Source organism: Phalacrocorax aristotelis, chromosome 12 (assembly GCF_949628215.1).
Source record: "Phalacrocorax aristotelis chromosome 12, bGulAri2.1, whole genome shotgun sequence".
Taxonomy (NCBI): Eukaryota; Metazoa; Chordata; class Aves; order Suliformes; family Phalacrocoracidae; genus Phalacrocorax; species Phalacrocorax aristotelis.
Window position 1 is genome coordinate 18,485,001 of NC_134287.1, and position 102,500 is coordinate 18,587,500.

At 40.9% G+C, this 102,500-nt stretch overlaps 6 protein-coding genes across 10 annotated transcripts; 4 read left to right on the top strand and 2 right to left on the bottom strand.

Moving 5' to 3' along the window:
* The first annotated feature begins 13,061 nt into the window (after positions 1–13,061).
* On the top strand, positions 13,062–22,747 carry LOC142063579 (CUB and zona pellucida-like domain-containing protein 1). Its single transcript, XM_075107479.1, has 9 exons — positions 13,062–13,143; positions 15,083–15,218; positions 15,385–15,599; positions 16,703–16,853; positions 18,210–18,433; positions 19,291–19,463; positions 20,081–20,466; positions 20,795–21,063; positions 22,530–22,747. Exons 1-9 carry the CDS (start codon positions 13,062–13,064, stop codon positions 22,703–22,705), a joined length of 1,812 nt encoding a protein of 603 aa, XP_074963580.1. The 3' UTR covers positions 22,706–22,747.
* A 1,260-nt stretch (positions 22,748–24,007) lies between these two features.
* Positions 24,008–29,217, bottom strand: C12H10orf88 (chromosome 12 C10orf88 homolog). Of its 2 annotated transcripts, XM_075107480.1 has the most exons (6): positions 29,017–29,217; positions 28,658–28,861; positions 27,591–27,663; positions 26,825–27,031; positions 25,595–26,061; positions 24,008–24,574 (listed from the first exon to the last, which is right to left on the bottom strand). In XM_075107480.1, the coding sequence occupies exons 1-6, from the start codon at positions 29,178–29,180 to the stop codon at positions 24,346–24,348; spliced, it is 1,344 nt and encodes a 447-aa protein (XP_074963581.1). In that variant the 5' UTR covers positions 29,181–29,217; the 3' UTR covers positions 24,008–24,345. The 2 variants fall into 2 exon arrangements, with proteins under 2 accessions (XP_074963581.1, XP_074963582.1); XM_075107481.1 differs by lacking the exon at positions 26,825–27,031 and having other exon boundaries at positions 29,017–29,192.
* Positions 29,218–31,779: 2,562 nt separating this feature from the next.
* Positions 31,780–50,898, top strand: LOC142063577 (disintegrin and metalloproteinase domain-containing protein 9-like). Of its 3 annotated transcripts, XM_075107470.1 has the most exons (23): positions 31,783–31,984; positions 34,675–34,772; positions 35,915–35,991; positions 36,638–36,716; positions 36,934–37,011; positions 37,659–37,735; positions 39,283–39,502; positions 40,003–40,068; positions 40,151–40,222; positions 40,836–41,008; positions 41,473–41,557; positions 42,714–42,835; positions 43,371–43,542; positions 44,501–44,590; positions 45,091–45,286; positions 45,412–45,517; positions 45,717–45,891; positions 46,304–46,384; positions 46,993–47,098; positions 47,971–48,103; positions 48,531–48,594; positions 49,132–49,184; positions 49,522–50,898. In XM_075107470.1, exons 1-23 carry the CDS (start codon positions 31,915–31,917, stop codon positions 49,589–49,591), a joined length of 2,463 nt encoding a protein of 820 aa, XP_074963571.1. In that variant the 5' UTR covers positions 31,783–31,914; the 3' UTR covers positions 49,592–50,898. The 3 variants fall into 3 exon arrangements, with proteins under 3 accessions (XP_074963572.1, XP_074963571.1, XP_074963573.1); XM_075107471.1 differs by lacking the exon at positions 36,934–37,011 and having other exon boundaries at positions 31,780–31,984; positions 49,551–50,897; XM_075107472.1 differs by lacking the exon at positions 36,934–37,011 and having other exon boundaries at positions 31,900–31,984.
* A 171-nt stretch (positions 50,899–51,069) lies between these two features.
* On the top strand, positions 51,070–53,971 carry PSTK (phosphoseryl-tRNA kinase). Of its 2 annotated transcripts, none has more exons than XM_075107484.1 (6): positions 51,070–51,344; positions 51,586–51,877; positions 52,274–52,472; positions 52,875–52,950; positions 53,454–53,547; positions 53,763–53,971. In XM_075107484.1, the coding sequence occupies exons 1-6, from the start codon at positions 51,093–51,095 to the stop codon at positions 53,966–53,968; spliced, it is 1,119 nt and encodes a 372-aa protein (XP_074963585.1). In that variant the 5' UTR covers positions 51,070–51,092; the 3' UTR covers positions 53,969–53,971. The 2 variants fall into 2 exon arrangements, with proteins under 2 accessions (XP_074963585.1, XP_074963586.1); XM_075107485.1 differs by having other exon boundaries at positions 51,070–51,167.
* A 3,148-nt stretch (positions 53,972–57,119) lies between these two features.
* IKZF5 (IKAROS family zinc finger 5) lies at positions 57,120–69,319 on the bottom strand. Its single transcript, XM_075107483.1, has 6 exons — positions 69,237–69,319; positions 67,547–67,612; positions 66,572–66,666; positions 66,088–66,251; positions 65,618–65,800; positions 57,120–60,902 (listed from the first exon to the last, which is right to left on the bottom strand). The coding sequence occupies exons 4-6, from the start codon at positions 66,218–66,220 to the stop codon at positions 59,959–59,961; spliced, it is 1,260 nt and encodes a 419-aa protein (XP_074963584.1). The 5' UTR covers positions 66,221–66,251; positions 66,572–66,666; positions 67,547–67,612; positions 69,237–69,319; the 3' UTR covers positions 57,120–59,958.
* Positions 69,320–69,386: 67 nt separating this feature from the next.
* Positions 69,387–87,706, top strand: ACADSB (acyl-CoA dehydrogenase short/branched chain). The gene is made up of 11 exons (XM_075107482.1): positions 69,387–69,425; positions 73,822–73,981; positions 74,929–75,029; positions 75,832–76,038; positions 76,501–76,671; positions 78,995–79,120; positions 79,516–79,608; positions 82,236–82,325; positions 83,778–83,915; positions 84,603–84,702; positions 85,379–87,706. Exons 1-11 carry the CDS (start codon positions 69,387–69,389, stop codon positions 85,447–85,449), a joined length of 1,296 nt encoding a protein of 431 aa, XP_074963583.1. The 3' UTR covers positions 85,450–87,706.
* Positions 87,707–102,500: the final 14,794 nt, after the last annotated feature.

Below are 102,500 nucleotides of genomic sequence, written 5' to 3' on the forward strand. Positions count from 1 at the left end.
GGGTTGTTTTATATCACTACTGTTTTCTTTTTTCCCCACATAGTAACTGAAGAATATTATTAAGTATCCTCTGCACTAAAACTGGAAATTCACTTTTCTGTTTCCTTTCCTAGAGCCAGTTATTCCCCTGGTCACAACAAAGCCTGTTCCAGCTGATGAGATCTTCCCTAGGTGGGTCTTACAAAGCTTTCACAGCTGATATATTTTGTATAGCAATTTAACCACTGGTCGGAAGGCAAAAAAATTATAGGTAAAATTTTCAAATCAAGTAAATGCATGTAAGATGAGTTTCTGAGATGCTTGAGGCTTATCTAAGAGTTTTGCTGTTAAATAATACTGATATCACTAGGAATGGTTATGTTAGCTACAGACATACGTCAGCGCCTGAAAGAGAAAAAAAGCCTTTATATTTACTCACAGGTGTATACGGCACACTATGAGAGCAAGGATTGTGGTAGCTGATGAACTGATACAATGTGGCTTATTACAATGAGATTAATTTTTTTTGACACTTTTTGTGCAACACAACAAAGTTGGCTTCTGTTATTGGATAAATGCACCTGGAAAGCCCATTTCCGAGGCTGCTGAGCGCCCATGCATTTCCCTCTGCTTTTCCAAGACATGTCCCTGACACTGGTGAACAGAGGGGACACGTGCTTGGGACGCCTTGAAGTCTTTCACAGCCGGAGCTGGGCAACTGTCTGCAATGATAGCTGGGACATGAAGGACGCCACAGTTGTGTGCAGGCAGCTGGGCTGCAGAGCTGCTGTCTCAGCCAAAATCGATGCCTTTTTTGGGGAAGGCGCAGAAGATATTCTCCTGGACAACGTGGCACACAGAGGGAACAAGTTCTCCCTGGAGCAGTGCTCTCACAGGGGGCTGGGCGTGCGTGACTGCTACCACAAGGAAGATGCTGGTGTAATCTGTGAAGGTACTCACCTTTTGCATTTTATTTAGTGTGAATTAAGTTTCCTAAGCCAAAGCCATGCATGCAAGCTGGTATGGGTGAAAGGAGGAGCTTGGCGCAAGGCTGGAGCCACAGGGACAGGGACCCTTGGCAGTGGCCATGCAGGGAGAGGGGAGGCTGAGGAGAGCCAAGAATGATGGCCAGGGGCACGATGCTTACAGGTGGAACCAACCCCCATGGGCTCCATACATCCTGGGGTCGTCTCATGCTTCCAACAAGGGATTCCTCTACCTGGGTCAGGGGGAAGCAGAGGGGAAAGGTAGGGCTGTAGGCATTTTCTTCCAGAGAAGACCACCAGTAGGTTTTGGCAGACCAACCTGGAATCTGTTTTTGGGACGAAGACTATTTGCCTAAAAGCCTCAAGGTACTTGTGTTAGACTTGGAGTTTTATAAACATATTTTCTTCTCTTTATGAATTTGTACTCATTTTCAAAGATCTGCATCACATTTATGTGAAGTTTATTGAGGAAAATGAAGACAGTTCCTGCCAGCTGAGGAAGCAGACATAAAATGTTTTGATGGAGGTTCTGGCACTAGATGAATGTGGTGTGTGTGATCCTAGACATCAGTGCAGGCTGCCAGGCCACTGTGTCTTTGTGGTCTTGGCTGTTTCTGTCCAAAAGAAAGTAAGATCCTATAGGGAGGGAAGTAATACTCATGCTGTGCTGTCATATTGTATTATAGTGATATAATAAATAACAATAGCCATGAGACTTGTATTCCTGAAGAAGTGAATAAGGCTTGTACTACTCCTCTGAAGAGGCCCATATTTTCACTTTGATTTTATTTTTGTTATTGCTTCTCCTCTCCCCTTTTTCTGGTACCATGCACTGTTCTTAGCTGATGGCATCTGACAAATAATTACAATGAATATTTGAGAAACAATTGCAATGAATCTTTGAGGTGCTGTACATAAGATGCAAGCCCCAGGAGAAGCATTTAAGTAGAAACCATGTTCAGAATATCAGACTATCCTAATTCACTCAGTCCTGCTCAATCCACTGTAGTCCACACACTGTAAACCATTTCTCCTCTGATGTATCAAGAGGCTGGATTGCATCATGAGCCATACTCGCTTAAACATTTTAGTGATTTACAGAACAAAATGTTTCCCAACTAACCTTCCCAAGCTGCGTGTAATTAATTTTATTTCAAAAAGGAGTTCTGGACAGCTCATCTTCCAGGCTCTGGAACACCTTGCAATGGTGGAGCTACTTCACTGCAAACTACAATCTGTACTGGATTTCAGCCTGAGTGAGAAGGCAGGACAAAATTATGCCTGTCCCCATGAGGTTTCCTTCTCTGCCCCACTGTCAACGATGTACTCATTGCACAGGGTGGCAGTGAAAATGGCATGGCAGAAACACCTGCAGCCTTCTCCAAGGCTACAGACACCATCACCTCAGTCACAGCTTTGGGGAGATCCTGACTGTGTTGCTGCTTCTCTCACCTTATAACTGAAAGCATTGATCTGGCTTTCCTTCTTTTGATGGTTTTTATTTTCTGTCCTGAAAGTCCCCCTGGAGCTCACCACACCTGAAGCAACACTTATGGAGTACTTCAGTGTTCATTTATTTATCTTAGGTTTAGTCAAATATGACTTATCCTGCAGCAGAGTGGCAATTACCCTGGGCTTTAGCAGCACTGACCTGAAATTCATGCTCTCTTGGAGGTGCGAGAGCCCTTACCTCATCGTTAGCCCCAAAGAATTCAAGGTGCTGAGGTGAACACAACCTCCCGGTGGGATCTGTGGACAGACATGTCCTGCTGCACTGAGCTCGTCTGCCTCTGTGGAGACACACACAACCATATGCATGGTTTCCATCCACCCTCAAGGGCGGTGGAAATACATCAAGATGGTTTACACAAGTGTCAAATTATGGGGCAAACTGCTGTAATGTAGTTGGATTGGAGATCTCGTTATACCCAGCCTAATCACGCTTAAATGATAACATTGCTTTGCTTTGTCAATCTGTGCTTTGCTCGTTCAGTACTGCAAAAATTACTAAAGTGTGGTTTTATTTTCTCTTTGACAGTCCCAACAGAGTCCACGACAGCTGAAACACCAGGTCTTTATTCCTGGTCACATATTGAACCATGGTGAAGAGAGGTACTGCCAGACCATGAAGGACAGCAGGATCCCCGTCTCACTTAGCGCTCCCAGACGGAGTTGAGGAATTAACTGTCAGGCACTCATGTTTTCAGTCTCTTTTCAGGATTTAGCAGGCTACCTGCCTTCCTGGCAAGGCAAGGCTGGCTGCCAGAGACATGCCCTGTCCAGCTGCATTATTTGTTTCCCTGCCCAAACTCAGGGTCTGGCTGTAGCATTTTCTGGAGGCAACACACATCATCGCGGCAGCTGCGTCACCACAGGGTGTATGTTCACACCCGAACGCAGTGATACGCTGCCTATGTTCAGCCGAGCAGCCAAGTGCTTCCCGGTTACTCACATGGCTTTGTGTGATATTGCAAGCAGCCAAGGCTGCTGCTATGGGTCTCAGGGCAAAAATATATATTTAAAGTGCAGATTATTTAAATTCATGTTTTCTTTCTCATAGTAACAGCCTGTCCTACTCCTGAACCAGCAGACATGACCACCTATATGTAATACAGTGTTACTCTGACTTACACACTTAGTTGTCTGCCCAAGTTGTGACCATGTATTGACTGGCTCCCTGTCAACACTCTGTGTATCATCTCATGGATTTAACCATTAGCTTCCCAGATAATCCCAGTCACCTCTTCCCTAGCTTCCATACACCACAAAGGAGGGAAAGGGGTTTGGTATTGGTACAGGAAAAACACCTGACTGGTGAAAGCACTAGGGAAAGGGCAGCCCCTCCGGCAGACACACTACACCTATATACATTCAGATCTGCACTTGATCGCCCCACTCCAAGAAAGCCAGCCTTCCTGAATGTCCCAAAGCTGCATCCTCATTGCTGCACAAACCGGGCTGTGCTTGCCCCGGGAATGGCCAGGTTCAGCGCCCGCCAACGCAGCAGCACAGAGCTCGCCACCAACGGTGCAGGGCACAGCGCTGCTGTGGGCACTGCACATTATAAACCAAAACTTTACCTCATTATCTCCTGGCATCCAAACTGTTGTTTAGTAACTATTCCCCAGGTTTCCAGGGCCCCTCACGCTGAGGGTCAGAAGCCTGTCAGAAGCCATGGCAGAGGCAGCCTGCATGCATTTTCCTCCCATTGATGCTGCTCAAGCTCCAGGCAGACTTCGCTGACACCCGCCCTGGGCAGCAGCAGCAGCATCTTCCGGGTGCTGTGGCTGATCACCACTTGAATGAGACCTGCAGGTCTCCTGTGGTTCGGGTACCTCACGCCTAGACAGTGCTGGGACAGCGGCTAACCTGCAGTTTTGTTTTCTCTCCTGCCTCGGATCAGCCCCTGCAGAAAGCACAACACCTGAAGCCACAGGTATGCATGATTTTAGCTTTAGTAGAATTGGTTTAATGCTCAATCCTGGGAGTAAACTACTGATTCCCTCCCCATTAACAGTCCTTGCTTTGCTCACAAAGTAACGGAACAGTTACTGAAGCATGGCTTTTACTTTCTCTTTGACAGTCCCAACTGAGTCCACGATGGCTGAAAAGCCAGGTATTTATTTCTGGTTATTTCCTGAACCTTGGTGAGCAGTTTACTAGCTTAGCATTTTTCACGTGAGTCATAGGATCATTTAGGCTGCAAAAGATCCTTAAGCCATCAATGTATTTAAAAAGTGGACAATGTTTAGTTTCATGTTTTCTCATCTCACAGTAACAAACTCATCAGCTCTATCACTCTCTCCAACTCCTGAAGCGACGGCCATTACCACTTGAAAGTAACGCAGCCTTACTGTGGTTTGCATCCTTAGCTATCTACCAAAGTCATGATGTGATGATGTGTCAGCATGGCTCCCTGTGTGTGTAATCTCATGGGTTTAGTATTTAACTTTGGGGATAATTCCTTTGGCTTCCATACAAATCAAGGGATGGAAAATGCTCTTGGTATCAGTGTGGAAGAAATACTTCCACTGGTGAAAGTACCAGGGAAGGGGAAACCACTGGGGCAGACACACTACACCAATATAAATTCAGATTTGCTCTAGATCATCTCACTCCTGGAAAGCCAGCCTCCCTGCACTTTCTGAAGTTGCACCCCCACTGCAAGCTGAGTCAGGGGAAACCTTTGACTTATTCAGTGGTATTTGGTTTGAACCGTAACTTTTTATAATGGGATTTGCCTTTCGAAAACTTTGAATTGCAAGTTGCTCATTAATTGAAAATATTCTGCCTCAGATGCTTAGATAGCAGACTAAAGTTTTCTCTTAAAGTCTGGTCCTATCAGCTACACATTGGTAAAGGGCACTCAGCTACATCAATAAAACACGCATACTTGTGTTGACAACATACAGGAAACAGAACTTCAGATGCAAAGTGTGCATTTGACCACGGGACTATCTGCCTACACAAAGGAATAAACAGAATTAAATCTTGTTTCTATTAATGCTAATAATATGTCATCTTTAGTACTGAAGCCCACATGCTTTTCTTAGTATGAGCCCTTTGTCCACAACAACCCTGTCCCTCAGAACTGTTGCTTCCAACATTTCCTAGTCTTAATGCTTTCAGCTGATTATGATGTATACAATCTATATTAATTGTTTATATACAAGCACACATTTTCTGCATACAGTCTCACTTATTTTCTTTTTTTTGCTTTTCATTAAAAGCCCATCTAAAAACAGACCCAGCACCTATAAGCCCGGTAAGGTATTCTCATTCTTTCTTCTTTTTAATGACCTCTCTTCCCAAGTGCAGCATATGCTGGATAAGAGATGTGTGCTGGAAAAGCCTGGCAGTTTTATGGCGGAGGGTATCTGAGTGCAGAAGAAAGGGGGAAGCTGGAGAGGCCAGGAGCAGGCAGAGAGCTTGGGGATGCTGCTCTTATCCAGGGCCCGCACATCTGATACAGCGGCTCGCAGCCAAACCATCCTCAGTGGTGACCATTAACAGGATGAGCTGGCCTGTGTATGCACCACTTATGATTAAAACCATGTTTAAAACATCTGCCCATAGCATGCCAGGCTGCTGACCAGTCATTGCCAGTGTGCTCTGGAGGGCTCTTAGGCAAAGAAACAGCCTGTTATCACGGCGAGCTCGCCCTCTGCCCACGAGAGAATGGACAGACAGCGCTAACTTGTGTAACCTTGGGGTTGGTTGTAGGAGGGAGTAACGAGCTTTTAATGGCACACCATCAAAGGCAGAGAAATTAATTTCCTCTCCTCAGCTGCTATTTCCCGGTACAGCAGCAAGGGCCACATTTTCAAACCACACTAGTATTTAATACATGCTGCATTTTACTCTATGCTTATATATGGTTTATTAATATTAAATTTCTTCTTCCCCAGAAAACCTTACTGATCTGCCTAAATACCTATGGGAGATGTTACTAAGATTCTTAACTTGGCCTGTGCCCACCCAGGTGACCTGGGATACAAAGTATAAAATTACACAGGTAAATATTTATTAATGTGCATGAGCTGTCCCAGCCAAACTGGGGCACCCCAAACATGGTTTTCCACTAGGTTCTTACACCCTTCAAACATTTAGGTACAACACAGTTTGACTAACCACCCACACCCACATTACCGATTATTAATCATAGTTAAAACTTTGCAAAACAACTCTATTTCTGCAGCGTTCTTGCTGCCTGTCTATTAATCCAGACATCCCTGGAGTCAGTCTTGCTAGAGATACTGATACGTGACAGCTAAAGATACTGATACGTGTCAGCAGATGATGCTGGGAGGGTTTTAAAGATGTGTCAGCGGGGCTAGGATGCTAGTGTTATCTTGGCTGTCCAGGGGAACGCTTCATGGACAGCTTTAAGCTTCCAAGAAGGAAAGTCCTTCTTTCCAGGACCAGTGTCTCCTTTATTTTTTTTAAATTAACCATGAACAATACCAGAATGTCCAGTAAAATTCCACTACCCGACTACACTACAATTGATCATGCAAATTAATACCTATTAACAAAGTTAATACACTTTCATCCTCTAAAGACAGATTGATATCAGAAGGGAATTTTCATATTGGTGACCACCAGAAGACCCTACACCAGTGCCAGAGGCTACCGTGCAGGGAACAGACACCTGAGCAACCCCCTATGCAGGCCTGGGTTCGACTCCTATCCATGTTTCACATGGTATACAAAGGCCGTGGCACAAGAAGGCTTGTAGGAACATATGGGTTTGAAATTATCACATGCCAAGATGTTATCAAAATTATTTATGGAAAAAAAAAATTCAAAATATTTTTAAAGATTATTACCAGATGATGCCACCCCATGGCTTTGTGACTGCCAAGACTTGGGAAGCTCATATGGAACATCCACAGCACAGACAAACGTTATACTAATACCACAACAAAATTATGTTTCTAAAAGTTAATTATTCTAAATTATATGATATTACCAACCTTCCTTATTTCACACATTTCCCCACCCCACTTCCCTTTTGTAACCCTCCCTCATCAGGTCACTTTGCGTGAGGCTAAACATGCCCAAAACAAAGACACTCTGCAAGCTGGTTATGTACAGCTGCGACGTCGATGTATAAAGTGATGATGTATCACTTTCTACCTCCCCATGTTGGTGTTTTCCCTCTTGAGTCCTTGAGCTACTCACTGAACCTGAATCAACAGTAATTGATTTGTCAGTAATTTTGCCTCTCTCATCTCTTACGGCTCTGCAGACTTTCTCACAACTCGGCAATGCCCTCAGCCGGGACGTGGGCTTGGGCCACCTCAGGTGGCCTGGGATCCTCCCAGCTCGGAGAGCTGAGCCCTGTTGGCCCTTAGCTCACCTGACTTTCTAGTGCCATTCAGGAAAAGCTTTCAGCCACACTTTGCAGCCCTAACCTCACCAAATATTCTGCTAGGGAAGAAGAACTGGTGTAAATTCTCAGAAGGTATTTGACAAACTACATAAAAAACATTAGAGAAGAATGAAGCATCTGATGAAAGAGTTTTTGATTGATTTGGGATATGGAATGGTTTCATCACAGCTCTTCAGAAATTCTAAGGTTGAAATAAAAAAAATAGCTTTGGAAAGATAACAGGCTGTCCTGGTTTCAGCTGGGATAGAGTTAAGTTTCTTCGTAGTAGCTAGTATGGGGCTATGTTTTGGATTTTTGCTGGAAACAGCAGTGATAATGTGGAGATGTTTTAGTTGTTGCTAAGTAGCGCTTACACTGGTCAAGGACTTTTTCAGCTCCCCATGCTCTGCCGGGTGCACAAGAAGCTGGGAGGGGTCACAGCCAGGACAGCTGACCCAAACTGACCAACGGGATATTCCACACCATATGACATCATGCTCAGTATATAAAGCTGGGGAAGAAGGAGGAAGGGAGGGGCATTTGGAGTGATGGCATTTGTCTTCCCAAGTAACCGCTATGCGTGATGGAGCCCTGCTTTCCTGGAGACGGCTGAACACCTGCCTGCCCATGGGAAGTAGTGAATTAATTCCTTGTTTTGCTTTGCCTCTGTGCGCAGCTTTTGCTTTACCTATTAAACTGTCTTTATCTCAAACCATGAGTTACCTCACTTTGACTCCTCCAATTCTCTCCCCTGTCCCACCAGGGGGGAGTGAGCGAGCAGCTGCGTGGTGCTTGGTTGCTGGCTGGGGCTAAACCACGACACAGGGCTGCACAGTAACTCTATCTCACACATTTAAAATTCCGTCAGGTGCTTTATATTGATACATTTACATAAACATGTGATATTTATACAGGTTGTGTTACATATTTTACCAACATACATATTAAAAATCCATGTAGTTGCACGTGTGTTCAGGAGTTCTGTGCTGTGAATTGTGATTAACATCACAGCTAGAAACTTCTGAAGGAAAGTGTCTTGTAACCAATGAAGCAAATGGGCTCAGTGACCATGTCACAATTTTTGTATGACAGTTATATGTGGGTTTTTTCCTTTTCCTTTTCTCAGGTGTGTAAGGGGAAAAACCTGTATGAACTACTATTCACCAGGCAATAGGATTGTCCTGTTCAAGGTCAGACATCCCACATACCCAAGAGTTTGCCTACAGTGCAAAATATTATCATGCATCACCGTGCTGCTTTCTGAGCTCAAGAGGAGGCATAAATCAAAGGATAAGCATCCCTTGTAACTAGTAATGTCTGAGCAGTTATCTTAAATAGGAACTCAAAAATATTTGGAAAAAATATTGTACATGAACTGAGATGTAATCCTGCAATACCTACAAAGTGTTATAAACTTTCCATATGTCAGTTTTTATTACTAGAGATTAGAACTATAAAAGATGTTACATCTAAATTTACCTCTGAAGCAAATGCTTCAATTTCTTTTCCTTACAATGTCTGTTCCAATTATGTCACTGTTAGGCAAGAAAGTGTTTCTGCACTTTAATGTTCACAGAATCACAGGAGGGAAGGGACCTCAGGGATCATCTAGTCCAACCCTTCAAGGAAGAGCACAGTCTAGACAAGATGGCCCAGCACCCTGTCCAGACGACTCTTAAAGGTGTCCAACATGGCCGAGTCAACCACTTCCCTGGGGAGGTTATTCCAATGGTGACTGTCCTCACTGTGAAAAATTTCCCTCTCGTCTCCAAACGGAATCTCCCCAAGAGCAACTTGTGTCCATTCCCCCTTGTCCTCTCCATGGGACTCCGTGTAAAAAGGGAGTCTCCATCTCCTTTGTAGCTACCCCTTAAGTACTGGTACACAGTGATGAGATCCCCTCTGAGCCTCCTTTTCTCAAGGCTGAACAACCCCAGCTCTCCCAGCCTGTCCTCATATGGCAGCTTCCCAGTCCTCTGATCATCTTGGTGGCCCTTCTGTGGACCCCTTCCAGCCTGGCCACATCCTTTTTGTACAGCGGGGACGAGAACTGTACACAGTGCTCCAGGTGTGGCCTGACAAGCGCTGAGTAGAGCGGGATAATGACTTCTTTCTCTCTGCTGGCGATGCCCTTTTTGATGCAACCCAGCATCCTGTTGGCCTTCTTGGCTGCAGCAGCACACTTTGTTCATGTTGAGCTTCCTGCCCACCAGGACCCCCAGGTCCCTTCCCACAGAGCTGCTCTCCAGCCAGGTGGATCCCAGTCTGTGCTGCACTCCTGGATTATGTTTTCCCAGGTGCATGATCTTACACTTCTCCTTGTTGAACTTCATCAGGTTCTTGCTGGCCCACTCCTCCAGCCTATCCAGATCTCCCTGCAGAGCAGCTCTCCCTTCTGGAGTGTCTACTTCCCCACTCAACTTGGTGTCATCTGCAAACTCCATCAGGCTACACTTGATCCCGTTATCCAGATCACTTATAAAGATATTGAATAACATTGGGCCAAAAAAAATCAGATTCCCTCAGTTCCTGGCCAAGAGCTAGATGTTTAATTGTCCTATTTGGAATGATGGTGAAAAAAATGGAAATTAATAATTTTCAGTTCATAATAGAGAAAAATATCTGTGTACTGCAGAATTGTACAGGAGTAGAGCAGTCATCTCAGGGAAAGAGATTAAGTTTTGATAATCTGGTGAATTTGACCTGTGAAAAGCACCTTTAAGGCCAATACTCAGTTTCCATATGGCGAGTATGTGCAGATTATTCAAAGCCTAACAAGATGCTCTGTATTTGCTAAGGATGCCTGGCATCTAGAGGCTGTGCCACACAAGCCAAAAATATCCACTTTTTTCCAGCAACTTTTCTTTTTACTCATCATCCCTTCAAAAAAGAGGTTAGAGTCATTCTGAAGCTCAGCTTCTCCATGAATAACTTATCCAGCTCTCAAATGCCAAAATCACACAAATCTCCTACAAAGGCTCCAGATCAAATCTCTTATCTGGTGGTTAAGCCTTGGCATTAACTGAGCAGGCTCACTGCCAAAGCCCTCATCCTGCAAGACTAATACCCGTCCTGAGCCAGAGCATTTCCTAATCATACTTAGTTCATACAAAACTCCATCACACTTGTAACCCTGCTGCTCTGCTTCTCACAGGTAATGATTTAAAGTGCTTGAAATCACATTTTCCCTGCTATTGCACTCGGCTGCAGGCAGTGAGAGAAAGTGCCTTTAAATAACAGTGCTACAACAGCTGAATCCTTGTTCCTTTGTACTAAAAAGCACGCTAATTTGCTCTAAGGATCTGCTGTTTTAAAACACCTTTCTGACAGTCATTTTCATCTTAAAGGACTTCCATGAAGACTTGCTGGACATTTTCTTTTGAGGTAGGAGAAGGAATTCAAAGTGGGCCGTTAATATTTCAGCATCACCCAATATCTGAACACATCACGCTATCTAAGTGTGGGCTTATCACACAAGATTTGAAAACAGTTGGAACACTCAGATTTGTAGCATGAGTATGTGGAGTGACAACACAGCTGCTCAGAGACTTGTTTGCATGGGCGTAGCTGCCAGTGAGCACAGGCTCAGCCCTCCAAAAACACTGGGCCACCTCTTCGGGGCCCAGTCCCTTAATGTCAACCACAGCACAAGAAAATGTCCTAATCATTCATATACAAGTAATCCCAAACAAGTAATCCCAAACAATTTCATTGGCAACCTGTAACTACCAAACTACCAGGCTATCATAGCCATAGGCACTTTTTTCTTGGTTCTGATGGACACGGCCTTGATTAGCAGGGTTCCACACACGAGTTCACGCATTAAATGTGTACAAAATGGATGTTAGGAATTGAAAAATTCCTTGCAAGTATGTGTGTGGGTTTAAGAAATGAAAGGCTATACAGAATAAATGCAAATTTAGCATTTCCAGAAGCTAAAGGGAATTCAGACACTATGCAACATCTTTACACATGTATTCAATGCCTCCATGTTTAGAGGCAGTATAGGTACTTTGTCATGATGAAGACAGTGTTGCATTCAAAACCCTTAAAGTGAGTTAAAAATCAGAGAGAATTGTTTTAAAGGTGACATAGGTCTAAGATTAGAAGTATAGGATCATTACAGATCCATCATATTTCACTTTGTTTGTAAAAGATCAAGATCGGTTATGTAAAAAAAAAAAATTGGTTTTATTAAAGTACCTGGATGCGTTTCAAGAAGGTCTGGGTTGCAATGGGACATTTCTAGTAAAGTTGAAGGAATACCTGTTTGCACAGCTGTGGGATACCTGCTCTCTGTATTGGAAAGAATCACACGACCAGGCTCCTGTGTGAAGCCTGGCTGTTCTCACACCATGCAGGCACCCCACCGAAGCAAGGCCAGGGTAACAGCACATCTGCGGCACTGGCACCATCACCACCTCTACACACTTGAAAGATTGGGTATCTGCTGCTGCAGTAGGAAATACTCTGGATTTCAAGAGCTTTGGTCCTTAAAGAAAGACAAAGTAACGTAAACATATCGGAACAGATACTCGTTAGAATCATGCTAGAAGGAATTGAGGCTCTTGGGACTGTGCTTGCCTCCTTACCTCGGGAAGCAAAGGCTCAGTCCTTTTATTTTTTTGTAGCTTCTACTAAGGGATTAAGAAGGTTTTATCTGCAATGTGGTTGCAGTGCAACCCACTTTTAAATCCATGACTAACATGAATCTGGCCTTGTTCATCCAAGGATGTTTCAGCAACAGGAAATTATACCTCATGACAACTCTATTACGATAGTTGCACTTTACAATCTGAGGAATCCTCAGCAAGGACAGGGAATGTTTTGCCCAGTGTAACCTAAAGGGGTAGGGGTCAAAATGAAGGTGGGAAAAATCAGTGCTAAAAGCAAACCACTGATTGCGTCTCCCAAGGGAGTCTTTCAATCCCTTCCAGAACCTTCCTGTTCATGCCAACACACCCAAATAGATGTGCAATGAAATCAACTGAAAATCATGTTTCGAACCTGCGAGAGCTGACAACAACACTGTTAAACATACTCCACATGGTACATATGAAAAAAAAGGGCACACCTGTTACTTTCTCATTCATATCTGTTAAAAAGATAGCATAACTGAGAGATTAAGCCCTCCCTCTGTGATAACATGTAGTACAAGGTGATTATGAAATAGCAGAAGGTATAAAAGTTAGGAAAGCCTGACCTCCCCAGCTGCTGTCAAAATGCAGGCGCTCAGACAGTTCCTCCTCCTGCCTCTCGTAGCTGCTCTAGCTCTTGCTGAAGACAACTCAGTAGAATCCATGGGTATGGAAATCTAGTCTTTTTTCCATCTGTGAAATTTTATTAATTTTTGCACAATAGGTATTTTATAGGCAACTGAAGGGAAAAATGTTAAACATATCTCTAAAAGTGTGTCTTATTTTAATGTACTGCTGCACAATAGTAACACCCGAATGTACCAGCAAGTGTTAAAAATGGTAAGTAGCCAAAAAAAAAAAAGCAATATATGAATCCCTATGGCAAATTTTTACCTTAAGAACTTGATTTTGAAGATATTTTACTCTGGAATGGAAATCTGCATTCATAATTTAATACTGTATTGGAATAGCAGGAATAAAGTGACTTAATGGGGAGACAGTTGCTTTTTAAAAGAGATTTGCTTATTTTTCCTTTGTTCAATCAGAAGCAATAGACAGTCATTTGTTGCTCGATCTGGGATCACCCTTCTGTGCTCAAATCAGCAACTTACCTAATTAGCCATGGGTAGCTACTGTAGGATAATGAAGTACTGCTGCAGAGCTGCTCTGGTGGTGCCTGGCTACAGAACAGTCCAGAAGGATGCAGAGGGAGGGTAGGGCTGACCTTGTAATACTCTTACAGTTGGGAGGTTTCATATGCGACAAGAAAGGTCTCTCCTAAACCTTTCTTTTCCCTCTGGAGTTCATCAGAAAGCCTGACCTTTTTATCTGGGACTGCACACACCACATAGGAAGTCCTTCCTGCTGCTTTAGACCATTATTTTTAGATTAATATTAAAGTAGAAAGGAGATCTAATGCTCAAACTGGATTATAAGATTTCTGTAAAGTTTCCTATACAATGGCCATTACTGCTACTACTTCATACCTTATTAAGTGATGCCAGTGATGTCAACCATGGCGGCTTTGTGGTTTTTTGCATAACAGAACTGAGTTGAAGTCCTGCTGGCCCCCTGTCATGAACCCAGAAACAGACAGAGAGGATGCTCGGGCAGGAATATGGATACAAGCCTGCATGATACTTCCCCAGAATACTCTCCCAGTCACCAACAAATGTGATTCAGGACTTCTGAAACAGAGGAAATGCTATCTTTGTGTTTAATAGTTAACAGAGCGGTTTTTTTTCATGGATTTGACCCATTTTACATTTTACTTTTACCATCCACATCACCCTGCAGCAAAGATCCACCTGCGAAGAGCCAGTTCCTTCTGTTTGTTTCAAAACGACAACTTACTCGCTTCATGCCAGGCCACTGAGTTACTGTATTGGAAGATAATATCTCATATTAACCCTCTCCATTGATTTATAGACCTCTAGCATCTTCTTTATGCCCTAGTTCTCCCCCCTCCTGACCTGAAATGCTTCAGCCCATTTACTTATTCCTTGCCTAGAAGCTATTCTAAACTTTTGATCATCTTCGTTGCCATCCTCTGAAGCTTTTCCTGCTTACCAGTACTCTTTTAGAGATGGAGGATCAGAATTGTATGCAGCAGCACATATACAGTAATCCTACACATAGTTCTTTAGAAGCTTAAATCTGAAAAGCCTTTTTGATTCCCTGAGCGTAGGTTCCCAAATGCTTTTAGTTCAAGGGCTGAACCTTGGAACTGCATTCAATGACCTTTAGGAACTCAGTCTAGGGGGAAGACAGGAGGCTTGAAGTGCTTGTGGTGACCAACCTTGCAGAAGAGAGTTGCTGATGCGTCCTATATCACTTCACATTTCCAGTTTGGTTTCACCTGTGGTATGCGTTCCTCTGCTACTAGGAAAATGAGGATAAACAGTATTTTCTGAAATTCTTTTACTACTGGATTCTTTCACAAACTGCAGTAATATAAATTAAAAAAATAGTACAACATTTTGCATGTCTGTTCCATGATGGACTGTCCCAGAGTCTTTGTGTAGTGGAGGATGAAACATTAGTGCAAGAGAAAATTTGAGAGATATCCTTGCAAGCTGGTTATTACTGTTGCTGTTCTTCAACAGGTGTACCTAGCTGTGGTGCTTCACTTCACAACCTCAACAAAGCATTAAGGATTTCACTACAGGCAAATGCAGCCTGCACCTGGCAAATTCAGAGGAACGAAAATAAAAATATTAGGCTCATTTTTTCCTATTTTAAGTAAGTATTTCCTCCAGATACTTTTGTACTGTGTCATTCCATTAGGATACAGCACAGAAAATATTGCCTCCAAATATTCCTCTGTATTGAATCTGTGCTGTGGACTCCAAAGAGCCTGTATGTATATCAGTGATCTTAGGTAGTCCTCAATGTGTTTTTTCAATAGATTCGCTCCTTCGTCAAGCTGTGAAACAGAAAGTATTAAAATATATGATGGTCCCTCAACTAATTCGTCTCTTCTTGGACAAGTATGTAACGACACTGATGCAGTTCCAGTACTTCAGTCATCTTCAGACAGTTTAACTTTTCTCATAACAACAAACTCTGTGCCTTTCACACGAAACTTCTTTGTCTTCTACTACTTCTTTTCACCAGAAACAAGTAAGTCGGAACTTAATGCAGCCATTAAATTCCATTTGAATTACACCTTTAAAAGAAACTTTCCCATTAAGGGGAAGTTTAGGACAGTAATTAAAGACTAATAACAGAATCTTCAATTAGTCTTAGTACTTCAGCCCTTAGAGGATGGTGTGGGGGGAAATCAGTGGAAGGAAGGAGGCAGCAAAACGATAGTGCACTTGCTGGAGAGCCTAAAAAGTGCAATTTTACTCAGAGAAACGATTGCGAAGGTGGCATTATGGGACTCTACTTTTACTTACAGGCTTCTACTAAATTTGCTTGATTTGCTCATATTGTAGCATTTACCCAGAAAGAAAATATGACCATCTAGTCCTGCCGAGTACAGGTCACAGAGTCAGTAAGGGTTTCTATTCAACAAGCTCTTTACTTTTTTTTCCTTAAAAAAGTAAGAACAGCTCAGACAAAGTCAGTCTTAGCTTGTGACCAGTTCCTTTGCTTCTGCTGATCTGAGTGGCATGGTACTAAGCTCTTAAAAGCTTCAATTTTAGAGTAGTTACCACATCCTAGTTTATGCTGGCCCAGTGTTTAACTTTGCTGCTGAAAAATTGTGCCCTATTTCTAACCTTACATTTCTCTTTCTGAGGCTTCCACTGACAATTTTATTTTACTTGACATACAAAGGCAATATATCTTAAACTTGAAGATTTTGCACTTCCATGTAGATCATGACCAAGGCCTCACATGCTTCTCTAATATTAAGTCTCTTGGGGGTTCTTTTGGCTGGTACACCATCTTCATTACCAGTTTTTCAAGATGTCACCTAATTTACCCAAAATGTAGATATAACTATATTGCTCACAGTATCAAAGCTAACTCATCTACAGCCATCTCAGATGCCATTACACAGCGCATCACAGATATAGCACAGAGACAATAGGCTTCATTTTGTAACACCCACCTGCCCTGAAATTCTCTATAGAAGTTCCATCTTTAGTACCTTTAATAATGTCCAAAAGAATGGAATCCTAAAGACACAACCTGCAAGTTATGTAACTTTAGATCTGTAATTTATTATTTATGGTTTGTTATATATACATCACCAATATATCTAATCTTCTTTTCAGAAATTGAAAATTGCGGGGGACAATTAACTGGCCCCAATGGGACATTTATCAGCCCCAACTACCCGGCAGCTTACCCTGAATTTACATACTGCGTCTGGCACATACAAACAGCAAAAAACACGAAGATAAAGTTAGAGTTCCAGGATTTTTTGTGAGTAAATGCCCTAATGCTCTATTACTCTTTTTTAATTGTTTAAAGGCATTACTTTAAACACAGGAAACAGAACAGCCTGTTAGAACATGTATACACTTCTAAAACAAGCTTGCTTTGCTGACTTTTATGATAAAGTAATTGCAATGTGCGCCACATCACTACACGTTACCCTATAGCTACTGCAGTGACAGCAAGTGAAACGCAGAAGGCATTTCAGGTGACTAGCCATGAGGTGTAGGACCATTTTAAGCTAGCCTGATTGACCCAAATTTAAATCAATCAGTATAAATAAAGCTTTTACTACACAAGGAACATGTTTAAAGCTATCGCGTGCACTGTAACTGCAACTTAGAACGGAAGGTCAAAAGAAGAAAAAAGGAAATATTGTCCAAAGTACATCTTCCTCAGTATTGCTGGCTGTTGGGCAAAGACAACAGTGTAGCCCTGGCTTAAGTTCTTCCAAGTATAAAGGTTAATGGATACATTGGCGTAAAGAAACAACACTGGCATGGACTTTCCTGACCCATACCACTCTTTGTCAGGCTTGGTCTCCCATACATATTGGGCTGGTAGCCCTTTTTTGGCTTTCCCTGCGTCAGTTGACACTGTACAGGGAGGAAAACCTCAAGACCGAGGGAATTCAAAGGGCAGCATCTTCAAGAATGTTTGAGATATTCAGACTGCAGAATGCTACATAAGAATTCAGTATGGCATGTATAGGATTCTATAGGAAATCGTTACCTTGACCACAGCCCTCTAAGATGATGAGGTCTGCGCAGCATGGTGTATGTTCTCAGCAGTCCTGGCCAGGGTCTATCTGCTGATTCAGACACAGAGATGTTGTTCTGGAGGTATCCACCCACTGCAGTACAGCTGGTGCTTTTCATCAAGGGCCGCAGCCTTGACCAGCTCTCATGCAGATTGATAGAAAGGGCAAGAGCCTTCCTCTGGTGACACACACATGAGGTTTCAGACACATGTAAGTCAACCCTACTCTTTAAAAGCTCTTTGTTCTTAAATATGTATTTGAAGGTGTGGTTATTTTCAGTAAATAAGTAGCAATGAATATATACAGTATCAGTTATAAAAGCATAGCTGATCCAGCTTCTCTTGAGAGCTATACCAAAATGTTTATTTCGATGGGAGCAGAATCATTAAGCATTTCTTGCCTTTCAGGGTTTTCCATGTTTTATTTGGTTTTAATAATGTCTATTTATGTATTCTTTTGTTCGCCATTCTTTTATTTCAGTTGATTGGAATTCATCAGACACTTAATCTGCACTAGATACTCTACCCAGTATGCGCAGTGTTCTCTATGCTCAGATTTCCCTGTAATTATTTCTCTGTCTACAGCCTGGAACTAGACCAAAACTGCCAACTTGACTTCACAGCAGTCTATGACAGCGTCACCACTAACACTGGCTTAATAGGAAAAGTATGTGGTCGTTCTCATCCCACATTTGAATCTTCTTCAAATGTTATGACAGTTGTGTTGTCTACAGACTATGCCAACTCCTACAGGGGATTTTCTGCTCAGTATACCAGTGCTCCGCTGCCAGCTCCTGTGGGGCCTGACCGTAAGTACACTTGCTACATGAATAGGATGCTGTTTCTTGTTCTCACATAGGATTCTTTCCTTTCCTTATAAATGCTGAAAAGAACTGATTGTTGATATCAAGGATTTAAGCCTTTTTATCAGTAGTCATTAACCCTCTTTACATATAAAAATCCCACATTAGTCTCACCTATAGAGCGTACATTATTACCTGATCCATCTGCAAAAGAAAGCCTATTCTTTCACTTCTTGGTCCTTTTTCTGACCAGTGCAACTGAAAATCTGAGGTTTTCCTTCTTTTGGGCAAAGCAGCCATTGTTACCACCCTCGAGATGTAAAGAAAAACTTATTGACTGGTTAGTTTAAATGTTTTTAGTCTCTGAGATACTCGGAAAATGGTCTGCACTGGTTAGTCAAACAGGGTTTAGGTGTGTTGGAATTTCCTTTCCCCCAGAGTAGGACCATCGTCCTTATTGGTTCCATATGTTTGCATGTCCATCATCTCACTAACCGAGGTGGAAAAGGAACCTCTAAAGCCTCGATGTCTGCCATAAATAGATTTCCTCACCCACCATTCTGCACTAGCACTTGGATTCCTTTCCCCTTTTAAAAAGGCCGCAAAATTCATTCTGTTAACTGGGTTTAAAATTAAACTTTCAGCATGAGTTTTACATGGTTTTGCTTACCTAACGTTTTTGAAGTTGAGCATGAAATTTTGTTCTGACTTCTGCACGACCTCAATGGCGCATGAGCCGTTTCAGACTGACAAATCAAGAACTGTGCAACAGGTTTAAGGATTTAGACCAACTGAGAAATGACAACAGCAGAGTTTGTGGTAATGTTTTTTGTTCTGTGTTTTAATTTCTCTTTCAATGGCAGCATTCCTTACCTGCTCTTCAGATAGCATGAAAATTGTTCTGAGCAAGTCTTATCTGGCCTCCCTTGGTTATAGCGAAACTCAACTACAACTGAATGATCCATCCTGCAGTCCAGTTGTAACAGATGCGGTGGTCTTTTCCTTCCCATTAGTCAGCTGTGGAACAATTAAAAAGGTAAAGGGGAAAAAAAGTTACGTGACACTAACAATAGCTTACAAGTGTCAAGAGCTTGTAGAAGCAGTTTATGAATAGCATGTGAATAAGCTAACAGCAGATTTACTTCCTCTGAGCTCATCTGATTGCATGTTTCCAGCCTAGAAGTAGAAAGAAAATTTTTCCCCTTTAAGAGCCTGAGCCCAGGAGAATCCACGCAGATTAACCCCAAATGTTTCATTTCCTCTCCAACCCAGTTTACCTGTAGCATGACCTTACATATGTAACAAACATTCTCTGCAACAGATACGGCTGGCACTTAGCCTGGAGTCACAAGGAAAGGGGAAAAACCCCAAGAGGTGAAGATTCCCAAGAGCTAGTTCACAGCATTGTTTTGATAAGGGTGATGAAGCGTAGCTTTGGTACTTTCCTCACTCCACACATTATTCCTTAACAGGTTGGTTCAGTGTTTTGAAAAAACGGGAGGGTTGATAATGGTTTTTTGGGTGCAGCCTGTTTCACATTTCAAAGGTATCTTGAGCCTCTGATAAGCATAGCTGGGCAGCTCTAACTCCAGTGCTTTCAACTGCACAGCTCATATAATCTCAGCTGAGCGCTTCACATGATTCCTTTTGCAGGATGACGGTCAGAGCATCACTTACACCAACATCATATCTCCCTCTGCAAATGGCAACATTATCACCCGTCAGAAGAGCCTACAGATTATTGCAAAATGCAAAATGGAAAATAATTCAACCGTAGAAGTAATTTACATAGCGAAAAATGATATCATCCAAAATACAAGCGCTGTGGGAAGATACAACGTTAGCATGTCGTTCTATAACTCAGATTCGTTCTCCCAGGCTGTACTTCAGTCCCCATATTATGTAGACTTGAACCAAACTCTTTTTGCTCAAGTCAGTCTTCATTCCACTGACCCAGATCTTCTGGTGTTTATCGATACCTGTGTAGCATCTCCAGAACCTCATTTTGGATCACTAACATATGACTTAGTCAGAAGTGGGTAAGACCGTAAATTATTTTATGACTGTCTCTTAATACGTGAGGAAATACAATCCAAGTGTCAGCCATAGTTCTTTTATTTTTGTCTCTCTTCCACTTATCTTCTTTAGTAAACTGTGGTTGGAAGCTCAATTTCATAGAAATGTAAAGGTGTTACATAAACCAAGCTAGGACAAACAAGCGCTACACTGCACTGGGGAGAGGGAGAAAGCACGTTGTTGTATGCCCGCACGTAACGCCACAGCTAATGTTGTGCCTAGCTGACAGCAGTAAGCAAGAATGATCGTTTAATGTGGACTACTTTAACAGATCTGTAAATTCTGTTGCAGCTGCAATAAAGATGACACTGTGGTAACCTACCCACCACTTAAACACTATGGAAGATTCAAATTTAGTGCCTTCAGGTTCCTGCGGAGCTTTCCATCAGTTTACCTCCAGTGTGATGTTTTAATCTGTGACAGCAACAACGCAAACTCTCGCTGTACCGAAGGCTGTATCTCCAGACAAAAGAGAGCTGTTTCTTCATACATGTGGAAAACTAACACTGTAGTAGGTCCCATCCGCCTGAAAAGAGATCTCAGGTCTGCTGATCACTCAGGTAAGAGGAATTCACAAATAATGTGGTGTAAATTCATTACCTTCATTCCGCTAATGAAATACATTAATTACATTAGTTCAGAACTAACACATCAGAGCAACAGGTTCAACAGAAGGTTGTGTTTTGTTAGATGACAGAAGTACTTTTTGAACCGACAGACTGATGGCTTTTTGGATTAAGGTGTGTTCTTTGAAACAGAAAAGGAGGACTCACTCCTAGTTACAAAAGTAGAGTCTGCAGGATCAGAAAAAGTCATGAATGGCAAGAGATTTCAGATTTTCAAAGGTGACATTTTTTGATGAAGCATACGTGGGCACCAGGGCTCATTTCTCAAAGCCAGACTACTTTACAAAGCTCAACTGTGATTTGGAATGTGCTTTTTAACACCGGTATATCTTCTAACAGTTCACTCAATTTGTTGGCACTACAGAAAAGCTACAGAAAATGATAAACACAGATGACTTATTTCCACACTAGGTTAAATCCTCCCACTGTAGGTTTTGCCTATTAGAACAAAAATACAAAAAGGACAGCCAGTGGAGCAGAAATCAAAAGCACCATGCTTTTAACTTAGAGCTGCAAAGCTGACTGTAAGACAACTACGCCTTAATGCCCCAATCGGACATACTCTTTAGCACAATCTGCTGTCTGCTCTACAGTGGTCTAGACAAGTACTGAGTGCTAACCTAGACCAGAATGCAGGGTACGGAAAAGCTGTTTTCAAGGGCTTGTACTGTAACTCCCACTACACCCATCGTTCTAATATTTACTGGGCACAAAGCTCTACCTGAGAAAAGCACGTTGTGACACACACTTTCAGGTGTCAGATCTGAGAAGTATTTAGCATTAATCTTCACCCAACCAATGCCTACTATTAGTCTCTTAATAGTAAAACATTTCCTTTCTTTTTTTAAATAATTACGCAGTCTGAACTCCAGCAGCATTTTAAACATGCTCCCATTTATTTCAGTAGTGAAAGATTTTGCATCCATGCGCTAGAAACTGGACACATCTATAATGTGAAAAGGATTCAGGTGCAAAGAGATGACACAAAGTATTATAAAACATAGATTAATTCTCAGTCTCCTTCATGATTTGCAGAAAAACAGTAAGCTTTACCAAGGACCAGGTAGTAAACTATTAAAAGGAACAGGGTTAGAACCACAAGTTTCTCTTTTGCCCAGCTTGCTTCAGCAATAAGCCTTCCATCTATCAGGTTCCAAAAATAATGACAGCACTGGTTGGCAGAAACTTGGCTGCAGCAACACCAAAGGACTTGTTAACATTCTGCACAATTGTTTTATTATAAATTTTTACAACTCTTCAGTACTAGATTCAAAATTTGCTGTCGGTGTGGGTCAACGTGGAACTAAAATGCCTGAAAAAAATGCTTATTTAATTTTAACTGAAATGACATGGTATTCTAAATTTTAAAACATCCCACTTTTTTTTTTTTTCCTACTTAGAGTCCCTCACTAAAGCAGATGCTGAAGAAACCCCGAACCTGCAACAATACAACTTCTACACTCTTTCATTTATGGTTTTGATTTCAAATATTATCATTGTGGTAGCTGTGATACTAAAATATCACATCAAACACCAAGCAGGATACAGCTACCAAAAAATCCAGAGTTCATATTAAATACTTCAGGATATTTTCAATTTGTGTCAACTTCTATTCAGGTTTGTCACCCAAAGAGGTGAGAGGAAAAAAGCCCAAACCAACCAAGAATCAACAAACAGCCTTGGAATACAACAATGCTTGGAAACATATTTCAACTTTTGTAATTAAAAAAACATGTCAACCTAGCACTGTGTCTTAAATCACTGAGTCAAAAAAAGAATACAGGTGTCTACCTCAGGGTGTTTCTTAGAAAGCATCTAAAAACTAACTTAACAGGTGTAAAGTGACTTGTAAAGTAAAAGATAATTTAGGTCCTTTTTTCTTAAAAATAAAAAATCTCTGTTTATCTTTTCAAATCACTTTGAAACTGCACTTGGCATGAGTTAAGCTGAGGGACAACTGCAAGGTGTCTGTTCAAAGCAAGTTATCCTCCCTTCAAGATCTACTCCCGTGGGTTGCTGTCACCAAGACATGGCAGTCCTCAAGAGACATCAATTCTCATGGAGAGCAAGAAAATATTAAGTAGACTAGATAAAGATACTGGATTGTACGTGCCTATGCTGCTTGCTCAGTCAACACTTGCTTCCCCATCAACAGCTTTTGCTCAGTCCATTTTAAGACACCGAGTACAACCAACATCTGCACACCCAACGTCAGAGTTTAACCAGTAAGCCCCTACACAGTCCAAGTTAAATGCTGCACCCCAGAATTCAAAGAGCAATAAACAGAATGAAGTATGAAGCTTGACCTTCCACAAAAGAGGGGCTTCAGGTCACATTTCTACCTCCCCAAATGACAGCAGAACCGATCCCAACAGGTTAAAGTAAATATGGTGCAATAAGGCTACTTCTCTAGCCTAAAGTTGGTGAAACGCAGCAGATCCTACCCCAGGACATTCTATCTGGCAACCAGGTCCCCTTGAGAGAAACCACAAATTAAGTACTTACACTGCTTAGGATAACAAAAGAGGGATAAATACAAGTCTACTAAGTGTACATTCATTTCAGTTGTTCCTGCATGGCTCGATTGATTTAGGAGAGGAAAAGTATAATGACAGTAATTTAAAATATCACTTAAGGAGCCTAGATTCCTACCTCAGGTGCTTGTACACCCAGGCTGCGGTTCAAGTTAGCCTGTCTCTCTAAACCTGACACGACACCTTAAACAGTCTAAGCTAGGCAATACCAGTACTACCCTTCCTCTGGAGTGATAAATACCTTCAACAGGAGTGCCATTAAAATAAACCAAAAGCGCAAAGAAAGCACATTCTGTTCTACTGGTAACACATTACATGGCAAAAATCAAGACAAAGTGAACTGATTACATGTAGATAAGAAGCTGTAACTTGCTTTATTTAGCGTACTTCTCCATTGTTCAAACTGAAACTGGGAAACAATGTTTCATATGGCTTTTAGCAATGCTCTTTAAATAAATAAGCCACAAAGGGCATACAAAGTTCTTATACTTAGGAAAAAACACACATTATTAAGTTCTTTCATAAAACTAGCAACTGTGTACAATAGTGGATAGAATTACAGTAACAAAATGCAAGTCAACAACACTGAGGTTCTTTACAGTCATAACTCCATAAATACTGAGCTTTGTAAAGTATAATTGCCCTTGAAGTACTTATGCTGAAGTGCTATATCTATATACATCTACCTCTCTCCATTAGAGAGCCCCTCGTTAGAATCATAGTGCACTTGTGAAATTTTGTTTGGCTTTGAGTTCTGAACCAAGTCCATTAAGAGAATCATTTTATTATCTATATGTGTCTGAAGAGCCTGGATTTGGCGATCAATATAGTCCATTAGTTTTTTCTCCATCAGATCCATATTTTTTGAGATCATCTTTTCCAAATAGGAGCAAATAGGCTGTTGTTCTACTCTGTGAAAAGAGCAAATACAAGAATAAGTATAACCTATTTCTGAATGACCAGAGACACAGTAGAAATCAGGCACTTGACCTTCTTTTAAATGTAGTATCTCATTAGACAATAAACTTTGGGTGGTATTAGGTTTATAGCACAAAAAATACCTTGCCTGTCTGCCACATTTTAAATCTTGATTTTTTCAATAAACATGCCAGGGTGTACAGTCATCTTCTTTCAACCTTATGTTTTCAAAGGCTCAATTATGCATTAGGCAGCTTGGTTATGTACAACAAAATCCACACAACAACAGCAGACTGAGTTCAAAGTCTGTCAGCATGGCAGGCTTTATTCTTCTCAGCTGAAGTGTTTCAAGAGTTATAGAAACTATGCAATTCTCTACTGTTGCATCTGCATTCTTTAAAAATACTGCGCTTTCCCAGGAGCTGGGGATATTCAGGCTCTATTAGCACCGATTCCTATGCTACATTCCTACATCTCACCATTTGCACTGTTGCTCCTTAGGTATCAAACTAGGTGCACTGCTACTACTGCTGCAACATTTGCACTGTAAATGCCAACAAATGAGGCGGGACAGGAAAGATCAGTAGGATAAGGTACACTAAGTACAGCAGAATGATGTGGCAGTGTGGAAAAAGGAAGAGATAGCAATTTAGGAGGTAGTAGTAGTCAAAATGAAAATGTAATAACAGACAAGACAGACAAACTAAATGTATATGAAATTGCAGAAAGACAATACTTTTTTTGAAATCGCAAAAGGTGAAATGGGAGGCAAAAGACAGTTTAGTAACAGCAAATGATGATGTAATTTCTTCTGAAAAAACTCCTATATTAAAGCAGCTCATCTGAAAAATTAATTGTAATCTTGTTCATCACCACACAGCATTCAAAACCACATATTTTAAGATTCACTATTGCTGTTAATGAGAAGAATATGCTTATGTATCTTGCTTTTCAAACTTGTCAATAAATGCAGTCAAACTACTACTATAATAAGCGTACCAAACTTAACTTACCCAACACACTGAATGCCTTCCTCTTTAGTTGCTGCCTTTTTACCAAAATGCCTATCACCGTCTTTTAGCCGAAGATGATTTACCTGACTACACAGGTTTTGAAGAAATGGAAGAAGCACCTGTGGATTAGCTACATTTGGGGTTTCACTCGCTTGTTCCTGCATACGCAAAACTCCCATGATTTTAAAATAATTTCTGAGGTCAACTGTATTTTGCTGGGTATTAAGTCTTTCAGAATCAGCATTCCCTCTCTCAGGTACCTCTGCCTTCAGATCACAACTTATTTTTAAGTCTTCACAGGCTGTTTCACTTGTTAGATTATTTTGAACAGGCAAAGGTTCACTGGCTGATTTATCTAGTGATGTCTGAAGAGCTGCACTGCGTGATCCGTCTATTGCATGGTCACCTCCAAAGTCTGAATTTTTCCCAAAGATCCAGGTAAGTTTGTCTCCAAGAGGTAAACTGTTCTGATGGGAAGAAAAGCAATACTATTAGTTAAGTACTAAAATATACTGGAAATTATACTATAACAACAACAGATACTTTATAACTTGGCACTCTGCTAATATAATAAAGAACTTACAATTAGTTCTGAATTATATTCTTAGAGAAAAGCACAGGAAAAGATTTTTCCCGTATATATTACGTATTAATTTCCTTGTCAGCCTCTAAGTAACAAAACAGCTTTACTGACTTTTTACCACGCTATGTCCCCAAGACTGAACATTATTCACATCAGATGGATTCAGGATTCTGTTGAAATAGCTTACTTAGCAGGATTAGGATCTAAATCAAATAAATGCTCTGTAAGAGCATGTTCCCTTTAGTTGAAGGTGACAACTAAATTAGTAACAATAAAGGAGACAAACCAGCCCATCTACCTACACCCCCAACATTACAGGGAAGACATCCACCATCCTTGGCAAGCAGTGACAACAGAAACAAACTAAAGTGCAGTAAGGGGGCAGTGAACTTTAAAATGATGAAGATAGAGTTATAAACTCTGGACACAGCATATACACAGTGATTCCTTGCATACACAATCTTCATTCATTGCACTCCTTATTTAAGGTTGGCAATAGCTAAAGCAGGGTTAAAATGGCAATGTTTGGGTTAAAAAAATAATCAAAATTCTTTTCACTAAATCAATTGAGAACATGCTTAGCTGTTACAGAAGCTAAGGGCACAGGTCAGTACTATTCATGTTGACGGAACAGCACAATGACTTACTTTCTGCTGACATCGGACCATGTCCATGAGTTGCTGAGCACCTGGAGACAACTTAGATCCCATAGATTCCATTATAGTTTGCACTCTGTCTAGATCTATGCTTGAGACTAGCGAAGGAAAATCAGTTGCTAGTTTTGCAGACACCATTTTCACTTCTACGATTATTTTACTGATGAGTACACTTTCTTTCTCACCAATGGAGAGCAGCTATTGCAAGGAGGAAAAAAATACTTTGGTTAGTGAAAAAAAGTAGTTTCATGTTTTCCATGCATATGTGGGACAATGCATTATTCTTTGGGTCTTGGGAAAAACAATGCTGAACTCTTTTCCAGGGAAAATAAGTTGTTTTCTCCTTGCAATCACTCTTTGGAAAATTCTGTCTAGAACAGATGTGCCTGCATGACCCAAAGATAAATCAGGCCTTGATCTTCTAAGCACTAAAGAGCAGGGGCCATACAGATTTTCATAGGGTCATTTAACCACATCAGAGTTTGCAGTTCTATTTACACAGCAAATGGTGATTATCTGCAGTTATATGGTTTCTGAAGATTTTTCTCCTCTCCGATAAATATTAAGTTGTCATAAAAAGAAAACTGTGATACAAGTTTTAAGTAACTCTGCTGTCAAGACAAAGTACCATCTAACAGATTTTTAACTGATTATATGAAGTGTATAAAACAGTAATTTGACTAAAAGCAATGCAATTTAGTCAATTACGCTATCAAAGAGACAAAGAAAAATAAAAAAATTCTGTTCAACTCCCTACCTTAATTTTACAGGAGGCTGCAGGGCATTCGAACTTAAGGTACTTTTTGTATAAAGTAACATTTTCAGTGTTGCTAGAAAAATAAAATAAATGAGCTGTGACATCACTATATAAAGTACTTCTTTCTTTCATAGAAATACACTATCAGTAAATACGTAGGTAAGAAACAAGACTGACTGGAACATACTTCTAAAGTGGTAGGGCAGTTTTAATGCTTATATTCAACTGGTATTCAATCTTATTGGATACATATGTAAAAAAGTATTTGTATGTGTACGTACATTATCTACTAGAGAAGCTTTTGAGGTTCAGTACGTTATTCACACATCTTCCCTGAAGCTCTGAGTCAGCTGTTTTTATTTAGCTAGTAAAGCAGTGGATGTGCCATGAAATGACTTAAAAACAAAAGAGAAGACATCGCTTTAATTCCCCTGGCAAAGCATGGAGGAAAGTAATGAAGGGGAAAGCAAATCCTTCTTTTTTTATTTTCTCTCTTGTTCTTAATACGAGAGACGACTACGTATCAAAGAGACAAGAGAACTTTTGGTAAAGGTCAGCTAAAAGAGATTTCCTGAAGAGATAAGCAGATCTATTGTCCTAAAAGATTAATTAATTCAGAATAGTTGCACCTGTCCTAACTCTTTCTGTAGCCTTACATAATAGAATTTCAGAGTAGCGTTTTGTAACTTGCTGGATTAAACGCTTCACTAATTACAAAAGAAGGAAAACGTAGCTAGCAGAACTGCAGCCTTTTATCTTTATCAAAGAGGCTGCATTTGTGCAAGCCACCAGCAACAGAGGGGAGCACACTGGGGTTACCCCAGGCGACTGCGGTACCTATGCCCGTTCACCAGTTTTGCACAGACCTTCAAGAAAGACCAAACTGGGTGGCTTTCGTGGTGCAGACATCACGTCTTTACCCGTAGGAGCACCTTACAGACACACAGACAGAGAACGGCGTTGCCAGTAAGAGACGGCCCAGGCGGTGCTCGGGACCCAGGAGCGAACCCCCGCACCGGCTCCCCCCTCCCCGCCCGACAGGGCCGCGGCCCCAGGCCACCACTCACCCCGGGGCCCGGGCGGCGCCCAGGCTCTCACCCCGGCCGGTCCCGCAGTACTCCTCGCCCACGTACACCTCCATGTTGCGGGCCTCGCTCAGGATGCCGACGGAGATCATTTCGGCGCCGCCGGCAGGCCAGCACTCCAGGTGCAGCAGGCAGGGCGCCTCGCTCTCGCCGCCCGCTCGCCTCTCCACCACCACGGCCTCGGTGCTGCGGGGGGAAGCGCCACGGCCGCGTTGCCTCGCCAGGCCAGCTCCCGCACCGCCGCCCGCCCCGGCCCAGCCCGGCACCCCCTCACACCGCCCGCTCGGCCGCCGCCTGCGAGGAGAGATACGGGGCCGCCCGGTCCCCGCCGCCACCCTCACCTGGCCTCGCCGCCGCCCGCTCCCCGCCGCAGGCACACCGCGCGGGCCAGGCCGTCCGGCGGCGCGCAGGGCCAGGAGCACCGCGCAGCCACACAGCACGGGTCGGCCGCCGCCGCCGCCTCCTCCTCCTCCTCAGCCGCCGCCGCGCAGCCGTTCGCCATCATCGCGGCGGCTGAGGCGACGCCAACCCCCCGCCCCGGTCACCGGCGGGCGCCGGGCGGAGAGCGCCTGCGCAAAGCTGCGGGACGCGGGCTCTGCGCATGCGCTGTTGGGGCGGTGCCCCCGGGTGTGGCGGGAACCGCTCGCGAGGTACCGCTGCAGCGCGGTGGGAGCGGACTGCAGGCGGGTTTAGCAGAGTCAGAGAATCATTTGGGTTGGAAAAGACCTCTAGGATCGTAAAGTCCAACCATCAACCCAACACCACCAGGCCTCTTAAACCATGTCCCCAAGTGCCACGTCTACACGTTTTTTGAACACCTCCAGGGATGGTGACTCCCCCACCTCTCTGGGCAGCCTCTTCCAATGCCTGACCACTCTTGCAGTAAAGAAATTTTTCCTAATATCCAGTCTAAGCCTCCCCTGATGCAACTTCCGTGGACTTCTGTCACTTGTTACTTGGGAGAAGAAACTAACACCCACCTCGCTACAGCCTCCTTTCAGGCAGTTGCAGAGAGTGATAAGGTCTCCCCTTCTCCAGGCTAAACCTGCCCAGCTCCCTCAGCCGCTCCCCAGCACACTTGTGCTCCAGACCCTGCCCCAGCTCCGTTGCCCTTCTCTGGACACGTTCCAGCACCTCAAGGGCCTTCTCGTCCCAAGGGCCTCAAACCTGAGCCCAGCATTTGAGGTACGGCCTCACCAGTGCCGAGCACAGGGGCCCCATCCCTGCCCGGCTCCTGCTGGCCACACCAGTGCTGACACAAGCCCGGGTGCTGGTGGCCTCCTTGGCCACCTCGGCACTGCTGGCTCATGCCCAGCCGGCTGTCAGCCAGCACCCCCAGGGCCTTCTCCGCCGGGCACTTTCCAGCCCCTCTGTCCCAAGCCTGGAGCGTTGCCTGGGGTTGGTGTGACCCAAGGGCAGGGCCCGGCACTGGGCCTTGTTAAACCTCATACAACTGGCCTTGGCCCATTGATCCAGCCTGTCCAGATTCCTCTGCAGATCCTTCCTACCCTCGAGCAGATCAACACTCCTGCTCAGCTTGGTGTCATCTGCAAACTTACTGAGGGTGCACTCAATCCCCTCATCCAGATCACTGATAAGGTATTAAACAAGAGTGGCCCCAACACTGAGCACTGGGGAACACCGCTTGTGACCAGCCGCCAACTGGATTTAACTCTGTTCACCACAACTCTCTGGGCTCGGCCATCCAGCCAGTTTTTACCCAGCGAAGAGCCCACCTGCCCAAGCCATGAGCAGCCAATGTCCCCCCTGCCCAGAGCCGGATCAGCAGGCTCTGCCTGACCTCAGCCCTTGGGGGTATCAGTGCATGCAGGCTGAGGAGACCCCCTCACCCACCCCACGTCCCGCCCTCCCACGGGGAGCAAAGGCTGACACGAAGGGGAGCGGCAAGTCATGGGTGGGCTTATCACTGCATGCCATGCATTTGAAATAACACCCATGGTGTGGGCAAAGGCCAGTATTAGTCCTTTCTCCAGTAAAATAAAGCTCTTTCAGAGAGATGGAAAAATCTTAAAAGCATGTAGCAACAGAACTTGATAAAATAGCAAAATTTGGAGCAACACAATTCTCTCTTCCAAGTTGCATGCTAATAGTGTACCACACTGGAGAGAAACTATAAATAAAAGATTGGGTTCATTTAATTTTCAGTAGGATCCCAGCTCCTGGAGGTGGGGAAAGCTACTCCTGATGCTGCAGTACAGACCTAAGCCCAGGGCATGTGGATATTGGGTTCTTCCACTCAGTGCTCGGCTGCAGAACATTAATTAGGTCTGTGAAAATAGGAAGGTGGACTTGAACAGGCTTTATACAAGCCAATACTACAAATGTCGTAGGCATGTGTGCTTTTTTTTCACTGAAGCTATTGTTTTATGTGATTCACTAGCAATGGAAAAATGGATGTGCTCTGTTTTAATAATGAATTAGTTAAAATTAATTAATGTAAATGTTTTAGCGCAAAAACTGTGTTGTAGCAGTCTCCTTTTTGATTTTCTAAATGTGCTTTATACTTCTGAAATGCAATGCAAATTCATCCAGTTTTAGAAACATTTATTTTCTGCTTTTGGTGACAACGTGGTTGCATGATGCCTTGGAAGATTATTCTGATCCTGGAAGACCAATGAGCAGCACAAAATTATAGACTTTTGGTGAGAATTGTCTTTAACATAGAAGGGACTGGGTAAAATCCCTGTTTTGGGGATTTCCATGTGTTTGTAAGATTTCCATGTGTTCATATGCATTGTATTTTTGATATTTTTATAATAAAGATGAAAAAATGGAACACAAGCAGCTGAAATTTCAGAAAGCAGACTGGTTTATACTAGAGTTTTTTGCTGAGCTGGCAATAGCCAGTACAACCTTCCTAAACATTGTATCCGCTGGTAGCAATATTTTATGTTTCTAATCTCATATGATCTCACTGTGGTATCAAAGTCCTTTAGAATAAACCAGTTTGATACTGGTATGGGTTGGTGCTCTGTCTCCAATCAGCATTGAAGAATGTGCTGCTTTTTATTTGTTTAAGCTGTCTAACCAGTTTTTTTGCAAGCCTGGTGGATTAAATTTTACTTCCCGTTTCCTTAGCAGAGACAAAGTATCAGTGCTTTTTCTGCTGTTTACCTTCCGAGCAGCCGGTTTCTTTTCTAGTTCTGTGTAGAGCACCTAAGAGCCAGGTACACAGTGCCTGCCCTAATACTGTAGTAGTTTCTCTGGGAAATCTAGTCATGTTAAAACACAGCCTATTTTTGTTCACTTTTGGACTAATTTTAACTGGAAAACGTTTTTGGATAAAAGGTAAGCTTTCAGTTTTTTTTACGTATTCAGAAAGTTTTTCCAAGTCTTCTTGTACTCTCTGGTACTGATCGTAATGCTGCACACCTTTCAAATCCAGTCAGCACTCTCCCTAGGTACTAGGTAATTAGCTGACCTCCTAATTAAGAAAATCTTGTACACAAAAAAAAATGTCTGGAAAAGATTCTAGACTGAAGCTTTTTATAGTGGAGTTCTTTGTGGTTTATTTCTCCAGGATGTAGCAGGTACATAAATAAATCTTCTGTACAGGACACTGGTTGTGACAACTGCAGTTACTATCACTCTCATCAACAGTAAAGATTGGAGAAAAAGATTTCGATCTCCAGTAGTGCGAGGGAAATTCCTACAGCTTTGTTTTAGTTCTTCGTTCACTCATTTCCATTTATGATTTGTCTTCAGATTTTAGATTAACACCTGAAATATTTCTTAGAAAGTGGTATTTTTTATGACTTGCATTAAAGATGGCTTCGTGCATTCAGGTGTCAAAATTTAAATTGTTAGAACTCCATTTCCACTGTTAGTTCAACATACACTTAACACATGAAACAGAGTGGATTTGGTGATTTAGGTAATAAAATTATTGGAGATTAAGAGCAAAGCTAGAAGTAAATATTGAGTGCCAATATTCTTTGCAGACCTGTTTGCTAATAGCAACTTCCACATTTTTATTGCAATGGCAGTCTTTAACGTTAAACATATGCTGCCTGCACCTAGCTTTTAAAAATCCTGATGTTATCTAATAGACAGAGATCATCATTACACTGAAGAATCCTCCTTCTTGCTTTGAGTGGGTGATTCTGTGGCTTCTCTGAAATTATGAATTCCTTTCACAGAAACGTGGGAGTAGCTTTGTGCTACTATAAACAAGAAATCTTTTTCCTTATAAAAGAAAAATTAACACTTTTATTATTAAAACACATTATTATTGATTCTGTAACCTCTTTGTGTCTCTGTTGACCAAAGTGAATACTCAAAGCAGACTGATGAGCAGATGAGACAAAGGAAGATTAATGCAAGTTCAGCCAATTTTTAAAAACCTCACCGGAGATTGTTTTTGTCTTTATAAAACTGTTTACCTGAAACCAGGTACTAAGCAGACTTCTTATCTTTAGCACCCGCATTAGCATGATGTTCTGGAGATAATTCTGATATAATGTAAAAGGCTACGAACTTTTTACAAAGGTTTGACCATTGCTGGAACAAACCAAATGCAGCGTTAGGCAATGGCAGGAGGCAGCGAGGTGTATCATGGTTATACATGCAGCAGGTGGCAGAATTCTAGCCAGAGGACAACTGTAAGTATTCCTCAAAGTATTCTTCATTCAGGGCAATAGGGAAAGGAATAAGATTTAAATGGAAGGAGGGGGCTGAAGGGGCAGTTGATTTACTCAAGGGAAGGACAGAAGAAAGTAGAGACATGAACAAGATGGAGAAGATGAGCAAGTGCTGGACCTAGCAGTAGCTAGGTGGCAATAACACAGCAAATGGCTCTGTAGCCAGTAAAAAACATTCCGTGGTGTATTTAGGGACTGAATGTATTCTTCTGGAGATACAATATTCTCCAATTCTCTGTCTGGGAAGCTCGGAAACGTCCTGGCAAAGTTGGATCCACCATTCAAAATAATTGCACTATTCGTCCATCAGCTACCCCTAGAAAGCCCTGCTGTAGATTTATGGGTTGGCACAGTCTTCCTGGCACCACTGAGGTGATTTCACAAGGCTTGAAGGAACTTAATTCTATTTGAGATGTTAGTTGATTTTAACTGGCCAGCTACTTCAAAAAATACTGTGAGGGAACAGATGGGTGGACAGAGAAGGTAGCTGCGTAAGTGTTCTGTGGTACATCAGGTTAAAAGTGTAGGTCATGGAAGAAAAAGTGTTTCAGAAATGGTAGACAAAGTTACAAAGTTAATAATCCAGGTTAGAATATGTCAGATTTAAGATTGTGTTTAAATAATTTGATAGTTTTTCTTTGTGTGCTCCAGAAGACCCCAGCTTTAATCTGAAGTTACTTTTATAAAATCAGTTTGACCATTCCTAAACTTAATCTCTATCAAAGTATGCAGTGAATACAGGAAGTATTATTTTTATTGTTCTTGGGATTCTCTATTATGTTACTGTCATATTGGGTGAGGGATTTTTTTTTCAAACAATAATTTAGTTTGAGATTGTCTATATGAAGGAGTGTGAAAAATTTGAGCTATTATCCCAGTTTATAATGTAAGTAGCCAAGCCCAAGAGTTAAAGCCAAGATTGCCAGCCAGTTTTGGACACCCTGTTTAAGAAAACTTTTGCTCAAATTTGCAGCTTTTAGCACTTTGTATCAGTTGTGTTTCGGGTAGTATAGTCATTAACCTCAAATACAGTCAAAACAGCAATTCTGCAGCAAATAAGGCCACATATATTTAGTTTGAACACTCAGAAATAAAGAGTAACTTGGGCATGGATGAAAACGTTGATTTCTGCGACTTTCCCAGCACAACCCAAGAACTCTGTCAGAGACAGAATAGACCAAACGGAGCAGGGGCAGCCAGGTCCTGTACTGGGGAAATTACTTTCTCCATTTATGGCCTGATCAGCATGCTTTTGCAGCAATCACCACTGTGCAGATGTCAACATGACGTCTTACTTATGCTTTCTGATTCTTTAGAAATTTTGAAAATTTTTTTTAGGTATATCTTCTGAGCTGACATCCAGACCTTCTACATTAGAAATAATTATTCCTCGAAGTCCAACAGACAGAGAGAAACATCACCCTTTTTTTCCTGAGGTTTGTTATTCTATATGATTTTTTAATTCTCATGTTGCCAGTTTTCACAATATTGGCCTAATTACAGTCACACACACACACTGTATAGTATATATAGATTATTTTTGTGAAGAAATGTGCACTATCTCTTCAGATTCTTAAGGGTTCTCAACTAGTTTAGAGTACATTTGTTCCCACAAAGGTCTGTGACTACACTCCAAGTTAACGCCTTTCAAACTTCTAGTCTGTTAACAGAGTGGGAAGGAACAGGAAGAATATTTCCATTTCCTCCGATCAGATGTTGAACTCAAACCTGACCTAATGTCCATGCTGTATATGTTCTTTTGCTCATTGTGCCTGGTCTTTGGATAACCAGAGGATTTCAACCACGTAGCACCTAAAGGGCTTGATGCATACTTTGTAGAAATGGTCCCACAGGTTAAATGAATGAGTTAAAAGAGAAAGATCTGAGCCTTAAGTTCTCAGTTCTGAGGTGACTTAACCTTTGTTCCAGATATCAGGTTCCATTACTGAAGTAACTGTTAATGAAATAGCATTAGTCATCTTTCTGCAAACCAATTAAGGAAGGAAGAATCTGCGAGCTGTTCATCCAGCTGCCGATGACTTACCTAAGGAGTGTCACCAAACACGATGTGGAGTTGGGTGCAGAGCGCATACGTAGGCTGTGTTCTCATGGGGAGCCGAGTCTGCCACCATCCTCCAAGCTGTATCTACCTTCTCTCCACTAGTGTCTGAGTACCATCTGTTCCTGTGCCTGTAGAACTATAGCGTGGTAGTCTAGGTTTAGCTTTACTAACACTTCTTTCTTGCTCTTTTAATACCATGAATTTTATGTTTTTATTTTTCTGCAGACTTTATACCTCCTATGTTCCATCTATAAATCTCTAGTGGAAGACATTTAATTTCTTCTGTAGTTTGTGTACTTTTGCATTCTGTCTTCGTAGCTTAGTAGAATTTAAAGAATGTAGAGTGTGCTGCTGAGACTCTGAAAGGCATGAGGGTTAGGGACGTGTGTTTTGTAAACATGGTAAATACTTAAGACATACATAGTAGCTGGACTTCTCTTGTCAAAGAAAACATGGAACTGCCACAACCAAGTAGAAAATCACCTAATTAAGTGATATCTTTTGTTCTGTTTTCAGGAGCATTCAGACGACAATCTTTCTTACTCAATTGAAACCAGAAATGGAACATATGTCCTAAAACTGAAGAAAAATAAGTATGTGATAGTGTTCTAAGAAATCATTCTGCCTTGGGATTTAGTTGCGTATAGTGTGCAGAGTATACAAATACAGACTTTTATACTGAAAAAAAGTCAGAAGAAACTATTAAATGGCAGATTGTAGTAATTACAAAATCACTCTGTTAAATAGTGTCTCTGTAACGGTGCTAGTTTGCAAATAGAAGGGAACAATATTTTTGTTCTGGTTGTGCAGAAGTTTAGTTTGATTGTTTTTTCATTAGCACCAGACGATAGTAGATTTCAGAAAATCCTTATGGAAAATTAGAATTCAGCTCAACATTAGCGCTTTAGTAGTGAGTAGGGAAGGGTTGTCAGCCATGTTGCATTTGAAGAAATTTGTCTATTTCTGTTGTCCCTCATCCTGAGCCTGTAATACTCCAGACCCTGACATAACATAGTCTGCTCAGGTCCTACTCTATGGATATTTTAGTTAAAATATTTCAAAATAACTTATTTTCCAAATAATGCAGCTCATTTTTGAGGTATTTTGTTTCATATCTATGGATTTTAATTATAATTTAGGATTAATGTGCTGCTAACAGAATGTACATACTAGGATTCTTCACTTATTTCTTGCTTTATAGACTGTTAAAAGAGCAGTAGTTTGTTTGGTTTTTTCCAGAAAGCTTGTTAGCGAAGATTTTGTGCTATATACATATGCAGAAAATGGGAAACTGGAGGCAACACAACCAAAAAGCAAGGTATCGTACCTAATAAAGTTCTTTTTTTGTTTAAGAGCTTCCTCAAACCAGGGAAACCAAGCTTTATGAATTGAAGCCATACTAACAATTTGACAGAACAGAGGCTGACCATAAGGATGTGTATGTATCTAAATGTATTTCAAAAGCAAAAGTGAATGCACAACCATTCTTCAAATCTCTATAATAGAACAGTGAAAATTGTTTACATTTTTGGCAGGTGGTGGAGGGAAAAATGCTAGTGATGCACATAAAGTATCTGCAGAAGGAAAATATATTTACTGGGAAAGAGGCTTTTGTAAGTTTTCACATTTGTAGCATTGCTGTTTAACAGTTACCACTGATACAAAACACAAGGTTCTATGTCTTACGAGGGAGTGGGCTGTTTACGGTGATAAAGCATCACTGTTTTCCACAGTGTGAAAGCAAATGCCAGGAGATTATAGCAAGACTGAATTTGAGTTACCTGATTAAGTCGCCTTTGCGTAGTATGGAATTAAAGCTACAATGGCAGCATCAAAGCTTTGTAATTTTTAGGTCCTGTATCAAACAAGCCTTATAAATTTGAATTAAATTTCAACTTTCAACTGCATATGAGCTCATTGAGACTTAACTGGGTGCTTTGTGCTTGGGTGACCTTCTCAGATCAGCCTTTGAAAGGAGTCTGTTTAAGAACAGGATGAGCAATGTAGATTAAAAGATTTTGCTAAAAGATGGTGATGGGTTAAACTAAAAAGCTGGTTATTTTCTAGAACCAATGGACCAAATGCTCTTGTAGGTATTTACATCAAGTAATATTTTACTCCAGGAAGGTTGGGACTATTTCTAGAACAGGGAACTCTAAATTTGTAACAGCCAGCCTTAAGGTCATGCAAATAAATAAGTTTGCATTTGAAGGCAACAAGCTTATTTTGTCATTAATTTTGTGGTTTTGTTGCATTTCAGACACACTGTTATTATCATGGCACTGTTGAAGGAATTCCTGACTCAATGCTTGCTCTTAGCATATGCGATGGCCTTAGGTATTACCTCTTGCTTTTTACTTCAGGATAATTCATTGTGCAGTACCAAAGTAAAACCGTAAAAAACAGTTGCTATTCATCATACAGCTGGAGAGTAAACACCATCCTGTCTTGCAATTTTTTTTATATTTTGCCTTTTGATGAAGCTGAAACTCCGCCGAGGTTTTATATCTCAACTACCACTTTCCTCCCTTTTTCCAAAATACCTTCACAGAAAAAGATAACATTTAGGCAGAACATGGGCATGAACTGAGGCCTCTGTTACTTGATTTGAATGCCTTGACCAGAGGTACCACTCTAGAAGAAACGCTGATGAAGCTTTTGCTAAACTGAACATGCTCCTGCAAACAATTCTGTGTTATGAATGGGCATGTTTCAAAAGAAAAACCATTTATGTGGAAAAAGTTTTGACCAGATTTAAAACATTTTTTTGTGTTTCAAATACAAGAAGATTACATTTATTTGAGAAACATAAAGGGGGCAGATTAATGCATAAAAGAATCAGCCCATGTGAGCTGGCACAATGAGATGACATGCACAGCAAACTGTGCAGATACTCAGAATGTGCTTAGAGTGTGTCCATATTCCCCTGCCTTCATTGAGCTTGGCTCCTTAGCTGGACTTTGGATATACTTATCAGTTGTAGGAGCCTTGTTCAGTTTGATGTTTTTTCACAAGCAGGAAGAGGCAAATGGGATAAAGTTCACCCACATATCTTTCATGTATAGTATCGAGTGAGATGCCGCTCACAGTAAATAATGACATTTCCTGGAATTGCTTTAAATGAAGAACAAAATGGTCAACACACTGGTATTTCAGGTAATGCTGGATCTCACTAAGCAAAACAGATATTTCATTTTGGCTGTTCTGCAAACTTACACAGACTCAAATCCCTTGGTTACCTTGTACTCACATTTTTGAGGATCTTCTTTCACAAGATATTAACTAGAGAATTCTTGTTCTAAATATAATTTTGAGATTCTGGAGAACAAGATAATAGCTTCTGAAAGATTCTGGTACAGCAAATGGGCATGTTCCCTGTGTTTCTGAGCCACAGACAAATGCAAAATCTTTATATCTGGCAGCGCTCAGCAGTGCAATACTGCCATTGTCCTCATAAACACCTTGATGATTGCTTTTAGCCTCTATTTCTGTCTTAGAAGATACCTTTTTCTAAAATGCTAGATTACTTAGCTGCACGGGGCTAGGAGTGCAACTAGAGATAACGACTAAAAGAGACCTTTTGCATCAGCTCTGTACCCACAATCCAGACTCATTTAGTAACAATTTGGCTTTCCCATTAACTGATTCAAGGAGCCCACGCCTGTGTACAACTGACTGTTTTAAGTAAGTTCTGTTTTTTCTTTTGAGATCCTGTCGCGCATTTTAAATTACCCCCTATATTAAGATAATTTAAGATTATAATTTAATTCACATAGTAGTATGAACAACTCTAGTTTTTAAGTATCCAGCTGTCATTCACTCACCTAGTCATAACCGTAAGGGAAAAATTGTGGAATAAATTTTCATTCTTTTACAATTATTAGAGGAATTCTCTACATTGGTGGCAAATGGTATGGAATGGAGCCGCTCAACACATCCAGCACATTTGAACATGTGTTTTACCGGTTAGAAGATATGCAGGATATCCCCTTCCAATGTGGTCTGCTGAATGGCAGCCTTCATCACGAGAAGATATTTGTGAAGCAGTCTGTGAAATATGCGTTTTTATCAAACAGTACCTCTAGCAGCGAAAAGCTTTTGAGGGTAAATACCTTTGTTTCTCTCTTGAGTCTAAGCCTTCTCCTCAGTCTGTTCCAGCAGCCAAGGGTCTCCAGAGCTCTTGCTTTGGCCTGGTATCATTGCAGGTGGGTTTGGCCTGGCAGGCCACTCTCTTGTTGCCTTCATTTTCATGGACCCCAGACCAGTGGGACTACTGCTAAGGAAATCCTGACATGGAAGAACAACACAGCGGGAATTTAACATAGCTCGGAGCAATCCCTTAGCAGAAGAGCAGAGCTCTGCCCAAGACAGTTTTGGGTATGGTGTGAAAGCTGCCGTTCAGCTCATGCATCCCAGTGTCTAAGCAGAAGAGAATTACTGGCATAGAGATATTTATGTGGAAATCTAAGGCAAATTGATAGGCCACATTAAAAAATGCATAATTGCTGTATAAAACCATGAAATGAAAATAATGAAAAAGATAAGTAATAAAACCTTTAACTTATTAGTTATTATGTTAACTTACCGTGCTTTCTAATTTGCAGAAGAAGCGAGCTGTCCTGCCACAGAAAAGCTATGTGGAATTATTTGTGGTTGTGGATAACAACAGGGTAATGATTTCATCCAATGCTACATATGTTTTGTTAAACAATTACATTTTTTTCTCTGATATTCTCATATGATATTTTACAGTTTTTGCTGAAGAAATCAGATCCTGCTGCAGTGCAAAAAGAAACAGTTGAGCTGATTAATTACGTCGATGGGGTAGGTCAGATAAGTTGCTGAGATTCAGTAGTTTATCATAGTTTTCGAAAGAACAGCTAATGCAGTAAATCTAAACAATTATGTTCTGAAACTGTATTTGGAAGTTACACAGTGATTACACATTTAAGGCACCTCATGCACAAGTCTTACAGAGGTGTAGACAGAGGGAGAGATGCAAGATGTTTTTAAATCTGTTCTCTGTGCTCCCAGACTTTGGCTGCTCCGGGAACATGAGGTCTCCAGTAGGTTTTACATTTCCAGGAAGAGTACTTCTCATTTATGTCGTTCTTTTTTATTAAGCAAACTGTCAGTGCTGTGAACAATTCCATAAGCACTCTGCTCCTCTGTTTCTCATTTCTCCAGACAATTAGCTAAAGAAATGAATCGATGTGGTCTTTCCAACTTCTCCAACTGAAAGATATGTTTAGGTACCTTAATGAAGTAGATTGTCTTCAGCCATATATTCTTTCCTCACATCAAACTTAATTATTCAGAGAAACTAAGACTACGTCTTAGTCATTATGTTCAGCTTAATGACTACAGTGGTAGTGATGTAACCTTTCATAATTCAGTTGAAACAGACTGATGGACATGAATTATATTTTTTTTTCAGATGTATAGAGCATTAAACATCCAGATTGTTTTGGTTGGATTAGAGATCTGGACAGATACAAACCACATACCTGTAATGGATGGTTCAGCTGGAGACGTACTAGGTAGATTCGTTTCTTGGAGGCAGAAAGATCTTCTTAAACGATCACGAAATGATGCTAGCCATCTCATAATGTACGTGTTTGTTCGGTGGAAAAATTAGCAATGCTGCTGGTGTTGTTGTTGTATATGATTTTGGGTTTGTACATGAATGAAAATATAACTAGAGTAAAATTCACCCAAATTCTTTTAACATGGAAAAATGTCAAGAAAGCACAATGAAATCTTTTGGCTCTGCTTGAGCAGGGGGCTGGACCAGACAGCCTCTGGAGGTCCCTGCCAACCTCAAACATTCTGTGATTCTGTGAACTCAGAAGCACTGACACAGCCGATTGAGGTGATTGGTCACTATTTTCAAGCTCTGTTACTTGGATGTTCATTATTTATTACAGGGAAACCCTGATATGATAAATTTCTTCTTGACCTCAAGAAGACCAACACTTGACTTGCAGTATTTGTTTCAGACTCAGGAGAGTATTTTACTAGAAATCATGAAGTTTCAGCCCCTCTTTCAACACCTTCCAACTGCTTTGTTGCAGAGGGAGAAGCTCTTATGGTGGATCCATTGGAATGGCTTTTGTAGGTACCATCTGCTCACAAGTCCAGGGAGGGTCAATCAGCACTGTAAGTACATAATGTTGTGGTTATTGGAAGAAACTAGCACAGGAGCTTCTAAACTATCATAGATTGGTGCTAGTGAGACCAAGAGTTACCTGAACAATTGAAGGCTTTCCTCTGTGCACATACACAAGCCAGAGTGGTAGCTATGGCTATTGCCAGGGCAACCTTCCAGAACATCCTAAATAAGTGATGTGCAGTTTGTTGACAAGTCACTCAGTTTTTGGAGTGGTGCAGTTTCTTTTATGGGGTTTCTGATGAAAAAGAATTGTGCATATTTTTTCCAGTTTCTTTCTTCATCATGTTCCAGTTCGTTTGGCTGATTTAGTCCTGAAATAGTTTTTTATCACATTTATGTAATTCAGCTAGGTTGTATAAGCAAAGCCCATTCTTGTACTGTTAAGGTTCATAACCACAGTGTTTCTGAGGGTGCCAGAGCAGTGGAACAGGTGGCCCAGAGAGGCTGTGGAGTCCCTTCCCTGGAGACATTCACACCCCACCTGGATGCGGTCCTGTGCCCCCTGCTCTGGGTGTGCCTGCTCAAGCAGGGGGTTGGACAGGATGATCTCCAGAGGTCCCTTCCAACCCCTACCTTCTGTGATTCTGTGATTCTGTGACTGCAGCTACAAAATAATGTGGGTTTTTTGATTCTTTACATGGTTAGACAGTGAACGTAATGCACTCTATTCTGAAGTGTCTGGAATTCTCCACAATGAGGCTGTAAACAGGCAAGAATTTTAAATTTGGCAATATTAGCCAGAAACTTGTCTTTTCTCCTTCACCCTTGGGACAGCACCAGTATCTCCAGAGGTTCCTGTCCTTACAATATGGATACCACAACATCATGGACAATCTTAGAGGCAGATTCTGTTCTTTAACAGTTGTTGTCTTTGAAGGCTCCATTGAAATCAGCATCCTGACTGATTAATTGTGTTGTTATTCAGAATATGATCCTAATGGAAGAAATAGAAAGAGTGGCAGAATCTGGCCCTACTGAAAAAACAGTGACAAGTTGTCTGTACGCGCTGCTTTCGCTTTGCAATACTATCTAGTGTTCCGTCTTCACAGCCCCTGAGAGACTTGTGGCTTGAATAAATCAGTAGGTAGAAACTTAGTAACGTTGTTAGCTTTATATTTTTTTAACTCTGATTCTTTTTATTAGTTGAATCATAACGATATGTTACGTCATGCTACAGTAGTTGCACATGAATTGGGGCATAATCTCGGAATGAAACATGATGATAAAAGGTGTCCTGCATCCTATATTATGCACAGCACAGACAAGTAAGATTTCCAGTTCTTTTCTTTTAATAATTATTATTTACCTACAGTGACTACGCCTTCTAAGCTGTGAAACTCCCATGAATCTTGAAGAACTTTTTTGAATGGGGAGTTGTTTGAAAAGTTTAACCACAGAGGTGAATTCACTGACTTAGGTCCTGCCACCATTTTAATTTATTTGAAATGCTACCTGTTTTCCGATCCACTCTTTATTTGTAGCATTCCTAAAAACTGATTTGGATTTTCTTAATTGTTTTTTCTTTTAATTATAGTATGTTGCTTTTTCTTTTACTCTGCTGAGAATGCGTTATGTACAGTCACTGGGTTTGTGCAAACATGTGTCCTTCGCACAGATTCCCTTAGCAGTTAGTTAATTTAAACAAAAACCATCAGCCTAGATTTGTTTCAGTTTCTTTTATGATCTCCTAATGTTATGAAACATGGTATTTGTTGTAGATTGAGAATATTTAAAAGGCTTGAGTTGATTTTATCCTGTAAGCAAAATATTTATAATTAAGAAAAATATTATGCTTTCCAGTGGGTCCAGGAATTTCAGCACCTGCAGTGCTGATGATTTTGAGAACCTTATTCTAAATGGAGGTGGAAGCTGCCTTAGAAATCCTCCTCAAACAAGTAATGTTTACAAGGAACCTGTCTGTGGTAATAACGTGGTCGATAGCAATGAAGAATGTGACTGTGGCAAACCACAGGTAATGAATGAAATTCAACTGGATACTTGTTTTATTATATTATATTATGTTATATAATATTAGTTTTATATTATATTAGTGTTATAACTCTGGCCTTTTGGTATACCAATTTGCATTAATATCTGAGGAGTGCTCCTTGTAAATCTACATTTTTGCAAGCAATATGAAGATAAATTTCAGAAAAAGCTGAAAATCATACTTTGAACTTGGTATGAACTAAGTTAAAGGCTACTGGACTTCACAGAACTTTGAGCCAATGCCTAAGAAAGAAGAGCATTTCAGGGCAGACTATTTGGAAACACCATTGTTTTTTCTGCTGGTTTTAGCAACATGGATGTTTCTGTTACATAAGAGACTACTCATCTAAAGAGCACTTACAGGTTTCCTAAGTGTAAGCCTTAAACCCTTAAACTTCACCCACATCAAAATTACTTTCCTTGGTCATATTTGCATTGTCAAAAAGTGCCCCAAATAATGGGATATATTGACTCATTCTTTAGAAAATAAAGGTGTCTCAAAACAGACACCAGTAAATCAAAAGGCTGTCAGCAAACCCAGGTTCCATTGTACAGGCCTTCTTCTAAGTCATGTCTTCATACTGGCATTTCTCTACATCCAACTGCCAGTGTAGTGGAAAAATGAGAGGAGGGGTGATAAGAAGTGTTATTGAAAAGCCAAAGTTTTCTTCTTTTAGCATCCATTTAAAGTATAAACCTATCCTCTACGCCTGTGCCACAACACATCAAAACAGATGACGTTCTGATGACTTCTGGTAAAAAAATACAGCCAAACTGTGTGCTGGTTTCTGTTAGAGCAGGAGGCTGTCACCCTCAGAACATGCAAGAGAGATGGTATATTTAAAGTTTGGTTTGTCCATGCGCTTGGTTTGATGCTGTACTTTCCTAGCTATATAGGGAGGTAAAAATGTTGCGTCCCCTTGTCCATGGTTGTTCTTCAGGAATGTACTAACCCTTGCTGTGACGCTGCAACCTGCAAACTCATGCCTGGATCGCAATGTGCTCAGGGGCTGTGCTGCAAAAATTGCAAGGTAGGCTATGTTTTATTAAGCTAACTGATACTATTTAGTAGTATTTTTTAACATCTGAAAAGAGCTGTCATAGCACTCTTGACATGTTTATCAAAATACATTCACCAGTAGAGAGCATGTAAGCAGAGAATTTGTGTCTAACAACTCTTGTCCAGTAGCTTAGAAATGGAACATCATCTCTGTGTCATCCCTCGTAGGAGGCAGGAGCAATCCGGGGCCTCAGCAGCAGTGATCTCCATCACGCAACATCAAGCTTCTCCAAAGTCTATGATAGTTGGCTGCTTTTAAAGTTTGTATTTGTGTAGGCAGTTGTATGATCTACCCAAGTCCTCTGCAGGCCCAGCTCATAAACTTTATAGCTACACCATATGAAACTGAGGGAAGATTCGCATATTCGTTAGGCATTGATCTGAAAAACTATTCTGGCTTCCTTAAAATTTCATGTTAGAACTTCTGCTGTTGCAAAATAGAAGTAGGGTGGCATTCCTTTCTGGTTCTAGTTTAAAGTGGCAGGAGCAGAGTGCAGGCCGAAAATGGATTTCTGTGATCTACCTGAATACTGCAACGGCAGCAATCCCTACTGTCCAGACGATGTTTACATCATGAATGGTTACCCATGCGACAACATGAAGGCATATTGCTACTACGGAGTATGCCAGAGTTTTGATTCACAATGTGAATCTATATATGGAAAAGGTATGTTTATAATTGAATGTAAAAAGACTTGCAGTCTCCTAATAGACATTTCTGATTTTGATTTTTCTTTCTCATATTTTTAAGACAGTGTACTGGCTTACTAAGATTCACTACTTTTTGTACAGGGGCACGAAAAGCACCTGATCTATGCTTTGAAAAAGCGAATATTAAAGGAGATAGGTTTGGAAACTGTGGAGTGAGCGGTGGAGTGTACAAGAAATGTCCTGTTCAGTAAGTCACCAGCAAACAAAAGCTAACCCTAAAATCTTCAACGTAAAAAATACATTTTGTTACAAACTCCTAGAGCATTAGTTTTACAAGAATATTTCCTTGAAATGCCAGCTAAAAAGCTCTACTGGATGGTGTGTTTGCACTGATGCCGGGTTTTTTTCTGTTCACCTTGTCTGTGAGTGTCATTTATTCAACACAGGCACAGTCTGTGTGGCAAGCTCCAGTGCACATCTGTTAGTCTTCAAAATCTTCCTGCCTGGAGTGTTGTCAATAACGCATCTGGGGTTTTATGCTGGTCTTCTGACTTCGACTTAGGATCAGATGTCCCTGATCCTGCTCAAGTTCATGACGGAACAGCCTGTGGAGAAAAGAAGGTAACATGAATCACGGCAGCATTACAGAATATATTCCACCAAATGGAAAGTTCTTAACTTTCAGAAGCATCACATTGCTCTCTTACTTGTACACTATAATAAAAAAATCTGCTTTTTGAGATATAAACATACAAACAATTAAGCAGCTCTTCAAAAACTGGGATGCTACAGATCAGTGAGCTACATGATCAGGTATGAAAATTACTCCATCAAAATGCATCCACAGACTGAAGAAAAACTGAGACAAATGCTTCTATAAAATTGCGAAGTACTGAATGTCCTATCAGCCCTTTTTCTTGACACTTAAGTAAAAGCTGTAGACTTCTGAACACATACATTCATATATTATATTTATAAAAGGAGGAGATTTTTTGAAGTTTTGTGTTTGAAAGACACTAATTACTTTTTCCAGGCCTGTGTAGGTTTTGAATGTGTTAATGCAAGTCACCTGGGCTACAGCTGTGATGTAAAGCAGAAGTGTAACAACAACGGGGTGAGTAGATGGTGTTTTCACACACTGTTTCTAGAAGACAGAGATAGGTGCAAAATGCCTGCACAAAAGCAATAACCAGCCAGACGGCTTTAGTTTTTTCTGATCTGTATTAAAAGTTAAGTCCACTTTTTTATCTGTAATTTTTGTGTTGCCAGTGTGCCGTAAACCTCTTAGCACGAACATTGAAGGACATTCCTTCTGAATTTCCCTCGGGAACTTTCTAATATTACTGAGCTGTTGAATTGTAAAAGGAAAACACTCCTTTGAGGAGGACAGTCTAGTGATTCCTGATCTATGTATATCTCCTTGAAAAAATCAAAATGAAGTCCAAAGGTTGTAAAACTGAGAAGTTCTTTGGACTGTAATCTGTGCAGTCAAATAACAAAACAAAGGTTAACTTCTGCAGAGGGTTATCTTCTGGTATCGGTATCACTCAGTGTTTGGGATGTTACGGGGGAGGGGGCTTATTCCCAAGCAATATCACGCAATACTTTTTGTTTCCACATGCAATTCTTAATGTGTAACTCCAAACATATACTGGAGATTGAAAGCGGCTGCTTCCAGAAAGGCGTTGTTCGGTTGACTAGTGCCTGTTGTATTGACTGTAGGTGTGTAACAATAACGGGAACTGCCACTGCGATTCAGGCTGGGCACCTCCATTCTGTAACCAGGCAGGCTACGGCGGCAGTGTTGACAGTGGTCCAGCTCACATCGGTAAGATACCAAACTGGCCTTTGTTCTTCCCTCCGTGTCTGACAAAATAATCTACTAATAACGGGGTTTTTTTTCAGTCTCTTTTCAACTTTTTTCTTCTGCTCCATCAGGGACTGACTTGAAGAACAAATTTTATTATCTGATGTGTGGGTTTGCAGACATCAAGGAAGTTGGTCCAAGGGAGAATTTGACCCCTATTTTGTCTGAGAATAAAAGCAATCCATTAAATTACTGAAATTAAAAGCAAGATATAAATTACGGTTACAGTTTTAAATAGATATTTAGATATCTAAGTAAATATCTAAAACATTGTTGTGATAAAATGGATGCAAGAGAGGAAGGCTAAAGCTTGAGAATAAAACCAGCAGCCTTTGACTGTGTGAAAGGGTCTCACAGAAATGCGAGGGGTTACGGAGGTGCACGCAGCAAGCAGCAGCTGGCTCGTATAAGAGCCATGAAATTCTGCAAAGGGAAAATGGAGTAGATTCCGCTGGCCTTCACACTAAGAAACATGCAAATGTTTTGTATTTATTAATAGCTTAGGAAGACAAAGAAGTCAACTGTGGGGAAGCAAACACAAAACGGATTTGTCTGCTTTAGAAATCTCGAGAAAATATATGGAAAAGGAAAAAGCTTGCATATCATACAACACGGGGTGGGTGAGGCAGAGTGAACTGGTGATAACATGAGGCCAAATCCTACTTTTCTGATCATAGCATGTTATAAATCTCAGTGGAGTTACTAATTTTAATCTATAATAATTGGAAGATCATAGTTTTTAGAACAGAAAGGAGGTTTTAGCAGAAAAAATGCATTAATATGAAGTTAAAACAAGATTACTGTCTTACATTATTTCAATTCTTTTATTCTAGATACATCACTTCGGGATGGTCTGCTTATTTTTTTCCTCCTTGTGTTGCCAATAGTAATTGTTACAGTATTAGCAGTAATTAAGCGTGATGCGATAAGAAGAAATTTTTGCAGGAAAACTAGAAGACAACACAGGTATTTCACTTACTACAGATGCACATTTCAACACTTGAGAGCATGCTCCAGGTTCAGTTAGCAAACCAGTTGGATGCTTTATGTACACAAAGAATTCCATACCTCCTAAAAGACTTCCCTGCCATTAGTACTAGTAGGTCATTTAATAGCCAGTACCCTGCTATTAGGTAGTTTAATCCAGATACTCCAGTTGTCAGTGCCCAAGCAGCTTTTCCCAAAATACATTGCACTTTCCTAATTGTTATTGATAATTGTATTGCACAGACAGCGGGGCCTGGCACATTGACATTATTTGCCAAGGCCAGGGAGGGGTGGAGTCAGAATCCAGATCTCTTGAGCTGCAGCCTCGTCCCTTGAAAAACACCAGCATCCCTGACAGTAGTTGAACCACATGGGGATTTGCCCGATGACATGAGTTTTATTTCAGGGATAACAATGTGCAGCAGTCAAAGCAAAATAACAGACCAAGTCATACCACAAGAAATAATCAGGTAAGAGATATGCATACCTGCATTACTTCATGTTGAGTGATCCAAATTATCCAAACAAAAATCAAACTGACGGGGTGGGACAAAACGAAATCTTTCCTAATTTTCTCTAATATAGTTATTGATGACTTTGTGGCTTTTTGATACATCAAAACTATCTCACTTTCCAAGTATTCAAAATAATTTATAATGTCTTAGATAGGGTTTCTGTTTGGGCAAGCATGAGCTTTATTGCCCACCCTGTCAACACAGGTAGTGAGTTGTACAGGATGGAACTGGCTGCTGCTTAGCAGAGCAGCCAAAGATTGAGCTCAGAATTCTGCAGCCAAATACCACAGAAGATGCTTGGCCAGGCTGTGGACCCAGCTCTGATAAAAACAAAATAAAAATTATCAAAACAAAACATTGCAAGGGAGTATGAAGGATGTCACAGGAAATGAAAATCAGTTCTAAAATACCACTAGGTTAATATTGAATAACCAGCCACACTTGGAAAGCTGTGGGGTTTGCTAACTTGATTTTCTGCGACATCTTTTCCAGCCTGCCATATCAAGTCCTGATTTTTTTACCGGATTGCATTTCCCTGGTCCAAGGTTTGTAGTATTTAAAACCTTCTTCACTTCATGTTTGCAGTGTTTACATTGCTGTGCCGTTGTAAGTGAAGTTCCCAATGTCTCATGTACTGCTTAGGAGAGTTTTTCATGAAGCATCATATGAGATAAAATAGATTAAATGCTTGAAGAAGAAATGCTGGTTTTCTGCTTGTGTGGAAAACAGCATAACGGAGCATGTAAATGCTACTAGGGAGGGTGTGTGAAATATATATATAAAAATGCTAGCAGCTCTTTAAAAATGGTAAAGACCCAGCTTAGAAATACCAGTTGTCTCAAGTCATTAAATACATCACAAAATGTGCTTTCCATGCTTCAGCCAGCCAGTACAAACCCAGTTCCCTGCAGGACCTCAACAACCCCCAGTCCCACCCAGACCAGCTGTCTGAAAAGCTTCTTGGGAATCCTCAGCCAATTCCGACACCAGTCTGGAAAAAAATAGATTGCAATCCTCCAGTCCTCTCCTTGCACAGCCAAAATGCCTTCTGAAAGCACGTACCTCTGGAAAAGACTTGATGCTAAGAGGCACTGACCATGATTTTGTAACATCCCATCATTTTGCTAATTGCTGGTGGCTATATTTGTGTCTTTTCTACCTCACCTCGTTGTTTTTTTTAAATCAGAAGCCTGAAGTTCAACTCTTGTTAGATTAAATCTGCAACAGCTTCAGAGAACAGGACGCTTGTGAAGCGTAGCCTCACTTGGTGGCCAAAGAGAAGTGAATTCAGTTATTTACAGACATAATTTATTCACCTCTAGTCATACACTGCTGTGAAACGAGACTGTAGATTGACCTCTTGGGAAGCCTGGAGCCTGTCTGCCTCCTGCCTGTCCTCTCAGCAGTGTGCTGAGGGCAGCCGTACCCCATGGGCCAGGCTCGCAGCGGAGGGCTCCTCTGCCTCGCTCCCAGCCTTCACTTCGGTGTAACCCTGTCAGAGCTGGGATCCGGGTCTCCCCCCTCATTGCCCGCCAGCAGTGCTACTTTCCAGTTCAGGCAGTTTATAAAAGTAACCTCATACAGGGACACTGGCAAGGGAAAGAAACGGTAACGCATCTGAGCCTAAAAGAAACAAGCCATCTCTGTTGCTACAGAAAATGTGGTACATCAGGAGATACAACTCGTCAAGGTTTTAATGTTTCTTGGTTATTACACTTGAGATTTTTTCTAGAAACCGATCCCACTACCAAAGCAACAGCTAACTTTGCCAATTAGGCAGCAGTACCAATTTCAAAGCAGTACCAACTTCAAAGAAAGCATATGAAGTTACATAGTTTGTCAAAACAGCAACTAATGGAAAAGCAGCTGCTCTGCGAAGAAAAACTCACTGGGAAGAACAAAGCTGTGGCTACTGATCGATCTGTGCACGGGAGAGTACATCACTCCGCCCGCACTCACAGGAGAACGTCGGGGGTATGAACTAGCAAAAAGAGTGAATAAATTAGGGAATTGCCTTCCCAGGAAAACATTTCTAGTCCCTCAGATAGTCATTTTGGAGAAAAACTGGATGGAGGAACCCACGATATTCTGCGGGCAAAGATCTGCATCAGCAAGGAGCGTCTTCTGAAGAAGCACCATCTTCCTTAATTCCTTAGGAACTTAAATCGTTATTGTCAATTAACTATTCCTATCATGTAGGCCTTGTTAACGAGCACGTTATAATAACATCAGGTAATATAAATGGCGTCAGCACGCTTCATAGTGTCTGCATTTTATGACCACCGAAAGAATGCACGGCCGGGGCCCCCTGACGCCGTGGGGTACCACTGCTGCCGATTCCCACACTCACGCCCTCAGAACCAGCCAAGGGACACCGCCCGCCCCACGCACGCGCTCCGCCGGCGCGATCAGCGCCGACCGGCAGGGGAACTCCCGCCCCGGCGGCCCCGCGCATGCGCACAGCGGCGGCCGGACATCAGGCAGCGCTGGCGGCGGCGGAGGAGCGGCGGGGCGGCGGCTGCGGCCGGGTGGGTCTGTGCGTGCTGTCCGGGCTGCCGGCGGCCGGCAAGTCCACCCTGGCCCGCGCCCTCCGCCAGCGCCTGCCCCAGTGCTCCGGCTGGGCCTGCGCCCTCCTCAGCTACGACGAGCTCATACCGCCGCAGGCCTTCGACCCGCGCGAGGCGGGGGCGGGGCCGCTCCCAGGGGTCAGTGTGGCTCTCCTCTCATTGGCCAGTGGCGCCGCGCGGCGGCCGTTGCCCGGCAATGCGGCGCGTCCCTCAGGCGGGGCCTCCCCGCTGCGCGCCGGGGGCCGGGACCTGGGGCCTGGCGGGGGCGGGCGGCGGCAGGGTGCCAGGCGAGGTGCGCCGCGGCGGCAGCGGGGGGGGAGCTGAGGCGGGTGCGCGGGCCCTCACTCCCCCCCCACCCGGCCGCCGCCTCTCTCCGCAGCCGCCACGGTGGAAGCTGAGCCGGCGGGATGTGCTGCAGTGCCTGGAGCGCTTCCTGCAGGCGCTGCTCGGCGCCGGCCCGCTCGCCGCCCCCGCCACCGCCGGGCAGCCGGTCTGGGAGCGATTCCTGGCCTGCTGCCGCGGGCAGGGGCTGCTCGCCTCGGCGGAGGGTCGCGGCGGGGCCGGCCGCGCCTGGAGCCTCGCAGCCATCTCCGGGCCGCTCTACCTCATCCTGGATGACAATTTCTATTACCAGAGCATGAGATACGAGGTGTACCAGCTGGCTCGCAAATGTAATTACTCCTTGTTCCTATGCATGAGAACGTTTTGGCTTTGTAGGAAATCCAGTTTTCTTTAACTGCCTTTCTTCTGAGCGCCCTTGCAGAACAGCTGTTATTCTCAATTGCTAGATTCCTGCTGTGCAGTAACCATCAGCTGAACTTTATTGCTGTGTTATTAGAAGTTGCTAGGTCACTTAAAGCCTTTCTTATGTACATATATCTCAGAAATTACTGCTTCAGCAGCCTTGAAGGTAAAAGTGTTTGTACTCTCTTTTAGGTTTGTATTGTTTTCAGGCTCAGAACTAACACAGAAGTCAGGCCTTAATGTAAAGCCTATCTCGTGCACGCTGCTCTCAGAAATTTTTACTTAAACAGTTTAAAGGTAAAATTGTCTGTTTATGTTCTTAGATTCCTTGGGCTTCTGCCAGTTATTTTTAGAGTCTCCACTCGAATGCTGCTTGCAGAGGAATCGTCTGAGAAGTCATCCGCTACCTGACCAGACAATATGTCTAATGGCAAGAAAAATAGAAATGCCAGATCTCAAGAAAAACACTTGGGAACAGAACAGCCTCGTTCTGACGAGTTCTGATTGCACCGTAGAGGATAAGTATGCTACTGGGTTGATGCAAGGATTTTCCGTGAGCACTCTTTTCATAAACGGGCAGGTAGAAGCTTTTTGCTGTATCTAAACACGGCAGTTGTTGGGAACTCACAGCTGTCACTTTCCAGAGTTAATAACATCAAACCTAACTGCGCTTCTAGACGCTGAAAATATTTAAAATTTATGTAAATGGTCTGAAACATTAAGACTGGAAATAATTGGCTGTAGTTTTAGTTGTAATTGTTTTTCACCTAACTTGCTGCATAAAGATTATTTCCTTGATTGCCTCATAAATTTAACTGAGAACTTGCTTTTTCTTCTGTGATGAGGTGTCACTACAAAACAAAAGAAGAATTTTCAGCAAAACGGTTTGATTAATGTGCTTTACTCCTCTATTTGGTTTTTTAGCGAGCAGATCATTAGTTTGCTGGCCACTGCTTTGGAAAATCCAGTGAAGCAAAATGAGAAGAACATGGAGCAAAAGGTAGCGCTGCTTGTCTTCAGAGTCACGGCGCTCTCAGCTGACGGTGAATGAGTTAGTTATTCCCAAATGGGATCCAGAACACCCATAATGTCAGAAACAAAAAATACCCACTGCATTTTTTGATTGCAAAAGCATACACAGAAAAGTTAATCCTATTTGACATGGGTACTTTTGTCACCTTATTAAGTAAACCATTGAAATACCTTTAAGAATTCTGTTATAGGTTCTAGAGTAGTAAAAAGAATGCCTCTTGGGGCTCTGCATCACACCGAGGAAAATAACATTCATTTCCGAAGTTGCGTATGCGGTGCCTGTTCCTGGCATGCCCCCAGGCCCACACACCTGCTTCCGAATTCAGAGTTATGGGTGCGGACTGCACCGGTCACCAACCTGCTCCTAATGTGGGACTTGTTTTCACAGAGTACTTCAAAAGTCGATTACAGTTTAAATGAAATTTAATGTGTTTGCACATATTCTTCCTTTCTGTTGGTCACTCTGGGCAGGAAGCAGATCGAGCAATCTGCGCAGCTAGCGGTGTCCATCAGGCTGATCAGACATGCAGACGCATCATCTCTCAGGCGATGAAGGATGCCAGAGGTATGTGTAGCATATTCTAGGAGCCAGCCTGCAGTGTAGGGCTAAACTGATGAAATCACCTCAGGGTGAACTGTTAAGGAGTCCCAACGCTGCGGGTGTGATGGAGGCAGTCTCTTTCACAAGTCTGGTTGGAGTAGTTGTGGCATGTGAGGCGAAGTCTGTACATTTTGTCTTCAAGCATGAAGTTACAAGTTCAGCTTTGAATTTTCTTCTAGATAAAAACATACTCCCAAGTGAGATGAAGATCCTGGCAGAAGAACTCAACAAACTAAAAGCAGAACTTTTGGAAGACTTGCGGCAAGGAAATAATGTTAAAAACCCAGTTTGCACACAAAATCAATATTCTGACCCTGCAACCAGTGTAATTTCTTCATTCCAACATGAGGCAACCAATGTAGTTAATAAATACATTTTAAAATAATGACATGGAGAATGCTGGTGTTTTTAAAGAGCCCAGAGTGTTTAAAAGGCACTGCTCTTTCAGCAGTACGGTTGAAAACATCTAAGCTATAGAGCTTCTTTCCCTGGAGGCTCATGCCTTCTCCAGCTCCTCTGCCCATAGCTTGGAAGAGACATACAGTCTGGCATACTGCGTTCAACTCTGAAGATCAAGCCAATAACAAGGTTGTTTTATTTAGACTTCACAGAATCACAGAAAAAGTTAGCCTAGGAGGAACACCTATTTCCTGCTTACAGCAGCAGTACCTTCGAGCTGCATCAGCCTTCTTGGAGCCTCCTCCAGCTGAGATTTTGAAGAGCACCTCAGATGGTGACCTGCTCTGCTCTCTCAAACAGGCAGCCGAGTGTTTCCAGAGAACACGTGCCTGGGGAGGCATAAAATCATGAAGTGAGGTGGAGTTCAGCACTTCAAGCGTGAAGTGGGTTGACAGTGACCTACAGCACCCAGTCAGGCCGTTGGCACCCATGTTTTATCCAAGCCCTCCTTCAGTGCCCCAAGTCCGTGTTTTAGATCAGGCTCTTGGCTTCTCTGCTTGTTTCCCTGACAGAAGCTTTGCAAATAAAAAGAAATTTGAGATGCAGTTAAATTAAGGCTTTTGAGAGTTACACGTAGGATTAACTCTGGTGTCTAAAGGAACTTAATGTTTGGTGCTGTCTTCGAAGTTACCAACAACATACACAGCAGTTCTGCATGCAGTGACAACCACCTTACTGTGATAAAACCTTCTGATTTCAGACATACAAGCACTCTTGCTAAGGAAAAAGGAGTATGAGGAAACAAAGAATTTGGACGATGACCAAAAGTGCAAGATTAACAGTGGGGAAAAAAGTGTCCTGGCTGAGCACTGACATTAAGCATTGTCCTGGTTTCAGCTGGGATAGAGTTAAGTTTCTTCGTAGTAGCTAGTATGGGGCTATGTTTTGGATTTTTGCTGGAAACAGCAGTGATAATGTGGAGATGTTTTAGTTGTTGCTAAGTAGCACTTACACTGGTCAAGGACTTTTTCAGCTCCCCATGCTCTGCTGGGTGCACAAGAAGCTGGGAGGGGTCACAGCCAGGACAGCTGACCCAAACTGACCAACGGGATATTCCACACCATATGACATCATGCTCAGTATATAAAGCTGGGGAAGAAGGAGGAAGGGAGGACATTTGGAGTGATGGCGTTTGTCTTCCCAAGTAACCGCTATGCATGATGGAGCCCTGCTTTCCTGGAGACGGCTGAACACCTGCCTGCCCATGGGAAGTAGTGAATTAATTCCTTGTTTTGCTTTGCCTCTGTGCGCAGCTTTTGCTTTACCTATTAAACTGTCTTTATCTCAAACCATGAGTTACCTCACTTGGACTTTTCCGATTCTCTCCCCCGTCCCACCAGGGGGGAGTGAGCGAGCAGCTGCGTGGTGCTTGGTTGCTGGCTGGGGCTAAACCACGACAAGCATTTTCAACATAAGCAGGCTGAAACATAAATGCACTGTTCCTTGCTTACCCAAAAGGAGAGCTCATCTCCCATACCCTATCTAGACCATAGCTGGTCACGAGCAGTTCACCAGCCCCAGCTGTCAAAGCATAGGTAATTAAGAAGAATTAACGTGAGACTTAATTAGAAAGTGTTATTTTATTCATATCTTACAAAAGCAAAGCTTCACAACATGAACTACGCTAGATATAGTTATTTCAGAGTTAACCTTGTCATCTGAAAACATTCACTACACAAAATTTATTTTACAACTCTAACAGGTTTCATTTTTGCATACAAAATATGCTCTTTACACTGAAATACATATTATTAACAAAGCAGGTACTTAGAAGCATGTACGCAAAGTTTGCTCAATGAAAAAAGCATCAGCAGGGAAAAGATTTCCTGCAGCAAAACATCAATTTGCTGTAGATTTTCAAAAAAGCTTAAAATTAATAGAAAACTTGCCAGTGAAGACTTCTAAATTACATTCCCTTCGTCAAAAGAAACAAAAAGCAAACACCCCCCCCAACCCCAAACATTTTGGAAGAAGACAATTAGCAGAAGATCAGTTTGCAGGAAACACTGTTGGAACGTGTCTTCCAGCACTGAGTTTTATGTTAAAATGCCAATCAACATTTTATGTCGAAATCCTCTTCATCTAAACATTGTATCTGTGAAAAAACAACCAGTTTTCCCTATTAGCTGCTTCACGGTTGGTTTAAGTATTAACTGAGATAATCTACCAGGATCTTCGGTCTAATATTTGCATGTTCATTGGAATAGCGAGTCTCAAAATAATAAGTCCGTGTTAAGAATACTATAAATAGTGCATGTTAAGAGTATCAACAAATCTATAAAATAATCTATTACAATAAAAACAAAACCCCACAAAGTTAATGTTTTGCAACTACAGAACTTAACAGAATCAAGCTATGGAAAAATTTCAGCTCATTCCCAAACCTCCCTCTTAATACAAGTTAAAATGCTGATCACCACCTTCTAAGGATTTGTTTTTTCTAAAAAAACCAAGTTAGTGCAGCATAGCACACAGAACTCAGTATGAAAAGTCCCAAGGGCTGGCTTGATCCCGCAATTCCCAACGAGCGTCCCTCACTGCCTCCGAGCGAGGCCTGCTTGTGCAAGGGAATCGTCAGGATCACACTCTACAATAATTTTCCAGTAGTAATCCTGGTCTTTAAATTAGAGCAAATCGTACATAAAAAATAGGAAAAACTGATGTGGAAATACACCTTCCAGAGTGACTCAGTAGACAGAAGGAAGTGGTTATAGTCAGGGCACAACTGAGACACTGTGTTAGGTTTAAAAATTAAGAACCCCTAGTCCAGCGGGGGACCCTGTGCGAAGGGCTGGGTAGTCAGCAGGTCAGTCAGCAACCGCAGATCTGGCTGCAGAATCAAAGAACGAATGCCCAAAACCTGCTGCTGCCCAAGAATCCCCTCCGCAAACAGGAGCTTGACCAGGGAGAGAAGGAAAAACAGTTTTATCAACTGTTTTTCAACAGTTCATAAGTGTTCAAGCTAACTTTCTTCTTCTTGGGTACTCTGAAGCAGGAACAATGATATTAAGTCAGCAGTTTTAAAATACTTGAAACAACAATTTGCAAGGTTTGGGGTTAGATTTTTTTTTCATACTGAGTTCTAATATTAAGAACATACATTCTCCCGCAACAGAGGATCACCTCCTAAGTGAGGGCCCCTTTTCAGCAAGATCACACAGCCCTCCTCTTGCTACCAGCTACCTCTATTACTGCCCTAACTTCTTCTACCTAAAATGTCGTTCAGGGGCATCATGGTTCAGAAGTCATTTCTCTAACTCGCCAAATCATGAGCCAACATAAAAAGAAAAGTCTATAATGTTTTGAGGCACTGCCAATGGATCAGAAACCGCGTAATTGGAATGGAAGGATGAAATCTCAAACATCTGTGCACACTGGAGTTAATCTCCCTGCCGATGCCAAGACGAGCAGCAAACCAAGGCGAAGTTGGTGGTTTTAATGGGCATCGCTCAGTTTTGGGAGGTGCTCCTTGGAGCACCACCAGTTCAGAAGTTTCCTTGGCATTGCTAGAGCCTCGCAACAAAAGTTTACATCGCCTATCAAAAGGCAAGGAAAATTACCTCTGTGAACTACTAATTGTAACGCTCTGTAGTTCTAATGTCGTATTTTAGCCAAATTTAGATTTCAGAACGTGTCCATATATGACCAAAAGAGAGCCACCATCTCTGCGTTATTCTTTGACCAGAAGCATCACGTTACACAATCTGTACGGGAGCAGTAACTTCCAACGGGATTCCAGTTCAGCCAACTTTTAGTCCTTAAAATAAAGGACTCTGGATGTTTATGCATAATACACAGAGTTGCAGTTCTGCTATAAAATAAATTTTCAAAGTATAAAGCCAAGAGATATTCTGGAATTATGAAGAGTGTCATTAAGAAAAATGGAAATTGCATTCTGTTTTACAAATCCGCTGAAACAGATTTTGAACCAGGCCTGAAACCAAAACTGTTTTTAGGAGCGATAGTGTGTTATCCTTCATCTTCTCTACATTGGAAATACTTCAATGTATTGAATTATTTTCATACACATGAAATGTGCATCGTTCTGTGCATATTACATAAATATGCATAGTTTTGACCTCTCTACCACAAGTCTATATGCAGCCGAGAATCCAGTTCCTTCAGCTGGTTACTTAAGGATGGAAAATTCAACAGCAGGTAAGTTAGGTAGAGAGAAAGCTATTCAGCTCCCAGACTTCTAATTTGTTAAAGTCAAAATTACTTCTAAAGCTAAAATTCTCATAAGGGTGGTTTTTCCTGCATTGGTCTTACACTGAGGTCATTGTAAGTTTTTCCACTGGCTTCAGAAAGCTTTAGCTCCTGTAACAATATAAATTTGAATAAGCCACACACTTGCTGTGCAGATTCCAGCCTCTGACTTGCAGAACATTAGTAAAATCCCCCTGCTTTTAACAAAACATATTTGCTACCATATTTTTCTGATAGTAAAGGGGGAATAGATAAGGGAAGCTTTAATTTGTCTCAAGTAAAATAAACTAAGGTAAAAGTGCATGTCTAAGAATGGGAAAAGCAACAATTCTTCACTTTTTTTAAACATTACAAATTCCTGTGTAGCACATTAAGAGCTTTTATTCATTTTGCTGGGATGGTTTATTTAGGTTCCTATTAAAGTGCCTGTCTGTTAGCCTAGGTGCTTCTAAAGTAAGATGTACAGTATAAAAAAACCCAAACACGTGCAGTGGACTTCGGGTCCATCTTTAGTTACCATTTGCCACCTCTGATATTAGTCACAATGACTTCAAATGCTGTCAGCCAGCATTCCCTTGCCTACCATGCAAAGAGTGCGGAAAACCCAGAATCCCTTCCCCGAATTTCCAGCACAGCAAAAGGACAACAAATCCGGGGGAGGGGACACAACCAACTGACTTCCAAGTTAGCTGTGTAATCTAGTTTACAATAAACTAGATTATACAACTCTCAAACATACAAGCAACCTATCAGCTGTAGCTTGGCCCAAGATAAAACTGAACAAATTATTTTTAATTTGTAAACCTCTTCTTTCTATTAGAACTCCCATCAGCAGGACAGAAGTCTAATTGTGCAAATTTTAAACATCTGTACAAATTAGTTTAAGGCAGTTAAAAATCTCATGGAATATATATTAGTTATACAAGCTTTTTTCATGACTGTTTAAAAATTATATCCTTTTTAAAAGAACGACGTAAAATTTCAGTAAGTGTAGTTTAAAATAAGGTGTCACGTTTAATTTTTCCTTTGTGTAACTAGTGAATGACAAGCTTTTAACTCTTTCCCTTTTCTACTGGAGGTTCATTCACAATAACCTGTTATCTTCTAGTTTTGTGATGAGTTTTAAAAATAATAAATTAGTGTTTGAGCCTGAGCATGAAGAGTATAGGCTATACGAAGCAAAATATTATTATTAAAACAGATTAAAGCAAGTTTTACATCAAACTGATTTTGTATGTGAAAGTTGCTTCTGTTGGTTTTTCCAGTTTGGAGCAGTAGCAAAGTTTTTAAGGATAGGTATGTTTCCAAAGTAACATAGGTGTCATTGCATTAACCTTTCATATTTTATGGTTAATACATTTTGTCTTGTCTAGTAAATAGTACCATAATTGCACCCTGTGTTTCTGGACATATGCTCTGCACCTACATTTGTAGCATGTTTATTGGGATTAAGTGCAACCAAAACATGTAAATGCATTCCAATTCTTATAACACTCTCAGCTTTTTTGAAAGGCTACATATATAATATCAATCACATCTTATATAAAATTTCCCTGGCAAGTTTTACGACAACATAAAAATGAATTTGCCTCCTTTGTCGAACTGATTAACGTGAAGAATCCTTATGGGAATGTGCAAGCTTTCCTTCAGCAAGTATGAAAAATATACTGTAATACATTAAAAAAACTAAAGAAAGCACGTTCTCAGTCAATGTTGACTATGTTGGCCTCTTGCGAAATGGCAAGCAAAGTCATACTTATTTTTACACTTACACCCACATATGTTGCACTGAAATGGATTTTCAAATCCATGACATCCCATGTGAATAGTATAAAGGATATTGTCCGCAAAGTACATGTCACAGTGTTGGCAGTGATGCAGGAGCTGAGGATCCTGGACTGGAAGGGTTGGAGCGGGAGTACTTGGCTGACTGTTACTTATGCTGGGAGTACTGGTGTGCGCACTGCGATCACTGCTGGGACCTGCCACGGGACTGTAGTTCCTTTGATTGTGTGTAGGCCGAGGATCTGGGCTGGTCGGAGATGAACTTTGAGGGATATTTGCTGACACAGCTGAGACTACGGCAGGTGCAGCAGGCTGCTGTATCATGAAAGGCTTTTCATCTTGACAGGAAACGACGTCAGGAGAGGCTGGATTTTGGTTTTCAGGTGGCAAGCTAGATAGCTGTCCAGCTAATGTAGAAAGCTGGTTTAAAGGATTATCTACCATGAGGTCTTGTGGGTCTCTTGGCAGCCCACTGCTCTGGGTTGTTTTTGTCATGGTCTCATACGCTTCAGTCTGGATATTTGGGATTTCATGCGTGAAATCATTAAGGTAGTCTGGTTTCTGAACCACCATGGAAGGTGGACTCAAATTAATTAATGCTCTTCTGCTGTACCCCAAATTGCTGGTCTTCTTCTGCAAAACCCCCCACATTTTCTTGCTGCTTAGGGAAGACCTTGTACCCTTGATCGGCACCATTTTATGTTTGCGCCTGCGGTGGTGAGATAAGTTGCTTCTGTCACTGCAGCGAAAGGAACACAATTCACATTTGTATGGTTTTTCACCAGTATGCGATCGCATGTGAGCTTCCAGGTGACGTTCGTAAGCTGATGCAAAGGGACATAAATGGCATCTGTGTGGCTTCTCACCTGGAAAATTAAAACAGATTCTACTACAGCATCTCAAAGTGCTTGAAAAAGGCTTTTCATGGAACAGAAAGTAGCAAACTGGGAGCTGCTAATCAAGCAGTTCAGCTTTGGAGTCACCGCCAGCCTTGAGTTTAGCTGGGAATTTGGTGGAAGAGTGCAGTAAATTTAGACATCTCTGTCTCACCCAAGTGATAGTAAGTGTAAGAGCAAAAATGTGACCAGAATTAGCGTATCAGGACACCTGACTAGGAATTGCAGCAATGATGCCATGGACTGAATGCAATGATGTTTGTGTGGTGCTCTTAACTGGATCCAAACCCTACCTCACCTGTAAGAGTTGGCTACAGGGATGTAGCACCAAAATGTCATCATTCTTAATAACTGTCCTTAACGTGGAGGGAGGGTCTCCTTTTGACACTTCCAAACATTCCTACTTTTAAACATCCTGGGACTATTATTTAACCCACGTACACACGCATTCACTCCAGAACTGAATTTTGAAAAAGCATCCTGTGGCTAAAGAGTTATTAAAGAAAATGAAAGCTGGCTAATCCCTGGGCAGCTGTGTGCTCTCGCAGGCATAGTAGTACCCAATAGCCTCCTTTCTGATAGGTAGAACTTTGCACTTCTATTAAACGATACTTAGATTCACATTAACTCTTTTAGAAGTATGTAGAAGACTTTCAAACAGAATTACAGGCCAACGCATTTGTAACGCAATACTTTTGGAGTTTCGATTTTCCTTTCACAGAATGATCTAACAGAAGTTTTTAGATCCAGGTCTGCAATGTTAGAAATGCCTAAAGGATTTGATGTGTGTTCAGGTGCTGAAATGAAACACCATCTTATCTTCCTATCTACAATGCCAGGCCGATTTCTACATGACTGTTGTGCAACTGATTCTCTTGCCACACAGCACGACAAACTCTAAAAAGGAAAACATGAGTGGGCTCCTTCTCTTCAGCCTTTATGGTTGTTTTTTTTAAGCATTTTTTACTATTTTAAATACAGGGCAATACATCTGTTTCGTACCTTTCAAAATCCATCTAGAACGACTGTAAAAGCCAGAGATCTGAATGCAGCGAGGGCCACCATTACACTGCAAGAGCTGGGCAGACCCCGTAAGATGGCTTGTGATGGACTAGAGAGCCCTTTCCATGTGGAGCATCCCACAGTTTGGAATCACAACCTAGGATACTGGGTAGATTTTTTTTTCCTACATCACTGGCTCTTCAAGAGGACAGCGGTAGCATAAAAATTTCTAAGTGTCTTATTTGCACCAACTGAAACCATGATTTCTTAATAAGCACATACATGTATGAATACATATATGTGTGTGAGTAAAGATCTGGAGATTTGGTACAAACAGTGATGTAAAAGACTGACCAACTCCCTGCATCCACAAAGAACTTGGCAATCTGAATGGTCTTATTTCATTCCAGACTGGTTACACAGAGGTAAAGATTTGCATCCCATGTTGCGCACCCTTAATACAACACAGCTGGTGAACTACTAATTACACTGCTGTCAGACTTGGCATAAAGATAATTCTGCAGCAAGTTGTACTTAATAATGGTTGCGTGATCATGCCTGGGTCATAGTTATTTTGGCAGATACCTTGCTGCACTTACACGTTATCCAGGATGCATTACCTGTTTACTTATGTTGCTCTGAAGCTACTAGTCAGCTATCACTTCCCTATTTTAATGATGATTCAGTCACTCTGAGCCTTCCTAGTCCACACAATCCAACCCGTATGCCTTTGTCACACTTCCTCACATGCTTTGGAGCAAAACTACACTCAGGTCTTGGATCTCCTTGCCCTTAAGTTAAAAAAAAAAAAAAAAAAAAAAAAAAAAAGCGCCAGGAAAAGCAAACCAAACAAACCCTTCCTTGTTCTGGAGTCCCCAGTCTCCGTACAAAGAAACAAAGCAGGACTTTCCAAAGAGCCATTAAGGTAATGCCAGAATGGTGCAGCCATCAGGACACCATGCAGCACTATATTAAAATTACGGATATGGAATGCATTGAAGGCAAAGGGGCAACTATACAGAAAAAGGCCTCTGGCAGCCGGAGATTTCTGTCTATATTACAAACTGACCAGACTGCTATAAGGAAATGAACTGTTATCTTTGTACAGTTACTGGTATTTTGTTAGGCATCAGACACGTTTGAACCAGTAACCTGGCTATAAAGGGTCTGCTGCGCAAAGGTGCGTCCAGATTACTGAAGCTCTTTGGCATGCAGTAGGCTGACACCCCCGTACCCCTCTCTCACTGCTAGCTAGCTTCCTGAAACAGAAATAATTCAGGCTGCATGATTTTGCAGTAGAGCGATGCATGCCTTTGATTTGGCTACCTTTTCCTAGCACCTTTGTGCAAGTTTCTTTGATCAAATGAGTCATGCATGTACCCTCTGATAATGGGAATACCTGCAGCAGCACTGAGACAATAGTCACCCCACAGGAAAAGCTCCATTCTTTCTGGCAAAATGCTAACAACATCATACACTACAGCTGTAAGAAACAACTCAAAATGTTAGTCAAGGCACAAACCTTGCCCTCAAAACCAAATTTGTGTAGCTCATGGAATGTTTGCTTCTGAATAACAACAACTGGCTCAGAGATTTTTGAAGACATTTCTCAGCACCGCAATTTTTGAGGTGGAATAATGTTGGAATCTTTCTTGCTTTTGTATATAGTATGCTACGACCCTGCTGAAATGCTCGTAATCTGCCGCTTGTATTGTTTGCTACCTCTAGCCACTTAGCGACCTCTACTCCTAAGGTAGCTGCAGGATAAGAAACATTCTGAAAACAAAAAAGAACTCTTAACCTAGAATCTGGGAGTATACAAAAGGTAGGCAATTTCCTAGAGTAAGAGAAGTAATGTTGACACTATGCCAGTACACACATTTTGATACTTAAAGAAGGAAGATTTTATTTTTTTGCTCTCTAGAATGTCTAAAAATTTATGACATTTGATATTAAGTAACAACACATTGCTTCAGTTATTCTGTCTGAGGAACACCACACACACCAAAGCCATCAAAAACATCTCAAGAATCAGCAAACGCACAATACCAGCATCTTCCAGCAGTAATTTATGTTTCCCATCACAGCTCTAGCAGCCCATCTGCTCATGTTGACAACTGGCCAGTAGTTAACCGTGGGCTTGGGGATGCAAGTTTTGAGATGGCAATAGCTATATGCTAATGAAAAGATGTGAAATTTTCAAGTTTATGTTACTTTTACATCTTTAAGTACCATGTAAAAGTCATCCTAAAGTGCTATAGTGAACTGCATTAAGTCTGCAGTACAGCTTCTCCCACTACGTGACCCACATTTCACAAGCTCAAAAATAGCACTGCACAGTGGAAAGCTGTTGAAAGAAAAACACCTCTTGTTCTCCACATACCATGAGGTGAAGCTGTAATGGCTTTGCAGATCTGCAGCAAGCCACAGCGTTAACACAGTGTCCAATACCAGCACACAAGCCACAGTATTTTATCCACTATTGAAACTACCCAAAATTTCCACTGGGAATCTGAAAACAGCAACAGCTACAGACAGAGGTAGCTCACGGTAGCACAAGAGAAGAATTTACAAGATCTCCAGGGTCTGAACCTCAGAATATTCCAATTTCTAGCTGGTTGCCATTTTCTATCCCATGTCACCTTGTTGAAACAAGCCAACACTGCCAGGCCAGTCCAAGGAGGACAGACTTCCTCAAAATGCATACTGGGAGTTACTGTGTAGAAGCAAAGTCAGAACCTAACAATAACCGTACCTAGAGAGAGATACAATTACATCCAAGTTACAACAGTACGTTTCCTTCAAAGTGAGTCCCAGAATGCCACCTACCCAAGACCACTGAAATGATACACTTAGAAGTTTTTGGGACAGCCCACACCAAACTGGAAACCTGTAGAACTTCCATTTTTTGCAGAAACAAATTTTTTTCTTATTACTCTAGTTAATAGCCATAAAGTCTGTATCAGTGTAACATACTCAGCAGGCACCAAAGTCACAAGGACCTTTTGTTTGTTTTGTCTCATTTGCCAAGAAGTCGGAGCTGACTTCATGAACAGTTTAAGATATTCTAACCTTTACTGTGAGTTTTGCTTTTCAGCTTTACAAGCTCAACAGCGACAAACACTCTTAAACAAGCCACAGCAAGTATTGTTTGTTTTCGTTGCTAATATTAATCACTTATTTGATGATATTGGCAGAATATTCAAATGTGAGGGCATAAGAAAACTTTGCTCTTATTACTTTGTTTTGTCTTTCCACACCTAGGATGTTGTACAAAACAGGAATATTTTCATAGCTAAGCAACAGAGGAGGAAAAGCCCCTACAAATCTCCATGTGGCACTTCACTTTTCTGATTAGCAAGGAAAAACTAAAAGTTACGTTTAGGGCTCTTCAATTCACACTGATGCTTTCATGGTAGACTTTACTCCCCTATATAGTTACTTCGAATTCAGTAGTCTGCTATAATAAATATAAGTAGGAATTTGCATAATTTCAACAGGTACATAGCACATATTTAAAAAAATAGTCTATTAAAAAAAAAAATATCCAAAACCAGTTCTAATTGTTGAGTAACTCTAAGAACTATCACACCGCTTGAAGATACGAACACCTCCCGTGCAAATCGCAACATCGAGTTAATACCACAATGTCTCACAGCAAAGCACTGCAGAATATGTCATACCTGTATGAATTCTGATATGCTCTATGAGCCGTGCTGTTCCTTTGCTGGCGTAGTTGCAGTATCGACACTTCAACTTTCCATCAAATGTCCTTTCAAACCCATCCACTAACATTCCTGAGTTTTCATCCAGTGAAACTTCAACAGAAGGATGGTCCAGACCATTCTGATCACCTTCTGTCCCAGCTGTGAATAATGCAACAGAGATTTCAGTCAACAGTCAGTGGGATACTATGTATTGTGCTGTGAGAATATGTCAAGTACCTTCTGCTTCTCTACCCCCTTGGCCTTTAAATATACACAACTAAAAGAACATACCCTGATTAAAACAAAGGTACGTACACATCCTTTGTGATGTGAAAACGATCAGAAACACTTCCATACCACTGTAGTAGTCTGCAGAATTATCTAGAATGTGAACCATGCAGTCATTCTCAAAAATATAAAATTTGATAGCACTGAAATCAGCTTACCTCCCTGAAGAGTCTCTGCTTCCTTGTCGCCACTAACTGATCCAGAAATCATATTCACATGGTGAGTCTGCTGTGTAAGATATTCCTGAAAATCTTTTACAAAGTCCAAAGGTTCTGGCTTCTTTTCACCCATATTCACCCTTTATGTTTACAACCTCTTGTGCCTAGAAGGAAAAACATTTTCAAGACAAAAACGTCATTGAATTAAAATGCATTCATAAAAACAAGTTTGGGTTTTGGTTCTATTTGTTTGTTTGTTTGGTTTTTAAGTGAAGGATTACTTTTATCATACAGCATGACTCAATGCACAAACTGACAACCACAAGAATTATTTTTTTTTAATTTTCAACTCATTAAAGATCACCAAACATACTACTGGGGAAACCGTTTTCAGCAACAGTAACATAGGGAAATATCCAATTAGATAAAATGATGTAATAATCAAAATCAACTTGCCTTTTTTTTTTTTTTAAACGGATCATACCTGAATTTCAGTCCCCTGCTAAGTAGCAAACATACTCCAAAATGTACTCCCAACACGTCAGATAGAAAGCACAAAGCACAGCTTCTCTACTTTCCCTGGAAGGAGAAAAAAAAGAAATGTAAGTCCATTTTAATTCCCAACCACCCCCGAGTTGTAAGAAAGATACTTGGAAAAAAAATATATATGTGTTTTGAAAGACAGGTTCTAACACTCTACTGCTCTAAGTTTTATTAAAACCATTACACTTCCAGAAAAACTTTTCAAAGACTGCATCCACTCCTTTGTGTATCTCCCTGAGAGACACTTCTATCTCACTGATTTTTTGAATAGTGAACATGTGGCTCCAAAAAATTCGAGTTGAGTAAGTCAGTTATTTTGGGAAACCAACTGAATGTCACTGGTTAGCAAAGATGGAAAGAAGCCTTATAGAAAGCAGTATTTCATAGTTCTCCCAAAATTGTAGTTTCCTATCCTGCATGAAATCCTTAATCCCTTTCATTATTTTGCATTGAAATAATAAAAATATTCACTAGAAGTCAGTGGTCATGCTCTTTTCTGGACAAACCTCTAGAGTCTCATTTTGCAACGAATTTGCAAATTGCAAATTTGCAAAAAAAATTTGTGAAGACAGAACTTAGGATTCAGTTAGAAAGAGGCCAGTGAGTCAGGCACGTTATTATTCCTGAAGATTACAATCAGAAATAATTTATAATGCTATGTTTTCAATAAGAATCTGTTCTCCAGTAGCCACTAAACAAAACATTAGGTGACCTACAAAAACTCAAGTCCTGAGTTCAAGACTACTTTTAAACACATTCTCCTGTATTTTCAAAGTTATTTACAAGTGTTAGTTCATTTTTTTGGCATCCAGATGAGTATCTTTGTTCACATCATACCTAAGTGCACTCAGATATTATCATTATTATCACCATTAAGTTACTCCTGAACACATCTTTACATATCAATTTTCCCTACCCTCTTTCAGGTATCACCAGCCTCGTGTAGGCTTAAGTTAATTTGTGTTCCATTTGTTGGTGTCTCCTGCAATAAAACAAAGATATGAGGATGTGAATTATAGATACGAAAGAGAGATATGGGACAATGAAATGTAGAGTACTGACTGGTGCAGCTTTTACCAAATTATAATAAGAAATAACAATTTTAAATTAAACCATTCTAAATATTGAATGGTTCAACATGAAACAATGCTAAATGCCCATATTTTCACAGAAGAATCTGTGTAATTCTGTACAAGACACAAAAACCTATTTGATCCATTACTTTTATAATATCTAATTTTTAAAGAACATTGCACAAAATTTAAAAAATCTGGTTGGGGAAAAGATGTTATTTTAGGGATCAACTGCATAAAACTTCCTTTTTCTACCTCACTGATTTAATTTGAGAACATTCATTGTTCATTTTTTTAAATGTCAATGTAGGTAAATCGCCAAAATGTAACAACTGCTTCAATCCTCTATGCCTGCATGCACAGAAGAACTTTTTGTGATTTTATGTGGTATTTTTCATAGCTATACAACCAGCAGCTCCCTTTTTCAGGGAAGAAGGATACAGATCAGATGCTTGCTATGTCGCTACTGCAAACTAGTAAATGCAGTTTTAATTATTAGAACCTGAGCAGAGCAGCTCGTGTTTCATGCACTCGAACAGGCTGATCACACCAGATGCCCCTCAAGTTCTACTTATACAGAACTGCATTTGTACATGATACAGAACTGCACACGTACTTGCAATACACATACATTTTCTACACAGACAACTACATCTTCTCCAGCTTTATCCACGGATGGGCAGAATATTGGTTACTCATTTTTGACACATGCACAACTGCTGGATTTAACACTAGTTACAGTATTGATATATATATATTTATTGTCTAAGGAACGCCATAGTTTATGCTATAATGAAAGACGTTACACATATTTTGCTTAAAGAATTCAGACACAGTAAAAGCAGAAGTTTAACACACACGGTAAGAACTCATACTGCAGTAATTACAAGAGAATAAAATAACACGACTACGAGCACAGGTATGCATCCCGTTTTAAAAGAATTAAGGAAAAAAGGGGGGGATTTCTCTGCCCGAGCCTCATCTTTTCCAGTGCAAATGACTTAAAATTCATTAAATTAAGGAGGAAGGATCCCAAACTCAACACAAACCCTCATCTTTTCCAGTGCAGACGAGTTAAAATTAACGAAACGAAGGCGGAGGGATCCCCAGCTCAAACCAAGCCCCCCTCCCCGCTCCTCTGAAGGAGTTTCGCGCGTGGGAAGGGCGAGGACTGGCAGCGCTGGCTGTTGCCGGGCCGAGCCCCGCGACCTGTCACCAGCCGCGGAAAACCTCCGGCTGCTCCGCCACCCCCTTCCCACGCCAGACGCTGAACGAACAGCCCCCGCGTTTCCTCCCCCTTTCCCCGACCCACGCCGCCTTCACGGGTGGCTCCCCCCACCCGAGTAGCGGAGAGCCGCCCCTCCCTCACGTCAAGGGGAGGCCCTGGCGGAGACCCCGCGGCCGCCGGGCAGGCGTGTCACGGCCACGGCCACCGCCGCTGCCCCGGGGAAGGGAAGGGTGTGCGGGGCCACGCCGCCGCTACCGCCACGTCCCCTCACGGCGGGGTAGTAGCGGTAAGAGGGCGCTACTCACCGCCGCCACCCCGCGCCGCGCCGCAGCCGCCGCCCGCTGCCGCCGGCGCCGCCATGTTTGTTATGCCTCCCGCCGCCCGGCCCGGCCCACCCCAGCCTCGCGAGACCGCGCCGGTGGCCCTGGCGACGCGGGGGCGGTACGGGCGGGAACATGGCGGCGGCGGGCGGTTGGCTGAGGAGCTGCGGGAAGGTGAAGCGGGGTGCCCGAGGGAGCGGGAGAGGGGTGGGCTCCCCGCTCCCCTCTCCTTCCGGGGGCGCCTGAGGGAGCGGGCGGCTCCGGGGCGCCGGTCTCTGGGGAGGTGCCGGGTCCGCTCGGTCGGTTCCAGTGCAGCTCTGCAGGGGGTGAGGGTGGGTTTGGAAAGCCCTCTTCGCCTTCTGTCGTGCGTGTTTTCGTACGGAGGGGTGGTATTGGGTAACTCCTTTCTAAGAAAAGCTCTTGCAGGTCTTGTGAAACGACTTGTAGTGGGAGCAGCCCGCGGCTGATACGCCTGTGAGAAGGCAGCACAGCTGGAGCAGCAGAGGTGCTCCGATGTCTCCTTAGCCAAATTGACAACAGACTTGTGGTATTGTAGGGGTAGTCAAAAGGCAAAGGAAACAAGCAGAACACCTGGGTTTGTGCCACACGTATGCTTTTTCTGTGCAGAGTGAGAAGACACGCTGACCTGGGACTTTCTCGTGGCAGTTTGTGGGTGTGTGGTGACAACCGAAATAAAGAAAACCAACCCCATAAACGAGGGCGAGCAAGCTTCTTGTGATGGAGCTTCTCAGCTGAGAAATAGGAGCTGTCTGGGAGCCAGTGAGGATGGATACAGGGGTGGAAGTCATCAAGGAAAGTGGAGTGAGCTTAGGAAAATACATTGCTTTGGCCTTTTATTTATTTGTATTTTAATGCTGCTGCCAGGTCCACTAGCATTAAAATCTTGTTTTAGATTGTAAAACAAACAAGAGACCAAAAGAACTGATCTTTAAAGAGTTGAGGTGGAGGTAAGGATTGAGATAAACAGGAAAATCAATGTTATCAGCAACCCAGAAACCAGTTTTCAAATACATGTTTAGTAGGGCAGGCAGTCTGAATCTTGTAGCAGCATAAATCATTACATTACCTAGAGAAAAAGAGGGAAAAAAGCAGGGAAGCAGTATGAAAGCATTTGAGTATGGTGTTTTGGCTTTAAATAACTATCTGAAAGTTAGTAACACTATATGACTGCATGACTTCTGAGAATAAATATGTAAACAATAATGTAGTGACTTGATTTTTTTTTTTAATCTAAATGCCAAAATAAAGTCATTTCTGCACTGTGCTATTACTCGCTCTGGTGTACATGTAGGGGTGTTGCCAATGTAGGTCCCGTCCCTTGGGGCCATCCTAGTGGTTTTATGACTTTCCAAGGTAACCTTGTTAGGAATATTCCTCATGCCCTCTAGTGCCATGTCAACCAGGTATCAAATAAGTGTTTTATCAAACCGTGTCTGCGTACGTATGCTAAGGGCTGACTTTGTTTCTCCTGCCACCGTAGGACGCCTTTCTCTGCCGCTCTCAAGTGGGTTGGTGGCAGTGGAAGAGCCTCCAAGTGAAAACCCTGGGCAAGGGGGAGACCCTGGGTGGTTTCCACTGAGCGGGAGGGAGGCAAAGTGAGCTAAGGGACATTTACCTCAGTGCTAACTTTCTCGAAACCTGTGGCATCACAGCAGGCCTGCCGCAAGGGCTGTAACCTGTAACAAGCACTGAGCTGTTTATGGTGTTTGAAAACCTCTGATTGCTCCCCAGGCTGTTTGCAGGCCACCTCAGCCAATACAGCCCTGGGCACTTGTGCTTGACCTTGCTGAGCTGCTTTTAATCTAGTTTGTCCAGCTTCCAGCTTTCATTAAATCTGTCTGGTTTTTTGTGGTCTACAAAATCTGTACTTGTGGCTTTGGATGGGGCAGAGTCCTGTGCATGCATTTAGTGATATGTTCTCTTGTGTGGTCAGTAATTCTACGTCCAAATGTCACGTGCCATCAAATGAAAGTGCAGGTAATCCCAGAGTACTACCGGTTGTTGTTTCAACAGTACTGGTTTATTGCCTACTAAGCATACTTACTTGCAGCTTTTCAGTCAGGTTTGTATTCTTAAAAAGGCACAGTGCATTTTTCTTGGCAGCTCTTGGTCAGTATTGGTGAAATATTCTCAGTGATCCATCTTTGGTTGTGCCACCATGAAAGAAAAATGCTCTTTTCTTTGTACTTGGAAATGAAGTAGTGGAAGAAGCAGGAATTATGTGTGATTTATAATCCTGTAACTGCTCGGGAAGCATACTGTGTTAAATATATACGCGTGTGTGTGTATACTTAGATTTTTCTTTCTCAGACCTTGCTGAGAATATGGACTTACGCAGGTGGATGTTTAATAGTCTTGCACGTCTGGGTGTTGAGTGACCCTACCATAGCTGGATGTTCTGTGAATAATCCATCCCAGACTGACAGCTTCGAAAACACAGTTGCCTTGGATTTTATCTCTACTCAAGCAACTCATTCTTTGTTTCTCTGTTAAAACCTATGGTGACTCCAGTAACTAAGTCTTCATTTAAAAGTGTTGCAGCTATTGCTGATCATCCAAACTTTGTAATCATGAAGCAGCCCCACTTGCTTTATGTGACATGGGGTGTTGAATGTGAATGAACGCTGAATGTGCACCGCAATATTTATTTTCTGTATCACCACTTTTTGGTTTGTGTCATGCATGACTGGTTGTCCTGAAGTTGGAGTTCCCTTACTGTAATAGACTTATGCATCTTGTCCCTAAGACAAAAGGAGTCCGTGTATGTGTTTTACATCAGTTCTTCAGCCAGGGAGATGACAGGTGTTGAAAGCCAACATGAAAGTGGGTGAATTATTAGAAGGATCAAAGGAATTTTTACTTCCTGACCCCAAAGTTTCTGCCGTTTTTTGAGGAATGCTGCTATCACAGTGGGCGTTGCAAAACTGTCCTGCGTTCTGTGAGCTCAGTAGCAGTCTGGTTACTGCACAGCTGGTCAGTCTGCTCGCTATGGGGTTAAGAGTGGGTGCTGGCAAAAGTGTATGTTGGCAGGCATATGCTCGTATATACGCTGTTGTTATGGCACAGCTGTGTCTCTACTGGGGGTTTCTGTTAGCAGTTGTCTTGGTAAGACATTAACATCTCCACACTTTAGACTGACAGTAAATGTGACAGAAATCTGTAGCAAAGATCTGTAGACATTAGCCACAGAATAAGTTGGGTTTGGGGAGCTATGAGAGCAAAGCCATACTTCTGTCTTGCCTCTTTAGAGATCAGTCAGTCAAACTGTGCTTCTTTTTTGGGTACTGCTTTTCAGGAATACGTTTTGCAGCAGTTTAGGTACTGTTAGCCGGTTACTTTTTGAGACATATTGATTATGCTAACTTTTAAAAAAATCCTAAGAAATTATTCTGTGGTTAGAAAGTATATTAACTTTTAAACCAAATGTATTCCTTTCTAAAGCCTGCTGTTATCTACTTGATGAAGTTTTTATAGTTCTCCAAGGTACAAAACCAATTGCCCGTCACAGTATCTGTGTTCACCCACCTGACAATCACTATGCATAGCTTGCTCCCAGAAGCCATGGCCTGTTCTGTTCATTTTTGTGACTTTTGCCATATAAGCTTAATGCCATTCCCCATACAATAAAATGCTCTGTAATACTTCTGCTCTGTTTGGATAACCAATTCTCGTTGACGTAATTTGAAATTGTTGCATATCATGGACAAATGAGGAGAGGTTAAGCACAGATTACTCAATTTTAGTTCCTTTCTGTACTTTTTCAACAAATCAACCAAATAGGACACATTAATTATTAGTTACATAGTACTATCAACACACTAACTATAGGATTTAAACTAACTATATAGAAATCAACTATACAGAAACATTCAAATGCCAGGGCTTTGTCTATGAAATGCATGCGCATTCTGAAAATCATTAAGTGGTGGATAAGAACTCAGTTTGAATACAAAAATCCACAGTGATGTTAAAAGCTATGCCTTTTCACAGCAAAGTACCAATAATCCAGATGACATGCTGTCAGATTGCTTTAGAAACAAGAGTTGCTTTAGAAAACCAGGGAGAAAGCAAAGTTTGTCATTGAAGTTGACAGGTCTTCTGTAAAGAACATTTGTATGTCTATTTCACATTTACTCTTGTCATATTTGTTAGTGAAGATACTAATTCTATAAAAATATATACTTACTGCTATGAATGTTGCAGCAGACTTGCAAAACCATCTATAAAAACAAATACTGTTAGCAGGGTTTATTTGCTGTAAACACCCAAATTGACTAAAATTAATGTTCATTAATACTTTGTAGAATAACATTGTGTTAGCAGACTTCCAGAAAGAAACTGTTTGGGGTTAAAAGAAGAGTAATTAAAGGATATTTTCATTTAGGGCACCGGGGGGGGTTATAGTTTCTCAAAAACTTTCAAACCAGACATTGAATGTAAGTTATATTTCCTATTCACTTACTGAATAAAAACACTGGGTATTGCTATCTGCATACAACTACAAATTCTATTAACTGTTTGCATATTCCGTATTTATTATTGTCGACAGCTGAAAAGAAATTTGCCAGCATACTTGGCTCCTTGGAGGTCTTCTCCGTGTGTCTTTAGATCCTCCAAATCAGAACTTCTGCCAAATCTTGCCAGTGATGGGGTTGTCTGTGCTCCGCTTCAAACATTCACCGAAGAGGAGACGATGCTGAAAAATATGGGTACCTATTATCTGTGTGGTTAAAATTCAGAAATGTCTAATCAGAAGGGACATTTTAGCTAAAAAATTTTGTTATTTAATTATAGTTGCTGTTTAACTATACTTCATGTTAAAACTGCTTTAGTTCACAAGGGAGGGAACATCATGTTCTTTTTCCATGTTCCCATAGCACAGTTCCACATACTAAAATGCAGTTTATTCTGCATAAATACATATTAACTGCTTAAAACTGTTGCTGTAGCAGAAGTGAAGTTGCCTGGCATTGACTTGTGCCCTTTCTAAAGTGTTTAGTTCAGCTACAGTTAGCTGCTCGAGCTGGTTTTCAGAGATTTCAGGTATACACAGAATGGTGGCAGATGTGACGTGTCTGCCATGCAGCCAGGCCTGCACGAGGAAGACAGTGTTTGAAAAGGAATCCTCAGAGCAAACGTGAAAGAGAGAGGACCTGCACATCTGGGAAAGAGCTTATAAAAGGCTCCAGTTAAACAGGAACCATCTTATTTGTAGGACTTTGTCCACTCAAAATATCATGTGTTAAAGCCTGAGACCATCTTCCCAAACTGCAGCTTTAATTTATAAAGAAATAAGATACAACTAACAAAACAAGGGGTGTATTTGAAATATTTAAATACTGTAATTTAATTTTCTATAATGTTTTTGGTCAACTAATGTTACATAAATGTTGCTGAGATGCTTTCAAAGTTTCTGAATTTATAGGAAGCATTTGTTTTGGTTTAGAGCGCTGTAGCTGAGTTCAGAAAAATTATAATGGAGCCCTGTGGCACATTACCTTGTTTCACTTGGGCAGCTTTTTGTCCTTTTATTAACTTGCCTGGGAGAGTCAGTGAATACATGCGTAACCTGTCAGAAATCCCGTATTACTGTTACATTGATCTTCAAGTAGGGTGTTAGAATACTTACACTCTTTCTTTCTTCTCTTCATTACAGTGACAAAATTTGCTCAGGAACGAGTTGCACCTTTGGTACAAAAAATGGATGAGAATTCAAAAATGGAAGACTCTGTAATACAGGGATTGTTTGAACAAGGGGTCTGCAGACTTTTACTTAATCTTTTATTCAGGAAGTGACATTTTATGAACCTCTAGCTGTGTGCTTTTCAGATTGTTAGATTAAAAGATTGAGGGTTATAATTCAAATGAACTAATGAATCATTACAAATTTTGGATTTATCAGCAGCAGGGAAACTTTCTCTTTTTGTTTTACTGCATTATCACTCTCCATCTTTTCCTGTAATATTCTTTCCATCTTTCTCACTTCCATACCACATTCTTCATCTTATCTTTAAGTTCCTTATCAATCTCCACCCCCGTTTTTTTTTCAATGGGATAAGCATAATTGCATAGAATGCTACCACCATGGCTCTGATAAGCGTTGCCGAAAAAGGGTGTCAGGAGTCCTCTGTGTCCTTACTGGGCAACCACAAGGACTTGTGTTGCAGATAGCCTGTTGATCATTCCTGGATTTCAATTTTAGCAAGAAAGCTATCAAACCTAAAGCTTGTCTGTATTTAGGATGTCATTTTATACAACAGTAACTCACAATATTAGACTTCTGTTGAGATTGCAATTGTTCCGGAAAATGTAAACAAATTAGGGTGATGACTGGCCCATATACTGCACGTGTTAGTTATTTCTTGTATGAATTGAATATCAACCTCTGTGAAGAATTGTTAGTTTGTTAAGGGTATTGAAGGAACACAGGTCTTTGGGGAAGGATCTGGAAATAGTTACATTCTGTGGTTTCTATTTTAATCAATTAAGTATCAGCTTGGACTAACAGGTTGTTGACAAGAACTAACAGATTGATATATTTGTATCTTTCACATTTCAGCTGATGAGTATTGAGCTTGGGGAAGAATATGGAGGAACTGGAGCTTCATTTTTTTCAATCATATTGGTGGTAGAAGAATTGGCCAAAGTTGATCCAGCTGTAGCTCTTCTGTGTGAACTCCAAAATACACTGACAAATAAGTTGTTTACTACATACGGAACAGAAGAACAAAAGAGAACTTACTTGCCCAGGGTTGCTAAAGACACAGTGAGTCAAAGACTCACTTTACTAAACTATAATATGATTTTTAATAGTTAAGTAATGTTAGTGGGGTGGTTTTGTTCAGTAACAAAATGGGTGACTGCAGCATTGGAAAATACGTGTGAACTTTGAAACACTGGTTAAAGCTGAGATCTGTGGTGATAAGAGATACATCCTGCCATCAGTAGCTGAGAGGTAAAAGTGGAAAGGTGCTTATTAGTTTCATTAAAATTTAATTTACGGTAGAAGAGAGCTTTAATGCAGTTGACTTTGAGAGACGTGTAATTACATAATGTTTCTATTCTTAATCTCCATATCTGAAACTTAGTTACTTTGATGCAATAGCTTAAAAACTTTGAATTTAAGAGACTTGTGCTTGTTTGCAACTATTTTCATTGCAGAATTTGTTGTATGTTTTGTCTGTATGTTCAGTAAAAAATAAAATTCATTTTTCCCTTCAATTGACAGATAGGCAGTTTCTGTCTTTCGGAGGCTGGATCCGGCAGTGATGCTTTCTCTTTGAAGACTCGGGCTGAAAAGAAAGGAGACTACTATATTATCAATGGCTCAAAGATGTGGATTAGCTCAGCAGAACATGCAGGAGTTTTCTTTGTGATGGCAAATACAGATCCATCCTTAGTAAGTTGCTAAAGAATAGCTGCATTTCAGTGACAGCTGGTTATAGATGAAACTATGGATTTTATATTAATATTCTTTGAACCTTTTCCCAGCTGACAGCAAACCTTTAAAAATATTTCCCAACAAAAATTGAGAATTTGATGACCAATTTAATAAATTCCTCCCACCAGGGAAAATAAAAATGCCAGAATCATAATTGCTTAGATGAAGAACACAGCATGCGTTGGTATTACGCTGGGTAACAGAAGAACAGATAGTCTAAGTCTTTCCAACTGTTCTGACTTAACTGACAAGTTGCTGTTGTTAAAAGGCAAAATAGAGCTTAAGTTACATGCACTGGCAAACTAACAAGCAAAGAATGTTCAGGTAAAAAAATACATGGCTGAATATGCACGTTTCAAGTTTTGTCACCGATTTGGATATAGGTAGTATGTTTAGAAAAGTCAACTTTAAAATGCACTATACCCGTATGGTAGAGTAATAATCAAATACAAAACTAAATTGTTTTTTAAATTCTTCCAGTATCTCTTTCTTAAAAATTTAACTTGCAGATATTTATTTTTAAAATTAAAATTTTAGGTTTTGACTAAATAAGAAGAGGGGTTTATCTTTCATTCTATCCAACAGCTGAACATCATGTAACTTTCTGAATTTTTATTCATTTCTTCACAAGCTGGTGGGTGATTTTAGTACTATATTCAATGAAAATATATTTGATAAGCCATTTTCTATATTTGTTAACTGCCGTGCATTGCCTTATAGTCTGGAATTGTTTCTGTATTAGTGTAACATTTAAAAAACATATAATGCATTGTCCTCTTAAAGTTAGAAATTTGCCTTTAAATATTCAAGAAGGAGATTAAAAGTCAATGCTGCTCAAATATTAAATAACAGTTGACATCAGTACAAATGAGAGAACAGACCAGTGTAGAATTGTGTACTGAAATGTACACTCTGTGCTCGCAGCTCCCATTTGGTGAGACAGGCTGTCAGCGAGGTGAGATTGAAACAGCAACCTTCTCTTCCAGAAGAACCACAGGACTTTTCCTGCCTCTCAGTGTCACCCTCTTGGTGATAGGAGGTGCTGTGGATGTTGGGGACAGGAAGAGATGGAAACACAGCCAGGAACACCTCGCATTTCTGTCTCCTGGACCTTGTAGTATGTCGCATAAGAGACGCTGCTGTGGTTCTGGTGGGGCAAAATGCTGAGGAAGCAAGAATGAGTGGTGGAAAGCAGAGAGAACTGGGAATAAGGATTACACAGAGCGAAAAAGAGAAAGTGACAACTCTCAGGAATCACCTAATATTTCTTCAAGACAGTGAAGTGATAGTGAAGGTAGTGAAGTACTATCAAGAGGTGATAGTACTTCAAGAATCTAGTTTAAGTCTTCAAAGATGTGAAGATTGTAAGCCTGTGTGTTGGAGATGCCAGAATTTAGATTGGCTGTACAATCTTATGTCTTGTCACAGGCATTATTTAGCGTCCTGCCCAAATCGTTATCTGAATACCAAATCAACTCTTTGAGCTTTTCGATAGCAACCATCATAATGATTTCAGACTAATTTATTAATTATATTCCTACTGCCTCTCTATAGTGAAGAGACAGCAATATCAACATTCTGCAAACCAGACTCACAGGAGAACGTGCACACCAATTCTGGGTGTTAGATTAGCTCTGTTCTAATACTTACAATTATACTGCACTTTGAATATTCAAGCACAGTTCCCAGTGATGCCAGTGTCATCAGTCAGTGCTCTTACTGTGGACGGCCTTGAAAGGAAGAGTATATACGCAGCCTTCCATGAGAAGAAGAGCTGAAGTAATTGCGCTTAAGTAAAATCTTGCATCCTATAGAATCATCTGACATGGATTTAGAGCCATTATTTGTTTGACCACTTTAGTCTAAAGATAGCCTGTGTCTTCTTGCAGTCCATTGTTTGACTGTGACATATGTTCCAACAGCAAGCAGTGACTTCCTGGAACAGCAATAACTTCCTTTCCCAGTGATTTCCAATACAGACAGGCACTACAGGCCCCTCTGTTTCAGTTACATAATACCAGTCCCCTGTCTTACCAAGAGATCTTTTAAGGTTGTTCTGATTATGTGTTCCACATGGAATATTTTAATAGGAAGGTACCTCAGGCCTTTGTTAAACCATAATTAGCAGACATAGAGGGAACAACTGACTGTGCCAGTGTTTTATTTAGTAATATAGTATTAAGCAGGTGCAAAATTTCACTACTGGAATGAGATACTTAGACCACTATTTGGTGATATTTGTATGAAATAGAGTTCTTGATTCATTTTTAATTCATCCTAGGGATACAGGGGAATTACATGCTTCATAGTAGATCGTGACACAGAGGGACTACATATAGGGAAGAAGGAGGACAAGCTTGGAATCAGGGCATCTTCTACCTGCCCAGTAACATTTGAAAATGTTAAGGTATTGTAAGTTGTTTATCTATTAGAGCATAATTTGTGTATAATCGGAGCTTGATCACATATAAGGGAAGAATGTTAACTAAATTCCCAATATTTTTTTTTCCTTAGACATACTGATTGTTTGGCATATTTTGACTTTTTCCTCCCTATTCTTTCACAGAAGTCTTGAGGGGGGGTGGGTTTCTTGATGCAGTTTTTCTTAGTCATCAGTTTATAATCACATGTATCAGGAAGTGTCCTAATCAGATATTGTAGGAATCAAATGTCTGGTTTATGTTTTATACCTTCACTTATGAGGAACATTAAATAAAGCGTGTACACTGATTCACATGTGAACCATACTAGCAGTTGCAAAGCAGAATAGAAGAGGAATAATTGAGTGGTTTTATTCTTTAGGTTCCTGAGACCAATATCCTGGGGCAGGTTGGACAAGGCTGTAAGTATGCAATTGGAATGCTAAATACTGGCAGAATAGGTATCGCTGCACAGGTGGGTAATTTTGTTTAATGCTGAATACAACCAGTATATAACTTTGAATTTGGATTGACATTTACAAAATATTTAAAGCTAATAAGAATAAACTATTTAGATAATTCTTTATTAAAACCTAAATTGCCACTAGATGTCACTATTCCTGTATCTAAGTTATGGCAAAATACTGAAACAACCATAAATGGCAAAATTCTCCTTCAGTGACATAAGCAATAGATTTAGAAAGCATTACATGGCAGTTAGTTTGTCTTTGGTGGTTAACTTATTGCTTCTGAAATATATCGACATTTTTATCTTTCATTATGCAAATTTATTTTACAAAGAAAACTAGCTTTGGAAAATATAACACACAAATGTGTAATATCAGTGCTTCCGACTGTGATTGTATGGGATTGCCGAATGTGGCCTTATGCTAACTGATGTTTTCCCAACAGTTTACTTTTTAAAGTCAACTTATTTTTAAAGTACATATGACTTTTTTTAATAGCAGAAGTGTCCTAATTCATTGTTGTGTTTGAAAATTGCATTTTATGGCATCTTAGGGGAAAATATTTTATCACCTTGGAGTTTTTTCAATATGTTGTATTTTGCTGTATACCCAGTTTGAATCTCAGATTGCTGCTGATTTCAGTGGAAATCAGGTTCAGCCCTATAATAAAATGACTCATGACAAGTTTTATATTTTTCATTTACTTCTGAAAGTAATTTTTTCTTTGTTTCTACTTTGTTGTGGGGGTAGTTGTGCTGTATAGGGTGTAATATGTCTGTACTTCCATTCTCCCTTATTTTTTGCCCTAGTTTGCAAACAGACCGAAGTAATAGTCGTCATGAAATTTAGACTTTCCACATGGCGGTATACAGTGCTGCTAAATGCTTTTCCATCATTTCTAAAGATTATCTGTGATTAAACTTCATCTGCTATGGCATTTAAAAACTAGGGCTGTGGGCCCCGTTGTTCCCAGAGATATAAATAATGTATCTGTTCTGGCAGTAAAATACATGGTCTGGATTTTACTCTTAATTACTCCAAGTTACACTTATAACCTAATTAAAAGTTAAGGTCAGGTAGTTGTTATATCTTAGTTACTACTTTCTCAGCACTTTCAAATGAAGAGAAACGTACTTGAATGTACAAGAACAGCAGTTGTAAAGCCCTGTAGTATTGAATTTAGTTTTGCAGTAGTAATAGATTTAAAAGATAATTAACATCTTATAAAATGTAATTGTGGCTGTGAAAACAGTTTCAGATAGTTTTAGTGCAAGGTAGCTGCATGTATTATTGCAGGTGCTGAAGTTGATATACTTGGTTCATCTATATGAGTTTACAAAAGAAGGAAACAAATCTGATTGGCAGCAGGCTGTATTACATTCTTATGTCCTCTTCCCACATACTCGTTTTCCTGTGTATTGTGGGTTTTTTTTTCTAGAATCTTAAACGGTTAAGGAGTGCATGTCTGAACCCAGTCAGAGTCATGTTTTTATCTTCTTGGGTTTCATCTTTGATGGTTTGGTCAATGGTTTTTATCTTCATTGGCTTTCAGCTCAATATGTGGGTCTATCCAAAAATACCCATACACTACTGTACATCATTGAAGGTAGTATGACATAAGATGCTTGATGTGGCAGCTGACAGCCACGTTGTAGTATCCTGTCTTGACTTAGAAAAGTTTTATGATATTCCAGTTTTACCATAGACCTTACTTTTCGATAGTTCTTCATGCCATTCATTTCCCTCCTTTTTTTTACCTCTTGTTTGATGCTTCCCCTAATCTAATTTCCTATCTTTGTTTTTCCTAGGAAAGAAACTAAGTAGAAAGAATGGGTTCAGATGGATGGTAGTTATATAATGAAACCAACTGATCTCATTTACTAATTGATATATATATTCCAAGATATATGAAAGGCAGAGTCCGTCCTTTACTATCTTGTTTGGAATGGAATACACTACTCAAAACTTGGTAGTTAAAAAAATGTGAAACTAGTTTACTTTCCAGATTTCATGTTTCTTAGGTTAATGAATCAGACACTAGGTTAGATAAGAGTTACTTCTTTAAAAAAGGTCATGTATAGTTTTCCCAGATGTTATCCTCCAAGATATCCTCCAAAACTGTGTTTTGCTGTCTTTGCTGCTCAGGGACAAGAGTGTGTGAAAAGACAATGGGTCTTCTAAAATCATTCCGATGAGTTGGGTTTTTTTGTGGAAAATGCTGTAACAAATGTTGTCTCTCCTCCCGTTATGCTAATTTTCTAACTTGTGAAATAAACTGCTGATTCTGATAGTCTAGTGTCTTCTATAAAATGAGAACTTATTTTTATTATGAAAATAGCTTTGAATAATCATTCAAATTATTTTTCCTTTAATAGTGTAATGTAGGTCTCTGGACCTTTAGTTTACAGTAATTTTCCCATGTAACTAAGAATTTTTCCAGGAACACTTAATATTTGTGCAAACACATTTGACCCATAACTTTTGTTCAAATATTAGTGATAGTGTTTTCACAAATATTTTGCCTTTACTAAGAAAGTTTCTTTCAGGAATGGAATAGTATGGAATAGGCTTATTCCTCAAAAGTTTGGGATTATTTTTTTTCCTAACTCACCTCAACATGTCTTATTTCTTACAGATGTTAGGACTGGCACAGGGGTGTTTTGACCACACGATTCCCTATACAAAGGAGAGAGTCCAGTTTGGGAAAAGCGTATTTGATTTCCAGGTACTTGTTAATGAACACATGGGAAGTTTCCTCGAAGGGAGTAGCAGCTACCACAGTAGATGAAGGCAGTAAAATGAGTAATCTGATTTGCAAAATTGTGCTCCACCTTGTGTCCTGACTCTACCTCTCAATATTTGAGAAGAATTTTTCAGAAGAATTTCAGATGAGCGTTCATCTGCCATGTTAAATATATAAATTCAGTGCTATGTGCCTTTGCAAGGAATGTATTAAAAAAATCTAAAACTTCAAACCATTATTAACATAACCCCTTTTCCTTGATAGTATGTTCACTGCCTTTGAAAATAATGCACATGGAACTCTTTTCTCTTATGATTTTAATATCACAGTACGCTGAATGTGTTCTGGTTTTTATACCCTTTCATGAGGTGTAGGGGAAGGCCTTTTTCTGGAGACACTAGAAATTAGAAAAAGATGATGAAAACTGATTGAATTGTTAGATTTCCTGTGTTATACAAAGACATTTAGTTTTAGTGATAATATCTGTATCTTAAACTGAAAAAGACTCTTTGTTGCAAAAATGATGTATAGTTTAGTAAGGAAGATATATAATTGTAATTACTATAGTAATTTTCTTGTTAAAAGAAACCTGCATCTGGGATGAAGGGAAGGAACATTAGTACTACTCATAATTTATACAAATTTTAGGAAGTACCCGCAGATATCTAGGAAATGATTGGAACTGCGTCTTTTGAATGGGAAATGGAATATATAATTGCTGAATCATTTTGTTATTTTGATCTGCATATGTATTTTTGCAAATTTTAGGGAGCAGTGTTAGTGTGCTAATAAGATGAAAAATTTCATTGTGGTTTAGGAGCAAGTTGCACAACTAAATGTTCATTTTCAATCATCATAATGTAGGTCTCCTTAAACCTATTCTTCTGTAATACCTACCACTTAGAGGTGAGCTCCATCACCTTTTTCCTTCCCTTTGAATCCATTCATCCGTCGCATTCCCTAGACTTTTATGCTGCTCCTAACTCTTGTCTCATGGTTATGGGACATGGGAAGAAGTGGTTGTCACCTTGCTACTTCTCCACTTTATTTAGGAGGTACTTTTTTCAAGTTTTTCTCAGCTAAGCTCACAGCTATGACCTAGCCCTGTCTCCGTGGTGCTGAGGAGAACGTTAAGATTTGGCTGAAATTTTCCGTGATATTCATGGCTGCAAACAGGTTCATGTTGAACCCTCCTGTCCAGCCAGTCAGGCAGGAAGCTCCCCAGTACTCCTGACTCCAAGAAGAGGGAAGGACAAAATGGGAGTGCAGGACTTAGGTGGCCCAAAGATTTTCCAACATCGATGTCACAGATGCAGAGAGGTGCTTTGTTTTAGAGTGTAGGTATGTTCCTTGGTGAAAAGAATGTTTCTTGCTAGAAATTCCGTTTGAGTACTAGATACTGGTTCTGTCTGACTTGTGGCATGCTTATTACAGGGGATGCAACATCAGATAGCTCATGTGGCCACGCAGCTGGAGGCAGCGAGGTTGCTGACCTACAACGCAGCCCGTCTTGCGGAAACAGGAAGGCCATTCATAAAGGAGGCCAGCATGGCCAAATACTACGCTGCTGAGGTATCTTGTGGTTTCTTTATACAGTGATTTACTTCACAATGTTTATTCCATTACTGAATATGTAACTTTAAATTGATGTTTTGCTGTGAGATCTGTGGATGTACTTTTGCCTTGTTTCTCATTCTCAGTCCATGTGTGGAATGTAAAGTAGGCCACCACAGAGTGAACTGCTCATGCCCCTAAATGCAATTTTGAAAAAAAAAAAGCAACATTAAAAGAGAACGTGAAATAGTGTTTTCACTCATCTAGAGAGATTTCATTCTCTCAGAATTCTTTTTTTGTGGCTAGAGTATCTGGCATGGTGAGACTTCATTTGTGACATTTTCAACTCTGCTGGTCACAACTGCGAGTCGTAATATGATTCAAAACTGGATTGTTTCTGCTGCTTTGTAATTGCTGTCTTGCATACCACTGCTAGTCGTCTTCATAGTGCAGCATATGAACTATTGCAGTAACAATCAGAGAATTCTTGACGTCCTCTGGTTTAGAAAAATGTCACTTTGATTCTAAAATAACTTGCATAAAAAAGATGAATACTAAAATATCAGTCCTTCCTCTTCCCACTTGTTCTGGTTACTGCTTTAATTACTGTTTCGTTTTTGCTTTAAATAGCTGCAAAGAATAGAATTTACTACCACCTGCGTGAAGCTGAATCCTGAAATTGTAACGCTGAAACTATTTTTATAGGTTGCAACACTGACAACTAGTAAATGTATTGAATGGATGGGTGGCGTTGGATTCACAAAAAGTTATCCAATAGAAAAGTACTATCGTGACTGCAAGATAGGTGAGTGACAGTTTCTTAACAAGTATTTCTTGTAGCATTAGTAGTATTAAGGTTTGAGGATGAATGACTGGCTATTTTTTAAAGATATTTTTTTTCCTGAGATTGTAATCAACCCTGATTCAAAGGGGCAGATATAGGAAGGTAGAACTTCAGGTATAAATACCCATGTATGTAAGGCTAGTTAAAATGTTTGATTAGAGACCAATAAAATACAAACGTGCACATTGTGTCCCATTCTATTTAGAAAATTCCAGTTCAAAAAAAATTGAAAATACTCTCTTTGGCTTTAAGATCTGAATCTATGTAGAGTTTTATTTTCAAGACTCCCTTGTTTACCATTATAATCCTTGGGCATAACAGTTTGACATTTCAGTAATATTACCCTTTGACTTCTAGTGCCGATAGCATTTGTAAATATTTAAATTTTGTTGGCTATTTATGATTGCTTTTCAGGAAAATGTCTTGTCATTATGTTGTACAAGAATAAAGTATTTTAATTGTTGCAGATAATAAAATATGAACATTTATGTAAATAATTCGGTTTCTGGAACTTGCTCAGTAGTTTCACTTCGTAATTCTAAATGTTCTAACTGGACTGTTAGAACAAGCTCTTGGTCTCTCTTCATACACTCACTGTGGGTTTGTAGTCTTCTAATTTATTTTCTTCTGGTTTCAGGTACAATATATGAAGGAACTTCCAATATCCAGCTGAGCACCATTGCAAAAAGCTTAGCACAGCAGTACTGAAACCATAAGGACTTCTTGACTGTTAACTGAACTAACCATTCATTGCGAATTACACATTTATTTGTAATTATAAAAATCATAAATAAGAATACATCATCACAGACAAAATCATAAGGAAAACCATGCATTCCCCATTTCAGGACAGTGAGTGTGTAATTCATGTGAAATTGTGAATTGCACATTCAAATCCACATCATGGGTTAAAAGTATTTCTTTCTGCCTGAGACACTTCTAAGCTAACACACTGGCTGAAATGATTTTGCTGCTTTTGGCTATACAGTGTATCTCTACTTTGAGATTTCAAAGTGAACAGAGAAGAAGCCGAATCTTTGGCTTGCCTGGTGTGAAAGGTTCTGTCAAGCCACCTGGGAGAAAGGACTCTGCACATGCAGCAGACCTGTTGCATGGCATAAAGCTGCTGTTTGTTCATGATGCCCTTTATTAGCATGGGGTACAGGGGGGGTATATGGTAAGAGATAGAAGTGATGGTTTCCTCTCTCCCAGGTGGAGCGATGTCTGTGGAGCTGCTGTAATTGGAGTAATTTTTATAGCAGCCCTTACTGTGTTCTTAAGTATATCTTGGTAATTAAGCCCTTCCAGCCCCAATTTGTAGTACTGAAAGGTGGATAATATCTACCTCCCTTTCCGGCCTTCTCAGCTGTTAAGGGTTTTAATCTAAGAGGCTATTTATAGTTCACCTTTCATAAAAGGTTGAGTTGAAATGGGGTTAAAAAAGCTCTAGTAGTTCTGCAAAAAGACAGAGATATAAGGTAGGTAATAGGAATGCTGTGATACTACCTCACAGCAGCCTTTCCACGTTCAGTGCATTTTATGAACTTTAATCCTCAGAGCCTTCCTGGGAGGTAGGGAGGGGATGTTAATTTGCCGCCTAGAAAACTCACGCATGGCAGTTAGTGGTTCTGTGATGAAGTTTTTCTCCTTTTGATAGTGGCAGGGGGCAGGGTGGGAGAGAAGTATTTGCTTTTTTATCCGTCCCTGTTTACTTTTAAATTAGGCATTTTATTTATGGCAGAACTAAGAATCAAGAGACAGAATCTTAATACATGAAAAATCACTATAATTGCTGTAATTGGCAATTTGTTTCAAGTGTTTTTGGGAGGGAAGGATTGGTTTTCTGGTTTTGGCTGCCTTAGACGAATCTCATTCTTAGAGCTTACTAGTCACTGATGATTCACTTCGAGTTGAGCTTATAATGTTACAGGCTGGGACTCCCAAAGTGATTTCCTACAGTCTGAACTTCGATGCCATAGTCCAGGAACAGCCAGAACAGCCTCATCAGCTACTCAATAGTCCTCTCAGAAAAGCAAGTTCAAGCCTTTAAATATTTCACACCTCAGTTCTATATGCTGTATTCTGTACACAATAACTTTTGAAAAAAATGTATGTATTGTATTTGATTCTTGTCTACAAAATTCTGTGGAGGAACATGCGCACAAATTAATTACAACCACTGAGTTTCTTTCATCGTTTTAAAAGGGCACGTACCACTGTGGAGAGCATTAGCTATTCTGGTCGCCGACTCTGGGAAGAGGTAACTCATTTCATCCCTGAAGTCTGGTTCCATTGCTGCACTAACGCAGACGTTGGTTTAGCAGGAAGATGTGCTGTGCTGTTGTCCAGGAGCTGTTAAGAGCTGCCTGTGCTCCCCACCCCCTGTTCAGTTTGGGACAGGCATTTATAGATTGTCATAAATTGTATTTCTACGTTTGGCACTGTGAGCACAGGACTGTTGGTGGTGGCTGGCTGCACCAGTAGGTGTAGAGCTGCAGAGCTGCCCTTGTGAATGCTCTGAGGCTTTCCCTGCTAATGACGGGACTTAAAGCTGCTTTATACACTGTACGTATTTATATTAGTGAGTTTTCCCTGTATATGCCCTTAGTCATCCCAGACAGCCTGGTCTATTGCCCTGGAACAGCATTTTCAGTATCAAATGTTGCATCTGAGCTTCCACAGTTAGAAGAGAAGCCCTGTATTGAGAATGTATTAAAAGTGCCTGAATTTTATATTTGACTCGACACAGTGTTAATCCTGTACATCAGGTGATGGTTCTCTAATAATCTGTCATTTTAAACTGTGTCCTAGATCTTGCAATTTTTATACTGGGAGAGAATGAATACATCTTCTGTCGGGTATCTTTGGTATATTGTGGTTTGTGATAAAGGTCTGAGGCAGGTTTCCACAGAAAAGTTTAACTGCTGCATGGGAAATACTCAAATACAACATTTTATATAATGTTTTCTATGCTGTTGTCTTTTCTTTCATATTTTCTCTTCATGCTATAAAGATTGTCTTAGAAAAGGCTACGTGAAATATAAAGTAATTGTTCACTGGGAGCCCTTCACTATGAAAAGAATTTTCTAATTAACATGTAATTGCATTTCCAGTTGGAAATCTTTTGGTGAGAGACACATTTCAAGTCCTTCCTACCAAGCAAAGCTCGATTTGAAACACAGGCTGGTTTGAAAGCCACCATCTGACTTTCCAGAGCTTGCTTATTGAATACATGAAAGCTGAAGAAACGTTTTTCCTCAACCCCAGGATGTGTTCCCTGTACCACTGTGATAGATCTTCTCCTAAGAGCATTATGCGAAAGTGGCTAACGGCTACCACAAATACTTCATAAATATTTACCTGTTACATTATCACTGTGCAAACTGTTGGGGGGGGCACAAATCAGGTGAGGGCCAACAGGCAGATGAACATGCATTGTATGATTCCCAAAGACTTTTCCCATGATTTGTCATGTTACGTTGTATTGAAATACAGCCATTGCAGAGCGTTTTGCAAGGGGTTGTCTTCTCTGAAGCGTAACTCCTCGGTCTAGGTCCAGGTGAGGAGGCATGGTTAGTAGTCCCACTCTTCTGGATTTGGCTGCCTAGAGCTACGTAGCGTGGTCAGCTGTACACACAGGTGAGAGGAGGCAAGAGGTCTTTCTGAGCCCACGCCAGAGACAGTCAAACAATGCATATGAGTCCAGAGTTCCAGGCTAACAAATAGGAATTAAAATAATTATTTCAGTTAAATATGCCAGTTGTAAGATCAGCCACTATAATTAACAAAGTCGAGCTTAGCAGCGTTGAACGAATTTCTAATTATCTGATACTAGAGATATTATTAAGCTGCTTTGAAATCTTGGCCTTTATTATCCTCTAAAAATATTCTGTTCATGTGCAATAACTCTCTAATACATGAGGGGACTAGAACTAACCGCAGTGTTTCCTAATAGCTTGTTTCATAGATCAGAGCATTCAGATGTTGATTCGTATTGGGATAGTATTGTTCAAAAGAACATGCAATGTACAATATAGCATTTTTTCTGATAAAATACTTGAAAATATAAACCAAAAAGGTGTACAGCCTCAACAGGCAGCAGTAGCTTTTTTATGTATTCTTCTGTCTTTCAAGATAATTTGGATTTACATCTTGCTGAAACTATTTTTCCTGTGTGTATCTTATTAGCTCCTAATACTGGAAGACTGTACCTATAGAGAAATCTCAAGGCGGCTTCACTGAAGATCCTAAAGAAAAAGCACTCCCACCTGACAGAAGGTTGTGTCTCGGTAGCCAAGTAACCAGCACTTTCAGAACTGGGTTTATTTAACATGCAAAATGAGGACTTCTGAAAGTGCAGAAACATAGGTTCACCAAACATTTTGCAGGGATCTCTGAAGAAAGGAAAGTTATTGCAAGCTGTAATGACTCTCTTACAAAAAAAAAAAAATCGAATAGCAACAGCAAAACCTAAAATACAGCAATAAATCCCCAACTTCCATATTGCAAGCTGGTGTTATTTGGGGGTCACCTAACCAGGAAATTAGCATATATGGACTGAAAAGTAAATTCTGCTCTCTAACCAGCCAGACCTGGAGGTCTTGCAGTCCGTTTGAAGTGTTACACAAACCGCTGTCACAATTCATGACAGTTTTAAAAACATCTGTTGTAAATCACCAGATAAGGCAGGGCTGGACTGCTTTGGGTATGTTTAACAGAGGAGAGAAGTCAACATGCTGACATTAGGAGGTCTTAAAATGAGCTTTCCTTCATCTAGCAAAGGCTGGAGGGTCATGGTGGGAAAGCACCCGTCGGTGGGAAGAGCCAGAACAGCATGGTACTGCTTGTTTGGTTTAGGGCCAAATACCGACTGGCAGATCAAGAAATGCCTTCATGTTTGCCATCTATGAGATGACTTTCTTCCCCAGCATAGACAGAAGGAAAGGAAGAGCTGAGCTGCTGTACGATGGGTTCGTGCTGAGTTTGTATCCCCTGCCCCTCTGGGTCCCGTAAGTCTGATTGTTTCGGTTTTGAAAAGTTTCCGTTTCGGAGCCTGCAGAAGGACTCTGCTTGGGTCTCTGCTTCGTAGGAAACAAGACGCTCGGATGCACACATCCAGAGCTGATGTCCTGCTGGTTGAGGGGCTGTTTCCTGCCTTCCGTTATGAACATTCAGCCAAGACTCTTAAACGATGACCCACCCGTCAGATAAACAGAATAATTTTCTGATCACCCTTTCCATCTGGTTAAGTTTGCGGCACGTTTCTTGGATATTTTTGGCCTGAATTATTTTCTAGGACATGCTGCAAGATTTTTCTGTGCAAGATTTTTCTATTTACTAATTTGCATCTAAAGATGCAAATTAAATGCAAATTTTTCAATATAACCAGAGCAGTCATCCAGTTTTAATTTGATACTGTGTTGCTGAGTTTTTCTGCCTTTGTTTAGATGGTACCTAAAGAAATGATAATTACATTTTAGAAAGACACTAGCTTCTCGATATCTTCTTTATCTGTAGGGATACAAAAAGCAGTGAGTGTGAAAGGTTAAAAGTCCCAGAAGTTGCAAACATGATTTATACTAAAAAGTATTAGCTGATATAGCTTTCTTTATGGACTTACTGTATCATGCACCCAACACAGGCTAAAGGACCAGAGGAAGCAAAAAAGCCGACTTTGAAATGATGCTTAGTTACAGGCACACCGTTTTACTTTTTTTTTTTTCATTTTATCTCGTAGAGAAGAGTTTTGTGTCAACTCTGCTAAACTGACCTAAAAATAATTGAGGAATAATTCAGAAATTAAAGTTAAGGTTCTGGAAATGTAGCTGAATACTAAAAAGCTCCATAGAACTGGTTTTGTTAATGGGGCTGTCAAAGATGTAGTTGGTACGGAGGAAATGTGTTTTAGTGCAAAAGCTGGTGCTGTTTGTTTTAGGAAAGAAAACGTTAGACATTCTGTTGCTGAGATGGAGGATGTTTACACACCAAATGCAGCATTTGCTCCAATTGTTCCCATAAGAATTGAGGCAAAGCACTTTTTTCAGCTCAGGCACTTTTTGAACTTTGAAAATGTTTTATGACTCCCTATTATGTACTAGAAGGTGGTTATATGATATGAAGGCTGTATTTACGTTCATAGTCTTGTTTTCCCCATGTTCAGAGAAAAATTCCTTATGTTCCACTGTATGATTTTTATCAAACACAAGCTGTTACGCTGCCGCCTTAAATTCCAGCTTACTTTGGTCTTCTCAATGTCTGTCCAACCAAGCTTTAAAAAAGAAATTAATTTTCTCAGTTTATTTGCAGCAATGTCTACATTCGATTGATATGGCAGGTTGTTTTGATTATTGTTTGAATAATAAAAGCTAGATTCAGCAACCTATTTGTCATAAAATATATCTGACTGCCATGCAGGAATCACAGTTTCCAAGGTCCAAAGTAAGGTGTGGCAGTAGGCCTTCCATTTTATGCTAGAGTATTTCAGCTCTACTGTGCTTTGACTTCAGTGATTCAATTTGCAGAGGTAAACAATTCCCTGGAGGTACTATAGCTTGTCATTATTTAATAATTATTTAACATATGCCTTGTTACCTTTGTGTAAGAAACTGGGCTGCAAGAGAGTTGTGGTTGTCCTCTAATTCCTCATGGGGCTGACACAGCACTGGGTTAAAGCACCCAATGATCTGGTGTTTCAGACTACTGTGATTTCATAGCCAACCTTCTCTATAATGCTGCCTCTATTTAGAAGTGTCAAAAAATATTTTTTTTTTTAATTTGAACTGTAGAAGCCTTCTGGCACTGAATTACATCTATTTCTTGACTGAAACATATCTGCTCTATGCTAACCTCATTAGCCAGGAATGATTTCTAGAAGAGGAAGTGAAGAATAATTAAATCATTCCTAACTGAAGGAAATGCTTCGCAGAACTATGCAAATTCCAATTTGGCCAAGATGCTGTGGTTTCATATTCTATTTCTGGGAAGTGCAGAGGGAGAAACAGTTATTTTTGGAAGTATGGATAGCCAGGTTCTGGCTTTATTTTCCTTTCTTGCCTCGAGATGAGTCCATGCTGGGGCACCCCTGTTCCAGAGGGCACACGGTACCTGCCATCGCCTGCTTCTCGGCACCTGTCCTGCTGCAGGTGCTTGTAAATTAAACTTGCCCCAATTGCTGCAAGTGTCATCTGCTTTGGTTGACACTTGCCGAGATCCTTGAAGTGGGATATTTTGCCTGTGTGCAAAAATAGGGCTCAGCCCCCATCTGAAGTAGTGACTTCTCGGCAGTGGCGGGTTGCCCTGGCTGTCCGCATAGGGCAAAGGTAGGAGGGGATGAACCCCTGCTTCCCCCCACTTCTCAGCCTGCGATTCAGTGCCTGGAAAAAAAGGCAATTTACATTCTGGAGTTAAAAAATTAGATTCCTGTGTTTGCACTCGGAAGGAGTGCCTGGGGGAGCCCGCAGGCTCGGCACAGCCCTCCTGGGGCGCCGGGGCTCACGTCTTTAGATTTTTACATTTTTCTATCTGCAAATCCTACTCTTACAAAGCTTAAGGCAAAAAGAGGGACAAAAAAGAAAACCCTAGCTATTTTTACATGGGAATGTTTGCAAATACATTAGTGATGTGCAATTGAATTATTAACTGGAAAAAATATAATTATGAGTGCTGGAAGAATGGTTTTTCAGTGCTCCACAACTTTTGTCTTTCAAGGAATCAAATTGCTAAAATGAGTTATGCACTCAAGAAATCTGCTTAGAATTAACAACATATGTCCTGGTTTTCCCGCTTTTCCTTTAAAAGTTACATATTATAATAATGAAGTGTAAATACCAAACTTCAGTGATTTGTAAAAGGTACCAGCCTTGCGTCTTTTCTAAACTGGTTGATTTATGTGCTGTTTGCTGTTTTTGAGAACACAAAACAATTAATTTATGTGTGAAAAGAACAGTGAATTAATCCCAGAGAGCCCTGGAGCCTTTAAAGACTTGAATCATATGTTGAGCTCGTTTAAAACTTGCATAAGAAATTAATGTAGAATAAAGCCCTTTAATTTGAAAAGTGCATCTATAGTAGGTGTCCCTAGGATATCTTCTGGATCATTATTCAGAAAGGTTAAGGAGGACTTTATTTTTTTCTTTCTTTCTTTTTTTATATTCAGTACGTATTTTCCAGTTTGCAGCTCAACATGGTGCATTTCAACTTATAAAGAGACAGAGATTTTAAAAAGAAACGGGGAGCTTTTTATTCACCTTCCACTTAATTTCCTTGCTGCCTTGCCAGTCCCAGCTTAATGAATGTAATTGCTACCTTTGATGAAAATACTATTATCAAGATCACACATTACATTGGAAAACAGTTTTTCTTTAAACACAGCTACTGCAGTCTCTAATTATGCATGTAACAAGTGGCTCCCGAACAAAAGAGCATGTTGTCTACAATTGCTAGGAATTGGAGCAAGGCAAATTTGAACAAAGAACAGATTAGATTTCCTCCATGCCCCACAAAGCCCATTCCCCTGATTAATTTCCTGCAAAAACTAAAACAATTCTCTCTTAAAAGAAACTAACCCTCATCCCCAGAATGATCCATATGCCATTTGTGTCAATCTATATGATGATAATGGCTACAGATTTAAATTATTAACTATTAGATGGAGTAAAATAGGAAGGCTCTTTTATAAACTTACCTTTTCATATGTAAATAAGCAGTACAAGGGCTTAAGGAACAAAAAACTGACTTTTCTGTGGAAACTGGGAGCAAGAAAGCACCCAGTAACTGAAAGTCTGAATTGTGCATGTCTAATCCAATTATTTTGTCAGTTTACTCTGTGCTATGTATTCCGCCCAGGCACTGCAGCAGGAGTATCAGGTCTCCTAACGTCGCGTTGGGTTTTCCAAGAATGACAGATTTGAGGGCTGCTTCCCATGTGTGCACCTTGAGGAGAATTATTCTAAGGAGGATTTCATTTAATTCTTAAAACAAACGATTTTGGCAACAGGATTCTATGAGTCAAAATCAGAATTGGAAATACATTTTGCTACTAATCCATGGAAAAGCAGGCAGATGCTGGTAAAATTTTGAATTGGTACTTGGCCGCTGATAAAATACTGAGATATGGATTGAATTGTTTTTTGTATTACTAATATAAGGAATTAGTCATAGCAATGTAGAACACTGTTATTTTTCATTCTTATTTGTATTGATCCAGGATCCCTAGCTGTGGCCCATTGTACAAGATGCACACAAACCCCAGTTATCTGAGTGAAAGCAAAACAAAAATTCTGCTTCAAGGTGTTTACAGGATTGGATGTGGACTAATGTAAACATGTGTCTAGATTATTTTTAAGAAAAATTGGTGAGCAGAAGCAGTGTACTGATGAAAAAGCATCCCTAGCCCTGCACCCTCTCGCTTGCTCCAGTGAAAACACTTTGTTCCTGCCAGTAAAGTCAGATTAGTCACATAAGAACTGGTCCCAAAGTTGGAGCAAACGGCGTGTCTGCTCAGCACTGTTCTCTGCCGGACTGAATCCAAAGCCCCTTTACATGTAATACACACTGCAGTCTTGATTCAGTTAGTCTGGGCTTCAGCGTTTTGGAGGAAGGTGTTTTGAATGGTGTCCTCTTTGAAACCAACCTGGCCAGGCCACAGACGTGATCATCTGTGAAGCCTTCCAGCGGCCAAAGCCTTCAGTGCAGTCAAGAAACAGTGAAGTCTATTCATGGACTCACTGGTGCTGCAAGACTTAGAACTAAATGTATTCTCTCTCATAAGCCTGTCAAAGATATGAGGCGTTGAGGCGTCTGTATAATAACTTTTTAATTACAATAATTTTTTAAATAATAATTTTAAAATACAGTGAACTATTTCTTAATAGGGTTGGTTTATACTCTCGAAATTTGGATTTCTAAGCAAGACACTGCTGAGAAATCTCCCAAGCTTCACAGCTATTACCGGCACTCCAAGTCCCTTTACTTAAAGCAATGGCTCTTCATCCGTGATGTATTTTCATGACTGCATATCTATATGTCAGCTCCACCCCTGCACTGCTCTGTGATGTCTAGTTTAGGTCTCTCTTAGACTGATTAACTCTGGTCTGCAGTGTTATGCTTGAAACAGGCGATGCTTCCTATGCTGGGATGACAATATTATGCAGTGTAAAGCAGGACCATAAGATACAGCAGATGAGAAATGATTCTAAAATTAATGATGTGCAATGACCAATAATAGGTTCCTCACTGTGAAGCTATTTCGCAAGACAGAATGGCAGGGAGGGAAAGGAAAAGAGATATCAATTTTCTTTTTCAAATTAACATTAAATTTTGAGGATTTTTCTGAGTATCCTCAGCCCTTCCTCTTCCTTGGGACTCATCCTGCAGGGTCCTTCAGTCTCTTGTTCTCGTATCGCTAGGGAGTGAAGGCCATGTGGAAATGACCAGGAACAAGTTGTGAGTGCTTCCAGTAAGGGCAGACTTTGCCAGTGCTGGGGAATTCAGCGCTGTTGGAGCTGCACTGCAGCAAACTTGCACACACAGGTGGAAGCTACCTCCTGCAGCCCTGCATGGTTTCTCACACTTCTCTTTGCAGCTATGAACTCAGGAGAACAATTTACAAGCCTGTATGCTTAGAAAACTCAGATTTTACTTGTTTAGAATATCAGCTAAACGTCAAAAAGTGGTGTCAACTGGCCAAGATCAAAGGTTTAAAATAATCTTTAATGATTTTATAAAACCTGCAAGAGTCCCAGTCCTCCAGCCTGTCGTTTCAAAAGCCAGTTTTGCCACATGGGGCCTGTGTCCCACTGGGCGTTGCAGGGCTAGGGCTGCTGAGCTCTGATGTCTCATTCAACATGCGGCAAATCGTACGAAGCTTCTCTCCGAGAAGGAAAGATAATAACAGACATCTCATGTTCGGTGCCAGCGGTGGACAAAGTCAGGTGGCAGAGGTATGTGTATTAGCAGCCTCCTTTTTTTCTGCACAATAGCTTCCAGGGTCTTTGTACCCTCATAAGGTCGGTGCAGAGATCAGGGGGACAATCCTGCCCCTGTTATACCTGTCATTTATCCCTTCTCAGCCATTAAAGGTGCTTTGTTTGCAGACTATCACAGTTCTTCCCAACACACATTACTTGTAGTTAATATAAAATCTTAAAAATGTACCCTGCAGATAAGAAAAGAAAAAAAACCCTCATAATTTGCCATGTGGATAGAATTAATCAAGATGTAATTATGACACCAAATGAAATTACTTAGAACATCATAAAATCCTTGTTCATCTCTGCGTCAGTATCTTTAAGAAACTGAATAAAAGAAAATGTAAGTCCTTTCTGTGGAAATTAAAATAATTTCTGTTTCCAGACAATTTTTCTTGAGTGTTTCACATACCGTGGGTCTTCTGATGACGGGACCACTGCAGAACCTGCATTGCTGGAAAAGAAACCTGCCCCATATTTTTAAAGCTTCTAGCTGCAAATAACAGTGACAAAAGGAAGAGGATTATAATCACCACCCAGGGAATCTAGAGAACAAAACCAATATATTTAGATAATCCATAATTACTCGTGGTATGGTTCCTTGTCTTCCCCAAAACAAGCTGAAAGTGACCTCATGAGCTTGGGGAAACATATTTGTGTACTTTTCTGAAGAAGTGTTAGGCTGTGAGTTTTTCTCCTTTTAGAAAGTAATCCATTGTTCCCTGCAGTGGGTGTTAGGTTCTTGTTTTACTGGAGCACTTAATGCAGCACACTGTAAAAAGGCTGGCTGGAGGAAGACGTGGCAGTTGGGCAGCATGAATATTCATCCCTTCATCACACCACCCCCGCTTAGGTCTCGCATCAGCATTTTCAGAAGTTTAGCACAATTACTAGCGTAACCCCCAGATCCGTAAGTGTTCTTCCAGGTGTGAAGTGGCACCTAATAATGCATTCTTTTAGCGCAGACGTTGTCTGGAATAAGCATTAATTCACAGACACCTTCACAGCCCCTAGTGTGGCAGTTGTGTGGGGATGCAAAAGAGATTTCTCTTGGGGTATGATGCACGTGCTGATTGCTACGGAGGAGCTCAAGCCTTGTAACTGTCAGCATCCGTTATTTTGTACAGGCAGATCAAAGCAGGAACTTGAAAACTCAAGACCCAAAGCCTGCGCATTGTGCTACAGTGACTGGAAAGCAACCAGCCCTATTTCCTGGGTAACCTCTTGTTTCTGTACACAGTCCTCCTCGGTCAAAGGGTAGTGCTGCTCCTTGCCTTTGCACAGGTACGCGTGCTGGCAGGACATCTGTGGTGATCTGTCCTGGTTTTGGCTGGGAAAGGGTTAATTTTCTTCCTATTAGCTGCTATACTGCTGTGTTTTGGATTTAGGATGAGAATAATGTTGATATCACACTGATGTTTGAGTTGTTGCTGAGCAGTGCTTACACTAAGTCAGGGACTTATCAGCTTCTTATACTGCCCTGCCAGCAAGAAGGCTGGAGATGCTCAAGAAGCCAGGAGGGGATACAGCCAGGACAGCTGACCCCAACTGACCCAAGGGGTATTCCATTCCACATGACGTCATGCTGAACAAAACACTGGGGGGGAGTTGGCTGGGGGGCAGGGCTGCTGCTCGGGAACTGGCTGGGCATCGGTCAGCAGGTGGTGAGCAATTGCATTGTGCATCACTTGTTTTGCATACTCTTTTATCATTATTACTATTATTATTATTATTATTTTCCTTTCCTTTTATGTCCTAATAAATTGCCTTTATCTCAACTCACAAGTTCTACCCTTTTTCTGATTATCTCCCCACCACGGGAGAGTGAGCGAATGGCCACATGGTGTTTAGCTGCCTGCCGGGTTAAACCACGACATGATCGCAAACTGGGATCTGTTTTACAGCCAGTGGTGGGGCAGGGTGGGAGGCTCAGGATGTCCCTTCAAGGGAGAGGGACTTGCAAACAGTGGACCAAAGAGGATTGTACAGAAGTGACAAGGAGGAGGCATCTAGCAAGCTTATATCCAGCTCAGCCTCCTTCCCTTCTCCATCAAGTTCTTAAAATAGAGGAGGGGGTAGATCTTGCATCTCCTTTTAAATAATTTCAGTGCGAATAATTTCTTTGCTTTTAGATCATCTCAGTGCAAATGCAAAAGGGGAAGAGTATTCGGTGCAAGAGGCCGCAGAGCTATGGAGATCACTTGCCTCTGCTGGATTGATGGAGCTGAGAACAGGCCAGCTCAGTGCACCTTGGCATCCATGCACCGGTCGTTTATTTCACGCTCTTCTCTATCTAGATGTATGATCCAGAAAGAAGGAAAAAGTAGTTGAGGTTTAAACTCTTATCACTAAAGTGAGTCTCCCTCTACATTAAAAAACTATCCAGACATTGTAACAGGAATGGGTTCAGTTCTTATGTCATAAATTTGTGTGTGTAGAAAAAAGACTTATTGGTGAATTTAGCAGTATTTTTCGTTGAACTGGCAGTTGCTAACCATTACACCAGTATTTATTTGATTCTTAAAGAGCACAAAAGCATGGACTACAAATAAAGAAGATGGAGTAATAGCTTTTGACTGGACCACTAGCTTTAAACTTGAAATGAAGTGTCCAGTTTTGAGTTACTGTGTCCAAATGCCATTTGTACAGTTTGAAAAGTGGGGGCATTTTTCCAGCTTGTCACTGTTAGCTGTAGTTCATTCCAGTGAATAATATCACTGAAGGAGCAGTTGTTCTGCTATAAGTACTTCACTCATGACTGGAATGTATTAAATGTATTAATCTGTGCCTCAGAGTGTAATTTAGGGAAGCCCTACATTTGACACATTCTTGTACATCCTTATTTTATTGCCTTATCCTGCAGGTAACAATGTCTCAAAAGCAAAGAGACTGGATGAAGTTAAAATTACATGTCACCAAATATTATATGCACTTTTTGTTGCTCATTTCGCTGTCAGAATTATGGATTTTCAACAACATTAGTTTAAATATGTTTATGCCTTGATTTACACCTTTGATGTCAAAATAAAATCCCAGGCAGGAATCCAAGGCTTCTCCTGAGCCGGGATATGAGATGAAGCCATGAGGGGAACGTCCCCATCCTCGCAGCTACATCTTTCACAGCAAAACTCTGTTGCAAACAGCACCTAGGCCAACCAAAGATAAAGCGTGAGGGTTGAGTTATCCTGGAGAGGATTTGTCAAACCTGCTTTAAGTCAGCAGAATAAAAATGTATTTTTGCAGCAAGGTTAGACCTTATGTCAACTAAGTGAACTTGTAAAGCATTTATAGCCACCTCGTGACTATTACCTATCATAAATTTGAAACACTCTTAGTTCATAGGTGTGTAACTTTGAGGCACTTCAAGACACTCTTGCCGCCTTCTATTTTCAGTGCAGGATTCATCCATATTGCTGTTGGCAATTAAATAAGGACATGATTAGTAGTAATAAACATAATTTTCTGAACTGTGTTATGAGTTACGCACCCGCAAAATTAAATACATCTATTGCTGCCACCCAAACCAGGTGGAGGTGCCGAAGCCCTGGCTGCTGCAGGCAAACACAGAGGCACTGGCAACGTTGTTGTTACCAGCCCTCGATTCCTGGCAATGAAGGCGGTTTAAGTGTCTGGATTGAAAGTACCGTGCTAGTGACCATGTGCTGAAAACCAACTCACCTCTCATTCCTTCCTATGATGTGGAAAGCACTTAACGACCAGCACATCCTTATTTATGTTTAATCAGAATTCCCCTGGAAGAGCTGAAACCCACAGTGCCAGCGCTGTGCTACGAGCCAGCGATATTTACTCTAAACACACCGGGCTGCTTTTCTTGTATTGGCATCCGTGTCTTCCCTTGTATACGTTTCAAAATAAATATCCTGAGCTACCCACAGCTTTTCCTACGGAGTGGAAAAGCCTTTGCTACGGAGCGAGGCAATTCATAAACGTAGCCAAGTGCCCCCGCTCCACCTGCAGGCATCGTTAGCTGGCAGTGATGGGGATGATAGAGGAGATGGGACCAGTGACTGAACTCCGACCTTATTGATCCAGCCACCTCTACCCAGCTGAGTTGCTGCAGTCCAGTCAGCTGAAAAGGAATTTAAAGGGCAGTCATCTTCCCTGCTCAGCCCTCCTGTCATTAATAACGTTTTCATCCATGACAGTGATAAACACGCAGTACTTGAGGAGAGTTTATTAAGGTCAGTCTATAAATAAAAATTAAAATTTAAAAAAATGGGTTTACACAGATGAACAGATGGATGAATAAAGTGATTGGTAAAACAATAAATATGAAAATAGACAGATGGATGAAGTATCTGGCAGCGATTGTCGAAAAGCCCAATGCCTCAAATGCTGGCAATGTTATACCAGACCCTTCTCCCCTCCCTGATAAAAAACAGATTTAATGAAGCTGCTGCAGAACTTATAGGTTTCGTGGATCTATGGGCTGACTAATATTTTGTCATTTAATGCCTGTTCTCCAGCCTGATAAAAAGGATTGCAGCCATTTCTCTATGTCAGGTGTATAACTGAGTGCTACTAAAATTTAAATGTCTCATCTGTCCTTGGATTTAAATACAGATGGCCTTAAACCTCCAAGTTTTTCTTAATGCAAGATGGTATACAGTACCCTGCCTGACTTCTTTTATCATTCTCAAAGAGACAGAGAATTGTATCTCTAGTGGAATTCAGGCTACCAGCAAGCAAATATTCTTCTTCACTTCCAAAATCTGAATATCATGCAGAAAACTCCAATAACATTTCAGCCCCCATCAGCTGAGGGATGCTGGCAGGTCTTTATGCTTTATAAAACGCAAGTCCACTGGATCCAAACTTTTCTTGGGAATCATTTGATGGCTTGCTCTCATGTGAGTTAAATTATAAATTTAATCCTTGGTCTAGCACTGTTTAATAGTGACAAGAAGCTACCAAAGGAGAAAAGTTCATTGCAATTTCACGTGATTTTTGAAGTCTTTGTTTCTGTGCCATCTCTGTAGGTAGCTGAGCTTGAGCGAGGGGGAGGCATCATTTAGGGAAACTAGTACCATCATTAAGGGTAAACATTTGACTCAGATTAAGACTATAGGCTTTAAGTTTGCAACATCTAAAAGAACCTTAATTGCTGCCTCTGGTTAAGTATTTCAAAACCATTACTTAGATCATTGCGATTATTGATCCTTTATTATGCCTTTGTTCCTTGATGGTCATGCAGACATTAACTTGCATTAAGCAGAGTCACGTGCATGCTGCAAATGAAGATTTTGAAGGTAGGATCTGAACAGCAGCTCAGGGCTCATCCAGCCCCAGCCTGCCATCAATTTCTATTGAAAACGGCTGCCTAAGTGAAATGGATGAGAAGAGAGGGTGCCCAGCACCTTGCAGAAACTACGAGACTCTGCATGATTTGGTCCTTAGGAAGCAATTCAGTCTAATAATGAAGAGGTGATGGGGCACATAACTACTGTTAGTTAAATCCAGGTTTAAATGGAATAAACCAAGAGTATTGCAGGTCCCTAATGAACAATCAAAAAGGTGGTTAGGATTGTGCAGAGCAGCTGTATTACTTAAAAATAAGCAACAGTTAGGGGAATAATGGCTTTCAGCCGGTTATCAAGTAGATCTGAATGGCAGATTGGAGAGGAGGTAAAGATCCTTCTATCAAACGTCCCCATCCAGCCCAGGACTGAGCTGGCCATAACCTGTGACACAGGATCCCGGCACGGTGGCTCTGCACCCCGTGGGCTCACCAGGCCACCAGCATGGCTCCTTCTGCTTAGAGCGAGCAGAAAGCAGCTCGGGGTTCCAGCTGCCCAACCCAGGAGCTGGAGGGTCTCTGCAGACAGCAAGCCTCCAAATTTGCTGCCAGCTAGGGGAGGGCAAGCTCCCTTCCCGGCAGCAGAGAACAAGGTGCAATTCAACCACCCCTGGGGTTTTAAAACATTTTTTAAACAGGAGGTTGCATTGTTTTGATGATGGCATTATGTTCTGCAAAGCTGGAGTTGAGGCTATATGAATTATTGCGGGGGGGGGGGGGAGGGGGGGAGGCAGGGAAGATGCTTTTGAGGCTCTCTATTGCAGCATGTCTTCAGTTCCCTTTAATACTCCTGGAATATTTTAGGAAGACTCCTCCAAAAGTGTGACTGCACCTAAGGACTTCCAGAAGATTTGCTGGGTGCTGCCACTGCCTTGGTGAACCTGGTACAGAATGGGTGAGTGGGACTGAGCAGTGGGAAGGGCACAGTGTGTGTCCGAAGGGAACAAGCCTTTGGTGTTTTTCATTTATTTTTGAAAGTTAGCATAATAATCAAGGTTTCAGACATCAGGAATGTTATCTTGCTGTGCAATGCCCTGGAAAATGCCCTTCTTCAATTTTTGCCTTCCTACTTTGTCACTTAATCTCAACATCTTGTACCCAGATGGGATTGAAGGCAGAAGCTGTGGCTGTGACCTTTTAGGCGTGAGGCTGGTGGTGGCATAAGCTAGGTCTTCCTCTGGAAACGGGACTGGGACCCCACATCCCAGTATCACCTGCATCCTATTATCTGAATAATTCTGATCCTCTGCAATCAGCTCCTGCACCCTCCTCACTGCCTTCCTTTCCCTGCATCTGAGGACAACTGCTAATTGCATTCGGTAACTATTTGCTGCTGACTGTCAGTCACTCCAGTAACTGAGCGTTCTTGGGTGAAAGAAGAAATTCACATGTGTTGCCTCTGAAGGAGTTCCATGAATAACCCCGTGAATGTATGACATGCTCTTGCCTTTACTTCTCACTCGGGCAAAACTCTT

Coding starts and splice junctions, on each gene's coding strand:
- LOC142063579 (XM_075107479.1), top strand. CDS start 13,062: ATGCAGGCGCTCAGACAGTTCCTCCTCCTGCCTCTCGTAGCTGCTCTA. Junction 15,600..16,702: donor CTTCTTTTCACCAGAAACAA/GTAAGTCGGAAC, acceptor TCTTCTTTTCAG/AAATTGAAAATTGCGGGGGA. Junction 16,854..18,209: donor TTAGAGTTCCAGGATTTTTT/GTGAGTAAATGC, acceptor CTCTGTCTACAG/CCTGGAACTAGACCAAAACT.
- C12H10orf88 (XM_075107480.1), bottom strand. CDS start 29,180: ATGATGGCGAACGGCTGCGCGGCGGCGGCTGAGGAGGAGGAGGAGGCG. Junction 27,664..28,657: donor GGCGCCGCCCGGGCCCCGGG/GTGAGTGGTGGC, acceptor TTATTTTTCTAG/CAACACTGAAAATGTTACTT. Junction 26,062..26,824: donor TGGTCCGATGTCAGCAGAAA/GTAAGTCATTGT, acceptor TCTTCCCATCAG/AACAGTTTACCTCTTGGAGA.
- LOC142063577 (XM_075107470.1), top strand. CDS start 31,915: ATGTTAAAACACAGCCTATTTTTGTTCACTTTTGGACTAATTTTAACT. Junction 41,558..42,713: donor AGGGAGGGTCAATCAGCACT/GTAAGTACATAA, acceptor TCTTTTTATTAG/TTGAATCATAACGATATGTT. Junction 46,385..46,992: donor AGAAGTGTAACAACAACGGG/GTGAGTAGATGG, acceptor TATTGACTGTAG/GTGTGTAACAATAACGGGAA.
- PSTK (XM_075107484.1), top strand. CDS start 51,093: ATGCGCACAGCGGCGGCCGGACATCAGGCAGCGCTGGCGGCGGCGGAG. Junction 51,345..51,585: donor GGGCGGGGCCGCTCCCAGGG/GTCAGTGTGGCT, acceptor CTCTCTCCGCAG/CCGCCACGGTGGAAGCTGAG. Junction 52,951..53,453: donor AGAAGAACATGGAGCAAAAG/GTAGCGCTGCTT, acceptor CACTCTGGGCAG/GAAGCAGATCGAGCAATCTG.
- IKZF5 (XM_075107483.1), bottom strand. CDS start 66,220: ATGGGTGAAAAGAAGCCAGAACCTTTGGACTTTGTAAAAGATTTTCAG. Junction 65,801..66,087: donor AGCAGAGACTCTTCAGGGAG/GTAAGCTGATTT, acceptor CATTATTCACAG/CTGGGACAGAAGGTGATCAG. Junction 60,903..65,617: donor GCATATCAGAATTCATACAG/GTATGACATATT, acceptor TTAATTTTCCAG/GTGAGAAGCCACACAGATGC.
- ACADSB (XM_075107482.1), top strand. CDS start 69,387: ATGGCGGCGGCGGGCGGTTGGCTGAGGAGCTGCGGGAAG. Junction 73,982..74,928: donor GACGATGCTGAAAAATATGG/GTACCTATTATC, acceptor TCTTCATTACAG/TGACAAAATTTGCTCAGGAA. Junction 76,039..76,500: donor CCAGGGTTGCTAAAGACACA/GTGAGTCAAAGA, acceptor TTCAATTGACAG/ATAGGCAGTTTCTGTCTTTC.